Raw genomic sequence first — 126777 nt, forward strand, 5'->3', positions numbered from 1 at the left:
AATGAAGTTGGGGTTGCGTGATCTCCAAACCCTAGAGAGAAATGTGAACCTCAATGTTCCGTGCACTTGAATCATCTAGTAAATCTCCCCACACTGTTTAATAGCAGAGGAGAGGGATCAGCGCCGACTGCCCCTCAATACACAAAAGATAAACATAATAACATGTAAATGTAATTCTATATGGTCTGGAAGTCCTGTTGATACATTCCTGCCCTTTGAACCTCTGGGAGGGTCTGTGTGTTCCTCTCTGCATGTAACGTAGACGCAGGGAGTCAGAAAGCAGGTGCAGTTAGTTAGTGAGTTTAATAACAATGAACATGGAACAATACAAAACAAGAGTTGCGTCTGACATGGAAACAAACAATACTACCTGATGACTGATAACAAAATCATGCTGTATAAAGGGTAGGTAATCAAAGGAGTAATGAAGTCCAGGTATGACTGATAATGAGACACAGGTGTGAGAAATAAAGGTTGCCAGGTATGCGTAAAGATGGGTTGCCAGGACCAAACAGAAGTGAATGTGACAGTGGTGGCAATCCGCCTGCTCTTGGAGTCTCAAATGGGAATCGTTTCATATCTGTGTGCCTGAACCACTCGTCCACCACAGGAGTTTCGGTCTGGCTCGGAGTCCATGGAGCCAGGGCTCACTGATAACCCAGAACACACTGGAATGGAGTCAACCCAGCGGAGGAGTGTTGCAATGAATTCTGGAAATATTCAGCCCAATGAAGGAATTGGGTCCACTCCCCCTGCCGGACCTGGCAGTGGCCCCTCAGGAACCTCCCCAGGTCCTGGTTCATCCTCTTCACCTGCCCATTAGACTGACACAGAACCCAAACCGTCTGTGCGCGTGCGCCATCGTGCATACATATATTTTGTCCCCCCACACCAAACGCGATCACGACACGCAGGTTAAAATATCAAAACAAACTCTGAACCAATTATATTAAATTGGGGACATGTAGAAAAGCATTAAACATTTATGGCAATTTAGCTAGTTAGCTTGCACTTGCTAGCTAATTTGTCCTATTTAGCTAGCTTGCACTTGCTAGCTAATTTGTCCTATTTAGCTAGCTTGCTGTTGCTAGCTAATTTGTCCTATTTAGCTAGCTTGCACTTGCTAGCTAATTTGTCCTATTTAGCTAGCTTGCTGTTGCTAACGAATTGGTTCTAGGATATAAACATTGAGTTGATATTTTACCTGAAAGGCACAAGGTCCTCTACTCCGCCAATTAATCCACACATAAATCGGTCAACCGGTCAGAAGAGGGGAGATCAATGACAAAGTCAATGGACAGATGAGACCAGGGACGCTGAGGCACGGGAAGGGGAAGGCGTTTTACCTGCTGGAGCATTCCAAGGGGGATTTGGATTGGGCACATAAGGAACAGGAGTTGACATAACGAGTGTTGTCCAGCGTCAAGGTAGGCCACCTGGCCACCAATACTTTCCAGAGATGGACTGAATGGTGCGGGGATGTCCAGCGACAACAGCTGTGTGTGCCCTGGTCAATAGTCAATCCATCCCTTATCCCCGTGGGAAAGTACAATTGAAGTCGAAGGTTTAAATACACTTAGGTTGGAGGTTAACAAACTATGTTAACAAACTATAGGGCTACCGACGTTAAGGCTAATCTGAAGATGGTGCTGGCTAAAGCTAAAAATGGCGAGTGTAGAGAGTATAGAGATATTGTTATCCACGTTGGCACCAACGATGTTAGGATGAAACAGTCAGAGATCACCAAGCGCAACATAGCTTCTGCGTGCATATCAGCTAGAAAGATGTGTCGGCATCGAGTAATTGTCTCTGGCCCTCCCAGTTAGGGGAGTGATGAGCTCTACAGCAGAGTCTCACAACTCAATCGCTGGTTGAAAACTGTTTTCTGCCCCTCCCAAAAGATAGAATTTGTAGATAACTGGCCCTCTTTCTGGGACTCGCCCACAAACAGGACCAAGCCTGACCTGCTGAGGAGTGACGGACTCCATCCTAGCTGGAGGGGTGCTCTCATCTTATCTACCAACATAGACAGGGCTCTAACTCCTCTAGCTCCACAATGAAATAGGGTGCAGGCCAGGCAGCAGGCTGTTAGCCAGCCTGCCAGCATAGTGGAGTCTGCCACTAGCACAGTCAGTGTAGTCAGCTCAGCTATCACCATTGAGACAAAACTAAACATGGCGGTGTTCGCCTTAGCAATCTCACTAGGATAAAGACCACCTCCATTCCTGTCATTACTGAAAGAGATCATGATACCTCGCATCTCAAAATAGGGCTACTTAATGTTAGATCCCTTACTTCAAAGGCAATTATAGTCAATGAACTAATCACTGATCATAATCTTGATGTGATTGGCCTGACTGAAACATGGCTTAAGACTGATGAATTTACTGTTTTAAATGAGGCCTCACCTCCTGGCTACACTAATGACCATATCCCCCGTGCATCCCGCAAAGGCGGAGGTGTTGCTAAAAGTTACGATAGCAAATTTCAATTTACAAAAAAAAAATGACGTTTTCGTCTTTTGAGCTTCTAGTCATGAAATCTATGCAGCCGACTCAATCACTTTTTATAGCTACTGTTTACAGGTCTCCTGGGCCATATACAGCGTTTCTCACTGAGTTCCCTGAATTCCTATCGGACCTTGTAGTCATAGCAGATAATATTCCAATCTTTGGTGACTTTAATATTCACATGGAAAAGTCCACAGACCCACTCCAAAAGGCTTTCGGAGCCATCATCGACTCAGTGGGTTTTGTCCAACATGTCTCTGGACCCACTCACTGTCACAGTGCCTTTAAACAGCTTGGAAAATTCCAGACAATTATGTCATGGCTTTAGAAGCTTCTGATAGGCTAATTGACATCGTTTGAGTCAATTGGAGGTGTACCGGTGGATGTATTTCAAGGCCTACCTTCAAACTCAGTGCCTCTTTGCTTGACATCATGGGAAAATCAAAAGAAATCAGCCAATACCTCAGAAAATTGTAGACCTCCACAAGTCTGGTTCATCCTTGGGAGCAATTTCCAAACGCCTGAAGGTACCACATTCATCTGTACAAACAATAGTATGCAAGTAGGAACACCATGGGACCACGCAGCCGTCATACCGCTCAGGAAGGAGACGCGTTCTGACATGTTCTGTCTCTTAGAGATGAACGTACTTTGGTGCGAAAAGTGCAAATCAATCTCAGAACAACAGCAAAGGACTTTCTGAAGTTGCTGGAGGAAACAGGTACAAAAGTATCTATATCCACAGTAAAACGAGTCCAATATCGACATAACCTGAATGGCCGCTCAGTAATGAAGAAGCCACTGCTCCAAAACCGGCATAAAAAAGCCAGACTACGGTTTGCAACTGCACATGGCGACAAAGATCGTACTTTTTGGAGAAATGTCCTCTGGTCTGCTGAAACAAAATTAGAACTGTTTGGCCATAATGACCATGGTTATGTTTGGAGGATAAAGGGGGAGGCTTGCAAGCCGAAGAACACCATCCTAACCGTGAAGAACACCATCCTAACCGAGAAGCACAGGGCTGGCAGCATCATGGGGTGTTTTGCTGCAGGAGGGACTGGTGCACTTCACAAAATAGCTGGCATCATGATGCAAGAAAATTATGTGGATATATTGAAGCAACATCTCAAGACATCAGTCAGGAAGTTAAAGCTTGGTCGCAAATGGATCTTCCAAATGGACAGTGACTCCAAGCCTACTTCCAAAGTTGTGCAAAATGGCTTAAGGACAACAAAGTCAAGGTATTGTAGTGGCCATCACAAAGCCCTGACATCAATCCTATAGAAAAGTTGTGGGCAGAACTGAAAAAACGTGTGCAAGCAAGGAGGCCTACACACCTGACCCAGCTACACCAGCTGTCAGGAAGAATGGGCCAATATTCACCCAAGTTATTGTGGGAAGCTTGTGGAGGGCTACCCGAAATGTTTCACCCAAGTTAAACAATTTAAAGGCAATGCTACCAAATACGAATTGAGTGTATGTAAACTTCTGACCCACTGGGAATGTGATGAAAGAAATAAAAACTGAAATAAATCATTCTCTCTACTATGATTCTGACATTTCAGGTTCTTAAAATAAAATGGTGATCTGACCTAACTGACCTAAGACGTAATTTGTACTCGGATTAAATGTCAGGAATTCTGAAAAACTAATTTAAATGTATTTTGTATATAAACTTCCGACTCAGGAGGACAAGTGATACAGTAGGTGCAGGTTCCCTCTCCCGGGCTTGGCAAATGTCCACATCTAAGTCCCAGAACACGGGGGCTACGACTCGAGAGGGTGGAATTATGGGTGCACTCAAGACAAGAACCTCTCCCGAATCATTAAGACGGGACAGGGCATTGGCTTTGATGTTTTTGAACCTGGGCGATATGTCAGCTTGAAATTAAATCTGGTGAAGAAAAGGGCTCACCTGGCTTGGTGCGGGTTCAGTCACCTCGCTGTCCGTATGTATTCCAGGTTCCGATGGTCAGTGAGGATGAGAAATGGTACTCGGTGCACTCCAACCAAGCCAGTGCCTCCACTCCTCTAATGCCAACTTCTCCGTAAGATGCTCCCGATCGTCAATATCATAGTTCCTAACTGCAGGAGACAGCTTTTTTGAGTTATATGCACATGGATACAATTTCTGTGGATTACCTTTACGTTGGGACAGAACAGTTCTTACACCTACTTCTAATGTGTCCACCTCCACCATGAATGGCAGCATAGGATCTGGATGTGTAAGCAATGGGGCGGAGGTGTAACAACCCTTCAGCAGTTGGAAGGCTTGAGGAGAGAAGTGAGAAGAGAGACGATCGAGCTAAAGTTCTTAATCAATCGGGGGTAGAAGTTGGAAAATGTCAAAAAACATTGTAACCCCATTATAGTGGTTGGGACTGGCCATGACCCGACAACATCAACCTTCATCTCATCCATCATGACTCCTTGCAGGCGACGCTGCTCGCTACCAAGGACTGTGGGAACTCCTTCTCCGTGGCCGATGTTGAGTAAGACATTTAAGCGTGTTAACCCTCGCAAGGCTGCCAGCCCAGACTGCATTCCTAGCTGCACGGACCAGCTGGCTGGAGTGTTTTCGGACATATTCACTTCATGATGTCGACCATTGTTCCTGTAGCCAAAAAAATCAAAGGTAACTGAACTAACTGACCTTCGTAGCACTCACTTCTGTCATCATGAAGTGCTTTGGGAGACTAGTCAAGGAACATATCACCTCTACCTTACCTGACACCCTAGACCCACTTCAATTTGCTTACCGCCCCAAGACGATGCAATAGCCATCGCACTGCACACTTCTCTATCCCATCTGGACAAGAGGAATACCTATGTAAGAATGCTGTTCAGTGACTATAGCTCAGCATTCAACACCATAGCACCCTCAAAGCTCATCATTAAGCTTGGGGCCTTGGGTCTGAACCCCGCCCTGCGCAACTGGGCCCTGGACTTCCTGATGGGCCTCTCCTAGGTGGTGAAGGTAGGAAACAGCACCTCCACTTTGCTGATCCTCAAGTGGAGAAGGTGGAAAGCTTCAAGTTCCTTGGAGTACACATCACAGACAAACTGAAATGGTCCACCCACACAGATAGTGTTGTTATGCAGGTGAGTGAGGACCCAAAAGCGATTTAACAGAAACAGAGTCTTTTAATGTCCAAACAGGGAAAACATAAATCCTCAATCTTTACAGGAGATGTCCAAACAGGGAAAACATAAATCCTCTATCTTTACAGGAGAGTCCCCCTTCTAGTAGTAGAGGAGAATTGCAGGGCTAGCGGCAACAGACTGCAGGTCCCTTCGGGTAGGCGCGGGCGGTAGAGGACAGAGACACCTGCTCACACGCAGCATCTGATGAAGAGGCAGAATACGACAGGACGGAACAAGGGCAAAGCAAACAAGAATCCGACAAGGACAGAAGCAGAAACAGAGAGAGACATAGAGACTTAATCAGAGGGCAAAAGAGGGACAGGTGTGAGAGAGTAAACGAGGTCGTTAGGAGAATGAGGAACAGCTGGGAGCAGGAACGGAACGAGAGAGATAGAGAGAGAGAAAGTAACCTAATACGACCAGCAGGGGGAAACGAAGAGAAGAGAAAGCACAGGGACAAGACATGACAATACATGACAATACATGACAAGTGTAGTGAAGAAGGCGCAAAAGTGCCTATTCAACCTAAGGAGGCTGAAGAAATTCAGCTTGGCACCTAAAATCCTTACAAACTTTTACAGATGCACAACTGAGAGCATCCTGTCGGTCTGTATCACCGCCTTGTACAGCAACTGCACCACCCTCAAATGCAGGGCTCTCCAGAGGGTGGTGCGGTCTTCCCAACACATCACCGGGGGTAAACTGCCCTCTGAGACACCTACAGCACCCAATGTCACAGGAAGCCCAAAAATATCATCAAGGACAACAACCACCCGAGCCACTGCCTGTTCACCCCGCTATCATCCAGAAGTCAAGGTCAGTACAGATACATCAAAGCTGGAACCGAGAGACTGAAAAACAGCTTATATCTCAAGGCCATCAGACTGTTAAATAGCCATCAGTAGAACCTTAGAGGCTGCTGATATATATACATAGACTTGAAATCACTGGCCACTTCTTGGATGCGCAAAACCCCAGCCGTGAGCATCATTCAGTACTACACAAATTGAATTATTTATTTACTAGCTTACTAAATAATAACACAGAATACACATACCCACTTACAAGTCGAGTGCAGGACTGTGGCAGGACTGTCAGTGCTGACTCTCTATTCAGCCGGCAGGATTCTCCTTGCACATATTTACACAAACCGTTTCACATTGTAAACACAAGTAGGGAGAGGTGGCTTCCGTATGATTATCACATCACACTGTGGCAGTAACACAATAGTAGTCCAATGATGCTGCCAGTGAACGTATTTTAGCATAGTCTCACTTTCTTGGGTCATAAAAATCATAAAATCATCCAGCTTTTTCCATTACTAGTCTATAAATAGCACTCTGTTTAAATTCCTATATTCAGACTATTAAAGAAAAGCACTATTACTTTATAGTTTAAGTCTACAGATGACCCCCAAAAAAGGGGCGGCAGCGTAGCCTAGTGGTTAGAGCGTTGGACTAGTAACCGGAAGGTTGTGAGTTCAAACCCCTGAGCTGACAAGGTACAAATCTGTCGTTCTGCCCCTGAACAGGCAGTTAAACCCACTGTTCCCAGGCTGTCATTGAAAATAAGAATCTGTTCTTAACTGACTTGCCTGGTTAAATAAAGGTAAAAAAAAAAATTATGCCTCTGTTTAATTAGCTCCTCGTAATGAAAATACTGCAATGAACAACTTCCATTTTGCCAACAAGAAGGCTAAAGATAAACTTTTGCATTCAATAGAGTGTTTCAGCTCGTCCAAACAATTGTGTTTTCGTAATGCCTGGAATTTTCTAAATCCACCTTTCCATCCTCAAGGAAGCAGAGGTACGTGCTGCCAGGGCTTCATGATGCCACCGTGGATAATCAAAGAGCCAGGGTGGAAATCAATCATCCACTGAGCAAGCTCCAGACATGCCAACATAAAACACCGTGCACTGGAGCACATATTTGCAGATTTGTCCTGCTGGTGGTAACAGGCTGCTACATTCTACATGCCCCCCAGCCCCCCAAATTAGCATGGCACAGATGTGCCATCAGGGTGACAATATCTACAATAGAACGCACACTCAAGTGCTAAAGAAAACATATAAATGAAATAGCTAAATACATTTCACATACTGTAAATCCTGTTGTGTTTCAATCCATGATATTTTCAGGCTTTACTCTGTTTTTCTTCTCTTTGAAAGGTACATTGCACTTTTATTGGTGTAATGTACAAGTAACCAAAATAAAGGAAACATCAACATAAAGTGTTGGTTCCCCTAGAGCCGCCAGAACAGCTTCAGTGTATATGGATTCTACAAGTGTCTGGAACTCTATTGGAGGGATGCAACACCATACTGTATTCTATTGTACTATATCTTAGTCTATGAAATTCCATCGTTTAGTGGGTTATTTTTATGGAAAGCGCTGGCACTGCTCCAGAATCTCCCAGAAGTGTTCAATTGGGTTGAGATCCGGTGACACACACACACAAACACACACACGCGCACGCACGCACGCACGCACGCACGCACGCACACACGCACACACACACACACACACACACACACACACACACACACACACACACACACACACACACACACACACACACACACACACACACACACACACACACACACACACACACACACACACACACATTAACCTGTTTGGGATGGGGAGCAGCATTTTCAGGGGAACCCCTAGTCGTAAGAAGTTAAACCCCCTATCCTCCTTTGAGACCCCTCTATCAAAGTCACTGAGATCTCTTCTAGCCATGGTTGACAAAATAATGGGCAACTGGGCATTTTATACATGAGCCTAAGGATGCTGGGATGTTAATGCTTAATTAACCCAGGAACCACACCTGTGTGGAAACACCTGCTTTCAATATACTTTGTATCCCTCACTTACTCAAGTGTTTCATTTATTTTGGCAGTTAGTTGAATATGTAGTATTTCATTTTAATAAATGAAATAACATTGTGTTGGCATCAAATTACCTGATATAAAATAAAGTCACTGACATAATCTGATTACATAATTGCTATCCACTGAAGGTCCAGCTTACTTACACAGCAAATGATCCAGTGTTAAATCAACACTGCGAGTGTTTAAATGTAACACTGGGCCAGTGTCTATATGGGTCCATGGGTTTAAATTCACATGGCATTTAATTAGTTCCCCCTCCACTGGCTCCCCTCCTCTGGTCCGCCTACCTGCCTCACTCCTAGAGATATATGATTAGTGCAACAAAAAACAACATGTTGGAGAGGAGAGTCCCCACTGTCTTCTATGGTTCTGTATGTACTAGTCTCTATAATGACCGCCACAAAACATAAACACTACCTGTATGCCATCTTTGACGGGCTCAGATGAGTCTATTGGGTGTCTTGGCCTTGAACATTTAATGATATGAATTATTTCTATATTGATGAAGGATTTCTGCTACATTCTAAAGATATAAAATATGAGAGTGAATACATTGATAGAGGAACTAGTTAATGAAACAAATACATGAAACGTGGGAAGAACATGGGAAAAGTCCTGGGAAAATTTCCTATGATGCTGAAAGCTTAATTTAAAAGAAAAAGGTTTGCTGCTACTAGATGTACAGTGCATTCCGAAAGTATTCAGACCCCTTGACTTTTTCCACATTTTGTAACGTTTCAGCCTTATTCTAACATAGATACAAAAATAAAAATAAATATCATTAATCTACACACAATACCCCATAATAAAAAAAGTAACAACAGGTTTATAGAAATGTTTGCAAATTTATTTAAAATAAACAACATAAATACATTATTTACATAAGTATTCAGACGCTTTGCTATGACACACTAAATGGAGCTCAGGTGCATCAAATCAAATTTCAAATCAAATGTATTTATATAGCCCTTCTTACATCAGCTGATATCTCAAAGTGCTGTACAGAAACCCAGCCTAAAACCCCAAACAGCAAGCAATGCAGGTGTAGAAGCACAGTGGCTAGGAAAAACTCCCTAGAAAGGCCAAAACCTAGGAAGAAACCTAGAGAGGAACCGGGCTATGAGGGGTGGCCAGTCCTCTTCTGGATGTGCCGGGTGGAGATTATAACAGAACATGGCCAAGATGTTCAAATGTTGATAAATGACCAGCATGGTCAAATAATAATAATCACAGTAGTTGTCGAGGGTGCAGTAAGTCAGCACCTCAGGAGTAAATGTCAGTTGGCTTTTCAAAGCCGATCATTAAGAGTATCTCTACCGCTCCTGCTGTCTCTAGAGAGTTGAAAACCGCAGGTCTGAGACAGGTAGTACGTCCGGTGAACAGGTCAGGGTTCCATAGCCGCAGGCAGAACAGTTGGAACTGGAGCAGCAGCACGGCCAGGTGGACTGAGGACAGCAAGGAGTCATCGTGCCAGGTAGTCCTGAGGCATGGTCCTAGGGCTCAGGTCCTCCAAGAGAGAAAGAGAGAATTAGAGAGAGCATACTTAAGGACACCGGATAAGACAGGAGAAGTACTCCAGATATAACAGACTGACCCTAGCCCCCCGACACATAAACTACTGCAGCATAATTTTAAAAAATATATATATTTCACCTTTATTTAACCAGGTAGGCTAGTTGAGAACAAGTTCTCATTTGCAACTGTGACCTGGCCAAGATAAAGCATAGCAGTGTGAGCAGACAACACAGAGTTACACATGGAGTAAACAATTAACAAGTCAATAACACAATAGGAAAAAAAAAGTATAAAAAATACTGGAGGCTGAGACAGGAGGGGTCAGGAGACACTGTGGCCCCATCCAATGATACCCCGGACAGGGCCAAACAGGCAGGATATAACCCTAGCCACTTTGACAAAGCACAGCCCCCACACCACTAGAGGGATATCTTCAACCACCAACTTACCATCCTGAGACAAGGCTGAGTATAGGCCACAAAGATCTCCACCATGGCACAACCCAAGGGAGGGGCGCCAACCCAGGCAGGAAGATCACGTCAGTGACTCAACCCATTCAAGTGACGCACCTCATCTAGGGACGGCATGGAAGAGCACCAGTAAGTCAGTGACTGAGCCCCTGTAATAGGGTTAGAGGCAGAGAATCCCAGTGGAGAGAGGGGAACCGGCCGGGCAGGGACAGCAAGGGTGGTTCGTTGCTCCAGAGCCTTTGCATTCACCTTCACACTCCTGGGCCAGACTACACTCAATCATATGATCCACTGAAGAGATACGTCTTCAGTAAAGACTTAAAGGTTGGTTGAGACCGAGTCTGCATCTCTCACATGGGTAGGCAGACCATTCCATAAAAATGGAGCTCTATAGGAGAAAGCCCTGCCTTCAGCTGTTTGCTTAGAAATTCTATGGACAATTAGGAGGCCTGCGTCTTGTGACCATAGCGTACGTGTAGGTATGTACGGCAGGACGAAATCGTAAAGATAGGTAGGAGCAAGCCCATGTAATGCTTTGTAGGTTAGCAGTAAAACCTTGAAATGAGCCCTTGCCTTAACAGGAAGTCAATGTAGGGAGGCTAGCACTGGAGTAATATGATCAAATTGTTTGGTTCTAGTCAGGATTCTAGGAGCCAACAGATAAGATCTAAACCAGGCCAGAACTTGTCCATGTCGACCAATTTGGGTTTCCAATCTCTCCAAAAGAATGTGGTGATCGATGGTATCAAAAGCAGCACTAAGGTCTAGGAGCACGAGGACAGATGCAGAGCCTCGGTCTGACGCCATTCAAAGGTCATTTATCACCTTCACAAGTGCAGTCTATGATGGGGTCTAAAACCAGACTGAAGCATTTCGTATACATTGTTTGTCTTCAGGAAGGCAGTGAGTTGATGCACAATAGCTATTTCTAAAAATTTTGAGAGGAATGGAAGATTCGATATAGGCCGATAGTTTTTTTATATTTTCTGGGTCAAGGTTTGGCTTTTTCAAGAGAGGCTTTATTACTGCCACTTTTAGTGAGTTTGATAGAGAGCCGTTTAGTATGTTCAACATAGGAGGGCCAAGCACAGGAAGCAGCTCTTTCAGTAGTTTAGTTGGAATAGGGTCCAGTATGCAGCTTGAAGGTTTAGAGGCCATGATTATTTTCATCATTGTGTCAAGAAATATAGTACTAAAACACTTGAGTGTCTCTCTTGATCCTAGGTCCTGGCAGAGTTGTGCAGACTCAGGACAACTGAGGTTTGAAGGAATACGCAGATTTAAAGAGGAGTCTGTAATTTGCTTTCTAATGATCAAAATCTTTTCCTCAAAGAAGTTAATGAATTCATCACTGCTGAAGTGAAAGCCATCCTCTCGTGGGGAATGCTGCTTTTTAATTTTGGATTGTTCTTATTTTCCTCAATTTAGTTGAAAAAATAGGATGATCGAGCAGCAGTGAGGGCTCTTCGATACTGCACGGTACTGTCTTTCCAAGCTAGTCGGAAGACTTCCAGTTTGGTGTGGCGCCATTTCCGTTCCAATTTTCTGGAAGCTTGCTTCAGAGCTCGGGTATTTTCTGTATACCAGGGAGCTCGTTTCTTATGACAAATGTTTTTAGTTTTTAGGGGTGCAACTACATCTAGGGTATTGCACAAGGTTAAATTGAGTTCCTCAGCTAGGTGATTTTTGTCCTCTGATGTCCTTGGGTAGGCAGTGGGAGTCTGGAAGGGCATCAAGGAATATTTGGGTTGTCTGAGAATTTATAGCACGACTTTTGATGCTCCTTGGTTGGGGTCTGAGCAGATTATTTGTTGCGATTATACGTAATAAAATGATGGTCCGATAGTCCAGGATTATGAGGAAAAACATTAAGATCCACAACATTTATTCCATGGGACAAAACTAAGTCCAGAGTATGACTGTGACAGTGAGGAGGTCCAGAGACATGTTGGACAAAACCCACTGAGTCGATGATGGCTCTGAAAGCCTTTTGGAGTGGGTCTGTGGACTTTTCCATATGAATATTAAAATCACCAAAAATTAGAATATTATCTGCTATGACTACAAGGTCCAATAGGAATTCAGTGAGTTACGCTGTAAACAGTAGCTATAAAAAGTAATTGAGTAGGCTGCATAGATTCCATGACTAGAAGCTCAAAAAACAAAAACGTCATTATTTATTTTGTAAATTGAAATGAGCTATTGTACATGTTAGCAACACCTCCACCTTTGTGGGATGCACGGGGGATATGGTCACTATTGTAACCAGGAGGTGAGGCCTCATTTAACCCAGTAAATTCATCAGGCTTAAGCAATGTTTCAGTCAGGCCAATCACATCAAGATTATGATCAGTGATTAGTTCATTGACTATAAATGCCTTTGAAGTGAGGGATCTAACATTAAGTTGCCCTATTTTGAGATGTGAGGTATCACAATCTCTTTCAATAATGTCAGGAATGGAGGAGGTCTTTATCCTAGTGAGATTGCTAAGGCGAACACCGCCATGTTTAGTTTTGCCCAACCTAGGTCGAGGCACAGACACGGTGTCAATGGGGATAGCTGAGCTGACTACATCCTCTGTGCTAGTGGCAGACTCCACTAAGCTGGCAGGCTGGCTAACAGCCTGCTCCCTGGCCTGCACCCTATTTCATTGTGGAGCTAGAGGAGTTAGAGCCCTGTCTATGTTGGTAGATAAGATGAGAGCACCCCTCCAGCTAGGATGGAGTCCGTCACTCCTCAGCAGGCCAGGCTTGGTCCTGTTTGTGGGCGAGTCCCAGAAAGAGTGCCAATTATCTACAAATTCTATCTTTTGGGAGGGGCAGAAAACCGTTTTCAACCAGCGATTGAGTTGTGAGACTCTGCTGTAGAGCTCATCACTCCCCCTAACTGGGAGGGGGAAAGAGACAATTACTCGATGCCGACACATCTTTCCAGCTGATTTACACGCTGAAGCTATGTTGCGCTTGGTGACTTCTGACTGTTTCATCTTAACATCGTTGGTGCCGACGTGGATAACAATATCTCTATACTCTTTACACTAGCAAGTTTTAGCTTTAGCCAGCACTTGAGATTAGCCTTAACGTCGGTAGCCCTGCCCTCTGGTAAACAGTGTATGATCGCTGGATGATTCGTTTTAAGTCTAATACTGCGGGTAATGGAGTCGCCAATGACTCGGGTTTTCAATTTGTCAGAGCTAATGGTGGGAAGCTTCGGCGTCTCAGACCCCGTAGAGGAGTAGAGACAAGAGAGGGTTCGGCCTCAGACTCCGACTCAATGCATAATGGGGGAAACCGGTTCAAAGTTTCTGTCGGCTGAATGAGCGACACCGGTTGAGCATTGCTACAGCATTTCCCTCCAGAAGCCATGAGAAAGTTGTCCGGCTGCGGGGACCGTGCGAGCGGATTTATACTAATGTTACTATCTGTACTTACTGGTGGCACAGACACTGTTTCATCCTTTCCTACACTGAAATTACACTTGCCTAACACTATCCTCGCCATATCAGCGATCGTTCTCCTGTATATTATGAGTACAGCGACTGCAATTAGAAGGCATCATGTTAATGTTACTACTTAGCTTCGGCTGTTGAAAGTCCTGAAGAACCATGTCCAGATAAAGCGTCCGGAGTGAATAGGTTGAATGAAAAAAGTGAGGGAAAAACAAAAAATATAAACGGTAATTAAAAAGTAAAAAATGTAAAGTTGTCAGGTAGCAAAGTAAGGTTGGCAACAAAATGCACAGCCACACGTAAATAAGTCTCCAAGAGGTGTCAAAATACCCATAAAACCTAGTGGTCAGACAGGTGAAGCTGGTTGAGAGCATCCTGTTTCCATTGATCATCCTTGAGATGTTTCTTCAACTTGATTGGAGTCCACCAGTGGCAAATTCAATTGATTTGACATGAGTTGGAAAGGCACACACCTATCAATAGAAGTTTCCAAAGTTGACAGTGCATGTCAGCACAAAAACCAAGCCATGAGGTCAAAGGAATTATCTGTAGAGCTCCTTAGACAGGATTGTGTCAAGGCAGAGATCTGGGGAAGGGTACCAAAACATTTTTACAGCATTGAAGGTCGCAAAGAACACAGTGGTCTTCATCATTCTTAAATTGAAGAAGTTTAGAGCTGGCCGTCCAGCCAATCTGAGCAATTGGGGGAGAATGACCTTGGTCAGGGAGGTGACCAAGAGCCCAACAGTCACTCTGACAGAGCTCCAGAGTTCCTCTGTGGAGATGGGAGAACCTTCCAGAAGGACAACCATCTCTGTAGCACTCCACCAATCAGGCCTTCATGGTAGAGTGGCCAGACGGAAGCCACTCCTCTGTAAAAGGCACATGACAGAGTGCTTAGGACCTCAGACTGGGGCGAAGGTTCATCTTCCAACAGGACAACAAACCTAAGCACACAGCCTATACAACGCAGTCCTATCACCCAATCGAACATCGCTGGTTGGACTTGAAGATAGCTGTGCAGCAATGCTCCTCATCCAACCTGACAGAGTGTGAGAGGATCTGAAGAATGGGAGAAAGTCCCCAAATACAGGTGTGCCAAGCTTGTAGTGTCATACCTAAAAAGACTTGAGGCTGTAATTGCTACCAAAGGTGCTTCAACAAAGTACTGAGTAAAGGGTCTAAATACATATGCAAATGTGATATTCTAAAAACCTGTTTTGTTTGGTCATTATGGGGTATTGTGTAGATTGATGAAGGAGAAAAAAATTATTTAATGCATTTTAGAATACAGCTGTAACGTAACAAAATGTGGAAAAAAGTCAAGGGGTCTGAATACTTTCCGAATGCACTGTATGTTCTTGCATTTCTAGGAAAGTAGGCTCAATCAATACCTCTTAAGTGGCCAGTTCTAATGGTTCGTTGAACCTCACAAATGAATGCATTTGAAGAGCAGATCACCCAACCAATTGCATTGAGTCAGCAGGTAGCATGGTCTGAATGTATAGCTAGGCTATATAAGGTGTGCAGTCAATACCTAAAAAGGCCCCCCTCTCCTAATCAAAATGCAGTATAGAAGGTCACAGTTTACTTTTGCTAGGCACAAAGCTTACATTAGATATGATTTACTTAAAACAGCAATGACTGGTGAGTGTCACCCACTTGATAATTTAAATGTCCATTTAAGGTTTTATATTCGTCATCTGGCTTTCTTTGTTGCCATTGTCTAACAAAAACAGAACATTAATTAACTTGAAGTGTGATGATTGCAGGAATAAAAATAGACAGACAGACGGGTCTAGGATTGAAAGGACGGTGGGTGCGCTTCCCTGCTTCCTCCAAATGAAACGATAATTATATACAAAAGGAGGAAAAAGTAGAGTACGTTCAGATGTGTGAGCTAGGGAGAGCAGAGTGGGGAGGCTCAGAATCATCACCCCATGATGGCTGTCTCTGTTTATCAAAACGTTTCTCAGACACTCGCTCTCTCTCCACTTCCTAATTGAATTTCCTCTCCAACTGGAGAAGAAAAGATCAGCTGCACTGTATTTCATTATGCACTTAGGTAATATCTGTATTATCTAAGCAATACACATGCAGAGACCTCACCTGGCGTAACTGGTCCCACCAGAGACGAAACCTCGCTCATCGTCACTCAACATCTAGGTTTACCTCTACTATACTCACATCCAACCATACCCTTGTCTGTACATTATGCCCTGAATCTATTCTACCACACCCTGAAATCTGCTCCTTTAATTCTCTGCTCCCAACGCACTAGACGACCAGTTCTTATAGCCTTTACCTGTACCCTTATCCTACTCATCCTCTGTTCCTCTGGTGATGTAGAGGTTAACCCAGGCCCTATAGACCCCACTACCACTCCTATTCCCCAGGCGCTCTCATTTGTTGACTTCTGTAACTGTAAAAGCTTTGGTTTCATGCATGCTAACATCAGAAGCCTCCTCCCTAAGTGTGTTTAATTCACTGCTTTAGCACACTCCGCCAACCCTGATGTCCTAGCCGTGTCTGAATCCTGGCTTAGCAAGGCCACCAAAAATTCAGACATTTCCATCTACAACATTTTCCGCCAAGATAGAACTGCCAAAGGGGGCTGGGTCGCAACCTAATGCAGAGATAGTCAGCAGAGTTCTGTCATACTATCCAGATCTGTGCCCAAAGAGTTTGAGCTTCTACTTTTAAAAATCCACCTTTCCAGAAATATGTTTTTCACTGTTGCCGCTTGTTATAGACCCCCCTCAAACCCCCAGTTATGCCCTGGACTGCATATGAGAATTGATTGCCCCACATTTATCTTCAGAGTTCATGCTTTTAGGTGACCTAAACTGGGATATGCTTAATTAACACCCCGACCATCCTACAATCTAAGCTAGATGCCCTCAATCACACACAAATGATCAAGGAACCTGCCAGGTACAACCCAAAATCTGTAAACATGGGCATCCTCATAGATATAATCCTGACCAACCTGCCCTCTAAATACACCTCTGCTGTCGTCAATCTGGATCTCAGCCATCCCTGCCTCATTACCAGTTCCGTAATAGGTCCACGGTCAAACGTCCACCCCTCATCACTGTCAAATGCTCCCTAAAACACTTCAGAGAGCAGGCATTTCAAATTGACCTGGCCCAAGTATCCTGGAAGGATATTGACCTCATCCCGTCAGTAGAGGATGCATGGTTATTCTTTTAAAATGATTTCCTCAACATCTTAAATAAGCGCCCCATTCAAAAAATGTAGAACTAAGAACAGATATCGTCCTTGGTTCACTCCAGACTTGACTGCCCTTGACCAGCACAAAAACATCCTGTGGCGTACTGCATTAGCATCGAATAGCCCCCGCAATATGCAACTTTTCAGGGAAGTTAGGAAAGCAAAGGCTAGCCTTTTCAAACAGAAATTTGCATCCTGTAGCACAAATTACAAAAAGTTTGGGACACTGTAAAGTCCATGGAGAACAAGAACACCTCTTCCCAGCCGCCCACTGCACTGAAGCTAGGAAACACTGTCACCACAGGTAAATCCACAATAATCGAGAATTTCAATAAGTATTTTTCTACAGCTGGCCATGCTTTCCACCAGGCTACCCCTACCCCGGCCAGCAGCTCTGCACCACCCACAGTAAATTGCCCAAGCAGAAATTACCCGACACTCCCTCCCCCATTTCTCCTTCACCCAAATCCAGAAAGCTGATGTTCTGAAAGAGCTGCAAAATCTGGACCCCTACAAATCAAATGGGCTAGACAATCTGGACCCTCTCTTTCTAAAATGATCCGCCAAAATTGTTGCAACCCCTATTACCAGCCTGTTCAACCTCTCTTTCGTAATGTCTGAGATCCCTACAGATTGGAAAGCTGCCGAGGTCATCCCCCTCTTCAAAGGGGGAGACACTCTAGACCCAAACGTTTATAGACCTACAGTATATCCATCCTGCCCTGCCTTTCTAAAGTCTTCGAAAGCCAAGTTATCAAACAGATCACAGACCATTTCAAATCCAGCCGTACCTTCTCCGCTATGCAATCTGGTTTCTGAGCTGGTCATGGGGTCCACCACCATGGTCATAAAGAATATCATAACCGCCATCAATAAAAGACAGTACTGTGCAGCCGTCTTCATTGACCTGGCCAAGGCCTTCAATCACCACATTCTTATTGGCAGACTCAACAGCCTTGGTTTCTCAAATGACTGCCTCGCCTGGTTCACCAACTACTTCTCAGATAGAGTTCAGTGTGTCAAATCGGAGGGCCTGTTGTCCGGACCTCTGGCAGTCTGTATGGGTTTGCCACAGGGTTCAATCCTCGGGCCGACTCTTTTCTCTGGATATATATCAATGATGTCGATCTTGCTGCTGGTGATTCTCTGATCCACCTCTACGTAGACGACCAGACGAGCTTCAATGCCATACAACACTCCTTCCATGGCCTCCAACTGCTCTTAAACGCTAGTAAAACTAAATTCATGCTTTTCAACCAATTGCTGCTCGCACCTGCCCGCCTGACGAGCATCACTACTCTAGATGGTTCTGACTTAGAATATGTGGACAACTACAAATACCTAAGTGTCTGGTTAGACTGTAAACTCTCCTTCCAGACTTACATTAAGCATCTCCAATCCAAAATTAAATCTGGAATCGGCTTCCTGTTTCGCAACAAAGCCTCCTTCAATCATGCTGCTAAACATACCCTTGTAAAACTGACTACCCTACCGATCCTTGACTTCGGAGATGTCATTTATCAAAAACCTCCAACACTCTACTCAGCAAATTAGATTTAGTCTATCACAGTGCCATCCGTTTTGTCACCAAAGCCCCATATACTACCCACCACTGCGACCTGTATGCTCTCGTTGGTTGGCCCTCGCTTCATATTCGTCGCCAAACCCACTGGCTCCAGGTCATCAATTCAGCGAGCAGGCCTTTCTAAATCGACCTGGCCCGGGTATCCAGGAAGGATATAGACCTCATCCGTCAGTAGAGGATGCCTGTTTGCTCTTTAAAAGTGCTTTCCTCACCATCTTAAATAAGCATGCCCCATTCAAAAAATGTAGAACTAACAACAGATATTGCCCTTGGTTCACCCCAGAATTGACTGCCCTTGACCAGGTCATCTATACGTCTTTGCTAGGTAAAGCCCCGCCTTATCTCAGCTCACTGGTCACCATAGCAACACCCACCCGTAGCACGCGCTCCAGCAGGTATATTTCACTGGTCATCCCCAAAACCATCTCCTGTTTTGGCGGCCTTTCCTTCCAGTTCTCTGCTGCCAATGATTGGAACAAATTGCAAAAATCACTGAAGCTGGAGACATATCTCCCTCACTAACTTTAAGCATCAGTTGTCAGAGCAGCTTACCGATCACTGCACCTGTACACAGCCCGTCTGTAAATAGCCTATCCAACTACTTCATCCCCATATTGTTATTTATTTTTGCTCTTTTGCATCCCAGTATCTCTATTTGCACATCATCATCTGTACATCTATCACTCCAGTGTTAATACTAAATTGTAATTATTTCACCATTAGGACCTATTCATTGCTTTACCTACCTAATCTTACTACATTTGCAAACACTGTATATAGATTTTTCTATTGTGTTATTGACTGTATATTTGTTTATCCCATGTGTAACTCTGTGTTGTTGTTTTTGTCGCACTGCTTTGCTTTATCTTGGCCAGGTCGCAGTTGTAAATAAGAACTTGTTCCCAACTGTCCTACCTTGTTGAATAAAGTTGAAATAAAAAAATACATATAAAAAATATGATTGCAGTTTTAAAAAATACGGATGAGAATAAGAGATAAAAGGAACAAGTATTTCAAGAGGAGCAGTAACAAAATAACAATATATACAGGGGGGTGCCGGTACAGAGTCAATGTGCAGGGGGCACCAGTTAGTTGAGGTAGTATGTACATGTAGGTAGAGTTAATTAAAGTGACTATGCATAGATGACAACAGAGAGTGGCAGTGGTGTGGAGAGGGGAGCGGGGGCAATGTGAATAGTCTGGGTAGCCATTTGACTAGATGTTCAAGAGTCTTATGGCTTGGAGGTAGAAGCTGTTTAGAAGCCTTTTGGTACTAGACTTGGCACTCCGGGTACCGCTTGCAGTGTGGTAGTAGAGAGAAAAGTCTATGACTAGGGTGGCAGGAGTCTTTGACAATTTTTAGGGCCTTCCTCTAACACCGCCTGGTATAGAGGTACTGGATGGCAGGAAGCTTGGCCCCAGTGATGTACTGGGCCTTTCGCACTACCCTCTGTAGTGCCTTGCAGTCGGAGGCCGAGCAGTTGCCATACCAGGCAGTGATGCAACCAGTCAGGATGCTCTCGATGGTGCAGCTGTAGAACCTTTTGAGGATCCAAGGACCCATTCCAAATCTTTTCAGTCTCCTGAGGGGGATTGGTTTTGTCGTGCCCGCTTCAAGACTGTCATGGTGTGCTTGGACCATGTTAGGTTGTTGGTGATGTGGACACAAAAGAACTTGAAACTCTCAACCTGCTCCACTGCAGCCCCGTCGATGAGAATGGGGGCATTCTCAGTCCATTTTTTCCACAATCATCTCCTTTGTTTTGATCACATTGAGGGAGAGGTTGTTGTCCAGGCACCACACGGCAAGGTCTCTGACCTCCTCCCTATAAGCTGTCTCGTTGTTTTTGGTGTTCAGGCCTACCACTGTTGTGTAATCTGCAAATTAATGATGGTGTTGGAGTCGTGCCTGCCTGTGCAGTCATGAGTGAACAAGGAGTACAGGAGGAGGCTGAGCACGCACCCGTGTGGCCCCTGTGTTGAGGATCAGTGTGGAGGATGTGTTGTTACCTACCCTTACCACCTGGGGGTGGCCCGTCAGGAAGTCCAGGGTCCAGTTACAGAGGGAGGTGTTTATTACCAGGGTCCTTAGCTTATTGATGAGCTTTGAGGGTACTATGGTGTTGAACGCTGAGCTCTAGTCAATGAATAGCATTCTCACATAGGTGTTCTAATTGTCCAGGTGTGAAAGGGCAGTGTGGAGTGCAATAGAGATTGCATCATCTGTGGATCTGTTGGGGTGGTATGCAAATTTGAGTGGGTCTAGGGTTTCTGGGGTGATGGTGTTGATGTGAGCCATCATTGATGCCTTTCAAAGCACTTCACAGCTACAGATGTGAGTGTTACGGGTCGGTAGTCATTTAGGCAGGTTTCCTTAGTGTTCTTGTGCACAGGCACTATGGTGGTCTGCTTAAAACATGTTGGTATTACAGAATCAGACACGGAGAGGTTGAAAATGTCAGTGAAGACACTTGCTAGTTTGTCAGCGCATGCTTGCAGTACACGTCCTGGTAATTCGTCTGTCCCTGCGGCCTTGTGAATATTAACCTGTCTAAATGTCTGACTCACATTGGCTGTGGAGAGTGTAATCACACTGTCTTCCGGTACAGCTGGTGCTCTCATGTATGTTTCAGTGTTAATTTCCTCAAAGCGAGCATAGAAGTAGTTTAGCTCGTCCGGTAAACTCGTGTCACTGGGCAGCTCTCGGCTGTCCTTCCTTTTGTAGTCTGTAATGGTTTGCAGGCCCTGTCACATTTAACGAGCGTCAGAGCTGGTGTAGTACAACTCAATCTTAGTTCTGTATTGACTCTTTGCCTGTTTGATGGTTTGTCGGAGGGCATAGCGGGATTTCTTAGAAGCTTCAAGCTGCTTGAAAGCAGCAGCTCTAGCCTTTCGCTCAATGCGGATGCTGCCTGTAATCCATGGTTTCTGTTTGGTGTATGTACGTTTGGTGTATGGTCACTGTAGGGACGACATCATTGATGCACTTATTGATGAAGTCAATGACAGATGTGGTGCAATCCTCAATGCCATTGGATGAATTACGGAACATATTCCAGTCTGTGCTAGCAAAACAGTCCTGTAGCTTAGCATCTGCTTCATCTGACCACTTTTTTTATTGATATAGTCACTGGTGCCTCCTGCTTTAATTTGAGCTTGTAAGCAGGAATGAAAAGGATATAATTATGGTCATATTTGCCAAATGGAGGGTGAGGGATAGCTTTGTATGCATCTCTGTGTGTGGAGTTGTGGTCCAGAGTTATTTTCCCTCTGGTTGCACATTTAACATGTTGATAGAATTTTGTTTCCCTGCATTAATGTCCCCGGCTACTAGGAGCACCACCTCTGGGTGAGCGTTTTCTTGTTTGCTTATGGCGGATTTCAGCTCATTCGATACTATCTTGGTGCCAGTCTCTGACTGTGGTGGTATGTAAAGAAATCAAATCATATCAAAGTTTATTTGTCACATGCGCTGAATACAACAGGTGCAGTAGACCTTACAGTGAAATGCTTACTTACTGGCTCTAACCAATATTGCAAATAAGGTATTAGGTGAACAATAGGTAAGTAAAGAAATAAAACAACAGTAAAAGACAGGCTATATACAGTAGCGAGGCTATAGAAGTAGCGAGGCTACATACAGACACCGGTTAGTCAGACTGATTGAGGTAGTATGTACATGTAGATATGGTTAAAGTGACTATGCATATATTATGAACATAGAGTAGCAGTAGCGTAAAAGAGGGGTTGGCGGGTGGTGGGTGGGACACAATGCAGATAGCCCGGTTAGCCAATGTGCGGGAGCACTGGTTGGTCGGCCCAATTGAGGTAGTATGTACATGAATGTATAGTTACAGTGACTATGCATATATGATAAATAGAGACTAGCAGCAGCGTAAAAAGAGGGGTTGGGGGAGGCACACATTGCAAATAGTCCGGGTAGCCATTTGATTACCTGTTCAGGAGTCTTATGACTTGGGGGTAAAAACTGTTGAGAAGCCTTTTTGTCCTCGACTTGGCACTCCGGTACCGCTTGCCATGTGGTAGTAGAGAGAACGGTCTATGACTGGGGTGGCTGGAGTCTTTGACAATATTTAGGGCCTTCCACTGACACCGCCTGGTGTAGAGGTCCTGGATGGCAGGCAGCTTAGCCCCAGTGATGTACTACCCTCTGTAGTGCCTTGAGGCCAGAGGCCGAGCAATTGCCGTACCAGGCAGTGATTTTGCAGCTGTAGAACCTTTTGAGAATCTGAGGACCCATGCCAAATCTTTTCAGTCTCCTGAGGGGGAATAGGCTTTGTCGTGACCTCTTCACGACTGTCTTGGTGTGTTTGGACCATTCTAGTTTGTTGTTGATGTGGACACAAAGGAACTTGAAGCTCTCAACCTGCTCCATTACAGCTCCGTTGGGGGTGTGCTCGGTCCTCCAGCTACAAAGAATATAGATGAAAACTTTCTCGGTAGGTAATGCAGCTTATCATGAGAAACTCTACCTCAGGCGAGCAATGGCTCAAGACTTCCTTAGATGTCGTGCACCATCTGTTGTTTATATAAATACATAGACCGCCGCCCCTTGTCTTACCAAACACCACTGTTCTATCCTGTCGGTACATCGTATAACCAGCCAGCTGTATGTTGATATTGTCGTCGTTCAGCCATGACTCCGTGAAGCATAAGATGTTACAGTTTTTGTACATGTGTAAAGTAGAATCCATTGGATTTCATATTTCATATTCAACATGTACTAATGTCACCAGATATAGGGCTCCCCTCAAAATTAAATATGATGAAAGTGGATGAAGTGATGATCGTGTTTGTAAAAGAAGGGTTGAAGAGGCGTTGAAGGATGTTATCTGCCAATTAACCTCCTGTCTATTTCATTAGCAGGTGTCTCGCTTTGGTTCCCCAGACCCCTCCCCCCACCTTAGTTAATAAATGAGGATACTTAGTCAGTTGTACAACTGAATGCATTCAACTGAAATGTTTCTTCCGCATTTAACCCAATCCCTCTGAATTAGAGAGGTGCGGGGGGGCTGCCTTAATTGACATTCACGTCATTGGGAACAGTGGGTTAACTGCCTTGCTCAAGGGCAGAATGACAGATTTTTACCTTGTTGGCTTTGGGATTAGATCCAACATCCTTTCGGTTAATGGCCCAACGCTCCTACCTGCCAGGCTACCTGCTGCCCGCTAACTAGCCATGGGAGGAGAAGGAGGGCTGACAGGGGGGCTGAGTTTAAGTTCTGGAGCAGAGAGGTTCAGTCTTTTTACTGCTCATGTTATCCATCTGAGTTTAGGGACAATGTCTGGCTTCATAATGTCTTCCTGAATCACCTCTCTACCAGCTGTCACATAGCCTTTTATAAAGCTTATGTCAGCAAAGAAAGACTTTGAGGGACCCCTATCTATGGGAATCTGCTTATTAATCTATGTTGATGTGTTATTACGCAGTTGTTGTGCTAACAATAAGATAGATCTGGGATTGAGAATACAGGGGTTAAATATTTAATCACCAACTCTAATCATCAACTAGGCCTACTTTAAAGTTTAATCACCAACTGCAATCATCAACTACTTTAATAATGCAGTTTCTTGCTCCCTCGCTGTGCCAAGAAGCCAAAATGAAGTTTCTCTAATGAGGGGAAAGATGTCTTTCTTCTCTATCATTATCACTTCACCCAGTGAACATGGCAACAGTGGAATCGAGCAGAGCTTTGATCTGCTCAGGGGAAATGAGGGAACACTTCCTGCTTTGTGGCTATTGGGAATCAAAGTCCATTAAAGGCTGTCCAGTGGCTGATTGGAGAGGCACTCCAAACATCCCTGGCACTAGACTGCATTCAAAGGGAACAGAAACCATTCACAATGAAATTAACTTTTTGGATGACATCAATGGTGTATGTGAGTCAATTCTAAAGCATTTCTTCCAGTTACAAAACCCTTTGATGAGCGAGACCACATCCCCACAGCATGATCCTGCCACCACCATGCTTCACCGTAGGGATGGTGCCAGGTTTTCTCCAGACGTGACACTTGGCATTCAGACCAAAGAGATCTTGGTTTCATCAGACCAGAGAATCTTGTTTCTCATGGTATAATAGTCCTTTAGGAGCCTTTTGGCAAACTTCAAGTGGGCTGTCATAGGCCTTTTACTGAGGAGTGCCTCCGTCTGGCCACTCTACTATAAAGGCCTGATTAGTAGAGTGCTGCAGAGACGGTTGTCTTTCTGGAAGGTTTCTTGAAGGTTCTCCCATCTCCACAGAGGAACTCTGTCAGAGTGAACATCGGGTTATTGGTCAACTCCCTGATCAAGTTCCTTCTCCCGTCAATTGCTCAGATTGGCCGGGCGGCTAGCTCTAGGAAGTGTCTTGGTGGTTCCAAACTTCTTCCATTTAAGAATGATGTAGACCGCTGTGTTCGTGGGAACCTTCAATGCTGTGGACATTTTTTGGTACCCTTCCCCAGATCTATGCCTCAACACAATCCTGTCTCTGTGCTCCACAGACAATTCCTTCAACCTCATGGCTTGGTTTTTTCTCTAACAGGCACTGTAAATTGTGGGACCTTATATAGACAGGTGTGTGTGCCTTTCAAAATCATGTCCAATCAATTGAATTTGCCACAGGTGGACTCCAATCAAGTTGTAAAAACATCTCAAGGATGATCAATGGAAACAGGATCCACCGGAGCTCCTGTTTTATTTTATAATAAGGCTGTAACATAACAAAATGTGGAAAAAGTCAATAGGGTCTGAATACTTTCCAAATGCACTGTAGATTAGGAACAGAATAGGCCCCAGCACTGACCCCTGTGGGACACCGCATATGACTTTAGACTCTCCAATTGTGATTTATTGCTTCCTATTGGCGAGGTAGGAGGAGAATCAGTTCAGAGCAGTTCAAGAGACAGCACTGTTCTTTCTGAGACACCCCAGGAGGATGTTGTGGTGTCAAGAGCAGCACTGTGATCTAAGAGGAGGAGGAGGCTAGGGAATCCAGAATCTGCATCCATCAGTGCAAGGGTCAGAAGCCAGACAGGAAAACTTTGTACAGCTGATTGGAAGACACATGGGATTGGAGCTGGTTTGCAACCACGTTCTGCAGCACTTTTGATAGGAAGGGGAGGATAGAGATGGTGTCAAGAGTAGTAGGCTGAGGCCCAGTTCTCTGTGACATTTTATAGACTAATTTGCATACACCGAACACACATTTATGAAAGTTTCACTTTCACACACACGGAGCACAAAGAACAATGAACATTGAGAGAGCATTAACATTGACTAAGGAAAAAAATACAAATAAGTAAAATAAATGAATTGGGACCAGAATTTATTAAAATAATGATTGAAGGTTAAATATGTTAAATGTTCAAGTTTGAAAGCATAGGGACATGTATAAGGGAAGATGTGATTAAAGAGTGATTAGAGTAATATAGTAAAGGGGTAACAATGTGTGATTAAAGTAATTTAGTGAAATAGTTAACAATGTTATAATGTTGTTTACTTTAAGGTATGATTCATATAGACCAGGTATTCCAAACTGGGGTACGCGTAATGCTGTCGAGGGTACGCCCCAAAAAATGTGATTCACATATAAAAAATATATACATGCTTTTTAAAATTCTTCACATCTTCAAACAGTACATTTATATTTTGCAACGGGGCTACACATTTGGGTGAGGTATTTTTCTCGCCTGAGAAGCCTTGTTTCACTGCCAAAAATAAAATGAAACCATCTGTTCAGCGAAATAACAACACAATGTCAAATACAAGTAGCCTAGTCAAATAATTAGCATCCAATCTCATTAACCGTTACTCTCTCGTGGGAATTCCACTAACGTCTAACGGTCCGTATGTAGCCAAACGTAGCTGCTGCTCATGATGGTATCTGTACTGATGGAGCAAAAGTCATGACTGGGAGACAAAGTGGAGTGGTAACGCGCGTGCAAGCAGTTGCTCCCGATGCCACTTGGGTACACTGCAACATCCACTGAGAGGTTCTTGCTGCCAAGGGAATGCCTGACAGCTTGAAAGACGTTCTGGACACCAGTGAAAATTGTCAACTTTATTAAATCAAAGCCCCTGAACTCTTGTGTATTTTCTGCACTATGCAATGATATTGGCAGCGACCATGTAACGCTTTTACAACATATGTGCACGCTGGTTATCTAGGGGCAACGTATTGACACGTTTTTTTTAAAATTGAAAGATGAACTTAATGTTTTCTTTACTGACCATAATTTTCACTTGTCTGACCGCTTGCATGATGACGAGTTTCTCACACGACTGGTGATGTTTTTTCTCACCTGAATGATCTGAATCTAGGCCAGAATTGAGGCTATGATTAAGAAGTTGGAGTTCTTCTCTGTCTGCATTAACAAGGACAAAAGACAGGTCTTTCCATCATTGTATGATTTTTTTGTGTGCAAATGAACTCAAGCTTACGGACAATGTCAAATGTGATATAGCGAAGCACGTGAGTGAGTTGGATGTGTAATTACCTTCCCGAAACAGATGACACAAACAACTGGAATCGTTATCCCTTTCATGCCCTGCCTCCAGTACACTTACTGATATCTGAACAAGAGAAACTCATTGAAATTGCAACCAGCGGTTCTGCGAAAATAGATTTCTGGATTGGGCAGCACTCAGAGTATTCTGCCTTGGCAAATCGCACTGTTTATACACCGTTGCCCTTTGTCCTTTGCAACCACGTAACTATGTGAGAGTGGATTCCCGGCCCTCACTAGCATGAAATCTAAATACAGGTACAGACTGTGTGTGGAAAATGATTTAAGACTGAGACTCTCTCCAATACAACACAACATTGCAGAGTTATGTGCATAATTTCAAGCACACCCTTCTCATTAACCTGCGGTGGGTTATTCACACCCTTCTCATTAACCTGTGGTGAGTTATTCACACCCTTCTCATTAACTTGTGGTGAGTTATTCACACAATTTTCGAAGAACAAATAAGGTTTTATATGTAAGATGGTTAAATAAAAAGCAAAATGATTGATTATTATAATATTGTTATTTGTGCCCTGGTTCTATAAGAGCTTATTGTCACTTCCAACGAGCCAGGTTGTGACAAAAACTCACACTCATTCTTATGTTTAATAAATATATCGTATAGTGTGTGTGTGGCTTACAATGGTGGCAAAAAAACAACATTTGAGAGTGCGTTGACCCTGGTGCTAGAGGGGGTACGCAGCTGGAGGTTTAATGTTTGAAGGGGTATGGGACTATAAAAAGTTTGGGAACCACTGATATAGACTACGCTTGTTAAGCTTAGGGGACCAAGACGTTAGGGTCTGTAGGAGGTTAATAATGGAAGGTGATAATGTTGAAATGTTGTATTGATGAAATGTTTAAGTTAGTGGATGTTTAAGATGTAATGGGAGTGATACATTTGGTTGGAGTAAGATTGTAATTGACTGGAGTAAGGAAGATTCATCTTTAAGAATTAATGTTTAAAAGTTAAGGTTAATAATAAGGCACATTAATAAAGGATGTTAGCTTGATCTGGAAATCCCCAGGTTAGAACGGTTAGGGGTGAAGGATGGACATCCTGCTTAGGTGAGAAAAAGGTGGAGGTTAAGGCAGCTGAAAATGTACCTTTTTGAATGAGGGCTGCATTAGGCATTAACGACTAGATGCATCATTAGGGTAGGCGTTAACCACAATGAGCTAGCAGAAAGGAAAATGGAGGGTATAAAAGGGCTATGATTTTTGGGAGAAAAAAATCTCTCTTTGAGCTTGCTAGAAGAACCTGTCGACTGCTGGAAGAAGATTTATTTCTGTAGAATATACTTTAAGCTAAAAAGGTACTGCAAAAATTGTCTTTGAGCATTATACTTAGATTTAGATTTGTATTATACTAAAGTAAAATTCTTGGGGGAATCCTTAAGGTTACCTCATTGATAGACGTGTGAAGTTGTTAGTTTTAGATGCCATCTGAAAAACTGTTCATCCTGAGGGGGGAGCACACAAAACAGTTTGTAGAGTTGTAGAAGGTAATAAACCGTATTTTTTGTTATTCAATATTGTGCTTCTCATAAAATTGTAACAGACAAAAAACATTTTATTGGCACACTCCAACATGGGTTTAATTAAGGGTGCTGGAATTTGTCTATCAAATAAATGTACTGTCAACTTTTGCTAATCATTGATTTGTGATTGATTGGTTTGGGATTTTTTTATGCCTGTTTCTGGAATTTTGAATAATTGCTTTATTGTTTGGAAACCCTATGTCATCAAACATGTTGTTTTACTCTAGGTTTCTTAAATAGGCTCTCCAGCTAATTTTCTTAGTAATTCATAAAATCGGGAACCCTAGTAGCTGGTGTAAAGGAACCTAATCTAAGACCCAACTATAGTTACTGAGTGCATTGGTATGAGTTGTATGGAGGGGTGTCTTTGGGCTAAAGCCAAACCAGAGGAGCGCGTCCCTCTCATTGGTGTGCCGAGGTTGAAACTCTGGTCCGGACCATCCTGAAAAGGCACTGGGTTTATAAGGTTCAGGGTGAGGGAGCGTAGGCACTTGACTTCTGGGATAGCACACGTTACTGTAAGGCCCTTACTGTTGAGCTTGAGGGACAGTCCATACCTGTAGACTAACTCAGTGGTATATCAAATCAAATCAAATCGTATTGGTCACATACACATGGATAGCAGGTGTTAATGCGAGTGTAGTGAAATGCTTGTGCTTCTAGTTCCGACAGTAATGCAGTAATATCTAACAAGTAATCTAACAATTCCCCAACAGCTACCTAATACACACAAGTCTAAAGGGGTGAATGAGAATATGTACATATACTGTAAGCATATGAATGAGCGATGGCTGAGCGGCATAGGCAAAGTGCAATAGATGGCATAAGATACAGTATATACATGTGCTATGAGTAATGTAAGATATGTAAACATGATTAAAGTGGCATTGTTTAAAGTGACTAGTGATTGATTATTAAAGTGTCCAGTGATTGGGTCTCAATGTAGGCAGCAGCCTCTCTGAGTTAGTTATTGCTGTTTAGGGGTCTGATGGCCTTGAGATAGAAGCTGTTTTTCAGTCTCTTGGTCACAACTTTGATGCACCTGTACTGACCTCACCTTCTGGATGATAGCAGGGTGAACAGGCAGTGGCTCAGGTGGCTGTTGTCCTTGATGATCTTTTTTGCCTTCCTGTGACATCAGGTGCTATAGGTGTCATGGAGGGCAGGTAGTTTGCCCCCGGTGATGCGTTGTGCAGACCACACCACCCTCTGGAAAGTCTTGCGGTTGAGGCTGGTGCAGTTGCAGTACCAGGCTGTGATATAGGATGCTCTCAATTGTGCATCTATAAAAGTTTGTCAGGGTTTTCGGTGAAAAGCCAAATTTCTTCAGCCTCCTGAGGTTGAAGAGGCACTGTTTGCGCCTTCTTCACCACACTATCTGTGTGGGTGGACCATTTCAGATTGTCTGTGATGTGTACGCCCAGGAACTTAAAACTTTCTACCTTCTCCACTGCGGTCCCTTCGATGTGGATAGAGGGGTGATCTCTCTGCTATTTCCTGAAGTCCACGATCAACTTGTTTGTTTTGTTGACGTACAGTGAGAGGTTGTTGTCCTTACACCACACGCCGAGTGCCCTCACCTCCTCCCTGTAGGCTGTCTCGTCGCTGTTGGTGATCAGGCCCACTACTGTTGTGTCTTCTGCAAACTTGATGATTGAGTTGGAGGCGTGCATGGCCACGCAGTCCTGGGTGAACAGGGAGTACAGGAGAGGGCTGAGCACACACCCTTGTGGGGCCCCAGTGTTGAGCGTCAGCGAAGTGGAGATGTTGCTTCCTACCTTCACCACCTGGGAGCAGCCTGTCAGAAAGTCCAGGACCCAGTTGTACAGGGCGGGGTTGAGCCTCCAGCTTGATTATGAGTTTGGAGGGTACTATGGTGTTGAATGTTGAGCTGTAGTCAATGAACAGCATTCTTACTTTGGCATTATTTTTGTCCAGATGGGATAGGACAGAGTGCAGTGTGATGGCAATTGCGTCATCTGTGAACCTGTTGGAGCCGTATGCAAACTGAGGTGGGTCTAGGGTGGCCGGTAAGGTGGCGGTGATATGATCGATGTCTAGCCTCTCAAAGCACTTCTTGATGACAGCCAGCCAGCTGGTCTGCGCATGCTCTGAGGATGCGGCTAGGGATGCCGCCTGGGCCAGCAGCCTTGCGAGGGTTAACACGTTTAAATGTTTTTCTCACATCAACCACAGAGAAGGCGAGGGGGGGGGCTCATTCTTTGTTAGCAAGCCGCGACAGTGGCACTGTATTAACCTCAAAGCGTGCAAAGAAGGTGTTTAGTTTGTCTGGATGCGTGACATCGGTGTCCGTGAGGTGGCTGTTTTTGTTTTTGTTGTCTTCCACGGTTTCCGGTTAGGGTAGGTTTTAATAGTCACAGTGGGTACATCATCTCCAATGCACTTCTTCATAAACACATTCACAGAGTCAGCGTATAGGTCAATGTTGTTTTCTGAGGCTGACCAGAACATATTCTATCAGATCTGTAGGGATTAATGAGGACTGATAACTGACCTGGTATTGGGTAGGAAGGGGTGAGTTTAATTGTTAATCCTGCAGAGGTGGTATTTTAGCTTTGACAATGGGCCTGTAGTTGGATAGGATGTGCTGGTCAAGGTTGGGCTTCTTCAGTAAGGGGGTGACTAAGACCTTGTGAGTAAGACCTTTAAACAGGACAACATTCAAAAGGTCGCAGGACCAGATGTATTACCAGGACGTGCACTGCGAGCATTCGCTGACCAACTGGCATGTATCTTCACTGACATTTTCAACCTCTCACAGTCCGAGTCTGTATTACCAACATATTTTAAGCAGACCACGATAGTGCCTGTGGCCAGGAACACTAAGATAACCTGCCTAAATGACTACCGACCCGTAGCACTCACATCTGTAGCCATGAAGTGCTTTGAAAGGCTGGTCATGGCTCACATCAACATCATTATCCCAGAAACCCTAGACCCACTCCAATTTGCATACTTCCCCAACAGATCCACAGATGATGCAATCTCTATTGCATTCCACACTGCCCTTTCCCATCTGGACAAAAGGAACACCTATGTGAGAATGCTATTCATTGACTAGAGCTCAGCGTTCAATACCATAGTGCCCTCAAAGCTCATCAATAAGCTAAGGACCCTGGGACTAAACACCTCTCTCTGCAACTGGATCCTGGACTTCCTGACGGGCTGCTCAGATGAGGTTGCAGGAAGTCATGAGTTTGTAGGGTTGAGAAGGCGGTTGATAGTTGAGAACAGGGTTCTGGGGTTATCTTTGTGTTGTCAATTATGGTGGAGTAGAAGGCAGATTGTGCTGCTTTTAGGGCAGCAGAGTAGCTTGATTGGTGATCTTTGTACAAGTTACTGGACAGTGAGGCCATCCACCCTCTAACGCCTCTCAAGTTTACAGCCATAAGTCTTCATTCTGCACAGTTCATCAGTAAAAACCAGGGTGAAGAATGTTGGAAAGTGACTTTTCGTGTTTTTTTTCGGGAGCAAGGATGTACAAGCCTGCACTTATACAGATTGACCATGTCATCGAGGGCCAACTCACTGCAGTCAGACTCAAAGGTAGGATGGATGTGTTCCAGAAAGAGGGATGGGTTGAGTTTCCTTAGGTTGCGGAATTGAATGGTCCTCTTTGGGAGTTGGAGAGGTCAAAGACAGTGTCACAGCCTTGTGGACAGAGATGCCTAGCTCGGTGACATCCAAGTCAGAGGGAGGGACAGTGATAATGAGGTCCAATGTGTGTCCACGTTTGTGGATGGGAACATCAGCAGCCATAGAGTACGTGGGCGAGTCAACACGGATGTTAAAGTCTCCCAAAATTACAATGTTGGAGAGGATGGGGCATACAGAGGTTAATAGTGAGTGCTTGTCTAGGGGGGTGGTAAACAAGGTTAACAGTGCGAGGATTTGGTTGTTTACATTTCAAAGCAAGGCACTTACAGTGATTTGTTAAAAAAGTTTGAAATATCCAATAAATGTCGTTCCACTTCATGATTGTGTCCCACTTGTTGTTGATTCTTCACAAAAAAAATACAGTTTTATATCTTTATGTTTGAAGCCTGAAATGTGGCAAAAGGTCGCAAAGTTCAAGGGGGCCGAATACTTTCGCAAGGCACTGTAAAATACAGAAAATCAGCACCAGTCAGTGGGTTTAAAATAAAGCAGTCACTGTATAAAACAGCAAGGCCTCCACCGCGGCTGTGGCTACGTGCCTTGTCAATGTACTTATATCTAGGCGGAGCTGCCTCATTTAGGTGGTAAAAGCCCCCCTCTTTGTGCCATGTTTCAGTAAGGCAGATCATGTCAAAGTCATTGTCCGATTTAAAAAAAGAGGAGATTTGTTTGTTAAGGTTTGAAGATTGTATAGAGCAGAACATGTGTAGGCGTTGGTGGATGTAGTAGTTTCATATTAATAGTCTCATTGCATTTTGGTTGGTCACTGCGCTCTGTACGGACTGTAATGGCTTGGAGTGGGTGACAATTGCCTAAGGGTCAGCCTGCAGAAATGGCCAGTGTCCTTTATCATGTACTCCGCTGGGCATGTTTTGTTTTGCTCTCATTGCGAGTGCACACAATAGACATTAGTTTGTTAATTAGTCGACCACCTCATTGTCTGCATATTTTCCATTTCGGAGGAGTCCTTCTGTGTACTGAATGAAGGTTGCTGCCATTACTGCATCTTTTGGTCCAGCCAATGGTCCTGTAGATGGATATTTTAGCACATATTTAACTTCCTGCTTTGCTCCTATAGGTACAATCGCAATGGCTGCTAATCCACCCATTATGCCATCATTAGGGGCTACTGAGTGGTGCAGCGGTCTAAGGCACTGCATTTCAGTGCTAGAAGCATCACTACAGACACCCTGGTTCGATTCCAGGCTGAATCACAAACAGCCGTGATTGCGAGTCCCATAGGGTGGCGCGCAATTGGCCCAGCATCGTCCGGGTTTGGCCGGTGTAGGCCGTCATTGTAAATAAGAATTTGTTCTTAACTGACTTGTATCGTTAAATAAAGGTTTAATGTAAATGTTTACATTTATTTTACATGAATAAGGATGCCTGTTCTATTAATTCTATTTCTATGGCAGCACATGCAGAGAGGAGAAAATGAGGTAAAAAAACAACGAAACAAAAATAATATTTGCTATTCGAACAATTATTACGGTGACCACTGTCATTTGGCTGGCCAATTACAATCATCCAAAATTCCATGACTGTCGCAACACTAACTAGGAGTGCATCTCTATTGATGCAACACTGACTTGCCACCCATACTGACTCTGACTATTCCTTTGAAATTCCTCAGACTAAACATGACAACCAAACAGCACAACCACACTTATAATTAAAACTAAGTACAGGGACACGCATTGTCCAATTCAACAGCAACAAAACAAATGCACAGAGCCCTAGGCATAGACACTATGACACCAGCTCTGTGCTCCCAACAAATAGTTTACTGCAGGGCTTCATTTGCATATTGCTACAAGCACTATTATGCTGCTGCAGTCATCCACCACTGCATAAATTCACCTGGCCTTCCAATCTTTATTTGGCGATGCACAAGGCTGCAATATTTATATATATTCAAAGGCTCCGTGTTCATGCCTGTATGCACAATGTTAAAGTGGAATCCTGCAGTGTTGATTAACCTTGCATATTTACCCTGTGCCTGATAGATGAATGACCTGGGCTCTGATAGCACATCGCACAGGCTGCTAACATGCTAACATGAATGCTGCATAGCAATGCTGTAGCAATCAAACATGAGAACTTTTCATCACTCTGTAGTCCGTACCACAGCGCACCGCACACATATTCACCAGTCAGGCAGAGTGCTGTCTGAAGTTAAGACAGGCTGTCAAACTTGGCCCCTCAACTCAGAATTAAGTTATTACTGAGTTTCAGTTTGGTATTTCACTGCCTGTTTCATGTGTCACTCTGCTTATTGCAGCATTTGCAATATTCCTTAAAAACAAAAACGCAACTGAAAAAGGAGGAACGTACGCCAAAGCATTCACTGGGTGTTTTGGCAGTTAATACTTTTGCGGCATTGCTTTAGAACAAAGAGGCCGAGGTAATTTGCGTGTTGGTGCTATGTCTTATTGGGAGACACTGAGCAGAGCTGGGCCGAGTTGAACCACATGAACAATACTTTTTCCATCTTCATTTCCCCATAATGGACAGTTTCAGGCTAAGCTGTGGGTGGTGTGCTGTGTGAGAAGAAGAGCAGCCCAGCGCTAAGACAGACTGGGGCACTATGGCAGGGATTCAATATAACCTGTCATACCAATGTTAATATAATGTATATGTTTACAAAGTACTGGTTGTGCACAAAAACTTGCCACTTCTTATTCTGAGAAGTGGAAGCATCTACCTATGTGGGGAGTAGTGCTGTAGACTCTTACTTATAGTTTACATTTATTTTGCTTTCTGCGAATTGGGGAAAATCACACACAAAACATTGGCCATACAGGCACTCATGAATGACTAACCCTTTTCATTAAAACACATCCTTTCTTTCCTCATTCTTTCAGAAAAATTATACATGTTTTTTATGGAGTGGAAAAGTGTCGTCTCAGGGGATCTCTGCTCTGTCTGGCAGCGACAATAACACTCCCGGCTTCACTGCTTCCCAAAACCAGGAGGGGATCAGGAGCCACTCATCTCTGGCCTGTGGTTTCAGGAACAGAAGACATCCCTGCTCTTCTTCCAGCCAGGAATGACTGGCTTTCCAGCGGGGAGGGAAACAGGGAGAAAGTGAAGGATCAGTGTGCAGGGATCAGCACGTCACTTTGGTATTAGGCCAGTGTCTGTGCCACAATGAGGTGGTCCTGCCTAGTCCGTGCTCAGTGTCCAGTCAGTCAGTGGGCCCCTACAGTGACTGGGGCACCACCATCCCAAGGTCCTGCCTGGCTCAAGCTAAGCTCTGTTTTCAATTATGTTCAGGTCTCCAAAGTGCTTCTGCTTACTCATCTCTACACACAACATTGGCCAGCCTCCCCCTTACCGTTCTCTCTCTTTGCTTTTTTTTCTTTCAGACCTTGAATACATATTGAATTAAACTAAATAAATTTGAGAGCTGTTCACGCTGCTCGTTCCACGGGTAAGCGAATGCTCCTATCATTGTCTCACCCAAGCATCTTTGACCTGTGTTTTGGCTTACTGCCCACATACCTCCTGTATCCACAGCACTAACTTGCTAGTTGGTAATATCCCGCTCGTTTAGTAAAGTGCAGCCAGGATCCATACAGAGCGCAAGTTCTCCGCTTTCTCTCTGTTTATCATACAGGTGCATGTGTGATCAAGTGTGTGTTGCTTGTGTGTTTGCCATTTCACTGGCGGAGCTTGTTTTCGGGGGAGGTTGTGTTAGCGAACTCATTTTAGCTCACATCAAGCTCGTAGCATGGCTAATACTATACAGAAAAACGCTGCAAAGCTCAATGCAGAAGATGATTACGTATCAAGCACTACACTCCATAAACCACTATAAACTACTAAATAAATAAAATAAAAAGTTACTTATCTGTCTTCTCTCGATCATGAATTTTCCATTGTTGCCCTTTCAGAAACATGGTTGACTGAAGAGACAACCATGCTTCATGACATGTCTCCTTATAATGCTGTTTACCACTGTAGAACATCAAGAGTGGGAGGAGAGTGTCCATTCATGTTTATAAACATCCAATATTTACAGCTCCAATATTTATTATAACAAAAGGGGTAGGCAAAAGGCAGGTCAGAGTTCAAACAGTACCAGGCAATAGGCAGGCTCGAGGTCAGTGGCAGGCAGAGTGGCCAGGCAGGCAGGCTCAGAGTCAGGACAGGCAGGGGTTCAGTAACCAGGTCAGAGTCCAAACGGTACCAGACGATAAGCAGGTTCGAGGTCAGGGGCAGACAGAGTGGTCAGGCAGGCGGGCTCAGAGTCGGGACAGGCAAGGGTCAAAACCAGGAGGGCGAGAAAAGAGAGACTGGGAAAAGCAGGAGCTGAGACACAAAAATGCTGGTTGACTTGACAAACAAGACAAACTGGCACAGAGAGACAGGAAACACAGATATATGGCATCCTACCTGGGCGCATACCTGGTTGACCGGGGTGTCGGCGATGGAAGTCGGCGATGAGGGCTGGATCCAGGATGTCTCTAGCGAGAACCCAGCACCTCTCCTCCAGGTCGTAACCCTCCCAGTCAACCAGGTACTGGAAACCCCTGCCCCGTGGTCAAACACCCAGGAGGCCTTTTACCGGCTGGCCATCGATGACATGGGGAGGAGGGGTAGACCTGGAGACGGTGTTGCCATCAGAAGGAAAGAGCCCAGTAACAAAGTCCAGAGAGATATGGGACCAGGGATGATGAGGGACAGTTAGTGGCAGGAGGCCAGAAGGAGCTTTCTGTGGATTCTTGTTTTGAGCACACACAGTGCACGCGGCGACGAAGGCGGAGACGTCATGAACCATTGTGGGCTACCAGAAACGTTGTCAGAGAAAGGCAAGGTTTCCACGGGAACCTGGATTACAGGTCAGCCTGGAGGAATGAGCCCATTCCAGGACCCGGGACCGGACTGAGTTTGGGACAATTAACCGGTTAACCAGGCCCCCTTCAGGTTCCTGCTGGGAACGTTGTGCCTTGCAAACCAAGGTTTCAATACCCCAACCCACTGAAGCCGCAAAGCAGGAGGTAGGGAGAATGGTTTTGGAGACCGAGGGTGTGGCAGAGGAACTGTATAGGCAGGAAAGAGCATCAGGCTTCACTTCCTTTCTGCCGGATTGAGCCGATGGGACAGGAAGGAACAGGGATTGAGCCGATGGGACAGGAAAGAACAGGGATTGAGCCGATGGGACAGGAAAGAACAGGGATTGAGCCGATGGGACAGGAAGGCACACGGATGGAGCTTTTGGTCCTGGGCAGATTGCAGGAACTGGATGGCCTCCACTACAACATCAGAAGCATCAACCTCCAGCACAAATTGACGGGACGGATCTGGATGGACGAGGATGGGTGCTGTGGTGAACCAATGCTTCAGGTCTACAAAGGTCAACAGCTGGATGTACCCTGGACGCCCAACAGCTGGACTGCACCCTGGACGAGGTTGAAGCCAATCTAACACTGCTTTCACATTTTCAGGATCTATTTGGACATTTCCGTCTGCGATGAAATATTCCAGAATAGAGATTGTAGGGTGGTGGAACACACACTTCTCAGCTTTCACAAACAACTAGTTCTCTAGGAGGTGTTGAAGGACTTGTATGACATGGAGAACGTGTTCTTGGGCAGACTGGGAAAAAAACAGGAGGTAGCCGAACACAAACCGATTTAGCATGTCCCGCACATTGTTTACCAGGGCCTGGAAGACAGCGGGGGCATTGGTGAGTCCAAACGGCATGACCTCTTACTCATAATGTCCCCTGGCTGTGTTAAATGCTGTCTTCCACTCATCTACTTCACATATAAAAAATGTTGGCCTCCTGGAGAGGTTTGAAAGCAGAGGAGAGTGGTAGGGGGTAACAATTCTATAATGTTATATCATTAAGACCCTGGTAGTCAATGTACGGACGCAGGGTCTTAGAAAAACACAGCGCAGGCAGGAGATGCAGACAGACGGATGCCTCCAGTAACCAGAGAATCCTCAATGTACTCCTCCATGGCCTTGGTCTCCGGGCTGGATAGAGAATATAGCCAACCACGAGGTGATGTGGTGCCGGGGAGGAGATCAATGGCACAATCATAAGGACGGTGCGGGAGAAGAGAAGTAGCACGTACCGTACTGAATACCTCCAGGAGGTCATGGTACTCAGTGGGAATGGCAGACATCTGAGGCTTTGCTTACGCCCTGAGGAGGACGTCTCGGGGACGGCTGTGCCGCTTTAAGGCAATGGGAATGACAAAACGGGCTCCAACCCAGGATGGAGCTCGTGGTCCAGTCAATAACAGGGTTGTGTTTTTGGAGCCAAGAACATTCCAGAGAAACAGGAACATGGGGTGAATCGATGAGGAGGAACCGTATGGTCTCACTGTGGTTTCCTGAAACCGTATCTGAACGGGCACTGTGCTATGGGTGACTCTTCCAATTGAGCGGCTGTCCAGTGCATCCATGGGGACAGAGAGAGGTTGAGTGGGAATACCTCATTCAGAAACCATGGTAGCATCCAGAAAACTTTCATCAGGCCCAGAGTCAATGAGCCCAGATAGATTAGACTGGTCTCCCCACAGCAGAATCACAAAAACAGGTGTACGGGTGATGGGAATTAGGGGACTCCCAGTCTAGCTCACCAGAGTACTTGTACCCACCAGAGAAGGTTTTCTTAACAGGGCCGGTGGCAATATAATGTTCCATACCTCCACAGTACAGATATCAGTTATAACTCAGCCTATGTGAGCGTTCCCCAACTGATAATCTAGCTCTTCCCAGTTGCATGGGCTCTGGAGTATCCAACCCATCCGTCACCGATGATTCTCGAGAAACCTTGGGTGTTTTCGGCTCTCCTCCGAAATAAACACTTTGGGATTTCCGGATTCCTTAGGGCATGCGCCAGCATCAACAGATGATTGACTGTTCCCGAGGCCCAAACTCCTTTCACACTGGCGTTACCTCCAATCGCAATCGAAAGGGCAATAAGGGAATCGAGGTCTAGTGGTATTTCCTGAGCTGCGAGCTCATCCTTTATCTCCTCGACAGTCCATGGAGGAAGGTGTCAAACAGAGCCTCCGGTTCCAGGAACTCTCGGTGGCCAATCTACCACGTAGTCTGCCACACTAGGGAAGTTCTGACGTACCTGCAGTAGTTTTCGAGCCGGGCACTGGAGAATCAAAAACATTCCTCACCTCTACCATAAATTCCTCCAGGCTATGGCACACAGCGAATTGCTGCTCCCACACAGACGTCGCCCAGGACAACGCCCTTCCGGACGTTAGCGTGATTAAATACGCTATCTTCGATTGGCCCGATGGGAATGAAGAGGGCTGGAGTTCGAAAATTAGGGAGCACTTGGAAAGGAATGCCCGGCAGGTACCTGGATCACCTGCCTAACGCTCCGGAGGAGGTCAGTGAGTTCTCGGGGAGCCGGGGTAGGTTGAACCAACCCACCACTAGTATATAGGTTAGTGGGTGGCTGGGAGGTCTCAGATGTGGCGTGCTGCCTATGATCTACTTCATGGATTTTCTCCATTATCGCCTTAAACCCTTGCTCGTGGCATTCCATCAGGGAACGAAGCCCTTCCAAAAGGTCCTGAAATAGCTCCACATGCCTCCCAATGGTGGCTCCCTGCAGGGAGACAATGTTATGGAGCTGGTCCAAGTCTGTTGGGTCTGTCATGGCCAGTTCGTACTACAAGGGCACAAGGCGAGACCCAAATGTAGACATATGAGGTAGATGGTTGAGCTCCAATATTTATTATAACAAAAGGGTAGGGTAGGCAAAAGGCATGTCAGGGACAGGCGAGAGTTCATAAACCAGGTCAGAGTCCAAACAGTACCATGTGATAGGCTGGAGCTGAGAGGAGCTGAGACACAAAAATGCTGGTTGACTTGACAAACAAGAGGAACTGGCACAGAGAGACAGGAAACACAGGGATAAATACACTGGGGGTAATAAGCGACACCTGGAGGGGGCGGAGACAAGCACAAGGACAGGTAAACAGATCAGTGTGTGACAAAGAGAGGACCTCACACTTACATATGATAACATTGATGTTTAATCTCTTTTCATAGAAATTCCCTCCTGTAAATGTTTTGGTGGTAAAAAAGTGATAATTGGATGCATCTACAGTATCTGCCATCCAAATCTGTCATTGGTAGTTTCATTGATATCCTTGCATCAACCTTGGATTTGATTAATAATGAAAATGTAAAGAATATATTGAGTTATTACAACATAAACTGATTTAAAAGTGAGAACCACTCTATGACATCTGACTTTTTGAATATTTTATACTCCAGATATCTGTATCCCTTCATCTATAAGCCCACAAGATTGATCAGTTCATCTGCCACCCTTATTGATAATATTTCATACTCCATCTGTATCCCTTCATCTATAAGCCCACAAGACTGATCAGTTAATCTGCCACCCTTATTGATAATATTTTATACTCGATCTGTATCCCTTCATCTATAAGCCCACAAGACTGATCAGTTCATCTGCCACCCTTATTGATAATATTTCATACTCCATCTGTATCCCTTCATCTATAAGCCCACAAGACTGATCAGTTCATCTGCCACCCTTATTGATAATATTTTATACTCCATCTGTATCCCTTCATCTATAAGCCCACAAGACTGATCAGTTCATCTGCCACCCTTATTGATAATATTTCATACTCCATCTGTATCCCTTCATCTATAAGCCCACAAGACTGATCAGTTCATCTGCCACCCTTATTGATAATATTTTATACTCCATCTGTATCCCTTCATCTATAAGCCCACAAGACTGATCAGTTCATCTGCTACCCTTATTGATAATATTTTATACTCCATCTGTATCCCTTCATCTATAAGCCCACAAGACTGATCAGTTCATCTGCCACCCTTATTGATAATATTTCATACTCCATCTGTATCCCTTCATCTATAAGCCCACAAGACTGATCAGTTCATCTGCCACCCTTATTGATAATATTTTAACACATCTTTTGAATATTGTGGCTAATACAGGTATACTTTATACTGACATTTCTGACCACTTTCCAAAATTCCACTTCCCTTTGGCAGCTGGAAATGAACAGATGGGAATGATTAGTAGCATTAAATGTAGAATATTTAACACAAGTAATTGTGAGCGCTTTTAAGATGTTGATTGATGATATTTAATTAGAATCAAGCCATTGTGGAGCCTGCTTACCAGACTTTTCTCACATCTTTCAATTCTGTATTTCACCACTGCTTTCCCTTAGTAAACCACATAAGACAGGAGCAGAAGGTTATGTAAACCTTGGTTTACAACCGGTCTCATAAACGCCTCAGTTTAAAAATAAAGTTGTATAAAAATGTCTCACAAATCCCTCTCCATTGAATTCTGCAAATTACAAAAAGTATAAGAACAAATTTACTCACCTGCTTCAGATATCCCCAAAAATATATTTCACTAACAAAATCTAAGAATCCTTAAATAATATAAAGTAATCTTGGAAAATCATCAATCAACTGTTGCATAAGAAAAGGGCATCTACAACTATCCCATCTCAATGTATTGTTAGAAATAAGACCTATAGTGATTCTGATGTTATTTAATGTGAATTTAAAACTTTTTTTTGTGAATGTGTCAAAGAAAATAGAGAAAGGGAAATCCCTTGGATTTACATTAAGGGACATTTCCCTTCTCTGCTTCAGTTTGATCTTCCTGATGTAATGGAGGTGATGGAGGTAATTGGTAACTTAAAGATATCAGCAGAAGGTCATGATGAGATTGGTGCCTCTTTGGTGAAATCGGTGTCTTCCTCGATTACTGAGCCTCTAATTGCCAATATTATCCCGCTCTATAAATCTGGGGATCCAATATATTTCACAAATTATCGCCCAACATCTTTCCTACCATGTTTTTCAAAAATCCTAGAAGAATTGGTGCAATGTTGCAACATTTAAATTCTCTGTATTCTATGTGAGCACCAAAATGGTTTTCGTAAAACTACTCCACAGATATGGCTCTTTTACAACTTGCGGATAAAATCTTTACAGCCCTGAACAACAATGAATACGCTCTTGGCATGTTTTTAGATTTAACCAAAGCGTTTGACACGGTTGATCTTGAAATATTTCTTTCTAAATTGCATTATTACAGTTTTCATGATTATACATATAATTGGCTTTATAGTTCTGTTTATGATAGAGAACTATAGCTTAATTTACCAATATCTCATTTACTGTAATATTGTCTGGGCCAGTACCTCCTACCACCTCCTGGCTTCATCTGCACCTTTGTTTAAGAAACTCAATATCTTGCCTATTTACGACATTAATGTGCCAATTATGTGCCAATTATGCACTTTCATCTACAAATACTCATAGCTACCTGACAGTTTACCTAAAACCTTCAATGGATTCTTCCAGGTAAATACTGAAATCCATCTATATAAAACAAGATACTGCGATAACCTTCACCCTTCCCACTGCCGCACCTCACATAGAGAATTTACTATCAGAAACAGAGGTACCATACTCTAGACTTTTTATCTTCACATTGCCAAAATATCATCATCCCTCAATAACTTCAAGCGAAGACTGGGGGTCAGCCTGATGAACCAAACTACTAGTAATCTTCTCCATATAGCCTAACTCTCACAAACTCACGTTTAAATATGTATTTTTCATGATTACTGATCAATTCATTTATACATTTATAATTAGTAGGTTTTGTTATCTGATTTTACAAACCTATCATAATTTACATAATGTTGTGCAAATTCTTACACAGGGACACTCATAGTCAATCTTAAATGAATCATTGTTTATTGTCACTGTGCTGGAGATTTTCAACAAACTTAATGCACCATAGTGAAAGTCTGTCAGAAGCTCTAACGGGGCAGTCCCGTTAGTTTCCTTATATACTGACAAGTTATATTTGTATTTAGCTTATTCATCATTTACAATTAATGTTTGCTCCATTCATGTGACGACCAATACTGGGTCATGCATGTGACAGACCAATACCTCAAGAGGCTTCTTCTCTCTAAGCTGAGACCTTGAAACTGAGATATCCCTTTCTCTAAACAAGGTTCTGGGTGTAATGCCAAATTGCAGTTACTGATAGTGAGGATTTGTTCAATCAGTCACTTGCATGAACATAGAAATTGGTAAATAGAAAAGCACCAACATTAAATGTTCCATCACAGTAAGAATTCACATGCCTGAGTCAATACAGATTAGAATCACCTTTAGCAGCGATTACAGCTGTAAGTCTTCTGGGTAACTCTCTAAGAGCTTTTCACACCTGGATTGTACAATGTTTGCCCATTATTCTTTTCAAAATTCTTCAAGCATTGTCAAGTATGATGTTGATCATTGCTAGACAAACATTTTCAAGTCCTGCCATAGATTTTCAAGCATATTTAAGTCAAAACTGTAACTCGGCCACTCAGGAATATTCACTGTCTTTGTGGTAAGGAACTCCAGTGTAGGTTTGGCCTTGGGTTTTCTTTACTCCTGAACTGATTTGGGCTTGCCGTAACAAAGGGGTTGAATACTATTTGACACATTTTTTATTAATTTGGAAAATGTTTCCACTTTGACATTATGGGGTATTGTGTGTAGATCAGTGACACAAAACCAACATTTCATCAATTTTAAATTCAGGCTGTAACACAACAACATTTGGAAAAAGTCAAGGAGTGTGAATACTTTCTGAAGGCACTGTATATTCTTATGGGAGCCAAATTGTTACTGTGATCATCAGAGGGGAAAAGAAAGCACATCCATGCTCCAGTCTCAGCTTTCATGAATGGGTTCATAATAGCTTACAGCCAAAGCGGTTCAAACACTAGAGCCAAATTCATAGGAAGAAAATACATTCAACATTGGCCTCAGAAACCACCAGAAACTAACCGCCAGAAGCTTCCGTTTTACCACAGAGAGCGTTAGCTTCAATCTGTTCACCTCTACCTTTCCTGGCTGGCAAAGTACCAGGATGTTGTCTCTGGTTTTTAATCTGAATTTAGAGAATTGAAAACGGAATCTGAATGCATCTGAGAAGTTCAATATATTAAACTTTGATTAACTTGAAATTATGGTTTGTAAATTTGATACACAGACAATATAATCCAATATCTACCCTATTGAAATGTAATATATAAATATAGGATTTGAATATTCAATTCAGTTTTTAAATAACATTTAAATTTAACACAATATTCATTCAATTTCAAATCATGAAATTCAAGTTGTGCATTAGACGTTCAAAAATATTATATTATAATCCTAATATAATATCCTAATACAAATTCAAAATTATACAATTAAAATACAATCGGTTGGCAATGAAATCACTCCATATAGAACTTCTAAGCACCTTAACCCAAAGACTTAGCACTGAGTGCATGTATAGTAGTCTCTCATGACAGACTTAATATTAGCTGGCCTGTGCGCACACAAGATTTGTTTCTAGGTGCCAAGATCATATGTACTGTATAGAGACCGCGGAAGAGGCGACGTGAGAGGGTTTACGCCAATGAAAATATGTCCACGATAAGCAGACCGCCTGCCATCCCGCTCAGCCTATGGCCTTATAACGAAGCACACAATGAGAGCACAGCATCTCTCACAGGGTCTTAGCATGCAAAGCCTCCTCTATTTGGTTTTTACTATATGTGAATTTTTCTGCATTCGGTGAATCTGTTTCAGCTACAGATGCCATTATCTACTTAATTCTAAAGCGGTGACTGCTAAGTGAGGGGAGAACTATGGGATGATTGGCAGGTTGGTATTGGATTGTGGAATAATCGACCTGTTGAATCATAAGGAATCAAAGAGATCCAATTATATAATTTCCATGTGTTTAATATGCTAAACTGACATATGGGAATTAAAAAATTGTCAAGAATTTGATGAGCAGTTGGTCAATATACACGTGACACAAAAACTAAAAAGTATTGTAAAATGTGAAATATTTATTACAAAGTTAATATGTACACTTGACAGTACATGTAAAGAACAATTAGCGACTAGTCCATGAAAAAATGTAATTTCCTATAAAGATATCAATACTTACAAAATGACACATATGTATAAAATATATTGCATAACTTGGCATATCCTGAAAATGTGCTTAAAGAAAAGTAAAACAGTTTAACAGAGTTCAGCTCAGATCTTTCCTGTCCTCTTCCCAGCATTCCTCCTCAGGTTTTCCGTGCTCGTTTTCCCACGACAAAGGGCAGAGCAGAGTCTTCCTCCCTGGAGCAGAAAGCCCGCTTCCCACTCGAGGCGTTCTCTGAAACTCTGGAGAGAGAAATTCTCATAAGTGAGTCTGGGGCTTTTGGTCATGTATCAAGCCCCAGATTAATGGAGCAGAAAGACCAAATCACATTATTAGAAAAAATGACAATTCATGACTTCTATGGAACAATTCTCTCACAGACAAATGGGCGCTGATGAGTCCTGTTCCCTATACAGCCCTGACCAAATCACACCCAGGGCTGCTCTACCACAGATAGTTACAGCATAGCCATCTCTGCATGCATGGGGGGGGGGGGGAAATAGTAGAATGTTTAGGTTATGTATCCCATCCCTAAAAGGTATCCCCACTAATGATATAGCTAGAATAAAACACTCCTTGACAACAGTGTGTTTCCAGGGCATTGGTACAGATATGTTGAAGTGTGAGGCATGGTGGTCTGGATGCAGTACAGGTCCTAATCTACTGTCCACTGTTACAGCATAAGGCTTATAACATTAAGGATTTCTCCCTGCTCTGTTCTCCGCTCACATTCCTCTGTGGCCACATGCCCACTAACACAGACAGAAGGTCAACATGTGGAGGTCAGGTTTCTGCAGGGGGCAGCAGGTCACCGACCGCTCTGCACTGTGGGGTACATGTAAGATATCACAACATGTAGAGCATTGGCCTGGCAGGGTGCTGCAGGTCAAAGGGCATAGTCTCAAGAAGAGCTATGGTGGCCCTTCAGGTTGTTCTCCTAGTATCTAGGCAGTGATCCCCAATGGGGTGACTGAAGTGTTATTTTGGAAATGTTGACCCAAGGAATTGACTTAATCCATGACATCAAAGGAAATAGTAGTCTAAAACAAAAGGCTTTTATGGAAAGGGGGATACCTAGTCAGTTGTACAACTGAATGCCTTCAACTGAAATCTGTCTTCCACATTTACACCCAACCCCTCTGAATCAGAGGTGCAGAGGGCTGCCTTAATTGTCATTTTGAAAGACTTATCTGTGCTCTAGCTCTGAATGAAATGCCCCACCTGACCTTCCACGGTCTGCTGATTTCTTCTCTGAAAGATACAATCCCAGAGAATGCTTTCTCCTGAACTTTCCAACCTTTCTCCCTCTCTGTTCCCTCTGCTGCTTATCGCCAGTGCGACGCACAGAATCCTGAGAAGTAGTCATATGTTCTCCTCCCTGATTTATTTTCTCCCCACAATTAATTAACACCAAGAGGTAAACATGTTTTCGGGTTGTTAACCTTTTTGGGATAGGGTCCAGCATTTTCACTTTTGGAGGAATAGCGTGCCCAGAGAGAACTGCCTCCTACTCTGTCCCAGATGCTAACATATGCTTATTATTATTAGTATTGGATAGAAAACACTCAGAAGTTTCTAAAACTGTTTGAATGATGTCTGTGAGTATAACAGAACTCATATGGCAGGCGAAAACCTGAGAAAAATCCAACCAGGAAGTGGGAAATCTGAGGTTTGTAGTTTTTCAAAGCTTGGCCTACCAAATACACAGTGTCTATGGTGTCAAGTTGCACTTCCTAAGGCTTCCACTAAATGTCAACCATCTTTAGAAACTTGAATGAAGATTCTACTATAAAGGAGGGGCTCATGAGACCTGTTTGAGTCAGTGGTCTGGCAGAGTGTCTCAGGCTCGTGACGCGCGCTCCCAGCAGAGTTAGCTCTTGTTCCAGTGCTTTTCTTCAGACATAGGAATTCTCCGGTTGGAACATTATTGATGTTTTATGTTAACAACATCCTAACAATTGATTCCATACATCGTTTGACTTGTTTCTACGATAAGCAGCCAACAAGTGCTAAGCATATGTGGGAACTCCTTCAAGACTGTTGGAAAGGCATTCCAGATGAAGCTGGTTGACAGCAAAGCTGTCATCAAGGCAAAGGGTGGATATTTAAAGAATCTGAAATAAAAAATATTTGGATTTGTTTACACTTTTTTGGTTCGTGCATATGTGTTATTTCATAGTTTATCTCTTCACTATTATTCCACAATGTAGAAAATAGTAAAAATAAAAAAAATCCCTTGAATGAGTATGTGTTCTAAAACTTTTGACCGTTTGTGTAAATTGTTGCATTCTTGAGTTTTATTGACAAATGTCAAGAAAAAAAGGTCAGTCAATGGAAAAACCTGATCAAAATGAATTTATATGACTGGCTTAAGTAAATACATTGTTTGCTCACTGGGAAATGAATATCCAGTGACAACTGCGTGGAGTTTGTGACAGCAACTACGTTACCTATTAGAGTGTATCACTAGCCACTTTAAACTATGCCACATTGTTTACATACTCTACATTACTCATCTCATATGTATATACTGTACTCGATACCATCTACTGCATCTTGCCTATGCCGTTCTGTACCATCACTCATTCATATATATTTATGTACATATTCTTTATCCCTTTACACTTGTGTGTATAAGGTAGTAGTTTTGGAATTGTTAGGTTAGATTACTCGTTGGTTATTACTGCATTGTCGGAACTAGAAGCACAAGCATTTCGCTACACTCGCATTAACATCTGCTGACCATGTGTATGTGACAAATACATTTGATTTGATTTATTACAGTCCTATAGACATTGTCCTGGGATTTCCTATGATTTTCTATGTAGATGAACCCATTACATTCTAACAACTTGTGTAACTTATGAGCGTCATAGAGCAAAATCAGTTGCAACCAAATTCTGATATTTTTTCCACTATTTGGTCTTTTGAACAATCACACCAGTTACTTTCACATTGGCTCTATTTCCAATTAGTTAAACAAATGTCACAATTTGGCTGCCTGTAAATGCAGCCAGAGTGGCTCAGATAAATATAAAGGGGTGGCATAGCTCTACATGTGTTCAGAGTTGGATGCAGCACCGTGGGTACCCTCGTATACCACATAGACATTTTAGTTGACGTCTGCCAATGATACTTAACTCACAATCCATAAAAAAAGCCCTGCTGAAATTGAATCCGCTATGCCATTTAGGTCACAGCAACCGCACACTTTTGTTTGGTGGAAAAACTGTCTAGACAGATGCACACACTCAAAACGACAGTGCATTCGGAAAGTATTTAGACCCCTTCCCTTTTTCCACATTTTGTTATTCTGAAATGTATTAAATACACATTTTTCCTCATCAATCTACACACAATAACCCATAATGACAAAGTGAAAACAGGTTTCTAGAAATGTTTCAAAAAATCTGAAATACCTTATTTACAGAAGTATTCGTACCCTTTGTTATTAGAATCAAAATTGAGCTCAGGTGCATCCATTTTCCACTGATCATCCCTGAGACTTTTCTACAACTTGATCGGAGTCCACCTGTGGTAAATTCAATTGATTGAACATGATTTGGAAAGGCACACACCTGTCTATATAAGGTCCCACAGTTGACAGTGAAGGGTACCAAAAAATATCTGCAGCATTGAAGGACGCCAAGAACACAGTAGCCTCCATCATTATTTTTATTACCCTGGACCAGATGGTAATAAAAGTGTGGAAAAGTGTGTGTGTGGGTGAAAACAAATAAAATATTAACAAAAAAGGTTTGCTGTGTGCCTTCACTCCCCCCTGGGCCTACTATTTCAACATAGCGCCAATAACCTGTCTGTCTGTCTCCCTGCCTGTCTCCCGCTTTTCTGGCACTCTGTACCCTTTGTAGTGTGTGAAACTAAACAATGTTTTGCGGGAACCTGCACAATGTTATTACAATACATTATTTTGATACATTGTAAAAATAAAAATTAAGTATTTTCCCACACTGTACCCCAGCCAGGTACAAATTGGGGGAGGGACACAACAAATAAATTGTTTTGCATGTGTGGCTCCTTACCACAATCGATCAGTATGGCAAAACAGAGAGAAGCTAGTGTGGAAGGAGTCTCTTCCACTTTAGAAGATGAAGAATTTTCTGTGTTATGAGGATCATGTCTCTATCAATTCGGAGTCTGACAGTGACTTGGAAGAAGAGGATGAGATTGAGCCTCAGCCAGCCCCAGGACCAGCCCATCAGCAACCAGCTCATCAGCAGCCTGCAGCCTGCAGGAGGAGAAATATGCATGTCAAAAAATTGTGAAATTGAATGGTCTTCTTGACGAAGGAATGAGCCACCCTGCATGGCCGCCAATGTGATAAGGATGAAACCAGAGAAAAACACGAATGGCGGTTAGTCATGGGCAGGACATAAAGTATTCTTTTTAACTGTTCATCCCAGACACCATCCAGTAAATTATTCTGGACTGCACTAATTTGGAGGGAAGCCATGCTTTTTTTTGTTGCAAACTTTGGGTTTTTACCCTTGCTGGTGTTTTCAGATCCAAATAGGGAATCCACAGAACCCCTGTGGGATGCAGATACTGGCAGATAACTTTTCCGTGCACAATGTCTCTGGAAACCTTCCACATTATTTCCAGGATTATCTGCTTCGATAACCGAGACACCAGACCAGCTCGGCGGCAGAGAGACAAGCTAGCTGCAATCAGTGTGGGACAAGTGGGTGGAGCGCCTTCCCCTGTTTTACAACCCTGGGCCCAATGTTACTGTTGATGAGCATCTTAGGGTCCACTGCCCCTTCATGCAGTACATACCGCAAAATATGGAATCAAGATCTGGGCTGCCTGTGATGCTGCTTAATCATAATCATATGTGTGGAACAGGCAAGTGTTTACAGGGAAGCCAGAAGGAGGAGTCCCTGAGAAGAACCAAGGGATGAGGTTTGCCTGAATGTGACACAGGGACCCAAGTGCCCACAACATCACATGCGATAACTTTTTAACTTTGCACAAGCTGGGACAGGAGCTCCTCAAGAGGAAGCTGACGATGGTAGGAACAGTACAAAAAAACAAGCCAGAGCTCCTACCTCAGCTGTTGAATACACGTAACTGGCCTATCAATTCCTCTAGGTTTGTGTTCATGGCCGACACGTCCCTAGTGTCCTACGTGCCAAAGAAAGGCAAAAATGTGGTACTTATGAGTACGCTGCATAGGGATGGGTTAATCTGTGTCCAGGAACATCAAAAAACAGTAATCCATTATGATTTCAATGCCACAAAAGCAGTGGTGGACAATTTAGACAAGATGGTGGCAAAAGAAGAAACCTACGCTGGCCACTTGTGATATTCTTCGACATCTCATTTGTCATCTGGATGGCATTGAACCCATGTTGGAACAGAGAGAAGCTCCAGACCTCAAATCCAGGGGAGGCAACATATCCCAAGGACCTCAGCTTCTGCAGTCATCGTGAGGATGATTCAAGAGGAGGATGCTGGTGCCCCATTCACTCAACCCACAGAACCAACAACTCCAATACCGGAAGTAAGTGTGAGTGATGTTGTTGCATGTGTGTGTCTTGAGTCTCCTACCTTGGCCTGCTGTAACTATATATGTGAGTGAGATGTTAGTAAAATTCCAGAACTAAATGTTTTCATCATTCTAGATTACAGCCAGTAGAAACAAGAAGCGATGTGATGCAAGAATTCTAGCTTAATGCTTAGCGCATAGAATTAAAAAGGTTTTGTCAGATATTATTCATCCTCATCAGACAGGTTTTATACATGGACGATACATTGGAGATAATATAAGACAAATACTGGAAACAATAGAACACTATGAAATATCTGGGAAACCAGGCCTTTTTTTCATAGCGGACTTTGAGAAGGCTTTTGATAAAGTATGACTGGGGTTTATATATAAATGCCTGGAATATTTCAATTTTAGAGAATCTCTTATAAAATGGGTTAAAGTTATGTATAGTAACCCTAGGTGTAAAATAGTAAATAATGGCTACATTTCAGAAAGTTTTAAACTGTCAAGAGGAGTAAAACAAGGTGGTCCACTATAGGCACTATAACAATTTATTATTGGCATTGACATGTTAGCTGTTACAATTAGATCCAACAATAATATTAAAGGATTAGAAATCCATGCCTTAAAAACAAAAGGTGTCATTGTAAGCGGATGATTCATGTTTTCTTTTAAATCCACAAGTAGAATCCCTCCACAGCCTCAGAGGATCTAGAAACTTTTTCAAACCTCTCTGGCTTAAAACCAAATTATGATAAACACCAGTCTCGACATCAACAGTGAAGAGGCGACACTGGGATGCTGGCCTTCTAGGCAGAGTTCCTCTGTCCAGTGTCTGTGTTCTTTTGCCCATCTTAATCTTCTCTTTTTATTGGCCAGTCTGAGATCTGTCTTTTTCTTTGCAACTCTGCCTAGAAGTCCAGCATCCAAGTGTCGCCTCTTCACCATTGATGTTGAGACTGGTGTTTTGCGGGTACTATTTGATGAAGCCGACAGTTGAGGACTTGTGAGGCATCTGTTTCTCAAACTAGACACTCTAATGTACTTGTCCTTTTGCTCAGTTGTGCAACAGGGCCTCCCACTCCTCTTTCTATTCTGGTTAGGGCCAGTTTGCACTGTTCTGTGAAGGGAGTAGTACACAGCGTTGTACGAGATTTTTAGTTTCTTGGCTATTTCTCGCATGGAATAGCCTTAATTTCTCAGAACAAGAATAGACTGATGAGTTTCAGAAGAAAGGTCTTTGTTTCTGGACATTTTAAGCCTGTACTCGAACCCACAAATGCTGATGCTCCAGATACTCAAGTAGTCTAAAGAAGGCCAGTTATATTGCTTTTTTAATCAGGACAACAGTTTTCAGCTGTGCTAACATAATTGCAAAAGGGTTTTCTAATGATCAATTAGCCCTTTAAAATTATAAACTTGGATTAGCTAACACAGGAGTGATGGTTGCTGATAATGGGCCTCTGTACGCCTATATAGATATTCCATTAAATATCAGCCATTTCCAGATACAATAGTCAGTTACCACATTAACAATATCTACACTGTATTTCTGATCAATTTGATGTTATTTTAATGGACAAAAATGTGCTTTTTTTTCAAAAACAAGGACATTTCTAAGTGACCCCAAACTTTTGAATGTTAATGTATATTTACCCCCCAAATATATGGGGGATTGGAAATGATGCAGACAATTACGTTGATGCAATATTAAAGATGATCCCTAAGAGAGAGAGATAAAAAAGAATCGCTGTGATGTGTGTGGACCCAAGAAGGACAGGAAGACACAGAACACATTCATCAAGTGCAAGAAATACATTTGGAACACACACAGTAAAACTCTGTCCCTCATGTGGGGTGTAGACCTGCCTTAATTTGTGTTCAATGGGGCTAATTTATAATTTCCATCAAATTCTGTATGTAAAATTTGTCCTTCCAATTTGTTCAGTTCAAAGCAATAAACATCTTTAGTGATGAAAACCTTGTTTCTTTTATATTTGTTCAAGATAAACATGATTTATTCCATCCATCTCTAGATTATAAAATATTTCTGTTCACCCCCAAAAAATGAGCTTTTATTGATAAATGTGATCTAGCAGAGGTAAATGGCAACTATTAACCACACGTATGCTGTCTATATTGCTTGTAATTAATATAGGTCAACATCTAAGAATTAAGTATTTTTACGTAAGTTGTTATGGCTGTATTGTTTTAAAAACCCAATAATGCTGTTGATCCATCAGACCCGTGAACATTGGATGAATAACAAAAACATAAACACCACACAAGGGTTAAAGCCTCAAAGGATAAGATGATCCAACTTTCAAAACAAGTCCTTTTTGGCTAGCCACAGTAGTCAACTAGCTAGCTAGGTAGCCGTTTAGCTTTCTAGCACATTCCCAAAAGTGGTTTGAAATGTAGCTTGAAACCACCGATTCCATGTGCTTTTTGGCTGTTTATATTGCAGGAAAAAGAACTGATTAGAGTGGATTTGAGTCGCATTATACTTCAAATGTGAACAATACTTTAGAGCGCATTTGTTTTTTCCTCCCCAAGTAATTTTACAAATTTGTTGTTTAACTTATTTTCACTGCACTTTGAAATGTTGGTGGGAGCTCATTAGCATATTTGGGGGCATGGTCTAATATACGTTGTATTTGTGCCAACTGTTAGTGGAAGTGTTGTACCAGTTTAAGTGGTTTTATCGCTATGTTGATTATTAAGGTTGAGCACCCAGTTCTACAATATTTGTAATAGCGTGTGACAATCAAGAGTTACACTTCAAAAAGAGGTTACTGTGCATTTTCCAGTAAGTTAATGGCAGTTGGTCACTGGGAAGTTTGCTGCAAGTAGTTATTGTAAAATTCACAGTAACTTACTGTGGCTCATCTCTGTCACGCTCACTGACCTGATGGTGTGTCAGGAAGGTCAGTTTGATGCCAACCAAGAGGTTGAGGCACGGTAAAGCCCAAGTGTGCTCACCACAAAGGATTGTTAGGAGTTGTCAACTAATGTTATAAGCTTTCTTGTAATTAGAAAACCTTCTGGCAGCTAGTTGCAAGTAAGTTACTGTGCATTTTACAACAGCTTACTGACATCTGGTTGACAATAAGTTACCATGCATTTTACAATAGCTTAACTCGCACAGATGTTAGTAAGTTGCCAGTAAGTTAATGGCAGTTAGTTGTCAGTTACTGGCTATTAAGTTACTGTGAATTTTACAATAACTTAGTGACAGCTGGTTGCCAATTAGGTAACCCAAAATTCACAGTAACTTCTAGATAACTAACTTCCATGAAGTTCCTGTGAAATGCACAGTGACTTTTTAAGTGAATCTGTGAGGGTATTTTTCACCAGGTGTCAGAAAAACCTTTCAGTAAGTCGTGTTGTTTGGGTAAAGATTTCATTAAGACCTATTTGACAGACTCGGCTATTTCCATCTCTATCTGGATGTTCAGCAGTGAACACATTTACCTTCGGTACATACTGTAGGTATCTAATCAAGACCAGGTCTAGGCCTGCCTAACTTATGCCAGACAGAGGAGAAGAAAGGAAGGCTGCTGTCTGTCTGGAAGCCCCTCTGGAACCATTACTTTGGCCACCAACCAAACTTGTTCTTGGAATTCCTTAGGACACACCGGGGGCCTATTCTAGGGCTTGTCCATGTACATAAATCAGATCTTTCAGGAACGTAATCAGTGGACATGGAAAAGTAAATAAATAAAGGACAGGTTCACAATATTATAGTCCACAACAGTGCCCAATGGGCGGTGGGGGGTGAATACTAACCTGGGCGTGAGGTGGGGGTGGAGGGATATAAACCTGGGTGCAAGGTGGGGGTGGTAGGATAAGACTACTGGATGGACAGAGAAGAGAGGGAAAACAACATTTGGTTCATGGATCAGCATTTGTGGGGGTAGAGAGGGATGAGGGATGGGTATAGGGAGGTACCTTAGAGCAGTATACTATTGGTTTGTTAAGAGCCATCCCCCACACATATACAGTACTTCTCAAAATGCCTTGACTTACTGTATAACCGATACCATCTGGGCCAGACATTTCTGACAAAACCAAAGGTTACAGATAAGACTTTTACATGCTTTCAGAGGGAAACTCTCCCTGTCTTGCAATCATTACTTAACAATTAATAACTAAATCATGGCTTCCTGCTCATGAGTTCACCAGTCGTTCCCAGCTCCAGCTCTCAGGGGGAGTTGTGAATGGCTGTATATAGAGCAGAGATGTGAGGCTGTGTATTCAACCCAGCAGAGGAGGAATGACATCAGGAGCGTATGGTGGCAGCCATAGACATCACTGAAAGGTCATCGAGACAGAGATGAAGAGTGTGACCTTGATTATCCCCAAACACAATGACAGAGACACAACAAGAGAGGAGTCCAATTTATTGCCCTACCATGTTTGATATTCCAGTTGGCTCCCATCAAGATGACTGAATGCGAACGACCCTTTGTTCTCCTACATTAGAGGCAAGGGGAAGCACACAAACAGAAAAGCTTCAAATGATGACATCCTAACTAGCTTGCACAATGCACACACCAAGTAAGGCACAGGCTTTACATGCCAGCAGCATACCACCCTGCATCCCACTGCTGGCTTGCCTCTGAAGCTAAGCAGGTTTGGTCCTGGTCAGTCCCTGGATGGGAGACCAGATGCTTCTGGAAGTGTTGTTGGGAGGCCAGTAGAGGGCACTCGTCACTCTGGTCTAAGGCGATCCGCGGGCAGTGAAGGGGATATTGCCCTGTATAGGGTGCCATCTTTCGGATGGGTGCTAGATGGGTGTCCTGACTCTCTGTGGTCATTAAAAAACGCTTGGCACTTATCATAAGATTATTAACCCTGGTGTAATGGCTAAATGGCTACGCAATAGGCATATACAGTGCCTTGCGAAAGTATTCGGCCCCCTTGAACTTTGCGACCTTTTGCCACATTTCAGGATTCAAACATAAAGATATAAAATGGTATATTTTTGTGAAGAATCAACAACAAGTGGGACACAATCATGAAGTGGAACGACATTTATTGGATATTTCAAACTTTTTTAACAAATCAAAAACTGAAAAATTGGGCGTGCAAAATTATTCAGCCCCTTTTCTTTCAGTGCAGCAAACTCTCTCCAGAAGTTCAGTGAGGATCTCTGAATGATCCAATGTTGACCTAAATGACTAATGATGATAAATACAATCCACCTGTGTGTAATCAAGTCTCCGTATAAATGCACCTGCACTGTGATCGTCTCAGAGGTCTGTTAAAAGCGCAGAGAGCATCATGAAGAACAAGGAACACACCAGGCAGGTCCGAGATACTGTTGTGAAGAAGTTTAAAGCCGGATTTGGATACAAAAATATTTCCCAAGCTTTAAACATCCCAAGGAGCACTGTGCAAGCGATAATATTGAAATGGAAGGAGTATCAGACCACTGCAAATCTACCAAGACCTGGCCGTCCCTCTAAACTTTCAGCTCATACAAGGAGAAGACTGATCAGAGATGCAGCCAAGAGGCCCATGATCACTCTGGATGAACTGGAGAGATCTACAGCTGAGGTGGGAGACTCTGTCCATAGGACAACAATCAGTCGTATATCGCACAAATCTGGCCTTTATGGAAGAGTGGCAAGAAGAAAGCCATTTCTTAAAGATATCCATAAAAAGTGTTGTTTAAAGTTTGCCACAAGCCACCTGGGAGACACACCAAACATGTGGAAGAAGGTGCTCTGGTCAGATGAAACCAAAATTGAACTTTTTGGCAACAATGCAAAACGTTATGTTTGGCGTAAAAGCAACACAGGTCATCACCCTGAACACCATCCCCACTGTCAAACATGGTGGTGGCAGCATCATGGTTTGGGTCTGCTTTTCTTCAGCAGGGACAGGGAAGATGGTTAAAATTGATGGGAAGATGGATGGAGCCAAATACAGGACCATTCTGGAAGAAAACCTGATGGAGTCTGCAAAAGACCTGAGACTGGGACTTAGATTTGTCTTCCAACAAGACAATGATCCAAAACATAAAGCAAAATCTACAATGGAATGGTTCAAAAATAAACATATCCAGGTGTTAGAATGGCCAAGTCAAAGTCCAGACCTGAATCCAATCGATAATCTCTGGAAAGACCTGAAAACTGCTGTTCACAAATGCTCTCCATCCAACCTCACTGAGCTCGAGCTGTTTTGCAAGGAGGAATGGGAAAAAAATTCAGTCTCTCGATGTGCAAAACTGATAGAGACATTTTACATTTACATTACATTTAAGTCATTTAGCAGACGCTCTTATCCAGAGCGACTTACAAATTGGTGCATTCACCTTATGACATCCAGTGGAACAGCCACTTTACAATAGTGCATCTAAATCTTTAGGGGGGGTGAGAAGGATTACTTATCCTATCCTAGGTATTCCTTAAAGCGACTTACAGCTGTAATCGCAGCAAAAGGTGGCGCTACAAAGTATTAACTTAAGGGGGCTGAATAATTTTGCACGCCCAATTTTTCAGTTTTTGATTTGTTAAAAAAGTTTGAAATATCCAATAAATGTCATTCCACTTCATGATTGTGTCCCACTTGTTGTTGATTCTTCACAAAAAAATATAGTTTTATATCTTTATGTTTGAAGCCTGAAATGTGGCAAAAGGTCGCAAAGTTCAAGGGGGCCGAATACTTTCGCAAGGCACTGTATCACTTATCAAGCTGATCTATGGTTAGAATTCTGCCACGAAAATAGTTGCTGTGCATCACCCAGGTGGGTGCTACACATTGGATGAGGTAAGTTTCCCAAGGGGTGCATGTTTTGGTTTTTGACCTAACACTACACAGCTGATTCAGCTGGGGACAAGGACAGAGTTTAGAAAACCCTGCCCTTCTATGTAAAGCGCTTTAAGTACCTCAGCTAGCAGAAAAGTGCTATGTAAATGCAATCAATTATTAACATGCTATAATTGGTTCTCCATATGAGAGTTGTTCCCTTCAGAGTCAACTCTCAGACTTGTACTTGCCATCCTCGAGCGTTGACAAACAGCAGCACCATGAACACCTGGCAATGAGAGGGCTGTCCAAAAATGACTAGAGCGCTTCTGCACACTGATTGTACAACAAGCATTCACGTGACATGGACCAGGTTCCATAGCTGTGTTGAGGACAAGGGAATGCCCAGCGCTATGTATCTGGGACTCAACGTAAATGTCTAATTTTCCCAAGTCCATTCATGGGAAATCATTACATTAGCACAGGCAGCAACTGGAAAAAGTCATTCAATAGACGCTCCATTGTCAGTTAGGTGCCGTTTTCTTAAATAACTTTCCTCCCACTCTTGAGGGTATTCATTTAAAAGTAGTGTCACATTTAGGAGACAAGCAGGTCTGTGCAGAAAGTAAAATGTCAGGAAGACACACTTCAGTACTCCTGATGGTGGAAAGAATGGGCATCATGAGGTTTAAAGGGAGATGTGACCGCAGCTCATGGAAACTCCACTATGTAACGTCTGCAAAATAAATAGCCAATTGGTTTTGTGGCAACAAACGTGCATTATGAATGGGAGGATCCTTGGCAGGCATCGTCACGGCAGAGCTCCTGTCAAATCTCATGTGATGTGACAAAGTGTCAGGATTTCCGTTATGAAAACATGGCGGCGGACATCTGACCAGCAGCACTTAAATTTATCGGATCCAAATATATTGGGTGAGTAACCTGATTAGGTCATCCACACACGGTGCTCAGAATGACAAAAATCCCATTTAGATTATGGTCATTCATTTTAAGAGAACATCAATGTTAGAATAACTGTCCACATTTACTTTCCCTCAGCCAACAAGATGATTAAGGAACAACATAATCACTAGCCTATACATGCTGCGTGACTTTCACTTTACAGTATATGACTGGAGACAGCAGAATCGATTTGAAAACGAAAAATGACAGGGTAGCCTACTCTGCTGACAAACAAATCAATAAAAAAACGTCATTGTCCATACACACTGTAATTGGCCTACGAGAAGGGGAGACAAATAGAATATGACGTCCATTTCAACTGGAGGTGGCAATGACCAAACAATAATAAAGAGTGAATATGCAGTGCACACTGATGCTCTCGGTTGGTGCCAATAAGATAGGCTATAGGACTACTGTTGTTCGCTCAATTAAGTTGAACATTTTTTAAATGTATTTCTGCATAGACAGGAGTAGGCTAATTAGGCTATATAATTTTGCCAATTGAATTAAATCTACTATCCACCATAATAGAAAAGTTGGTCAGTTTGTTGAGAAAGAAATAGCCCAAACAGACTCTGGGACAGTGTGGGGAGATATATCCCAAATTCATACAACCAGTAGGCCTACATAAACCATTTTTTAAAGCAATGAATTTGATGCAACAGATTAGAAAGTTTAGCTTAAAATGTTGAGAAGATACTATTTATCAACGTTATTATCGCTGCAATGTGCACAAGGCAGTAGGCTACATGCCAATGTACATTTGGCCAACAGACAACGAAAGGAAGCTGAAAACCAACAGAACATGAGAAAAATAGGGTACTGGTTTCAATGGCATTTGGACGTCTTTGTAAAAACAATTGCCTCCACAGATATGGTCCAATTTTGCTTAGGCTACTTTGAAGCAAGGAAAACATGCCTCAGTAAAATGTTCAATTAAGTAGTTAAATGCATACTGCCTCCAACTCGTTGCAAAGTGGTGAAGCCTGCCTTCCGATGCATTTTAATGGGGAATGGGAAGCACGCCTCAATTACCAGTTGAGAAATAAAGATAATTTTTAAAATCGTGGCCCAAAATGATTTCTAATAAACTAATTAGCATTTAGAATTGTATGCAATGATTGGGTTTATTAAAGCGCTGTCTGACAGATGTTCTGCTCAAAGGCTCTGTATCTGTACGATGTGCGAATGTGATAAATAAGATACATAACGAATATAAACACCAGCCATGACATGGGAACCAGCTGTGCAACAGGACTGATCATTACTCTGAGGTGGAGGGTGAGCCGGAGCTGCACCTTGCTTGACTACACTTCAAACAATCATAGGCTGTAGGGGGCCTCACGACTTGAGACTGGAGCGACCAAAACCTTGGAAGTAGGTTTATGATACAGCGCTGTGAGAAAGTATTTGCTCCTTTTTGCATATTTTTGAAACTGAATGTTATCAGATCTTCAACCAAAACCCATTATTACATAAGGAATCGGAGTTTACAAATAACAATTCTTTTTGAAAAAGCAATTGCCCCATTACACTCAATAACTGGTTGTGCCATCTTTAGCTGCAATGACTGCAACCAAATGCTTCCTGTAGTTATTGATCAGTCTCTCACATCGCCGTGGAGAACCTTTGGCCCACTCTTGCATGAGGAACTTCTTTAACTAAGAAATATTTGTGGGTTTTCAAGCATGAACTATGCGTTTCAAGTCCTGCCACAACATCTCAATTGGGATTAGGTCTTGACTTTGACTAGGCAATTCCAAAACTTCTAATTAGTTGCTTTCTAATCATTTTCATGTAGACACACGCAAACATTGTGTGTTTTGGATCAATGTCTTGCTGCATGACCCAGCTGTGCTTCAGTTTCAGCTCACAGACAGATATCCTGACATTCTCCTGTAGAATTATCTGATACAGAGCATAAGGCATGTCGTCCAGGTCCGGAGGCAGCAAAGCACCCCCAAACCATCACACTACCACCACCATGCTTGACCCTTGGTATAAGGTTCTTACTGTGGAATGCATTGTTTGGTGTTCTCCAGGCATATTGGAACCCATGTTGTCCAAAAAGTTGACTCAAGTTCGCCAAAAAGCACCTGGATGATCATCAAGACTCTTGTAATCATGTTCTATGGACAGATGAGTCAAAATAATAACTTTTTGGACGATATGGGTCCCATTATGCCTTGTGAAAACCAAACCTGACATTAGCAGATTGTTAGTTGAAAAAGCATTAATCCGTGTCAAGTCAAGCAAGGCAGCTGTCCTAGCAGTTGCATCAGCTATTTCAGATCCAATCTGCCCATCAGTGAGGCCTACAATTACCCGCTATTGGCAATTTCCTCGCATCAGCTAACTCCAAATGACAAAAACCCAGCGAGCAGAATTGAGCTGAAGACTGCCCGTCTCCAACAGATGTCCTGATGTGGCAACATGGCAGGAGCTGACATGATGAGGCCGCATGTTTCCAAACATCAGTGTTGTGTGTGAAGGTTTTGTTATTAAATTTGCCTGAAGAGCAGAATAACTTACTCATAGCATCTGTCAGCGAAGACGTCGGAGATGGAACTGAGAAAACAGAGAGGAGAAACTTGCTATTAATAGTGTTCAGAGCGTCAACCAGTCATCACAACAGAGCAGCACTTAAGTGGAACAGAGAAGAAAGAGATAGAGAGTTAAGCCTGGCTGCAGAATTGGCACCAGTCATTGAAACCAACACCATCAGGCTAAAAATAGGGCCATAACACATATCTCATCAGCAGCCCTCCCTCGCCTCATAACTTATGTTGACAGAGCATATCTCTCACATCCAACTCTCCTACTTTGAAAGCACATTTGTATGCTGCTGCCACCCAGCTAAATGGTGGGAAGAACATGTGCAACAAACAGGATGCAGGTTTCTGACAGATTATATATAGTAATGCAATACATCACACTGAGAGAAGAGTTTTCGAAAATCAACACCTGAAATAACTTATTTGGACTGAGACTTTTTTGTTTCACCTTTATTTAACCAGGTAGGCTAGTTGAGAACGAGTTGTCATTTACAACTGCGACCTGGCCATGATAAAGCAAAGCAGTGCGTCACAAACAACAACACAGTCACACATGGAATAAACAAACATACAGTCAATAACACAATAGAAAAGTATATATACAGTGTGTGCAAATGAGGTAAGATAAGGGAGGTAAGGCAATAAATAGGCCATAGTGGCAAAATAATTACAATTTAGCAATTAAACACTGGTGTGATAGATGTGCAGAAGATGAATGTGCAAGTAGAGATAATGGGGTGCAAAGGATATATATATATTTTTAAACAGTATGGGGATGAGGTAGTTGGGTGGGCTGATTTACAGATGGGCTATGTACAGACGCAGTGATCTGTGAGCTGTTCTGACAGCTGGTGCTTAAAGTTAAAGAGGGAGATATGAGTCGCCAGCTTCAGTGATTTTTGCAATTCGTTCCAGTCATTGGCAGCAGAGAACTGGAAGGAAATGTGGCCAAAAGGAGGAATTGGCTTTGGGGGTGACCAGTGAAATATACTTATCGATACATACAGATATCCATGTCGATATCAATGTGTATATGCCTGAATTGAAATCAATTCATATACTGTAGGTTCAGCCAAAAGAGGGCCCCGGACAGCACGTTCCTGTTCCTGGTCTGCGGGGTCCGAGAGTATGAGGACGAACCAGCATTCAGCACTGGGTCTGCAGTTCCCTATTGCAGCCGGCTGGTCTGTGCGATAAGGACTTAGGACTGGATTGGGCTGAAGAGGTGCTGGGGCAGAGGCTGAGCTCTGTGACTCAGTGGGCAGGGCTGGGGGATCAAGGCTTGAGGTTGGGTCAGCCTGTAAGATGATTGCTGAAATTTGTCTCTCTAATGAAAAGCCTACGGGAGCAATGAGCAGCAGCTCTGTGGTGGAAATTCGCACGCTGGAGGCTGCATCCTAACGAGGCACAGCCAGCGACTCAGGAGTCCTGCCACAGGGAAGACCTCTGTAACAAGTCGCAAAATCAGTTGTGCTTCTGAAGGCCTTGGTGACTTTGGGGGATGATATGGGATTCAGAAAAAAAGCATGGGGCACACAACACACAAACAAAAGAAAAGGTCAACCCAAAAAAATGCATTTCAGGAGAGTTAGCACTTTGTAGTCTTTCTAAGAACCACTCTCGACTCTGCTTATGAGCGTTGGGGGGGTCAATGACAAAAACAACACAATTGTGATTGTCAAAGTGGTATCAAAGATCAGGAAAAGGAAAGCACTTCACAGAGTAATTTTCTTCCTGGGTGGTTTCTTTGCCTTTTGGACAGAGGGGAAGCAAGAGAAAGAGGGGAGACAGACACAGAGATAAAGACAGAGAGAGCGAGAGAGAGAATGCTGTCCCCCTGTGATACTATCCAGCGGAGTCGTTTGGACTATGGCCTAGCCCAAGGACAGAAAACACTAAACATTTGACAAAAATGAATCTATAGAAATAAACTCAGCAAAAAAAGAAACGTTCTCTCACTGTCAACTGAGTTTATTTTCAGCAAACTTAACAAGTGTAAATATTTGTATGAACATAACAAGATTCAACAACTGAGACATAAACGGAACAAATTCCACAGACATGTGACTAACAGATGGAATGATGTAATAATGGAATAATGTATGTGGGCCACACGACACACAAACAAATTAAAAGGTCAACCCAAGAAATGCACATTTCAGGAGAGTTAGCACCTTGCAGTCTTTGTAAGACCCACTCTCGGCTCTGCTTATGAGCGTTGGGGGGGTCAATGACAAAAAAACACAATTGTGGTTGTCAAAGTGGTATCAAAGACTAGGAAAAGGAAAGCACTTCACTGAATCATTTTCTCCCTGGGTGGTTTCTCTGCCTTTTGGACAGAGAGGAAGAGAGAGAAAGGGAGGAGACAGACATAGAGAAAGAGAGAGAACACTGTCCAGGTGATACTAACCAGCTGAGTCGTTTGGACTATGGCCCAGCCCAGGGATAGAAAACACTAATACGGGACCAATATGACAAAAATGAATCTATATAAAAATAGATATACAGTACCAGTCCAAATTTTGGACACACCTACTCAATCAAGGGCTTTTCTTTATTTAACAGTTGCTGCATTGTAGAATAATAGTAAAGACATCAACACTATGAAACCACACATATAGAATCATGTAGTAACCAAAAAAGTGTTAAACAAATACAAATATATTTTAGGTTCTTCAAAGTAGCCACCCTTTGCCTTGATGACAGCTTTGCACACTCTTGGCATTCTCTCATTCTCGCAACCAGATTCATCTGGAATGCTATTCCAACAGTCTTGAATAAGTTCCCACATCTGCTGAACACTTGCTGGATGCTATTCCATCACCCTGCAGTCCAACTCATTCCAAACCACCTCAATTGGGTTGAAGTCGTGATTGTGGAGGCCAGGTCACCTGATGCAGCACCCTATCACTCTCCTTCTTGGTCAAATAGCCCTTACACAGCCTGGAGGTGTGCTATCCATTGTCCTGTTGGAAAACAAATGATAGTTCCACTAAGCACAAACCAGATGGGATGGTGTATCGCTGCAGAATGCTGTTGTAGCCATACTGCTGCCTTGAATTCTAAATACATAACAGACGGTGTCACCAGCGAAGCACCCCCACACCATCATACCTCCTCCTCCATGCTTCATGGTGGGAACCACACATGCAGAGATCATCCGCTCACCTACTCTGCGTCTCACAAGGACACAGCGGTTGGAACCAAAAATCGCAAATTTGGAATCATCAGACCAATGTAGAGATTTCCAATGGTCTCATTTCCATTGCTTGTGTTTCTTGGACCAAGCTAGTCTCTTCTTATTATTGGTATCCTTTAGATGTGTTTTTTTTCTCTTCAGCAATTCGACCATGAAGGCCTCATTCACGCAGTCTCCTCTGAACGGTTGATGTTTAGATGTGTCTGTTACTCTGTGAAGCATTTATTTGGGCTGCAATGTGAGGTGCAGTTAATTGCTGATTTCTGAGGCTGGTTACTCTAATGAACTGATCCTCTGCAGCAGATGTAACTACGGGTCCTGCTTTCCTTCGGCGGTCCTCATGGGAGCCAGTTTCATCATAGCGCTTGATGGTTTTTGCGACTGCACTTCAAGAAACATTCAACATACACACACACAAACACAAACACAGCGGGTACAAGGGGGTACATACAGTGAGGGAAAATTTTCCCTCATTAAAATGCAAATCAATTGATAACATTTTTGACATGCGTTTTTCTGGATTTTTGTTGTTGTTATTCTGTCTCTCACTGTTCAAATAAATCTACCATTAAAATTATAGATGGATCATTTCTTTGTCAGTGGGCAAACGTACAAAATTAGCAGGGGATCAAATACTTTTTCCCCCTCACTGTACATACATACAGTCGTTGCCAAAAGTTTTGAGAATGACACAAATATTAATTTTTACAAATTCTGCTGCCTCAGTTTGTATGATGGCAATATACATATACTCCAGAATGTTATGAAGAGTGATCAGAAGAATTGCAAAGTCGCTCTTTGCCATGCAAATGAACTGAATCACCCAAAAACATTTCCACTGCATTTCAGCCCTGCCACAAAAGGACCAGCTGACATCATGTCAGTGATTCTCTCATTAACACAGGTGTGAGTGTTGACGAGGACAAGGCTGGAGATCACTATGTCATGCTGATTGAGTTTGAATAACAGACTGGAAGTTTCAAAAGGAGGGTGATGCTTGGAATCATTGTTCTTCCTCTGTCAATCATGGCTACCTGCAAGGAAACACATGCCGTCATCATTGCTTTCCACAAAAAGGGCTTCACAGGCAAGGATATTGCTGCCAGAAAGATTGCACCTGAAATTTGTTGGATCATCAAGAACTTCAAGGAGAGCGGTTCAATTGTTGTGAAGAAGGATTCAGGGCACCCAAGAAAGTCCAGCAAGCACCAGGACAGTCTCCTGAAGTTGATTCAGCTGCAGAATCATGGCACCACCAGTACAGAGCTTGCTCAGGAATGGCAGCAGGCAGGTGTGAGTGCATCTGCACGTGGCGAAGACTTTTGGAGGATGGCCTGGAATCAAAAAGGGCAGCAAAGAAGCCAATTCTCTCCAGGAAAAACATCAGGGACAGACTGAAATTCAGCAAAAGGTACAGGGATTGGACTGCTGAGGACTGGGGTAAAGTCATTTTCTAGGATGAATCCCCTTTCCGATTGTTTGGGGAATCCGGAAAAAAGCTTGTCCGGAGAAGACAAGTTGAGCGCTACCATCAGTCCTGTGTCATGCCAATAGTAAAGCATCCTGAGACCATTCATGTGTGGGGTTGCCTCTCAGCCAAGGGAGTGGGCTCACTCACAATTCGGCCTAAGAACACAGCCATGAATAAAGAATGGTACCAACATATCCTCCCTCCGAGAGCAACTTCTCCCAACCATCCAGGAACAGTTTGGTGACGAACAATGCCTTTTCCAGCATGATGGAGCACCTTGCCATAAGGCAAAAAGTGATAACTAAGTGGCTCGGGGAAGAAAACATTGATATTTTGGGTCCATGGCCAGGAAACTCCCCAGACCTTAATCCCATTGAGAACTTGTAGTCAATTCTCAAGGTGGACAAACAAATACCCAGAAATTCTGACAAATTCCAAGAATTGATTATGCAAGAATGGGCTGCCATCAGTCAGGATGTGGCCCAGAAGTTAATTGTCAGCATGCCAGGGCAGATTGCAGAGGTCTTGAAAAAGAAAGGTCAACACTGCAAATATTGACTCTTTGCATCAACTTCATGTAATTGTCAATAAAAGCCTTTGACACATGAAATGCTTGTAATTATACCTCAGTATTCCATAGTAACATCTGACTAAAATATCTAGACACTGAAGCATCACACTTTGTAGAAATTCATATTTGTGTAATTCTCAAAACTTTTAGCCACGACTATACTGCATACATGACACACACACACACACGCACACACACACAGTCGGAAGTTTACATACTTAGGTTGGAGTCATTAAAACTCATTTTTCAACCACTCCACAAATATCTTGTTAACAAACTATAGTTTTGGCAAGTCAGTTAGGACATCTACTTTGTGCATGATACAAGCAATTTTTCCAACAATTGTTTACAGACAGATTATTTCACTTATAACTCACTGTACCACAATTCCAGTGGGTCAGAGGTTTACATACACTAAATTGACTGTGCATTTAAACAGCTTCTGATAGGCTAATTGACATAATTTAAGTGAATTGGAGGTGTACCTGTGGATGTATTTCAAGGCCTACCTTCAAAATCAGTGCCTTTTTGCTTGACATCATGGGAAAATCAAAAGAAATCAGCCAAGACCTCAGAAAGACAAATGTAGACCTCCACAAGTCTGGTTCATCCTTGGGAGAGATTTCTAAACACCTGAAGGTACCACGTTCATCTGTACAAACAATAGTACACCAGTATAAACACCATTGGACCACACAGCGTCATATTGCTCAGGAAGGAGACGCGTTCTGTCTCCTAGAGATGAACGCACGTTGGTGTGAAAAGTGCAAATTCATCCCAGAACAACAGCAAAGGACCTTGTGAAGAAGCTGGAGGAAACAGGTACAAAAGTATCTATATCCACAGTAAAACGAGTCCTGTATCGACATAACCTGAAAGGCCACTCAGCAAGAAGAAGCCACTGCTCTTCTAAATTATGTGGATATATTGAAGAAACATCTCAAGACATCAGTCAGGAAGTTAAAGCTTGGTCGCAAATGGGTCTTCCAAATGGAAAATGACCCCAAGCATACTTTCAATGTTGTGGCAAAATGGCTTCAAAGTTAAGATATTGGAGTGGCCATCACAAAGCCCTGATATCAATCCTATAGAAAAGTTGTCGGCAGAACTGAAAAAGCATGTGCGAGCAAGGAGGCTTACAAACCTGACTCAGTTACACCAGCTCTGTCAGGGGGGATGGGCCAAAACTCACCCAACGTATTGTGGGAAGCTTGTGGAAGGCTACCTGAAAATTTTGACCCAAGTTAAACCATTTAAAGGCAATGCTACCAAATACTAATTGAGTGTATGTAAACATCTGACCCACTGGGAATGTGAGGAAAGAAATAAAACCTGAAATAAATCACTCTACTATTATTCTGACATTTCACGTTCTTAAAATAAAGTGGTGATCCCAACTGACCTAAGACAGGGTATTTTATTATGATTAAATGTCAGGAATTGTGAAAAACTGAGTTTAAATGTATTTGGCTAAGGTGTATGTAAACTTCCAACTTCAACTGTATATACACCTATTTTTTTTATTTTTTATGTGGGGGCTTTATTTAACTAGCCAAGTCGGTTAAGGACATATTCTTATTTTCAATGACGGCCTAGGAACAGTGGGTTAACTGTTCGATCCTGCGGTTACTAGTTCAATGCTTTAGCCACTAGGCTACCTGCCACCCCACCTGTTCTGAAAGGCCCCAGAGTCTGCAACACCTCAAAGCAAGGGGCACCACCAAGCAAGCGGCACCATGAAGACCAAAGAGCTCTTAAAACAGGTCAGGGTCAAAGTTTTGGAGAAGTACAGATCAGGGTTGGGTTATGAAAAAATATCCAAAACATCCCACGGAGCACCATTAAATCCATTATTAAAAAATGGAAAGAATATGGCACCACAACAAACCTGCTTAGAGAGGGCCACCCACCAAAACTCACGGACCAGGCAAGGAGGGCATTAATCAGAGAGGCAACAAAGAGACCAAAGATAACCCTGAAGGAGCTGCAAAGCTCCACAGCGGAGATTGGAATATCTGTCCATTGTACCACTTTAAGCCGTACACTCCACGGAGCTGGGCTTTACAGAAGAGTGGGCAGAAAAAAGCCATTGCTTAAAGAAAAGAAAAAAGAAAACATGTTTGGTGTTTGCCAAAAGGCATGTGGGAGACTCCCCAAACATATGGAAGAAGGTAGCCTGGTCAGATGAGACAAACATTTTGTTTTTTGGCCATCAAGGAAAAATCTATGCCTGGTGCAAACCCAATACTTCACATCACCCCGAAAACACCATCCCCAAAGTGACACATGGTGGTGGCAGCATCATGCTGTGGGAATGTTTATCATTGGCAGGGACTGGGAAACTGGTCAGAATTGAAGGAATGCTGGGTGCGCTAAATACAAGGAAATTCTTGAGGGAGACTTGTATCAGTTTTCCACAGATTTGAGACTGGGACAGAGGTTTACCTTCCAGCGGGACAATGACACTAAGCATACTGCTAAAGCAACACTCGAGTGGTTTAAGGGGAAACATTTAAATGTCTTGGAATGGCCTAGTCAAAGCCCAGACCTCAATCCAATTGAGAATCTGTTGTATGATTTAAAGATTGCTGTACACCAGCGAAACACATCCAACTTGAAGGAGCTAGAGCAGTTTTGCCTTGAAGAATGGGCAAAAATCCCAGTGGTTATATGTGCCAAGCTTACAGAGACATACCCCAAGAGACTTGCAGCTGTAATTGCTGCAAAAGGTGGCTCTACAAAGTATGGACTTTGGGGGGGGGGGGTGAGTAGTTACGCTCAAATTCAGCAATATTTTGCATCTTCAAAGTGGTAGGCATGTTGTGTAAATCAAATGATACAACCCCCCCCCCCCCAAAAAAAATCAATTTTAATTCCAGGTTGTAAGGCAACAAAGTAGGAAAAATGCCAAGGGCGAGCCACTATATTTATCTGACTATTCACAACAATTGTATTATTGTGTGCACGTAACCATACTCGTTGATCTACAAACCAAAATTTGGAGTAAACTCCCTCCCGCTTAGCCTCTTTCGCTCTGCTGGTGACAAATTGCCAGAAGCATTGCAGGAAGTAAATGCAGGAAGTGTAACCCATTAATGGAAATTATTGCATCACAATACCAGGCAGCCATTGCAATTGTTTTTATGAGGGTTATTTTATTTTCATGACGGTCTTCATTCATAACGGTTGGTTACAAGGTTATACAGTAATTGTGCCAGCCCTAACTGTGCCATCGCATTGCATGTTTAAAAAAAAAAAAATCCCTTACTTGGCATATCACATGGTCATCATATCAAGTAGCTAATTTTGGCCTGGATGAAATACAATAGCCGGGATGATGTGAGGTTTCCTGAGTTCTTTATCCAAAAATAGTACCTGAAAGGGTGGGTTAAACTTGGCTGTAAAACAGAGGAATGGTAAGTGTGTGTGGTGCCAGGCATAATCAAATATGACCCGATTTGGCTTGAATCCCCTGAGATCAGTGTCTTGGGGCCACAGAGGGCCTGGGAGGCAGGTAAGGACAACCCAGGACAAGGAGCCCATCTAAATGGATTAAACTAGGCCTCTTTGAAGCTGGTTCTTTTCATTGGAAGGCTATTAATATTAATAATGAAAAGCCCAGCGTGAATACTTCCTGGCCAGGGGAAAATGAACAAAAAATGATAACCTAACAGAGAGGAACCTCTAGCGAACTTCTGACTGCTAATAAAACACTTTATCAGGGGATTAACCCTTGCTTTGTAAAAACGACACAGCCCCTCTGAGTCCATTAAATTAATGAGTCGATATACTTGGAAAGACGACTAGCTAATTTGACGTTGCTTAACTTTTACTCACTTGTTCAGTTGAATCTTTATACTGAAGAGAAATTGATCAGAAAAGTAAATCCTTGTCATACATTGTGTTGCCCATGCTGCACTCCATGGCTTAATCTACAGTGCTTCAGTTGTTACGTTACAGCCTTATTCTAAAATAGATTATTTTATCCATCTACACACAATACCCCATAATGACAGAGCAAAATAAGGTTTTTCGAAATGTTAGCAAATGTATTAAACAGGGGGAAAAAACGTATTTACTAGTACTTTGTAGAACTTTGTCTAAGCTTAAGATGGCTATTTAAGTGAAAATGAATTCAGCCCTAAGTCGGCCTTTTTGAAAGTGAAGTTTGTAAGTTCTTCATGTAGCCTTATCAATATACAAATATAATGTATGTAGCCTACTCACTATTTCAGTGTTATTTTTGCAACATTTTCCTTTATATTAGTCTCTTCTCTTGAAAGTAAATCAATACATGTCAGGGGAGGGGAACTTAAAAATAAAATCAATAAAGCAAGTGGAGGCTGAATAAACTGCCATAGTGTGCAGAAGGAATGAGATTCACCAGAAATAACAACCAGAGAACCAGAAAAAAGCAAACACATTGGATCAATCTATCCTGAACACCTGCATCGAGCAGCCCTGATTTATCCCATAATGAGCAGAATACTGCAAGTAATGTTTCTCTCCTAAACATTCAATCAAAACCAAACAAGGACCTGCTTATAGTATGTACCATCCATACGGCTGGCCTTTCACTTATGTAAGATTAGAAGACAGCATTAAATGTTCTCTTCAGAGATGCTCTAAATACCCAACACCTGTGGAGAGTGCAGCAAAACTTCTCGGGATTCTTCAACACCCCTCTATGCAAGTTGAATTCATTAAAGAGCTTTTCATCACTTTGCCTGGACAAAGATCATGTTTTATTACTGTGTGTGGAATAAAAAAATACTTTTGTGAAGAGCTCTTCTCCCAAAGATGGTCTTTGAGGGCTGTATAGTCCCTTGGAAGTTCTCGACTGTGGAACAGGGAGCAAACAGAATAGCCTAATTATTACACCATTGGGTAAAAAAGCTGATGCATTTTTGTGTTATCGCCTAACAGTAACATGACAGCCTACCACATAAAGAGGGCTCTAATAGGCGCTGACAGGTGAGTAAATACAGACAGAAGAGATGGCACAAGCTTGGAGGCCTCATCTCCCTCTGCTCAGTCTGGGGTTCACACTCACACAGGATCACAATGTGACCTCCGGAAGCAGGAGCGAAAAACGGTAGCATTACAATCATATGAATGGAAACAGGAATACATTTGAAACAGATGGTGAGAAGATTTCTATTTGATGACCAAAAGATGAATGTGCTCAAGCAGGTGTGAAGATTATTCAGTAATGGCTGACTCTCACCTGAAAGACCATGTAAACCCTGGATGGGATGGATAAAGGATGAGAAGGATATATGCAATCGATTTTTAGCGAGCCTTTTCTGAAAGAAGAAGCCAATATTTGTTCATATCTCCCCGGAAGTCCTAATAAAACACTTTTACAAGACATTTACATGCCTTAATGCGGACAAACAGAGAGTAAATTGCCTCTGGAAGGTGAGAGCACTCCTCTTGGTGCCCCTCCAGGGGAAGACTAATGAAATGTCTATCTGCATAAAGAGTTAGGTAGGTAGGTGGGCCGTAGCAACTGGTGGGGCTAATGCCTGTCTGTTAGCTATTAGAGCAGGTTGCTGGAGCATGGAGCAGCTCTCCGTCTGACTGACTAACTAGCTCATTACTGGGGGGAGTGGGAGAGAGATCTGACCAAGTGCTGCTCTGACGATAGCGCCGGCTAAGAGGCAATTTAAGTAGTGTGGTTCAGAGCATTGTCAGGTGTCCGAGTCCCCAGCTGGAAGCCGAGCCAGGCAGGCAGGCGGTGGCTTTATCAGAGGCAGGTGATGTGCACACACACAGGGTTATAATTAATTATCACACCTGCCAGATTTCACACAGACACACTTCCAGCTCCATACAGGCAGAATGTGGGGCGACAGAAAAGCATATTTGCGTGAAGCTCTAGGGCCTCATATGAATAGGAGCAGGTCAATGGAACATCAGCCTCTGCCAAAAAAACTTGCTGTATAGAGCTCTAAATTGTGGTGGGAGTCTGGACATCTCATAGTGCTTATTTGATAAGGCCCTCTGGCACACAGCATACACAGGTCTGACACTCTGAACAAGGGAGCACACTATTAATTACATTCTGTAGCTGATGGCTCTACGAATCTGCATCCTTTGGGGTCCAGGTCGATATTCCAGACAAAAGCAGCACGTGTTCTAATAACAGCTGCCTGGCTCACGACCAGCTTCCTTGAAAAAATATATTTTCAAAACAATAATGTATATTGTTCCAATACTGTATATCAGCATATTTAATATATCAATCTCTGTAAAAATAGAAATCTACTATAGTTTTTTTTTTTCTTTGATCAGTTGGTAACTTGTCCCAACCCTATTTTGATAAGAGCTTGGTACTGTTAGGTATCTGTGACTGATTTAAAGTGTTATGTTCAACACGTAACTTTAGTCTTCAACTAGCCAACCTTGCGGTGTCTTTCTAAAGAAAAGGCAATTTAAACTATTCTGGGCTGAAGTGCAGGCAGGCTGTGGGGGTATGAATGCTGATAGAACTCTTTCCAGAGGCCCGCAACGAGCTGTGTGAGTCAGAACCAACTCAATACTCCCGCTGAGAGTCCGACTTTAGTTTCACACAGAGTTCCTCAGTAATACCACACACACACACACACACACACACACACACACACACACACACACACACACACACACACACACACACACACACACACACACACACACACACACACACACACACACACACACACACACACACACACACACACACACACTCCTGTTTTGAGAGCTGTGAAGCATTGAATCCCCGGGAAGACAAGTCAAATGTCTGCTTGTTGAGGAGTGGAGAATCAGCTATTCAGCTGGCTTGGGGTGAAGTTCCCCCAAGGTACAGATCTCGAATCAGATCAAGAATACCCTTCCCCTTCCCCAGCCCTAACCTTAACCATTCACCCTGATCAATTCTGCCGTCTCCTGGGCTCGCTCACCTGCTGATGGACACGTCACTGAGACAGCTGGGTGACCTGGAAATGACCTCTACAACAGAAGGCTGCTGCTCCTCAGAGGGCTCCTCCACTGGTGATGTCATCAATATGCAGAAGGCCTCTGAGTCACTGGGACTGGGATCCCTCTGTTCCTGTTCTGCTGCTTTATCTACAGAAAGGAATGGAAAAGAACATGGACAATACTAATGATCATGTCATAAAAGACTGGTAGAAAATCAATCATTGGTGAAAATGAGCTGTCAAGAATCTATGTTGGGAAACTGTCCTTGACAACCATGTCTTTTAATCTGGATCTGTCCTGTTTTAACGTTGTACACATGATGTGTGAGCAGGCTGCATGATAGATGCTAAAGTCATCCATGTCAATTTCTATCTTATATTATAGATATTTCCCCAATGTAATGTTCAAAATGCCTTTAACCACAAACAAACCACTGTGTCTTCTAGGCGGTGGGCAAAATATATGACCAGCAGTTAATGGTATTATATGCATTATAAATATGATTACCTCTGCACATACTGACGTTTCGTTCTGTGACGGGGGAATTCCATGTAAAGCAATGAAACGCTTGATTTGTCGACAGTTAAAACGCCATGTGTGTTTTTTTCTATTCAAGATTAAAGTAAACAGAATGCTAGGTACTAACAGCCAATACAGCACGGGCTGGAAGCTATAGCAAGCCTCGATTGGTCAATTGCCCTGCAATATCCCCAATAATTAGCATACTGTTAAGCTTCCCCAACTTAATGTTCACTCACTGATCACCGAGCTCCTCTTGCTTCACCTCACTTTGATACTAGATCTTTCCTTTTATCGAAAATGAATAGTCTCCGTCATTTTGTTGGCAGCCATTTCTTTCAGTGGACTACAAGTGTGACCTTTTTTCAAGACATTCAACACACTGAATCCCAAAAGAGCTTGTGGGTGTGTTGCATGTCAGCCAAAAAATATTTTTAAAAAAATATATATATATATACATAATAACTTATGCGACAAGTTATGGCAGTATGCTTCCACGTTTTATGCAATACTGTATTATATATTATAATATTGGCTGACGTGCGAAAGACGAACCACACATTCAGAGGTAATAGTGTGTGTATCGACTTACAAAATGAATTGTACTCTGGGGCTGTAATTTATTCCCTGCACTACATCAGACAGCATGGGTATGGTGGTGTGCATGTTAACAAGCATCTTTAAAAGGGGTATGACTAAAGACATCAGCATGCTTCAGTTCGGCTGGGCCTAGCCGAACTCAGCAAGCCGAACGAGTGTACTCGTATACTCCCTTAAGAGCTTCGCTTGAAAAAATATTTTAAAAACGGCAATAGTAGTACTGTTTGCCCTTTTTGAGAAGGCGTAACAACTATACACTTTTTCACAAAATAGTCTGAATTAATTCCGTGGGGCGACACACAATTGGCCTATCGTCTGGGTTAGGGAGGGTTTGGCTGGTAGGGAAATCCTTGTCTCATCGCACACCAGCGACTTCCGTGGCGGGCCGGGCGCAGTGCGCGCTTACCAGGGTTGCCGGGTGCACGGTGTTTCCTCCGACACATTGGTGCGGCTGGCTTCCGGGTTGGATGGCGCTGTGTTAAGAAGCAGTGCGGCTTGTTTGGGTTGTGTATCGGAGGACGCATGACTTTCAACCTTCGTCTCTCCCGAGCCCGTACGGGAGAAGTAGCGATGAGACAAGATAGTAGCTACTAAACAATTGGATACCACGAAATTGGGGAGAAAAAGGGGTAAAAGAAAATAAAGAAAATAATAAATATTGACTTTCTTGAAAAAGAGATCTTAGTTGCGCAATATTACAAGATGTTTGGTGGACTATTTTTCAATAAAATGAGTCCTACTGTTGACCAATCACCAACGAAAAAAAGACTTCGGCTCCGAAGCTTCCGTCCAGCAAAAAAAGTTGTGCGCAAGAACAGCTGAAAAAAAAACCTCACTGAAGCCCAAAACGAACAAAAACGCCATAAAATATCTTCATAATATATGCACGAACACTATAGAGTTCATGCATCTAACTTTTGGCTGGGAAGCATGCGGACACCTTAATGCCCACATTGAAACAACACTATAACAGAACACGTATCAGAGACAATATGAGAGGGTTCAAATAAGCTGTCTCCACATTTATTTATTTCACCAGGTAGGCCAGTTGAGAACAAGTTCTCATTTACAACTGCGACCTGGCCAAGATAAAGCAAAGCAGTTCGACAAAAACAACAGCACAGAGTTACACATGGGATAAACAAATGTACAGTCAATAACACAATAGAAAAATCTATATACAGTGTGTGCAAATGTAGTAAGATTAGGGAGGTAAGGCAATAAATAGAGAGTGGCGAAATAATTTCAATTTAGCATTAAAACTGGAATGATAGATGAAGATGATGAGAAAGTAGGGATACTGGGGTGCAAAAGAGCAAAAATAAATAACAATATAGGGATGAGGTAGTTGGGTGGGCTATTTACAGATGGGCTGTGTACATGTGCAGTGATCGGTAAGCTGCTCTGACAGCTGATGCTTAAAGTTAGTGAGGGAGATATGTCTCCAGCTTCAGGGATTTTTGCAATTCGTTCCAGTCATTGGCAGCAGAGAAATGGAATGAAAGGCGGCCAAAGAGGTGTTGGCTTTGGGGATGGCCAGTGAAATATACCTGCTAGAACGCGTGCTAAGGGTGGGTGTTGCTATGGTGACCAGTGAGCTGAGATATAAGGCGGGGCTTTACTTAGCAAAAACTTATAGATGACCTGGAGACAGTGGGTTTGGCAACGAATATGAAGCGAGGGCCAGCCAACGAGAGCAAATATGTCGCAATGGTGGGTAGTATATGTGGCTTTGGTGAAAAAACGAATGGCACTGTGATAGCAAATTGGATGTCGTCTGAGTAGAGTGTTGGAGGCTATTTTGAAAATGACATCGCTGAAGTCAAGGATCAGTAGGATAGTCAGTTTTACAAGGGTATGTTTAGTAGCATGAGTGATGGAGGCTTTGTTGCGCAATAGGAACACAGATTCTAGATTTAATTTTGGATTGGAGATGCTTAATGTGAGTCTGGAAGGAGAATTTACAGTCTAGCCAGACACCTAGGTATTTGTAGGGCGGGTGCGGGCAGCGATCGGTTGAAGAGCATGCATTCAGTTTTACTAGCATTTAAGAGTAGCTGGAGGCCATGGAAGTAGTGTTGTATGGCATTGAAGCTCGTTGGGAGGTTTGTTAACACAGTGTCCAAAGAAGGGCCAGAAGTATACAGAATGGTGTCGTCTGCGTAGAGGTGGATCAAAGAATCACCAGCAGCAAGAGCGACATCATTGATATATACAGTGAAAAGAATCAGCCCAGGAATTGAACCCTGTGGCACCCCATAGAGACTGCCAGAAGTCCGGACAACAGGCCCTCCGATTTGACACACTGAACTCTATCAGAGAAGTAGTTGGTGAACCAGGCGAGGCAGTCATTTGAGAAACCAAGGCTATTGAGTCTGCCGATAAGAATGTGGTGATTGACAGAGTCGAAAGCTTTGGCCAGGTCGAAGAAGACGGCTGCACAGTACTGTCTTTTATCAATGGCAGTTATGATATAGTTTAAGACCTTGAGCGTGCCTGAGGTGTACCCATGACCAGCTCGGAAACCAGACTGCGGAGAAGGTACAGTGGGATTTGAAATGGTCAGTGATCTGTTTGTTAACTTGGCTTTGAAGAATTTAGAAAAGGCAGGGCAGGATAGATATGGGTCTGTAACAGTTTGTGTCTAGTGTCTCCCCCTTTGAAGAGGGGGATGACCGCGGCAGCTTTCCAATCTTTAGGAATCTCAGACAAAACAAAAAAGCGTTTGAATAGGCTAGTAATAGGGGTTGCAACAATTGCAGCGGATAATTTTAGAAAGAGATGGTCCAGATTGTCTAGTCCAGTTGATTTGTAGGGGTCCAGATTTTGCAGCTCTTTCAGAACATCAACTATCTGGATTTGGGTGAAGGAGAAGCGGGGGGGCTAGGGCAAGTTGCTTCGGGGGATACAGAGCTATTGGCTGGGGTAGGGGTAGCCAGGTGGAAAGCATGGAGACGTAGAAAATGCTTATTGAAATTCTAAATTTCTGTAGATTATCGGTGGTGACAGTGTTTCCTAGCCTCAGTGTAGTGTACAGCTGGGAGGAGGTGTTCTTATTCTCCATGGACTTTACAGTGTCCCAAAACTTTTTGAGATTTGTGCTACAGGATGCAAATTTCTGTTTGATTGTGAATATTGGTTCCTAACTTCCCTGAAAAGTTGCATATCGCGGGGGCTATTCGATGTTAATGCAGTACGCCACAGGATGTTTTTGTGCTGGTCAAGGGTAGTCAAGTCTGGAGTGAATCAAAGACTATATCTGTTCTTAGTTCTACATTTTTTGAATGGGGCGCTTATTAAAGATGGAGAGAAAAGCACTTTTAAAGAGCAACCAAGCATCCTCTACTGAAGGGAAGAGGTCAATATCCTTCCAGGATACCCGGGCCAGGTCGATTAGAAAGGCCTGCTCGCTGAAGTGTTTTAGGGAGCGTTTGACAGTGATGAGGGGTGGTCGTTTGACCATGGACCCATTACGGATGCAGACAATGAGGCAGTGATCGCTGAGATCCTGGTTGTAGACAGCAAAGGTGTATTTAGAGGGCTAGTTGGTCAGGTTGATATCTATGAGGGTGCCCGTGGTTACAGATTTAGAGTTGTACCTGGTAGGTTCCTTGATAATTTGTGTGAGATTGAGGTCATCTAGTTTAGATTGTAGCATATCCCAGTTTAGGTCACCAAACAGTAGGAACTCAGAAGACAAATGGGGAGCAATCAATTCACATATGGTGTCCAGGGCACAGCTGGGGGCTGAGGGGGGTCTATAACAAGTGGCAACAGTGAAAAACGTATTTCTGGAAAGGTGGATTTTTACAAGTATAAGCTCGAACTGTTTGGGCACAGACCTGGATAGTATGACAGCCTGCAGAGTTCTATCTCTGCAGTAGATTGCAACTCCACCCCCTTTTGCAGTTCTATCTTGGCAGAAAATGTTGTAGTTGGGGATGGAAATTTCAGAATTTTTTGTGGCCTTCCTAAGCCAGGATTCAGACACGCCTAGGACATTAGGGTTGGCGGATTGTGCTGAAGCAGTGAATAAAACAAACTTAGGGAGGAGGCTTCTGATGTTATCATGCATGGAACCAAGGCTTTTACGGTTACACAAGTCAACAAATGAGAGCACCTGGGGAATAGGTGTGGTACTGGGGGCTACAGGGCATGGGTTAACCTCTACATCACCAGAGGAACAGAGGAGGAGTTGGATAATGGTAGGGCTAAAGGCTATAAGAACTGGTCGTCTAGTGCGCTGGGAACAGAGAATAAAAGGAGCAGATTTCTGGACGTGGTAGAATAGAGTCAGGGCATAATGTACAGACGAGGGTATGGTAGGGTGTGTGTACAGTGGAGGTAAGCCTCGGCATTGAGTGACGATGAGAGAGATTGCATCTCTGGGGGCACCAGTTAACCCAGGTGAGATCTCCGCATTTGTGGAGGGTGGGATAAAAGAGCTACCTAAGGCATGTTGAGCGGGACTGGGAGCTCTACAATGAAATAAAACAAAAAGTACTAACCGAGATAGCAGTTGACAAGGCATATTGACATTAGAGAGAGGCATAAAGCAATCACGGGTGTTGATCGGGAGAGCTAAGACAGCAATGAATAAATGGCGATGAATGGGCAGAGAGGGTCAGTTAGGTACGTACAGGAACTGAGTTCGAGGCTGGGGCCGACAGACAAACAAAAAGAGGTACCGAGTTTGTGAATAGTCCAGCAGGCATCAGCTGTGTAGCCGAGTGATCATATTTGTCCAATGAGCAGCAATAGGTGAGTCAGGGAGCCGTTCGGTAGTCGCTACTACACTAGGCGAGTGGGCGACAACGGCGTTCAGAAAGCTAGCGGGCCTGGGTTAGCGGATGGGTCTTTGGCGTCATCGCAATGGAAACGCCTGTTGAAACCACATTGGACGATTACGTCGGCAGACCAGTCGTGAGTGATCGTCAGGGCTCTGTGTTAACAATAAAGGGTCCAGGCCAATTGGCAAAAGAGGTATTGTAGCGAAATAAGTTAACTGGTATATGGGCCTAGCTCAAGGCTAGCCCAAGGTTAACTGGTGCTTGCTTCAGGACAGAGGCGTTAGCCAACAGTAGCAAAGTAGCAATTGCAGCTAGCTAGCTGGGATGATCCGAGGTAATGGTCCAGAGCTTGCGGCAGGAATCCGGTGATGTGGTAGAGAGAAGCAGTCCGATATGCTCTGGGTTGATATTGTGCTGTGCAGACTGGCAGGTATTGTCCGAGCTAAAGCTGGCTGGTGTCCTAGCTAAAGGTGAAGACCGCTAACCGTGGCTAACAAAGACTGATAGCTAGTAGCTAGTTAGCTGGCTAGCTCCTGATGGAGGTTCCAGTTATAAGGAATAAAAATAGCAGATCTGTACCACATTGGGTGAGGCGGGTCGCAGGAAAGTATATTTAGTTTGTAGATAGAAACTGAGATTAAAGTATATATGGGAGAAAAAAATGACTTTTTATACGGGATAAGACAAAGACAAACACACGTCCAACTGCTACACCATCTTGGAAATTCACATAAGATGCAAAGGATTAAAAAAACATTTTGGGGAGAAAACAGCCTTGTGGCCATGCTGCTGGGTGTATAGCTGAAACCTGGCCCTGATCAACCGTGACCACCTGAAGAGAAGCCATCACAGGTCTGGGGCTGAGTGACGATGTGAAGGTTGTGATAGCAAATCCCCCGGAACAGGAATACAGAGAGGGCTCTTCATATAGAAACCGTCCCTGCGTCTCTCTCCTTTTGTAAATTGCTTATGGACTATGAGCTCTGCTGGGGAGGCTGGGGGCTGTAAGATATTCCGTGGCGACGGTGCTAACCCTTGTTTAATCCGCTCAACATGTTAATGAGGGTTACGGTGGTACCTGCAGAGCTGGAGCCCGCTCTCCGGTCCTCCTCTACTCCCTCATCCCTCACTTTCTGTTTCATCTCCCTCTTCTTGGTCTTTTCCAGGCGACCCCGGACCTGGGCGATAAGGCGGGAGAAATCACTGTTATGCTGCCTCCCTGTAATACAGATGAGGAGAGGTCAGAAGCCAGGTTAGGCATGCAGAGATCAGACATACACATACACAGTAACACACGTAAGCAGACAGATCCTGTTTCTGAATGCTGCATAGAGGGAGAACTGCAGTTTGATTCCCTTTTATACAAAAACCCACATTCAAACACCGAGAAACAAGCGTGGTTTAAGACCCAGATACATTAAGGCACCGATCATACAAACTCCCCCCTGCTTATTATATCATAACTAGAGGCACGCGCTCTGGAAGATAACCAATGTTAATGTAAGGTCTGGTGTGTTAGAATACAGGACCCCTCTCTGAGTACATTGTTGAGAACAGCTGTATATTCAGTTTCAGTGATGGTAAAGGACAGTGTGTCATGGGAGGTTTGTGAGGATGTTTTTGTTTTAAATAGCAGAAGAAAAAAGACAAGGGTTTTACTAATATGATAGACAGACGAGGGTGAGCTCCATAAAAAGGCCTCTCGGAGAGCTTATCAGCCTACACAGAAACAGTTAAATGATAAGAGATCAAATTAAACCGCAAGTTTCTGCTGGAAAAACAAACTCATTAAAACATGAGCTAAACCACAAATGAAAACCAATACGATTAAGGCAGACAAAGCTATTGGATCAAGTAAGCAGAAGGCATTCAAGTTGAGTGCAAAAACAGACGGGTTCAATTCAGCCAACAAAAAAAAATATGAAAAATTACAATAATAGAACTGAGCACAAACTCCAGAGAATGTAAAACAAATAGTATGAAATCACAATTTCAGGGCTTTTATTGCAAAACAATGGATCTGAGAGAAACAAAAAGCACATGCTATCCTAAAAATATTTATACTCAGACCTTATACCTGGTTACAGATTTGACGGAAAAGATGTTTCATTCTAGGATTGGGTGATATGGCCAAAATATAATTTTATTTGTTTTTTTGGCAGTATGTTTTGTTTCTGAATAATAAAAGTTCTAAATATGCTTTATGAGTAGTTCATGACCCTAAGGTGGCAACACAAGTACGTGATTTCAATGGGGCGTTCTCCATTCTGATTGTTTATACTGTTCAATCCAACATCAAACGAAAATAGCTAGCTAGCTAACATATTCATGTTTCGCCTATCCCAGTGTTGCCTATTTAGCGACTTTGTTACGCATTTCTCCGAGTTTTTAGGCGCCTCCAGCTCCTTTTATTGGGGAGTTTAGCCACAGAGTTTCTATGGTTTTGATAACATTGATCAACGTTTACCACTCAATTCTAGCGATTAGCATTAGACAAACTAGCAAATAAAATAAAATGTTATTTGTCACATGCGCCGAATACAACAACCTTACAGTGAAATGCTTACTTGCAGGCCCTTAACCAACAATACAGTTAAGAAAAATAAGTGTAAAGTGAAAAATAGATAACTAAAAATGTTTCAGAAAAAGTAACAAATAATTCAACAGCATGAGTAAAATAACATTAGCAAGGCTATATACAGGGGGTACCGGTACAGAGTCAATGTGCAGGGTCACCGGTTAGTCGAGGTAATTGAGGTAATATGTACATGTAGGTAGAGTTAAAGTGACTATGCATAGATAATAAACAGAAAGTAGCAGCAGCATAAAGAGGGGGGAGGGGCAATGCAAATAGTCTGGGTAGCCCTTTGACTAGCTGTTCAGGAGTCTTATGGCTTGGGGGTAGAAGCTTTTAAGAAGCCTTTTGGACCTAAGACAGTAGTTTGCAGACAGTAAGATACACAAACTAATAATGTATTTATAGAACGCTTGTAGAAAGCAGCATCGCTGTCACCAACGTCTTTCTGCATCTATCTGCCCATGCAGACCAGACAGCAGAGTGAACTGCAACTGGTTGAGCAACTGGTTTTTCCTTGAGTGACAGGGGTCAGAGTATGGTGTGGGAAGTGGCATGCAGCTGGAGTTGCGCATCACATTCAACAAACCAAACATTGAAATACCATTATAGAAGGTAAAGTAAAAACCCAAACCGGTCTGTGCGTCAAATACTGGTACATTGTAAAATAAGGTACTGTACAGCCCTATTTTATTATTGTGCAAATTAAACTCCTCATATCATGTGTCCTGTCAATACAACTTAGGCCCAAAGTAGTCCAGATTAAACACAGAACACACGCACCCGGGCCAGAATTCAATTACAACCGCCTGTAAGTAAGTGATTTCATTATGAGATTCCTTTCCTCTGACATGCCCGTTATAGCCGTGTAATTCAGGACATTGTGTTCTCTCAGCCTGAGCACAACTAACATCCACTCACCTCTGATGATCTGACTATGTGACTACAGCAGATCATCTGGATAGATCCTCTGGAATCTGCTCAGAAAAATCTCATTCTGATCACTATCATAACTTGTACAGAAAACCAGTATATACAATCAAATAAATCCCTAAGACCAGACCAGAAATTAGTTCTCATTCTCCCATCAAAGGACATAGTAGATACTGTAAATCCTCATTTTTTGAAAGCACTGGATCCTGGCTGCAGCCGCTTAGGCTACCCTTGTGGCACCTAACATTCCAGCAGGTCAAATTTTTACAGTAAATTGAGTTGAGGTGTGTGTGTTTGTGGGGATGCTGGTGCTCTACAGCTGCATGGTCCTACTGCATGGTCCGCATTAGCCCTCCATTTCATGCCACCTTTCCCCGAACCCCAACTCAGCAGTACTGTTCTGTTTGCACATGTACTATAAAGTAAAACCAAGGTGCCAGATTCACCATCTTGAGATATTCAGCTGCAGAACACCGATACATTTCACCGGTTTGCTTGCTTATCCGCAGACTTCACAAAGCAAGAACAAAAAACGGCTATCATTGCGTTTTGGATTCCGAGGCATAAATATTTCAAACAAAAGACGTATTTGGTTTTTTTTAAACTCAGATTAGGCCTAGAAGACCAGTGACTGAATCAGACTTTGTGACTTGGCTTTGACAGGTTTCCACCTTGAAGAGTCTCGAGTGCGTACACTAAATGAACAAACATGTTATTGGACATGTTCTGATGACATTGAATATTTGAATATTTTGGGAGGAATAAAAATAGAACTTCCGTGAACTACACCATTCAGTTAGAGCAGTATTCAGAGAGCCAAGGTGAATGCTCACAATCCATGGGTTGATTACTCACCACATGGCTCATTTACATGTTATTACAAGACCCTGCTCATGGCTATTTGTTGAGTTTGATATAACGACAAGCTATTTAACGTTCATTCTGCATATTACATGAAGCAAATTATAGTTTAATTTAATTAATTTCCACCACTTGTTTGTTTCGTAGACAGGGGTGTTCTACGTAAATGAATGCTAATTCGTACAATGCCCGCTACCAAAGTATTGTAGCTAAAGAAATCAGTTTCATATGTAGCCCCAGAGCGACAAACCACTTTCTTGGCTGTAGTTTGAGTCTGAGCTGTAATGAAGAAAGAACAGTTGCATGGAGAAATATAGATCATTATCAAACCAGTAATTTACATCTAAATGAGCTCAAGACCTGGTATCTGTTCCAAATATTATCTGTGTGACATCCTGTCAGCAATTCTTCAAGACCCATACTGCTGCCTTGCATGTTCCAGTAACTGACTTAAAGCGGAGGACATCTTCCTCAGTAGCACAAGGATTGTCTCCAGGAAATGCCATGTTTGATGTGACTCCAATCATGGGGTCACCTCCTTATAGGTAAACCGTCCGTCAACCACACAACGACAGCTCTATGGGCAACTTGCGCAAATGTCACCACTGATAAAATGTCACAACGACCTGCCTCCAAACATGGGTTCAGCTGCACAAAGAGAAAGAGAGAAAAAGGGAGCAGAAGAAGAAAGAAGAGAACATCATCATGACCTTTATCTGGCCTTATTGTCTCAGGCTTTGATCCAGCTCAGGAGAGCAGCTTTCATGGACAACATCAAACAGATGTCTTTAAATGGTGAAACTTCCAAAATACTACTTGATGGCGGGAGGGCAACTAGTCTTTAAGAGAAAATAAAAATAATGGGTGCACAGCAAAACTGTGGATTCATGGAGGCATACGAGAGGGCTATATGTTACTTGATGGCAATAAGACAGAAATAAATTGGGGTTTAATCAGTTTGAGGTGAAATTGCAGCTTCTGGAAATCAGAATGACAGAAAGACAAGATGGTTGCCAGAGTTGACAGAGAAAGGCTGTTTTTTTCTAATACCTTATTAAACATTTTGGTCTCTAAACGAAAACGTTCTAGCAACAGTTCAATAAAAGATGGAACATGCTAGTAGATACCATCTGGCTTTTTGCAGTTTTTTTTAGCGCTCCCTTGTGTACTAAGCCGGTAATACTGTAAATCCTGGGATGAGAGAAGAACGGTATGACGATATGAAAACCTCTATTAGTTGCTGCATTCAAAGTCAGCCAATAGATGGCACCATATCACACCAGGGCTATAAGAACTGAACCGATGCACATGGGGCCATGAAATTTGGTATGTGAAACTTATGTACATGTCCTTAGAAGCTGTGTGAATATCATCACTGCAACCTTTAGATGGCTGCACCAGACCAGTTGGTTGCACTATAAATGTCATTAGCATCAGTGGCACCATAAGATACTAGAGCAATAACTATTGATCAAGTGGACTGTGTCTCCTGCAAATTAATATTAGATTTAAATTATGCAGATGAATGTGAAATATTGTGAAAATAACACTGAACATATTTCAAATATCTTAGAGATACTTTGGGATTTTGGCAATGATTTTTCTACTTCCTACTTTATCTCCTTCCCCAGAGTCAGATGAATGTCTCTGTGTCCAGAATTAAGGAAATTAGAGGTGCTTTCGCGAGCCAATGCTAACTAGCGTTGGCACAAGGATTTATAGTATTACCGGCTTAGTACACAAGGGAGCATCAAAAACCCCTGCAAAAAGCCCAGTATTAGCATTCTGGTAATAGATGCCCAACATTAGCATAAGTAATACATTTTTTAAATTTCTTTATTTAACTAGGCGAGTGAGTGTGAACAAATTCTTATTTTACAATGACAGCCTACCCTGGCCAAACCCTGGACAACACTGAGCCAATTGTGCACTGCCCTATGGGACTCCCGATCACGGCCAGTTGTGATACAGCCCAGGATCGAACCAGGGTCTGTAGTGATGCCACTAGCACTGAGATGCAATGCCTTAGAACACCGCACCACTCAGGAGCACCTCAAAGTAATAGCGAATTTTCACGGAGGTTGCTAGATAAATTTGCTAACGAATGCAAATTCTTTTTTTTTTTTTTTTGCAAAGACAGGCATTCCATCTCAAAGTCATACATATATAGGAAGGAGCTACCGAATGTCATTTTTGGTGAGTTAGGACATTTACAAGTGAAAATTAATGAGATATCTTGCAAATGAACAGTACTGGCACTGGAGCAGAGTGTGTACACACTGTGTCTGTGTGGAATCTGGAGTCGCCAGGGCAACGGGCCTGCTTGCTCTGCTTGTAGTAGATGGGGGAGGAGATGGCAGCTGTACAGATAACTCATCCAAAGGGCATTGACTTCTCAAACATGGCAGAAAGCCAACACAATATGATTCCGTTGCCTCATTAATTCAGCTACTTACTGAGCTAAATAACTAGCAAGTTTAACTTAGGGGTCTCGTTAACGCAGAATTCGCATAAGAAATATACATTTAAAATAATGTGACAGGTGAAATGAAGAACGCAATCTGCTTTATCTTCTAACATTTTATACAAGTTGACTGCAGGTATTTATTTAAGAGGCTACAAATATTGAAATGAATAGAAAAATTTAAAAGAAAAAGTTTAAACGGTATTGATGGTATTGACAAACCATACCGTGGCTATTTCCAAATACCGGGTATACGGTACAATGCACTCGGAAAGTATTCAGACCGCTTGAATTTATCAAAAGAAAATTGCATTACAGCTTTTTTGCATTCAATCTATACACAAAACCCCATAATGACAAAGCAAAAACATATTTTACACATATTTATTACAAATTAAAAAATGAAATTATTCCTTACATAAGTATTCAGACCCTTTACTCAGTACTTTGTTGAAGCACCTTTGGCAGCGATTACAGCCTCAAGTCTTTTTGGGTATAATGCTATAAGCTTGGCACATCTGTAATTGGGGAGTTTCTCCCATTATTCTCTGCAGATCTTCTCCAGCTCTGTCAGGCTGGATGGGGAGCGTCGCTGAACAGCTATTTTCAAGTCTCTTCAGAGAGGTTTGATCGGATTTAAGTCCAGGCTCTGGCTGGGCCACTCAAAGACATTTAGAGACTTCTCCCGAAGCCACTCCAGCGTGGTCTTGGCTGTGTACTTAGGGTCGTTGTCCTGTTGTTAGGTGAACCTCCCCCCCTGTCTGAGGCCCTGAGAGCTCTGGAGTTTAAAAGAAATCAAGGATCTCTCTGTACTTTGCTCCGTTCATCTTTACCTCGATCCTGACTAGTCTCCCAGTCCCTGCCGCTGAAAAATATCCCCACAGCATGATGCTGCCACCACCATGCTTCAACGTAGGGATGGTAATAGGTTTCCTCCAGACATGACGTGAGGTGCCATTAATACAGGTAACGAGTGGAGGACAGAGGAGCCTCTTAAAGAAGAAGTTACAGGTCTGTGAGAGCCAGAAATCTTGCTTGTTTGTAGGTGACCAAATACTTATTTTCCAAAATCCTACAATGTGATTTTCTGGATTTTTTTTGGTCTGTCATAGTTGAAGTGTGCCTATGATGAAAATTACAGGCCTCTCTCATATTTTTTAAGTAGGAGAACTTGCACAATTGGTAGCTGACTAAATACTTTTTTGCCCCACTGTACATCTACCTCCAACACTCCAGTATCCCTGCACACTGTAAATATAGTATTGGAACTGATTATTGATTTATGCATTGTTGGGTTTTGAGTTTTCAAGAAAGACATTTCACAGACATGAGCTGATTGAGGACTACAGGAAATGGAGGACAGAGCACAGCCCCATTCATATTGATGAGACTGTAGTGGAGTGGGTCGAGAGCTTCAAGTTCTTCGGTGTCCACTTCACTAAGGATCTATCATGGTCCACACACACCAACATAGTCATGAAGAGGGCACGACAATGGCTCTTCCCCCTAGGGGGGCTGAAACAGTTCTACAGTTTCACCATTGAGAGTATCTTGACTGGCTGCAACACTGCTTGGTATGGCAACTGCTTGACCTACGACCGCAAGGCACTAGAGGGTGGTGCGTATTGCCCAGTACATCACTGGGGTCGAGTTCCCTGCCATCCAGGACCTCTATACCAGGCGGTGTCAGAGCAAGGCCCTAAAAATTGCCAAATACTCCAGCCACCCAATTCATAGACTGTTCTCTGCTACCGCATGGTAAGCGGTACCGATGCACCAAGTCTGGAACCAACAGGACCCTGAACAGTCTCTACCCCAAGCCATAAGACTGCTAAATAGTTATTTAAATAGTTAACCAAATAGCTACTCGGACTATCTGCATTGACACTTTTTGCACTAACTTTTATTACTGTTTTATTACTGTATTGCTGCTACTGTTTATTATCTGTCCATTTATTCCTAGTTATATGTACATATCTACCTCAATTACTTCTTACCCCTGGGACATTGCTATATACACGGTGTACCGAGTCAAAGTTATCGTTGTGTATTTATTATAGTGTGTTTTACTTTTCTATTTTCTTTCTCTCTGCATTATTGGAAAGAGCCAACAAGTAAGCATTTCACTGTTAGTCTACACCGGTTGTTTACAACGCATGTGACAAATACAATTTTATTTAGCTTTGATTGCCTCAGTACAAATAAGTGGCTTATTATGAATCTCAGATGTTTGATGAATGAGAAACACATGCAGAGGAAAATAGTGTATGAGGTACATATGGTGGTATACACTGTATAGTGTATATGTTAAGCAGTGTGGAGCCACAATCATTTCAGTGTGCCCCTGGGAAGGCCCCGGGCTGACAGATTACTACCATAACCTGCCAAGGGCACAGGAGCAAGCTGCAGCTTACTTTTGAGGGGAAATAATAACACTGGTCTCCATTGACAGAGATCTGTTTGGTTTGGCATTGTTCGATGGTCCAGCTATTCAATAATACAACAGTAACACACTGAGGGTGGAAGGTACATCCATTAAGAATGGCAATCTTTCTCACGTTTGGAAGCGATAGCCGAGACTGCTTCAACCTACTGCATGTGGCCAGCACTCTGTGTTCCTGTGTATGCGTGTGTCTATATCTGTCTGTCTGTCTACTGTGTGTTAGTGTTGCACGGTATACCGGTACCAAGGTAATATCACGGTACTAAAACGTCATGATACCAACATTTTAGAATACCGTAGTACCGTTTAATATGATACTACCAAATATATTTTAGCTCAACTAAAGTAAAGATCCCGCTGATTCCGCTTATAAAATGTTAATACAGTTTTGTATATAAAATTCTGTTGAATATTTTTAAGCAAACTAGTCTCTGGTAAGTGTCGCTCCAATAATGTCCACTTCACTTTTATGTGCACATACGCCTCCCTTTCCAGCCATAACGCACCTGCTTCTCTCCATCTGCTCTTCCTGCACATCTATTCCTAAATCAGTTTAAAAAAATAAAATTGGTCCGTGACAGCACACGGGGATGTATTCCCTGATGGAGCAGCATGCAGAGCTGATATAACAAAGAGCACAGGCCAGTCGGAGTAGGCTTTGCAAGTTCGCTGACAGGGAGGACAAATAGAGTACCACTGCGCAACAGGTATGCTTGCAGCTTCACAGCAAAGTCTCTAGCTCAAACAGTAAAACAAAATATGACCCATATTACTGGAACTACATTTTTTTGTGCGCATTTTATACAATTTCACAAACCATGTCACGGGCCATTTTAAATAAATTATGGGTCACTCGGTATTGGTTTGATAAACAACATTGTTCTGTCATGTTACCTAGCTAATAACCTGCTAACTTGACAGTAGTTCTGGGCAAATGTGATTGGCACAAGAAGAAAGGAAATGTGTCTGCTTCACTACTCATAACATGGGCTTCAAAAGGTACTGTAGGAATCATATAGGCTGAATGGATGCCTAAACTATATCAAAAATCTCTCTTTCTGGTGCTCCTTAAATTCTGTTTGGTGCCTAACGTTTTTAAAGTTGGGAGCAGCGTGTGTATGCGTTTGTGGGAGAAAGAATGGTGTGTGTGTTTATGAGAGAGGGAGACAGATTGCGTGAGGGAGGGACAGTCTGTGTGGCTCTGTTTACTGAAGAGTAAAGGTTTCATGCAGTGTTTTTCCCTTCCTGTCACAATGACATTCAGATCGTTATGAATATACAGTGCATTCGGAAAGTATTCAGACCCGTTTTTTGTGTTACATTTTGTTGTGTTACAGCCTAATTCTAAAATGGATTAAATTGTTTTTTCCCCCTCAATCTACACACAATACCCCACAATGACAAAGCAAAGTATTCAGACCCTTTACTCAGTACTTTGTTGAAGCACATTTGGCAGCGATTACAGCCTCGAGTCTTCTTGGGTATGACGCCACAAGCTTGACACACTTGTATTTGGGGAGTTTACCCCATTCTTCTCTCAAGCGCTGTCAGGTTGGATGAGGAGCATCACTGCACAGCTATTTTCAGGTCTCTCCAGAGAGTTTTGATCGGGTTTAAGTCTGGGCTCTGGCTGGGACACTCAAAGACATTCCGAGACTTGTCCCGAAGTCACTCCTGCGTTGTCTTGGCTGGGTGCTTAGGGTCGTCGTCCTGTTGGAAGGTGAAACTTCGCCCCAGTCTGAAGCAGATTTTCATCAATCTCTCTGTACTTTGCTCCGTTCATCTTTCCATTGATCCTGACTAGTCTCCCAGTCCCTGCAGCTGAAAAATATACACACATCATGATACTGCCACCACCATGCTTCACCGTAGGGATGGTGCCAGGTTTCCTTCAGACATGACGCTTAGTATTCAGGCCAAAGAGTTCAATCTTGGTTTCATCAGACCAGAGAATATTGTTGTTTTCTCGTGGTCTGAGTACTTTAGGTGCAAACACCAAGAGGGCTGCCATGTGTCTTTTACTGAGAAGTGGCTTCCGTCTGGCCACTCTACCACACAGGCATGATTGGTGGAGTGCTGCAGAGATGGTTGTCCGTCTGGAAGGTTCTCCCATCTCCACAGACGAACTCTGGAGCTCTGTCAGAGTGACCATTGGGTTCTTGGTCACCTCCCTGACCAAGGCCCTTCTCCCTCCATTGCTCAGTTCGGTCAGGCTGCCAGCTCTAGGAAGAGTCTTGCTGGTTCCAAACTTCTTCCATTTAAGAATGATGGAGGCCACTGTGTTCTTGGGGACCTCCAATGCTGAGTACATTTTTGGTACTCTTCCCCAGATCTGTGCCTCGACACAATCCTGGCTCGGTGCTCTACGGACAATTCCTTCAACCTCATGGCTTGGTTTTTGCTTTGACATGCACTGTCAACTGTGGGACCTTATATAGACAGTTGTGTGCCTTTCCAAATCATGTCCAACCAATTGAATTTACCACATGTGGACTCCACAATCAAGTTGTTGAAACATCTCAAGGTGTTGTATTGAGTAGAAAATATTTTGTGTAGCACAAACATTAAGAAAACGGTAACAAGAGTCAGGGGACGGGGCGAACAGGACTCTAGGACACTAAATGTTTTCCCTGTGGTATCGCGATACTACTTGCGTGGGCCGACCCTGGCCTGACGGATCAGTTATCACAGCACACCAGCTATTTATAGAACCCCCCTCTGTGAGGTGCCATTAATATTTCAATATCCCTCTTTCTCAAAGTTAGCTCCACCAAGCTATTTCTAGTTCCTCCCACCTTTCATCCTCCTCTTGCTATCACAGCACTTTAACTAACAAACTCCCTCTCTCCCTCTGTCCGGTAATGCAAACACAATCTGGCTCAGTTTCCTCCTGCTGGGTAAAGTCTATTACTTTTCAGAGTTATTCCCTAAAGAGACACTGAAACACCCCAGCAAACCTAAACGTTTCCCTCCTCTTCATGTCTGCTGCAGTGACAGTCCCTGATGTTTAATCACATCTCCAGCACATCTCCACTCCCTCAGGTGCACTTTCAAACAGCCCTCTCAGATATACAGTAACACAGCTATCAGGGGAGCGTATGGTCTTCCTGGCGATTCTCTCCGCCGGAGTTGGTCCTTAGCCATACGAGGGCCTCCCCACATAATGAAGCAAGATCAATGATGCAGACCTGTTGCACTCCCACTATTTTGATCCAATCTGGGAATGTGAGAGCCACTCCTCTTCTCTTGGGTTGTGGCCTGATTCACTTCACAGCTCTCAGCTTTTTCTGCTAAACTGCAACAAGGACTAAAGTGAGTGCACCACTGGTGGAATGGACTGCAATGACTAAGCACTCTGAACTATAAACGCACACTGCAGTGTTTCAGAATCGAAGACTTTGCACCAGTGCAAATGCAAACACAAGAGTGAGAATACACTCAGAGCCCAGTGATGCTGCTAAACTAAACTATTTCCATGCCAATCCCTCACCAGGAGTAATCATTCAGATTCACTGAGGAACAAAACAGGGATCCACTGTCAACTGAGTCAATATCACACACATCCATTTTTAGACAATAATACACAACACAGTGCTGAAGTCAATAGAGAAAAGGCTTTCAGAAAACAATTCTGAACTCCCACTGACAACAGATCAATGGTGGAAGTGCACCACAGAGATGACTTACTGTAAGTTGAATGCATCTCGTCGATCTTTCCCACACTTTGATTCTTTGAGAAGTCCATGACCTGCAACACAGTTGGACAAACAAAACAACATGTACTGTAGAGTGATCATTTGCGTTTCAAGAACACACTAGACAAGGTTATTTGCAAGGGACAAGGCCTTTTATTGAACATTATGTCATGTTGGGAACAACAAAAAGTATCCGGGGGTCCTGTGGCACAAGTCAGAGATGCTGTGATCAGGTATTGGTACGTACACGTTTGGTTTTCCCCTGAAGTTGGTTCCTGGCCTTCTCGTTGGCCTCCACTTCATTGGCAATGTCTTTGGCTGTTGACAGAGAATGAAGAGAGACCTTTATGACCCTCCGGATCACAAGCATGGCTTGTTATGTGAACGGTTGTTTTCAACACATTAAGGTCTCTGCCCCTGAGGCCACTGCTGAGGAATTGAAGCACACCCAGAGAAACAAAACAAACAACAGGAAACGATCAAGTGGTTCAAACTTTTGTTTGTGATTTTCACAGACACACATGAAGAAAGAAGTAGGCATTGATCATGTATCAAGGTCACTTACTGACAGTCTAATAGCATGTACAAGTAATATACACCCTAAAGATATCACAGAAGCATGACAAATGCCAAGGCAAGAAAAGAATACTCGCTAGAGTAGAAATGGTTTAAGTGTTGGTAACAGTAGATTCTCAAATCATGTGCTAGGCTCAGAACAGGCCTTGGTGTTTGAATGAAACACTACTTCTCAACAGAGATGGGGTGTGTTCTAGGGAAGGGCATGGTTATAATATTCTTGAATTATTTCTAAATGAAATTCAAATATCCATGTGACATTGTTACATACAAGGATATATATACCATGACATGTCACATTCATAAATGAATAAAACCAAATGAATGTATTTCTTCATGACGTGCAACAATCACAGATGTCTATGTTTTACAAGTTGATATCACAGTAGAGTGCAATAGAGTTCAGTACAGTAGATTACAGTTCAGCACAGTAGAGTACTGAACTGTACCCCCCCCCCTGGGGTGCATGTTTTGGTTTTTGTCCTAGTCCAGAACAGACTATGAGAGGCGCACAGTACTGCATAGAGCCATGACCACATGGAACTCTATCCCACATAAAGTAACTCATGCCAGCAGTAAAATTAGATTATTTTTTTTTTAAACTGATAAAAATACACCTTACGGAACAGTGGGGAGTGTGAAGCAACACAAACATAGACACATGCATACAAACGATAACATATGCAATATACACACATGGATTTTGTGTTATAGATAAGTGGTAGTAGAGTAGAGGCCTGAGGGCACACACTTAATATGTTGAGCAATCTGTTATGAATGTATTGTAATGTTTTTAATATGTATAACTGCCACCATTTTGCTGGACCCCAGGAAGAGTAGATGCTGCCTTGGCAGAAGCTAATGGGGATCCATAATAAATACAAATACTACACAGCTGATTCAAATAAAAAAACTCATCATCAAGCTTGGATTATTTTAATCAGCTGTGTAGTGCTACGGCAAAAACCAAAACGTGCAGCCAGGGGGGTCCCAGGACCGAGAACAGTACTGACCTAAACTCTACTCTACTTTTCTTTACTGTACTGTAGTGCTATACGGTATTGTATTGTACTGTAATGTACAGTACATTAAAGAAAAGTAGAGTATAGATTCATATTTTGCCGAAATCTAACAAATTTCAACATAGGGAATAATTCCCGGGAAATACCTCAAAAATCTGAAGTGCCCATTTAAAACCAAGATATGGTCACTGTGCCAGGGTTCTCCCAAAATAAGACTGTCACAATTTTTCTTCTTAATTTAACTAGGCAAGTCAGTTAAGAACAAATTCTTCTTATTAATGACTGTCTTGTTCAGGGGCAGAGCAACAGATTTTTACCTTGTCAGCTCGGGGATTCGATCTTGCAACCTTTCGGTTACTAGTCCAACGCTCTAACCACTAGGCTACACCACCATGTAAAGATTTCACAGCAAGTGAAACTGATGTTAAGTAATGATAGAGTAACTTCGATCGCCAATGACTTATGAATTGCGAAACAGGTCGTTAATACATTGTGAGAGTTATCCTCAATTAATTCAGTGCATTTCAGCGGTAGGCATAGGCTCTCTCGAAAGAGCCCGCGTTCAGGACACACAGACGACACTCTCAGTAAGCTATAGCATTGTCAATTGATACAAACTTTGTAAAGGCAGTCAAACAAAAGTCAAATTACCAAAGTAGTAAGTTTGCTAGATAACCTCCAACTAATGACAGAATATCTCCTATTTATCAAAATCGAGTTGATAATTATACAGATAGCAGATCAGCTCATGAATAAGGGTCAGATGAAAAGAGGAAATGTTTTAAATATGAATGTATCTTAACGGAGACCAACTCTGTAAAAAAAATTACCATAGTGCCAGACGGCAGGGAGAGGTGAAGGAAGTGGTGATTGAAGGAAGATACCAGGCAGCCCACTGGCTCCACCCCTGAGCCTTATATGGACTTCCTGCCCCCAACGAGGCGAGCCTATGGGTCATTAAGCCAGGGAGTACTTGGGGATAAAAGAGGAAGCGGCCTGCACAAAGGGGCAGAGAACGGAGAGGGAAGCATGTGTTGAAGAGCGTGAGGAGAGAAATATTTGTCTGATTACCCCCACTGTGCACCGAACCGGTTTGGCTGAGGACCTGCGTTTTAGGATTACCCCTGGAGAACGGAACAGACAACGAGACCAGATTGTGGACTGTGAAATGGTGAATTCCCCACTTTTCTCAAGTGTGCAAAACTCCCGAATAAACTTCCAATTTGCATGCTAGTTGTGCTCCTTGTGCATGTTTGGTTATTGAACTTGGTGACGTGGAAACCCCACACCCTTGAACCTGCTACAATATCTACTCTCATACCATTTATTGATCACATATTCTCTACAGAAGCTCTCATAAGGGCAGCAATACGAGACACGAGTCAGGATTGGGACGGTAAGACAATAGCCTAGGCTATAAATAAAGCTATATAAAGGCTACTACGAGTGACACAGTGGTCTAAGAAACTGCATCGCAGTGCTAGCTGTACCACTAGAGAACCTGGTTCGACTCCAGGCTCTGTCACAGCCGGCCGCGACCGGGAAACCCATGGGGCAGCACACAATTGGCCCAGCGTCATCCAGGTTAGGGGAGAGTTTGGAAGGCTGTGATATTCATGACTCATCGCACTCTAGCGACTCCTGTGTCTGGCCGGGCACAGTGCACCCTGACACAGTCGCCAATGTACAGTGTTTCCTCCGACACATTGGTGCGGCTGGCTTCTGGGTTAAGCGGGCATTGTGTCAAGAAGCAGTGCGGCTCGGCTCGGTTGTGTTTCAGAGTACCCACGGCTCTCAACCTTCGCCTCTCCCGAGGCTGTACAGGAGTAGCAGCCATGGGACAAGACTAACTACCAATTGGAAACGACGATTGAGATTCAGTAAAAAAATTTTACAGTGATTGATTATCTGAAAAGTCACAGGCTTTTGGTCGGGAGAAGGACAGGCTACATAATGTGAGTTAAGCGCAAGCAGACTTGTATAACATGCTAGCAAAATCAATCACTGTAATCAGCTAATTTAAAAAAAAATAATAATAATAAAAAAAATATTTAAAAAATTACCTTTATTTAACCAGGCAAGTCAGTTAAGAACATATTCTTATTTTCAATGACGGCCTGGGAACAGTGGGTTAATTAACTGCCTGTTCAGGGGCAGAACGACAGATTTGTACCTTGTCAGCTCGGGGGTTTCAACTTGCAACCTTCCGGTTACTAGTCCAACGCTCTAACCACTAGGCTACGCTGCCGCCTAATATATGAGCAAACTAGAATAAAAATCAATAGCACTGACCTCAACTTAGCTAACAATTACCAAGCCTAATTGTTACCACATATCCAAACAGAGATTCAGTGAAAACAAAAATGTTACTTTTCTAGACGATTCCCCTACCTACTCATCTTGCTGTTCCAGTCAAAACGGTGCTGAAATGATCATCTAGGTAAGCACACACAACTATTGCTTTAAATTAGCATAACAGTTGGATATAACTTTGGGAGACTCAGTATAAGCAAGAATTTGATACATGCCTTAAAATGCATTGCATTGTTTAAATATTTTCATAATTCAGTTGATCATTACTGAAGTGAGTTGTCTAGGCCCAATGACTGTTTCCTTGTCTCCTCACTCCGCTTCCGCCCACCTCCGCCGCATCGTTCTCAACACCAGTTTCAATCAATATAGCACACTGTTTTCTAGAAATCTAGCTTTTTTTCAGGTTCGGCTCATTTAATTTCTGTGATGTCAAACCAGGCATGGGCTCGGGCTTCAGCTCACCGGAATTGGGTCCGACCGGGATCACATTTCCAGTTCTGATGAGAACTCTAAACTGCATTTGGGTTTTGTGTGCAGTCCGGCAGTATCAATTATGTGCTTTGAATTTATACCGACTTTGTGTGACGTAAATACACTAGGCTAAAGATTTCCATGTGACAATCTGTTTGAATAATGTGATGTTTAATTTTTTCCAATCAGCTGCTGTGCTTGTGTATTTGTATCTGACCAATTCTAGTTGGTCAGAAGTTTACATACACTAAGTTGACTGTGCCTTTAAACAGCTTGGAAAATTCCAGAAATGTATGTCATGGCTTTAGAAGCTTCTGATAGGCTAATTGACATAATTTGAGTCAATTGGAGGTGTACCTGTGGATGTATTTCAAGGCCGACCTTCAAACTCAGTGCCTCTTTGCTTGACATCATGGGAAAATCTAAAACAAATCAGCCAAATACCTCAGAAAAAAATTGTAGACCTCCACAAGTCTGGTTCATCCTTGGGAGCAATTTCCAAACGCCTGAAGGTAACACGTTCATCTGTACAAACAATAGTATGCAAGTATAAACACCATGGGACCACACAGCTGTCATACCACTCAGGAAGGAGACGCATTCTGTCTCCTAGAGATAAATGTACTTTTGTACTTTTGTTGCGAAAAGTGAAAATCAATCGCAGAACAGCAGCAAAGGACCTTGTGAAGATGCTGGAGGAAACAGGTACAAACTTATCTATATCCACAATAAAACGAGTCCTATATTGAAAGGTCGCTCATCAAGGAATTAAAAAAAAAAAATGTATTTCACCTTTACTTAACCAGGTAGGCTAGTTGAGAACAAGTTCTCATTTGCAACTGCGACCTGGCCAAGATAAAGCATAGCAGTGTGAACAGACAACAGAGTTACACATGGAGTAAACAATTAACAAGTTAATAACACAGTAGAAAAAAGGGGAGTCTATATACAATGTGTGCAAAAGGCATGAGGAGGTAGGCGAATAATTACAATATTGCAGATTAACACTGGAGGGATAAATGATCAGATGATCATGTACAGGTAGGGATATTGGTGTGCAAAAGAGCAGAAAAGTAAATAAATAAAAACTGTGGGGATGAGGTAGGTGAAAATGGGTGGGCTATTTACCAATAGATTATGTACAGCTGTAGCGATCGGTTAGCTGATGTTTGAAGTTGGTGAGGGAGATAAAAGTCTCCAACTTCAGCGATTTTTGCAATTCGTTCCAGTCACAGGCAGCAGAGTACTGGAACGAAAGGCGGCCGAATGAGGTGTTGGCTTTAGGGATGATCAGTGAGATACACCTGCTGGAGCGCGTGCTACGGATGGGTGTAGCCATCGTGACCAGTGAACTGAGATAAGGCGGAGCTTTACCTAGCATGGACTTGTAGATGACCTGGAGCCAGTGGGTCTGGCGACGAATATGTAGCGAGGGCCAGCCGACTAGAGCATACAAGTCGCAGTGGTGGGTAGTATAAGGTGCTTTAGTGACAAAACGGAAGGCACTGTGATAAACTGCATCCAGTTTGCTGAGTAGAGTGTTGGAAGCGATTTTGTAGATGACATCGCCGAAGTCGAGGATCGGTAGGATAGTCAGTTTTACTAGGGAAGCTTGGCAGCGTGACTGAAGGAGGCTTTGTTGCGGAATAGAAAGCCGACTCTTGATTTGATTTTCGATTGGAGATGTTTGATATGGGTCTGGAAGGAGAGTTTGCAGTCTAGCCAGACACCTAGGTACCTATAGGTGTCTACATATTCAAGGTCGGAACCATCCAGTGTGGTGATGCTAGTCGGGCATGCGGGTGCAGGCAGCGATCGGTTGAAAAGCATGCATTTGGTTTTACTCGCGTTTAAGAGCAGTTGGAGGCCACGGAAGGAGTGTTGTATGGCATTGAAGCTCGTTTGGAGGTTAGATAGCACAGTGTCCAATGACGGGCCGAAAGTATATAGAATGGTGTCGTCTGCGTACAGGTGGATCAGGGAATCGCCCGCAGCAAGACCAACATCATTGATATATACAGAGAAAAGAGTCGGCCCGAGAATTGAACCCTGTGGCACCCCCAGAGACTGCCAGAGGACCGGGCATGCCCTCATTTGACACACTGAACTCTGTCTGCAAAGTAATTGGTGAACCAGGCAAGGCTCATCCGAAAAACCCGAGGCTACTGAGTCTGCCGATAAGAATCTGGTGATTGACAGAGTCGAAAGCCTTGGCAAGGTCGATGAAGACGGCTGCACAGTACTGTCTTTTATCGATGGCGGTTATGATGTCGTTTAGTACCTTGAGTGTGGCTGAGGTGAACCCGTGACCGGCTCGGAAACCAGATTGCATAGCGGAGAAGGTACGGTGGGATTCGAGATGGTCAGTGACCTGTTTGTTGACTTGGCTTTCGAAGACCTTAGATAGGCAGGGCAGAATGGATATAGGTCTGTAACAGTTTGGGTCCAGGGTGTCTCCCCCTTTGAAGAGGGGGATGACTGCAGCAGCTTTCGAATCCCTGGGGATCTCAGACGATATGAGAGAGAGGTTAAACAGGCTGGTAATAGGGGTTGCGACAATGGCGGCGGATAGTTTCAGAATTAGAGGGTCCAGATTGTCAAGCCCAGCTGATTTATACGGGTCCAGGTTTTGCAGCTCTTTCAGAACATCTGTTATCTGGATTTGGGTAAAGGAGAACCTGGAGAGGCTTGGGCGAGGAGCTGAGGGGGGCCGGAGCTGTTGGCCGAGGTAGGAGTAGCCAGGCGGATGGCATGGCCAGCCGTTGAGAAATGCTTGTTGAAGTTTTTGATAATCATGGATTTGTCGGTGGTGACCGTGTTCCCTAGCCTCAGTGCAGTGGGCAGCTGGGAGGAGGTGCTCTTGTTCTCCATGGACTTCACAGTGTCCCAGAACTTTTTGGAGTTGGAGCTACAGGATGCAAACTTCTGCCTGAAGAAGCGGGCCTTAGCTTTCCTGACTGACTGCGTGTATTGGTTCCTGACTTCCCTGAACAGTTGCATATCGCGGGGACTGTTCGATGCTATTGCAGTCCGCCACAGGATGTTTTTGTGCTGGTCGAGGGCAGTCAGGTCTGGAGTGAACCAAGGGCTGTATCTGTTCTTAGTTCTGCATTTTTTGAACGGAGCATGCTTATCTAAAATGGTGAGGAAGTTACGTTTAAAGAATGACCAGGCATCCTCAATTGACGGGATGAGGTCAATGTCCTTCCAGGATACCCGGGCCAGGTCGATTAGAAAGGCCTGCTCACAGAAGTGTTTTAGGGAGCGTTTGACAGTGATGAGGGGTGGTCGTTTGACTGCGGCACCGTAGCGGATACAGGCAATGAGGCAGTGGTCGCTGAGATCCTGGTTGAAGACAGCGGAGGTGTATTTGGAGGGCCAGTTGGTCAGGATGACGTCTATGAGGAGGACTCCCGCAGAGAGTTAGGGTTGTACCTGGTGGGTTCCTTGAATTTGAGAGTGGTCGCTGAGATCCTGGTTGAGGACAGCGGATACGGCGGAGGTAAGCCCAGGCACTGGGTGATGATGAGAGAGGTTTTATCTCTGGACATGCTGGTTGTAATGGGTGAGGTCACCGCATATGTGGGAGGTGGGACAAAGGAGGTATCAGGGGTATGAGGAGTGGGACTAGGGGCTCCATTGTGAACTAAAACAATGATAACTAACCTGAGCAACAGTATACAAGGCATATTGACATTTGAGAGAGACATACAGCGAGGCATACAGTAATCACAGGTGTTGAATTGGGAAAGCTAGCTAAAACAGTGGGTGAGACAACAGCTCATCAGCTAGCATAACAACAGCAGGTAAAATGGCATTGACATTAAAAAGTGACTCGAGTTCAATTTATTAAAGTGGCCAACGACTTCAAGTCTGTGTATATATGCAGCAGCCTCTCTGCGCTAGTGATGGCTATTTAACAGTCTGATGGTCTTGAGATTAAAAAACAGCTTCGGTCTCTTGTTCCCAGCTTTGATGCACCTGTACTGACCTCGCCTTCTGGTTGATAGCGGGGTGAACAGGCAGTGGCTCGGGTGATTGTTGTTCTTGATGATCTTTTTGGCCTTCCTGTGACATAGGGTGCTGTAGGAGTCCTGGAGGGCAGGTAGTTTGCCCCCGGGTGATGCGTTGTGCAGACTGCATCACCCTGTGGAGAGTCCTGCGGTTGCGGTGCGTTGCAGTTGCCGTACCAGGCGGTGATACAGCGCGACAGGATGCTCTCAGATGTGCATCCGTAAATGTTTGTGAGGGTTTTAGGTGACAAGCCAACTTTCTTCAGCCTCCTGAGGTTGAAGAGGCATTGCTGCGCCTTCTTCACCGCACTGTCTGTGTGGGTGGACCATTTCAGTTTGTCAGTAACGTGGAGGCCGAGGAACTTAAAACTTTCCACCTTCTCCACTGCTGTCCCGTCGATGTGGATAGGGGGGTGCTCCCTCTGCTGTTTCCTGAAGTCCACGATCATCTCCTTTGTTTTGTTGACGTTAGTACAGTAGGCTTGGGCGGTATCCAGATTGTCATACTGTTCATGTACCGTACAGGGATTTTTGGTAATACTGGCACTGAACACATTCAAACCCCCCTTAGCCTCTATAATCCGAAGTAAATCCGAAGTACATGTAAAATCCTTTGGAGAATGCTAATGAGTGCATTGCGAACATTTTATACGGTCTCTGACCTAAACTATTTGCAGGACATACATCCCAGCTCATAAAGTTTTACAAGTATCAACAACAACAAAAAACACAGAGTTTGCTGCACGCACAAAACAAGCATTAGACAACATGCTCCAGGAGGGGACCTCTGGTGTTAGGCTACCAAGCGAAGCTTGATTTTGGAAGAAGCTACCCACTTAGCTAACTAGCTACTAAATTAACAAACCAAATGCACAACTGCAGAGCATTTAGCACATTTTAGACAGTTAACGTAATAGTTATAAGATATCTAGCTGGCAAACATTTAGTTGTGAATTCCATACTTCAACTAGCACGCTCCCGTAGCACATGCTGCACAACAGTGAGTGACTCACAAGGCTCTGGTCTCTCGTCATTGTGTGCTTGTTAACAAACACCACGTGACTCGGAAATACCGGTAAGCTTCATCATGAAAAATTACGTCGTAAACTCCTAACGTATTGCACAAGTTGACTGCAGGTATTTTCTTAAAATGTTGCTACAAATATATTTATTTATTTAAAAATGTCAAATAAATAGTTTTAAATAGTATTGACGGTATTGATTAATCATCCCGTGGCTATTTCCAAATACCCTGTAAACGGTATACCGCCCAAGCCTACAGTACAGTAGAGCACACTAGACTAGAGTACAATATAATTAACTATACTGAACTCTACCGTATCGCACTGTAGGGATGGGCATTTGAAATTATTTCACTATTCGAATAAGATCATGATTTCCAGATATACATACACGTATTTACATATACAGTGCCTTCGGAAAGTAGTTAGACCCCTTGACGTGGTGGCAGTATCCTGCCGTGGGGATGTTTTTCAGTGGTAGGGACTGGGAGACTAGTCAGGATTGAGGGAAAGATGAACGGAGCAAAGTACAGAGAGATCCTTGATGAAAACCTGCTCCAAAGTGCTCAGGACCTCCGACTGAGGCGAAAGTTCGCCTTCCATCAGGACAACAACCCTAAGCACACAGCCAGGACAACGCAGGAGTGGCTTCGGGACAAGTCTCTGAATGTTCTTGAGTGACCCAGCAAGAGCCCGGACTTGAACCTGATCAAACATCTCTGGAGAGACCTGAAAGTAGCTGTGCAGCAATGCTTCCCATCTAACCTGACAGAGCTTGAGAGAATCTGCAGAGAAGAATTGGACAAACTCCCCAAACACAGGTATGCTAAGCTTGTAGCGTCATAACCAAGAAGATATGAGGCTGTAATCGCTGCCAAAAGATGCTTCAACAAAGTACTGAGTAAAGGGTCTGAATAATTCCTTTAAAATTATTTTTAATACATTTGCAAAAATTGCCATAAACGTATTATTTCTATGTCATTATGGGGTATTGTGTGTAGATTGATGAGGGGGAAAACAATTGAACCAATTTTAGAATAAGGCTGTAGCGTAACAAAATGTGGAAAAAGTCAAGGGGTCTGAAAACTTTCCGAATGCACTGCATGTATTTAGATTTTGTGTAGGCCAGTCTCAAACTTGTATCTTCTCTTTGTGACAGATGGGGTTTAAACAGCTTCCAATTCATTTGCCTGTATTTATTTATCTGAATGTATTTTTCAAATCAAAATCATTCATGATTTATATAGCACATTTCAGACATGAATGCAACGCAATCTGTTTCACAGGGAAAAAACAAATATTTACTACAAACATAAGAGGATAAAAAACACAAGACTAAAAAGGCAACCTAAGGAAAATAAAAGACGAAAAGGCGTGTTGTAAAACCTCTTTAAATATGTCCAGTTTCGACCCCCCCCTTAGGTTTTCTGGCAGGCTATTCCAGAGGCTGGGGGCATAGTAAGTAAAGGCTACCTCTCCATGCCTCTTGGTCCTAGGCTTTGGGATAGTTAAAAAGGCCAGTGCCAGAGTATGTGAGGGACCTATTGGGTACATAACTCAAAAGCATGTCTGATTTGTATTGGGGTGCACAATTGTGGATTGATTTAAAAACCAATAGAACAATCTTAAAATGTATTCTAAAACTCACTGGCACCCAGTGCAGAGACTTTTAAAATATGGTGTAATGTGTGCTCTCTGTCTGGTCATGGTAAGTTCCTGTGCTGCAGTATTGTGAATGTTTTGCAGTTGACCAATGGCTTTCTTGGGTAGGCCAGACAGGAGAGCATTACAGTAGTCAAGCCTGCTTTTAATAAAAGCAGAATGTCTCTGTATCAACCTGAGATGGAAACGTCCGCACACTTATTTATTTAAAATGCATTAGGGTTAATATTATTGCTTGGATAACCTTATCTACTATTATGTATTGATTTATTTTCCTTCTTTATGCGGTGCTCACTGCACAGAAAGCCTAAATAATTTTCACTGAATCATCACTGTGTATCTTTGTAATGTGTCAATTACTCCCGTACGGGATGGGTTGTCAACTGGCGATTTGACACAAAAAAAACATGTAATTAATTCAGTCAGTCTAAGGCTCTATGATTTTTTTTTTAAACCGTCAAACAAAAGCTGTTGTGTATTTTTTTTGTAATGGATGTCAATCATGAATCAACAATGGCCAGAAAAGTCTGAAGCTTTCTAGCAGTTATACAATGATGGCTTTGAATGATGGAAAGTCAATTTATGGTGGCCAGAAAACTGCTCTGGCATTTACTGTCAGAATTTTACCCTCATCCATGGTTGACTCCCTGCCATCTTCATTATTCGACCACAGTGAAAATGGCACTCTCACCTGATTTCGGTTCCAGGGCGTCACACTGGGCATTGTAGAAGTGTACAAAGTCCTGGTGCCTCCTGACCAGCTGATCTTTGTTACCCTGGACAGAGAGGTGGCACTCCTTCAGCCTCCTCTTCAGCTCCTGCATGGACAGCAGTGTGTACACCAGCTTCCCCATCGGCCTCCTCTTAGCACCTAGGGAGCTGTGGAACATGAAGCCATAAGGAAAATCAGTTTATAACCGACTATAACATGGTCATTAGATATTAAGCCTACACAGTTACGAGCTCTGTAGTGAGACAGATATTCAGTGGTACTATTATTCCATGATGAACTACAGTGTGACGTGTTGTTGCAGCTCTCAGACCTCTGGCTTGCCCAATAAGAGTCCATCATAGGGAGGGCACCACAGAGGAAGACAACATGAATGTTATAGTTAACCTAAGGCCTGATATACAGGGAGGGAGGGGGGCTCTGTTAAAAAAATATATATTAGAAGCCGGAAGTCACTCAGCTACCACTTGTCAGATCAGATGCATATAATTAGAGCCAGGCAACTTGACAGCGGTGTACAGTATAAAGCTCTTTCCTATCGTTGACCTCCCTGTAAGGCCAATAAATCAATTGGGATTTTAGCTGGGCTTTCCAAGTAATTGTTTTTCAGTTCACTCAGTTCGGTCCTCTCTCCTACCACAAAAGCATAATGTAGACTAGACTTTCAAATAAGCTGCTTTTCAGATAGAAAGTCCATGACTAATTCAGGGTAAGGTTCTGCCCACATGGCATCTTTTCATCACCAAGCTGCATTGAAAACTCTCCAGCTCCTATGCAGAGCTGTGTGGCAGGTCAAATGTGTTGAAGAGTATAGGAAATTCTGTAATCCATCACTCTGACATCAAGGTCCGCCACACATCAAGGGTTCCATGCTGTCACGCACACTTGCCTGCTTCTGACGGAGCCTCAGATATCACAAGCCAACATTAATCATAACGTGGAACCATGCATTAGATTTAAGCAGAAAGGAATATTTCCAGGTTGTAGACATCAATTTCCTTAGAGGAATGAATATTGTCTCCCCAAACATAAATCTAAACATGATATACAACACAGACAGAGAGCTAGCTAGCTAGAGCTAGCTTTACATCAGGGTTAATCTTGAGTGGCACAGCGGTCTAAGGCACTGCATCACAGTGCTAGAGGCATCACTACACACCCGGATTCGATCCCGGGCTGTATCACAACCGGCTGTGATCGAAAGTCCCATTAGGTGGCGCACAATTGGCCCAGCGCAGTCCGGGTTAGGGGAGAGTTTGGCCGGAGTAGGCCGTCATTGTAAATAAGAATTTGTTCTTAACTGACTTGCCTAGTTAAATAAAGGTAAAATCAAATAAATAAATAATACAAAATGTTATGAGAATTATTTTAAAGGGATAGTTCACTTTTTTGACTTCATTAGTGTTGTTGTTTCAGGGAGGTCAAAAATAAGTTGAAACTTCCAAAAAGTTATCCACCTCTTGAACCCCTGTGAGATGTGTGTCCACTAGTACCTCCTAAGGCTCTCCTTCTTCTCCCCTCGGGTCAGACAGGTGTCCAGGTGCTTGTTGATGAGCTGTTCAGAGATGCCCACAGAACACGCAGGACACTCCACTGCAAAACACACACAGAAATAGGATTTAGAGACAAATACACACATAGAAAAGAAGAGACATTGACCATGTTTACATGCACTACAAAATATCCCGTTATTACTTGGGATGCTCAAGTATTCTATTTTTAAGTTGACGCATATAAACATCATATTCCGTTTACAATAACCCAAATAAGCTTGATTCCCTGTTTTGAGAAACCTGAATAAGACGCCTGGGATATGCTAATCTTAGACGGGGACACTGTGGCAAGTAAACATCTCATCCAGTTTACTGTTTGCTTTTCTCGTTCTGCGTAGGCTCAGTTTCACATAGTATCACCTTTGAAGTTCAGATGGGAACATTAATAATTAGAATAGTATCTGAAGTCTGGACACTGACTGTGGGCCACCTATGTAACCTTATCATATTAACTCCTGCAGAATGAAATGTTCCTTGCAGTAAAATGACAGACCAAATGTTTGTCTCGGGAACAGGAATGGAAAAATATGATTTCATTTTTTGAGAAAATGTGAATGCAGTGATATAAAAGCTGACAGTATTTCAATTTCAACCCTATGAAATAAGAATCCAAGACGAACTGAAATACAGTCAGAAACATGTTGGATCGTTTCACAGCTTTCATTTGCTTGAAACCGGTCAACAAAGTGATGTCATTTGAAAATGTTGCACCGAAATTGAAAAACGTCTTCACTCCACGAATGAAGGAGAAACAAAAGAGATTATTTTATCAATGTCTAGACTGTTGATTCATTCATTCTATCAATCTATAACTTTCAGGTAAGCAAGTCATGTATCTATACTGACCAAAAATATCAACGCAACATGCAACAATTTCAAAGATTTTACTGAGTTACAGTTCTTATAAAGAAATCTGGCAATTTATATAGATTCAATAGGCCCTAATCTATGGACTTCACATGAATGGGAATACAGATACGCATCGGTTGGTTACAAATACCTTTAAAAAAAAAGGTAGGGGCGTGGATCAGAAAAACAGTCCATGTCTGGTGTGAACACCATTTACGTCATGCAGCACAACATCTTCTTCGCATAGAGTTGATCAGGCTGTTGATTGTGGAAGATTGTCCCACTCTTCTTCAATGGCTGTGCAAAGTCCCTGGATATTGGCAGGAACTGGAACATGCTGTCGTACACGTCAATCCAGAGCATCCTAAACATGCTCATTTCTGGTGAGTATGCAGGCCATGGAAGAACTGGGAATGTTTAGCTTCCAAGAATGGTTTACAGATCCTTGCGACATGGGGCCGTGAATTATCATGCTGAAACATGAGGTGATGGCGGCAAATGAATGGCACGACAATGGGCCCCAAGATCTTGTCAAATTTCCATCGATAAAATGCAATTGTGTTTGTCGTCCATAGATTATGCCTGCCCATACCATAACTCCACCACCACTGGGTGCCTGCCCATACCATAACTCCACCACCACGGAGCACTCTGTTCACAATGTTGACATCAGAAAACCGCTCGCCCACACGTCTGCCATCTGCCGGGTACAGTTGAAACCGGGATTAATCCGTGAAGACCACACTTAAACCAGCATGCCAGTGGCCATCGAAGGTGAACATTTGCCCACAATGCCAAACTACAGTCATGTCAAGACCCTGGTGAGGACAACAAGCACGCAGATGAGCTTCCCTGAGACAGTTTCTGACAGCTTGTGCAAAACTTATTTGGTTGTGCAAACCCACAGTTTCATCAGCCTTCTGGATGGCTGGTCTCAGACAATCCCACAGGTGAAGAAGCCGGATGTGGATGTCCTGGGCTGGCATGGTTACACGGGATCTGCGGTTGTGAGGCCGGTTGGACGTACTGCCAAATTCTCTAAAACAACGTTGGAGGTGGCTTATGGTAGAGAAATTAACATTAAATTATCTGGCAACAGCTCTAGTGGACATTCCTGAGGTCAGCATACCAATTGCACTCTCCTTCAAAGCTTGAGACCTCTGTGGCATTGTGTTGTGTGACAAAACTGCACATTTTAGAGTGGCCTTTTATTGTCCCCAGCACAAGGTGTACCTGTGTAGTGATCATGCTATTTAATTGGTTTCTTGATATCCCACACCTGTCAGGTAGACAGATTATCTTGGCAAAGGAGAATTGCTCACTAACAAGGATGTTAACACATTTTCACACAACATTTTAGAGAAACAAGCTTTTTGTGCATATGGAAAAATGTTAGGGATCTTTCATTTTAGCTCAGGAAACATGGGATCAACACTTTACATGTTGCGTTTATATTTTTGTTCAGTATAGTTATAGACAAATTGATTAACAAATAGCCTACCTAATATCGGAAACGATATGGAGAAAAATAAGAATATTCTGTTTTTTCATGGTTCAGCAGTGGCGGTTGGTGCCGTTTAAGGCATTTTTAAGGCATTTTTTTATTGTTTTTAAGAGCATGGCCTATTACAGCATATTGGATGACTGTCATTCACATTCCATTTACCCGGCTTAATGTAACATCGATAGGTTTAGGCTACTAGATGATAGTCTACTTTCCCCTATACCCATCATGAGGTTGCTACAACCTAGCCTATGAATGAATGTTTACAACGTAGATCAAGAGAAATTTGAGTAATCAAGGTGGCAGACATTCAATATCGCTTTGCACACTTTCCTGCATCTAGCTGATCTAGGGTGTAGTCATTAGTCCAACAGTTGCAAACAAGAATTTATAATGAACAAATGCAGGTATGTTTATCTCCGTTCCGTTGCATAATTCCTTCTCGCAGCTACTCGATCTCCTACTCTCACCTCTTCCATTCGCTTGTGGGCTTCAGTGCACAACAAATACATCAGCTATCTGTGACCAGGTGAAAAAACCTTTCCAAGCCAAACCTTCACATCATAACCGCTACACACAGAGCCTACATTGTTGTCACCATATTAGCAGACGTCATACCCAACATAGCTACTAGAACTAAATAATTATTAAACCCGCTACAATCATGCAGTACAGTGTACAGTCAGCAAGCAGATTAGCAGTTACACCGGCAGGCCCCGGTGGCAATACATTATTAAAACCAAAAGCTACCAGAGTTGTATTTTTTCCACTTTCACTTAGCCAGCGAGCTAACATAGCATCCCTCTCGGATTGAGCCAGGTGTTTGAGCAAGCTAAACTAGCTAGCTGTATTTGCAAACTAAGTGAAGCTCTCTCTCGCTTCTTCAATCTAGCTTTCCACTGTGTACTGTTGAGGCTACTGTTTCAATTATTTGGTGAAGTGAATATATTTAGCATAGTTTTATCTAAAAGGGATAAGTTGAATGTTTTATTATTAGACATTTTATGAAATTCACTGAAAAGGATGGTCCTCCCCTTCGTCCTCTGAGGAGCTTCCCCTGAGATACAGGGGAAACTCAGGAGTGGGATATCAAAGGTGCATGTAAGGGCCCTATAAAATATGTTGTTTCCTTTTTTAAATGTTTTCTCTGTTTAGTTTTCCAGGTATCTGTTTTCCTGTTTTTCCCTCTCAAAAATCACACATTTTTTAAATAGAAAAACCACTAAATTGTATGTTCCAAGTCCATAACAATGGTTAAACTGGAGACCACTTGAGGTCTGGTAAAAAAATATATACAGTGGGGCAAAAAAGTATTTAGTCAGCCACCAATTGTGCAAGTTCTCCCACTTAAAAAGATGAAACCTGTAATTTTCATCAAAGGTACACTTCAACTATGACAGACAAAATGAGGGAAAAAAATCCTGAAAATCACATTGTAGGATTTTTTATGAATTTATTTGCAAATTATGGTGGAAAGTAAGTATTTGGTCACCTACAAACAAGCAAGATTTCTGGCTCTCACAGACCTGTAACTTTTTCTTTAAGAGGTCCTCTGTCCTCCACTCGTTACCTGTATTAATGGCACCTGTTTGAACTTGTTATCAGTATAAAAGACACCTGTCCACGACCTCAAACAGTCACACTCCAAACTCCACTATGACCAAAGAGCGGTCAAAGGACACCAGAAACAAAATTGTAGACCTGCACCAGGCTGGGAAGACTGAATCTGCAATAGGTAAGAAGCTAGGTTTGAAGAAATCAACTGTGGGAGCAATTATTAGGAAATGGAAGACATACAAGACCACTGATAATCTCCCTCGATCTGGGGCTCCACGCAAGATCTCACCCCGTGGGGTCAAAATGATCACAAGCAAAAATCCCAGAACCACACGGGGGGACCTAGTGAATGACCTGCAGAGAGCTGGGACCAAAGTAACAAAGCCTACCATCAGTAACACACTACGCCGCCAGGGACTCAAATCCTGCAGTGCCAGACGTGTCCCCCTGCTTAAGCCAGTACATGTCCAGGACCGTCTGAAGTTTGCTAGAGAGCATTTGGATGACCCAGACGAAGATTGGGAGAATGTCATATGGTCAGATGAAACCAAAATATAAGTTTTTGGTAAAAACTCAACTCGTCGTGTTTGGAGGACAAAGAATGCTGAGTTGCATCCAAAGAACACCATACCTACTGTGAAGCATGGGGGTGGAAACATCATGCTTTGGAGTTGTTTTTCTGCAAAGGGACCCGGACGACTGATCCGTCCGTATAAAGGAAAGAATGGGGCCATGTATCGTGAGATTTTGAGTGAAAACCTCCTTCAATCAGCAAGGGCAAAGGAGTGGCTTCGTAAGAAGCATTTCACGGTCCTGGAGTGGCCTAGCCAGTCTCCAGATCTCAACCCCATAGAAAATCTTTGGAGGGAGTTGAAAGTCTGTGTTTCCCAGCAAAAGCCCCAAAACATCACTGCTCTAGAGGAGATCTGCATGGAGGAATGGGCCAAAATACCAGCAACAGTGTGTGAAAACCTTGTGAAGATTTACAGAAAATGTTTGACCTCTGTCATTGCCAACAAAGGGTATATAACAAAGTATTGAGAAAAAGTTTATTTTCCACCATAATTTGTAAATAAATTCATTAAAAATCCTACAATGTGATTTTCAGGATTTTTTTTTCTTATTTTGTCTATCATAGTTGAAGTGTACCTATGATGAAAATTACAAATTAAAATAATATTTTTAAGTGAGAGAACTTGCACAATTGGTGGCTGACCAAATACTTTTTTGCCCCACTGTATATATTTATATTTTGGGTGAAGTTACCCTTTAATTCCAGTGCTTACCTAGCAAGAGGCTATTGTTTAACCGTGTTTTTGTAGCGCACATGTGATGGTAGAGTTAAATACCCACTGGTTTGATGCAAATAATCATGATATCATTCTGCCAGGTAAGCATAGGCTACTTTGTACAGTAGTTAACATTTACGTCAAGAAGGTTTTTGGGAATAACTTTCCATCTACCAGAAGACTTTTCATTTGCATCATCCCTAACGGCTACACAAAGTGTATGCGCACCGCACATACAGATGGGGATTTCTCATTGCCTCTTCAGAAAGATGCAGGAAATACAAATCACTGATGAATTCTGTTCAGGTCTCACGATAAACTTGGACAAATTAATAAATGTTCAATACTTTTTATTTGATTCCCTACTAAATTCAATACATTTTTAAATATTGTTGAATTCCTTTTCATGTCTGGATTCCTTGATTCTGTCAGTGTTCTCCGTATCGCATATTTTATAGGGCCCTAATGCATGTAAACAGTTTATCCTGAATAAGACCTTAACCGGGATATGAGCTATTATTCAGAATACTGTGTGCATGTAAACGTGGTCATTGTGAAATGGCCACCGTTCCATGTAGCATTGAAATCATCCATCATTTTAAATTGACATGAATATTCTATGCAGCTAGTACAATGAAAAAAAGTACAACTAACATTGCTTTCCCATTTTAAGCATAGGCCCATATGCATTAGAAATACTGTGTTTTGGCAGCCAAGTCTTCCTCAAATTCTAAATGTTCTAGTGGAAAATATCATTAGTGTCTCCACACCACACACACAAGACTTCCTGGAGACTCCTTCCTGGAGACAGGCCTTACCTTTAACTACAGGCTTCATGTCCTGTGATGTGGACGGCGAGTCAGCCAGAGACGCCAGCCCTGTCATGGAGATGTCCATCTTCTCAATCTTCACAGACACCAGCACCTGGGTCGTTATCTCCTCCTCCATGGGCTCCTCATTCACAGAGACCTGATGACCAGGGTCTACTTTCACAGTTTGTGTATGAAGTGCTGGCGGGGCCTCTGTAGTGAGAGATGATGTGGAAGTGATTGGCCCCTTCTGGAAAAAGTGACTGAGGATGGAGCCATTCTTCTTGGGGCCCCTGGTCTGTCTGTGTGTTTTACACTTGACCGTAGAGGCTGGGGTCGTCGGGGATAATGGAGGCGAGTCGAAATTAGCTTTTGACAACTTCTGCCTGGGATAAGCAGGCGGGAGAAAAGAACATTAGAACTTTAGTGTGAGACTGAAGAAATACAATTAGTTGGTCACAACAGAGGAACAAGAGGACAGAGCTGACAAATCCTCCAGGTCTAAGTAGTCTGATAAAATGCATTGACTATTCCACACAGATATGCACACCAACCAAAAATGACACACACAGTGAAACAAACGCTCACTAAATTACTCAACAAAAATAATATATTATAAAAAAACAGGCGCATGCAGACTCTCTAGAGAAGGAAAGGTTTGGGGCCCACTGGAAATAGGAGAGGGTTATCTGCCAATAAATGCTGCTGACAGTAATGTGAGCCCCTTGACGTAAACTGCACATGTCCAATTATCTCGCACTTTCTTGCGGAGCGAGAACGAGTCGGCCAGTTGGCCACAATCTTGGAAATGTGGAAAGCAAACAAATAGAGCTGGTAGCTGCAGAGCCATTACTGGGCCATAAAGTGGAATCAATGAGGTGTGCAATGCTCTGCTTTCCATATTGAAACCCTTTTATTTGTCTTCGCTCTGAGCATTAGAGCAGGTTACAGCACACGCAAGGCAGCCAGCACCTTCACAGCACACACCATGCGGTGTAGGAAAGGCCATAAAACTCCCACTCGGACAGGTGCTCAGCTGCTCCCAGTACCTTACCGCCTGCCTCTATTAGTAAATATAAAGCCACAGGTAATATTATGCACATCCAGTCTAAATGAAATGCACTTAATGAAGAGGTGGCGGTCTGGTGGGTAGTAATATTTGACATGTATATACAGTATACTGTATATGCTCACTCCTTCAAATGCTCTCATGTCATCTGAAAAACACATCTAATGGCAGTAACACTATCACGTAAAGCAGCCAGGTTATCAGGAGGGCATCTTGTGCTTTGAGGAGCCGAAGGCTCCACTCTCAGTGTTTACCCTCTATTATATTCTAATGAATAAAAACATTTTAAGCTAATTTCCTGCAATTCTACACATTCTGCAATGACTTATGCCATGTTAATAATGATACCGGAGTGAGAGTGACTAACAAAATCAATGGAGGCTCCGTGAAGATCAGTATTCAGCTATGATTACTACAAGTTTAGATAACTGGCTAGACTACCTTCGCAATCTAACAAGTATTAGTTGACATGGCCAAGTAAGGGAATGGCAATGACTGACATAACAAGAGAAAAACTGCTGATGCACAACCAAATTTCGAAATTGCACTTTGTGTATACTACTATTCGAACAGTAAATTAAGAGCCCGACTGGACATGTCACGCGATCCACCAATAACACTGACGTTTCTTTGGTTTCATGGAAAAATTCCAACATTTAGCCTAGGCTCATTTTTAAAATTTAACCAGGTAGGCAAGTTGAGAACAAGTTCTCATTTACAATTGCGACCTGGCCAAGAAAAAGAAAAGCAGTTCGACACATACAACAACATAGAGTTCCACCTGGAGTAAAACAAATATACAGTCAATAATACAGTAGAAAAATAAGTCTACATACAATGTGAGCAAATGAGGTGAGATAAGGGAAGTAAAGGCAAAAAAAGGCCATGGTGGCAAAGTAAATACAATATAGCAAGTTAAACACTGGAATGGTAGATTTGCAGTGGAAGAATGTGCAAAGTAGAGATAGAAATAATGGAATGCAAAGGAGCAAAATAAATAAATAAATACAGTAGGGGGAGAGTTGTTAGTTGTTTGGGCTAAATTTTAGATGGGCTATGTACAGGTGCAGTAATCTGTGAGCTGCTCTGACAGATGGGGCTTAAAGCGAGTGAGAGAGATAAGTGCTTCCAGTTTCAGAGATTTTTGTAGTTCGTTCCAGTCATTGGCAGCAGAGAACTGGAAGGAGAGGCGGCCAAAAGAAGAATTGGTTTTGGGGGTGACCAGAGATATACTTGCTGGAGCGCGTGCTACAGGTGGGTGCTGCTATGGTGACCAGCGAGCTGAGATAAGGGGGGAACGTTACCTAGCAGGGTCTTGTAGATTACCTGGAGCCAGTGGGTTTGGCCACGAGTATGAAGCGAGGGCCAGCCAACGAGAGCGTACAGGTCGCAGTGGTGGGTAGTATTTGGGGCATTGGTGACAAAACGGATGGCATTGTGATAGACTGCATTCAATTTATTGAGTAGGATATTGGAGGCTATTATAAGGCTAAGTATAAATACACACACGCAAACATTGTTTTTTCTAATGATATTAGATTGTTCATTTACCCCTTTAAACAAAAGCGGTAGTGTTTATGTTTAAAAAGTATTGATTACCATGTCAGTTTCACTAATACTAAGCCCACCATGACTTGGTAGGTAGCAGATCAAAGTCAGAATTAAAATAAGTCCCACCCTTATTCAATTAGTAGAAATGCCTCTGTAGAAATGCCTCTACACAAACAGACTCCACACACTGCATGCACACACTGCATGCTCCACCTAACCTCATTGCAAGCTATCTTTATGGAGATCATCAAAATGCCAATACTTGGGTTATGGGAGTCGATACAACAGCAAGCCACAAAACAAATAATAAGCATAGACTAAATGGGTGCCTTTGTCATTCTTGTATGGCTTCTCTCATTCCAGCATTGGTACGGAGTCAGGAGTCAAACTTTGTAAATACTGCATACGACCAACCTGAATCTCCCCTGGGTTGCCCCACTCAGATCCACTTAGTTACACCCATCCTGCATCTGCTGGACAAAACCCTGGAAGAGTCTGGGCTTTGTCATAATAAACAGCGCACCTCAAGAGGGACATTGACTGACTGCCTATTGCCTTCTAATCGGAGTTACATCATAGACCTTTCCTCCACTATTCCATACATCACCCAGTAGGAACATCATTAGCCACAATTGTCAGAGGTTGAAAGATGCTGAGGTTAATCTGCCAATGTAGAGAATAGTGTAGTTAATAAAACATTAAATAATCTATTCTCTTTGTGCTTGATGACTATTCATAGATTCTAAATTAAAACAGGAAATGGAATAGATTGGAGTTAACTATATCTGTAATTAGATGAGAGAACCAATGAGCTATCTGTGTTATTGGCACAGTGGGCAGCAGTGATGCGCACCACAAGCACACACACATCTATGTACCTCCATGGCCTTTAGGGAAGAGTGTCGATGTACTGCTTCCCCTACACGAGGTGTGATTTGGTATGTGTTGAGCCCAGGTCACGGATGAATGGATGACTTGGAGATAATCTAAGCCTACATGACAGTTTGAACTGATTGCCTGCCTGATTTACTATTCAGAGGCACAGAGTGCAGTTCCATTGTGAATAACAACGAAGAGAGGAGAGACCCATGGTTTGAGGCAGGAATAACCAGTTTCCCAGAGGAAAGGGCATCCTGATAGTTACTAAGAATCCAGGAGATCTGCTCCCTAAACAGGCTGTCACCAGCCACACACAGCGACCATTTACACTAAAAACAACATCCATATAGGGAGGGAAATACATTACTCTAAAGGCCAAAGGAAAGTATTCGATGCTGCTTGGTTTCTTGTCATTTTGTTGACACAACGCTATGCAACTGTCCAAACACAAAGTGGTAGAGAAATGGTCATAACAGCGGGCGTTAGAAAAAAGAGCTGATAATAAATAGCATGCCAGAAGCCCCCCAAAGGTGAGTGGGGGTCAGCGGCAGGCCGGGGAGAGAGGCCAGGATTTTGGGAGCTCATTGATCATGGATGAGCAGACCTGAAGTCACCAGAGGACCGGATAAAGTCAATACAGCCTCCTTAAAGCCGAGAGTCTAATTGCATTTCAACTGTCCCAGGATATTGATTCTAAAGTTGCCAGGCAGCTTCCTGCACACAGAGGAGAAAATGTTACCTACGACAAATAGCATCTCAAGCCCAAAGTATCAAAATAGCTCATAGTTTGCTTTTAGGGTCAGATACTTATGGCCTGCTATCAAGTATCTAGCCTAATAACAACTTATTAAATAACTACATGATCAGTTAGGTAGGCTACTCAGCAAAATGAACACATTTCAGAAAGGACAAAAAGTAGATGAGTCAAGACATACAGTACAAAGCAAGGACTATGCTATTTGATTGCATCTCAGACAGCAGGGAAATGAACAAATGGGTACTCTGTAAACATCCTGCTTTCTGAGGGTCCAGTCCCCCGTGGTGGTGTACCTCTCTTTCACATGCTCCCTGCTAGACAAACAGGAAATTAAAGGACAGAGGAGAGGGCAGCCACATAAGCCACTCTCTCCAAACCCCGATGGCCATCTGAAATTCCTCGGTTGTAAATTAGAGCTTTCTGAGGGATGACGCCATTCAGATGATTGACGTGAGTGAGCAGCATGGTTTAAACATTGATAACAGCAGCACCGTGAGATCAAGTCTGCTGCCTGCAGCCTCAAATCCTGCCTGGGCAAAAATATAATGTTTTATGCTCACTCCTAAAATACTCATAAAACAGTGGACTTATTTACTGGAAACATCCCATGTGTGGAATTACTACAGAAGTGCAAATATATTTTATGTGATTGACTCAATATCATGCCATGGACATAGTCTTGTTGACAACAGCATTGCATTGTAGTAAATAGGAAATAATGCAATGCAAAAAAGAATATCGCTCAGGTACATTAAATAGAAATCCCCATTTGATTATAAAGGGAAATCCACAATTTAGAGGTGTATTAGTAGCAGGTAAGTAGTAAGATGTTAGATAAAAATGGTTTAAATGTTGTTCACCAGAGGGCAAATTAAAATCTAGTCAATAACAGTGGCATCCCCTGACATGCATTCCTAATTTTTAACATTCATTTTTGTTTCCTGGTATTTTTATGATGTAAGCTCCAAACAACCTTGGCTTTTTTATGCTTACATCCTCTCCTGTGTTTGTGTTTGAGGGTGTTTTTGGTGTACTGTAGTAAATATCCCTTCTGTCGTTTTCATTACTCCATTACTGCCATTCCCAAGGCCAAAGTATGCACAACATTGAATTGACTTGCTCTAACAGTGTTTCCTGCTACTATGGAGGGAAAAGGACATTGTTATCATTCCTTCCATTTTATCCTCAGGATTATCATTCTGAAATGACAACATTTAAAATGGCATCCCCAAACATCGGCACAAAAAGTGTCCTGGGGCCCCCCTGGGTGCACTTTTTGGTTTAAGCCCTAGTACTACCTAGCTGAATAAAATAACAAACTCATCATTAAGCTTTATTTGAATCAGCTGTGTAGTGCTAGGGCAAAAAACCAAAACGTGCACCCACGGGGGCACCAGTACCGAGTTTGGGAAACCCTGCTCAAAACAGCACTTTTGAATGGTTTTGTATATTGACTGTATAAATCATTAGGAACAACTTCTTAAATTTTGAGTTGCGCCCCCTTTTGCCCTCAGAACAGCCTCAATTTGTCAGGGAATGGACTCTACAAGGTGTCGAAAGCATTCCACAGGGATGCTGGCCCATGTTGTCTCCAATGCTTCCCATAGTTGTATCAAGTTGGCTGGATGTCCTTTGGTTGGTGGAACATCGCTGACACACACGGGAAACTGTTGAGCGCAATAAAACCAGCAGCGTTGCAGTTCTTGACAGACAAACCGAGGCACCTGGCACCTCCTACCATACCTCCTCTTCAAAGGCACTTAAATCTTTTGTCTTGCCCATTCACCCTCTGAATGGCACACATAAACAATCCATGTCTCAATTATCTCAAAGCTTAAAAATCCTTTACCAAGTCTCCTCCCCTTCATCTACATTGATTAAGTGGATTTAACAGGTAACATCAATAAGGATCATAGCTTCCATCTGGAATCACCAGGTATGTTTGTCATGGAAAGTTCCTAATGTTTTGTGCACTCAGTCTATATAAGTAATACACATGTATTTGCAAAAAATATGCACTTTCAATACTTTGATTAACATTTGTCTACAGAGAAAGGAACCTGCCAGCTGGGCTTATGGTATCAGGCATACCCTCAGCCTTCAAACACTGAGCTTGGTGGCTTTTTCAAAATATACATTTTTGTGGTTTCTCTATAATGAATTGGCATTTCATCTGTCATATAGGTAGGCACAGATGTGCTGTAGGGTGTCTAGTTGCCTGAGGAGATGCCTCTATGTAATATAAGAACGAGAAATAGGCTAGATACAGTATGTTTACATTTTTCTACCGAAATATCATGTAATTATTTCATACAATACAGGTACCTTGCAGTTTGAAAGTTTGTGACCAGGTCATCCAGTATCCGGTTGTTTCTTAGGTCCTGTTCTGTTGTAGGCTAAAATAGAGAAAAATACATGCCTGCCCGATTTTGACATATGGAAAGCTTAAACAGATTCAATTAAAAAGACAGCTTAATTGTCACAACGATGCAATGCATTCAGTACCATCAGGGATCATACTTACTGAATTGCACACTGGACATTGCAACTTGTAGGACATACATTTTCTTATGCACAAAGAGCAGACTGTAAATAGAAATGTACATAATCAGGTGTGATTATACTGTATTGTTAAGAGACAAGTGGTGCCATCTACACACCAGGCTATAGCTATAACATGGTCTTGAAAACTATCGCTGGATAGTTTGTCTGGGGACTATATCCGGTTAACTTACAGTTGTGAGAGCATTTTGTCATCACTGCGATACTCAGGAAATCAAAGCAAATGGGACATCGAAGAAGGTTATCAACATTCTGCATACAGAAAGAATAGTGTCAGTTTGTTGTTCACACTACTGGGTTAGCTAGCTGGCTATTATGCATCATGTTTTAAAAGGCAAAACAATAAAAGCAAGTTAGTTAGCTAACTTGCTGTCTGACAAATATTCTGTACTAACTAACGTTCGCTTGCTATCATGGAGTGTGGGCTATTTTGCGAAAATAGTCATTGTAAGAAGTAGCTAGACTGTAGCTCGATGACGTCGCCGTTAGCTTGTCAATGAGGGAGTTTTGAACTAGCACTTACTTTGAGGCAAGTCAGATTTGGTGGTAAATCCGCTTCATTAAAATTGGCCATGGTGATAGTTCTCTATAAACAGTGGTTAGAAGAACTCATTTAGAAAAAAAACTGGGGCTACTAGCTATGTTTCATTGTATAATACCGCGCAGATTTATGTTCATACCAAATGCACCCTTCCGGGAGGATCGTGTCAATTCCTGTCTCGGTTTGCTCTTCGTGACCAATGGGCACACATAAATGTACCGGTTGGGCGGAGTAGCTCGCAAACGTTTGGCCCGTTATTTTATTCCACTGTCATTAGACAGAGAAAAGTTGCTATTGGTTTGACCACTGCTCCTGCCTGTACTTGTCTTGACTTCATGCATGGTTACTTATCTGTAAAGTGCTTGTCATCCAAATACTTGATATACAGAAGGTTTATGTTCCTATGGGTTGCTTCAGAAATTCCACATGACTAGAATGGAAGATAAGCCTCCTCTGTCCCATAGAGATCCTATTAAATTACTAACGGGGCTAATTCATACATGCCTTAAAAGTTTCAGAATAGTAATATCAGCCATATTGGTTTGCCAAGAGGCACATAAAGGACTCTCAGACCATGAGAAACAAGATTATCTGGTCTGATGAAACCAAGATTGAACTCTTTGGCCTGAATGCCAAGCGGAGGAAACCTGGCACCATCCCTACGGAGAAGCCTGGTGGTGGCAGCAACATTCTGTGGGGATATTTTTCAGCAGCGGGGACTGGGAGACTAGTCAGGATCGAGGGAAAGATGAACAGAGCAAAGTACAGAGAGATCCTTGATGTAAACCTGCTCCAGAGTGCTCAGGACCTCAGACTGGGGTGAAGGTCCACCTTCCAACAGGACAATGACCCTAAGTATACAGCCAAGACAACGCAGGAGTGGCTTTGAGACAGGTCTCTGAATGTCCTTGAGTGGCCCAGATAGAGCCCGGACTTGAATCCGATCAAACATCTCTGGAGAGACCTGAAAATAACAGTGCAGCGACACTCCCCATCCAACCTGACAGAGCTTGAGGGGATTTGCAGAGAAGAATGGGAGAAACTCCCCAAATACATGTGTGACAAGCTTGTAGCGTCATACCCAAGAAGACTCAAGGCTGTAATCGCTGCCAAGGGAGCTTCAACAAAGTACTGAGTAAAGGGTCTTTATGCTTATGTGTGGTATTTAAGTTTTTTTATTTTTTATTATACATTTGCAAAAATTTCTTAACCTGTTTTTGCTTTGTTTTTATTGGGTATTGTGTGTAGATTGATGAGGGAAATTGAAAACTATGTAATACATTTTAGAATTAGGCTGTAGCGTAACAAAATGTGCTAAAAGTCAAGAGGTCCAAATACCTTTAGAATGCACTGTATTTAATCTGTTACATGTGTCAAGTCTTGAAATCAGAGATAAACAAATGCACATGGCATAATACAGTGGCAAGAACAAGTATGTGACACCCTTGAAATTATCTGGATTTCTACATGAATTGGTCAAAAAAATGTGATCTGATCTTCCTCTAAGTCACAACAATAGACAAACTCAGTCTACATGAACCTTTCTTGTCTATATTGAATACTTCATTTAAACATTCACAGTGTAGGTTGGGAAAAGTATGTGAACCCCTAGGCTAATTACTAATTGTTGACTTGCATAAAGCTGGAAAGGGTTACTGTCACGACTTCCGCCGAAGTCGGTCCCTCTCCTTGTTCGGGCGGCGTTTGGCGGTCGACGTCACCGGCGTTCTAGCCATCGCCAATCCACCTTTCATTTTTCCATTTGTCTTGTCTTGTTTTCCTACACACCTGGTTTCAATTCCCTCAGTAGTTAGAATTGTATACAACCCTCTGTTCCCCCCCCCATGTCTGTGTGTGGAATTGTTTTGTGTATGTGCACCCTAGACTGGTTTGCGCTGGGTTATGTCAACCCATATTGTGTTTAGTGTTCTTAGTGCCGTGTGTTTTGTTCGCCGAAATAAAAGGCTCCTTTGGCTACCCAACTTCTGCTCTCCTGCACCTGACTCCCTTACAGCCAGTTACGCATACCTAACAGTTACAAAAGTATCTCGAAAAGCCTTGACGTCCATCAGTCCACGGTAAGACAAATTGTCTATAAATGGAGAAGGTTTCAGCACTGTTGCTACTCTCCCTAGGTGTGGCTATCCTGCAAAGATGACTGCAAGAGCACAGTGCAGAATGCTCAATGAGGTTAAGAAGAATCCTAGAGTGTCAGCTAAAGACTTACAGAAATCTCTGGTACATACTAACATCTCTGTTGGCGAGTCTACGATACGTAAAACACAAAACGAGAATGGTGTTCATGGGAGGACACCACGGAAGAAGCTACTGCTGTCCAAAAAAAGCATTGCTGCAAAATATTCTTTGGACAGATGAAACTAAAATTGAGTTGTTTGGAAGGAACACACAACACTATGTGTGGAGGGAAAAAAGGCACAGCACGCCAACATCAAAATCTCATCCCAACTGTAAAATATGGTGGAGGTAGCATCATGGTTTGGGTCTGCTTTGCTGCCTCGGGGCCTGGACAGCTTGCTATCATCGACGGGAAAATAAATTCCCAAGTTTATCAGGATATTTTGCAGGAGAATGTTTGGCTATCTGTCCGCAAATTGAAGCTCAACAGAAGTTGGGTGATGCAGCAGGACAATGACCCAAAACACAGAAGTAAATCAACAACAAAATGGCTTCAACAGAAGAAAATACACCTTCTGGAGTGGCCCAGTCAGAGTCCTGACCTCAACCCGATTGAGATGCTGTGGCATGACCTCGAGAGCAGTTCACACCAGACATCCCGAGCGTATTGCTGAACTGGAACAGTTTTGTATAGAGGAATGGTACAAAATTCCTCCTGACCGTTGTGCAGGTCTGATATGCAACTACAGAAAACATTTGGTTGAGGTTATTGCAGTCAAAGGAGGGTCAACCAGTAATTAAATCCAAGGGTTCACATACTTTTCCCACCCTGCACTGTGAATGTTTACATGGTGTGTTCAATAAAGACATGGAAACATATATAATTGTTTGTGTGTTATTAGTTTTAGCAGACTGTGTTTGTCTATTGTTGTGACTTAGATGAAGATCAGATTACATTTTATGACCAATTTATGCAGAACTCCAGGTAATTCCTAAGGGTTCACATATTTTTTGTTGACGCTGTAATTACTCACGTCTCTGAAATTGCACAAACTCATATTGCAGTGCATGTCTGGATATCACTTCGCTCTGAAGCCTGCAGCCTTGCTGGCTCGGTCGAAGTGGCTGTCTGAAGGTCTAATTAGCCCCTACACCCTCAATCATTTTCACTCCCACAGCTTGCGAGGGGAAGAAAAAGTGGGTGATTTGGGATTCAGACCCTGATTTTACTTATGCAGGAAAATAAAAGTAAAGCGATATATCAGAAATTGTGTAATATAATTATTGTGAGCCTAAAATATTGTCATTTTAAATACAATTTATAGAGGTTTTATACACATGTTCTGTATAAATAGCCTCTAAAATATGCTATTATGTTATACAATATCAGTACTTGTTGCATTTACAACTTGTCCCATACCCGGGCGCGAACCAGGGACCCTCTGCACACATCAACAACAGTCACCCACGAAGCATCGTTACCCATCGCTCCACAAAAGCCGCGGCCCTTGCAGAGCAAGGGGAACTACTACTTCAAGGTCTCAGAGCAAGTGACACCGATTGAAACGCTATTTAGCGCGCACCACCGCTAACTAAACTAGCTGTTTCACATCCGTTACAAATGGAATGTTGGCATATTGGCAGTTATACAATGGGTGGGTCTAATCCTGAATGCTGATTGGTTAAAACCACATTCCAGCCAGTGTATATTCCACAAATGACCACCGGCAAAATCTATGATGTTAAAATGCCTATTTACTCTGTTCCATTTGACTGCATAATCCACTGTCTCATTAGCCCAGCCAGTCACTTTGTAAATTTGATCTCCACTATAAAAAGCATCTAGACATTATCTCACATTTCTTTTAGACTCATTTGAATATTGAAACAGCTGTGATTTGTATAAACCTGGCATTTTTTCAATATTCAAATTCGATCTCTAGATGTCCCATAGTAATGATCGTGTCGGGATGAGACAGACAGGCAGGCAGCTTTTCTCAAACAGTCGAAATAATGCATTTTTATGGATATATACGAAGAACTATCAATAGAAAACAGGTCAAGTGAAACGAAATGCAACTCGTTTGCTGTCTTTCCACCTTCAGTTTGAATGGAAGTGGCCGTGTTGTTGGCCTGACCAAGTGTCCTGACGAGAGAGCACATTTTCTACGCCAGGCGAAATAGCGCATCATTAAGCAAACAGCTTAAACAAATGCAGCTACTTTGCTGTGATTTTGGATGCATTGTTTGATGTGACTGTAAATTAGCCGTAGTTGTCTAGCTAGCAAGCAAGGGATAAGAACGTTGCCAGAATGTATGGCAATGGAACATATAGAAGGAACAACTGGGTCGCGTCCGTAGATGCAGAACAAAAGACTGAATGACTGGGTCAACCAAACCAGTAGAACGATTGACCAGCCAGCCTGGGTAGGAACCTTAGATATGTGTTGGGACTATATCTTGTGGAAGGATGAAATAGTATGAGTAAATTCCTCAAAATGATTTTTTAAATGAAAATATGTCAATCATTATTTGAAGATGTTGGTTACCCGTTGTATAAAAGTGATAATGCTCTCTAAGCCATGATTTGAAGGATATATTGCCACTGTAACAACATGCATGCCAATATATCCTCCAAACACTGTCTTCTCGGGCATTATCACTAAATTAATACATTTCTTTATAGGAATCATTCCTCTAAAACTGTCTGGCTAGCAAGCTAACAAACATACAGCGCAGATCAATTCTTCAAATTCATTGATTTACACAATATCTTATCACAGCACTTTCAAACCCTGGTTGACCAACTCCATGACCTAAATGGTTTACCTTTATCCCATCATAAGAAGGTTCATGTCCATTCTAGTATTCTAATTCCTAATTCTATTCTCTGTCCTGACATGTAGCCTCCCCATGGTTTATTGTGTGTTAGTCTACTAGCTTTAATTTTTGGCACATGAATAACTTTGTGCTGGAGAGAATGGTCTGATTATTAGGAGCTAGCATGTGGCAAGATCCCATTTGTAATTACAGGGCCAATTACAGGCCATGGTATGATGATAATATCACATTTGCATGTATGGTCTTCAGACACCAGATGTGTGTTCACCCAGAACAAACACAAGCGAGAGCCAATGTCATTCCTACTCAATCCAAAAACTCTGTGCGCAATTAGAGTTGAATACAGTTTAATACACTTAAATAGAATAGTGGAGTAGATAACCTGTCTCAGTCCTAGTTCGCCATTAATACATTCAGTCATTCATCAGCACGTCATCCATTCATTCTTTAGATTCCAAAGCAGCTGCACTAGAATAATAACTGGCAATGGCTTTGGATTCATTTTGGGTGACCGTGTGCATTGTACGGCAGGGTATATCCCTGGGATTTTTGTTGTTGTTGACTGTTTGCTGGTAAGAAGCGTAACATTTAGGTAACTGTTCATCTTTGGGAAGGGCGGTACCTCCATGCTCTCTCTACATGTGATTGCCAGTTTATTGAGTTCAATCCATTTCTTATGCCCAAAGCATAATTGCATTAATTCTGTAAGGTCCCTCACAGTATCTCCACTATACAGCATGTGGAAGCTGCCAAAGCATTTAAGAATGCCCATAAACCACGATGAAGTTCACAATTCAAATCAAATGTTATTTGTCACATGTACCTTACAGTGAAATGCTTACTTACAAGCCCTTCACCAACAATGCAGTTTTAAGAAAATACAAAACAAATGCAAATAGTCTCGGGAGCCATTTGATTAGATGTTCAGGAGTCGTATGGCTTGGGGGTAGGAGCCTCTTGGACCTAGACTTGGCACTCCGGTACCGCTTGCCGTGCAGTAGCAGAGGGAACAGTCTATGACTAGGGTGGCTGGAGTCTTTGGCAATTTTTTAGGGCCTTATTCTGACACCACCTGGTATAGAGATCCTGGATGGCAGGAAGCTTGGTCCTGGTGATGTACTGAGCCGTACACACTACCCTCTGTAGTGCCTTGCGGTCAGAGGCCGAGCAGATGGCCAAACCAGGCAGTGTTGCAACCTGTCACAATGCTCTCGATGGTGCAGCTGTAAAACCTTTTGAGGATCTGAGGACCAATGCCAAATATTTTCAGTCTCCTGAGGGGGAATAGGTTTTGTCGTGCCCTCTTCATGACTGTCTTTGTGTGCTTGGACCATGTTAGTTTGTTTGTGGTGTGGACGCCAAGGAACTTGAAGCTCTCAACCTGCTCCACTACAGCCCCGTCGATGAGAATGGGGGCGTGCTCGGTCCTCCTTTTACTGTAATCCATAAACATCTCCTTTGTCTTGATCACGTTGAGAGAGAGGTTGTTGTCCTTGCACCACATGGTCAGGTCTCTGACCTCCTCTCTATGGGCTGTCTTGTCGTTGTCGGTGATCAAGCCTAGTTTGTGTCATCCGAAAACTTAATGATGGAGTTGGAGTCGTGCCTGGCCATGCAGTCATGAGTTAACAGGGAGTACAGGAGGGGGCTGAGCACCCACCCTGAGGGGCCCCCGTGTTGAGGATCAGCGTGGGCGGCCCGTCAGGAATTCCAGGATCCATTTGCAGAGGGAGGTGTTTAGTCCCAGGCTCCTTAGCTTAGTGATGAGCTTTGAGGGCACTGTGGTATTGAACGCTGAGCTGTAGTCAATGAATAGCATTTTCACATAGGTGTTCCTTTTGTCCAGGTGTGAGAGGGCAGTGTGGAGTGCAATAGAGATTGCATCATCTGTGAATCTGTTGGTGCGGTATGAAAATTAGAGTGGGTCTAGGGTTTCTGGTATAAGGCTGTTGATGTGAGCCATGACCTGCCTTTCAAAGCATTTCATGGCTATAGATGTGAGTGCTAGAAGTCGGTAGTCATTTAGGCAGGTTACCTTAATGTTCTTGGGTACAGGGACTATGGTGGTCTGCTTGAAACATGTTGATATTACATACTCAGACAGGGAGAGGTTGAACATTCTTGTGAATGTTGACCTGTTTGAAAGTCTTACTCACATCGGCTGTGGAGAGTGTGATCACACAGTCATCTGTAACAGCTGGTGCTCTCATGCATGTTTCAGTGTTACTTGCCTCGAAGCGAGCATAGAAGTAATTTAGCTCATCTGGTAGACTCGTGTCACTGGGCAGCTCTCGGCTGTGCTTCCCTTTGTAGTCTGTAATATTTTGCAAGCCCTGCCACATCCGATCTTAGTCTTGTATTGATTCTTTCCTGTTTGATGGTTTGTCGGGTGGCATAGTGGGATTTCTTATAAGCTCCCGGGTTAGTGTCCCACTCCTTGAAAGCAGCAGCTCTATCCTTTAGCTCAGTGCGGATGTTGCCTGTAATCCATGGCTTCTGGTTGGGGTATGTTCGTACAGCCACTGTGGGGACGACGTCCTCGATGCACTTATTGATAAAGCCAGTGACTGATGTGGTGTACTCCTCAATGCATTCGGGAAGAATCTCTGAACATATTCCAGTCTGTGCTAGCAAAGGAGTCCTGTAGTTTAG

The 126777-nt window shown here is 42.8% G+C and overlaps 1 protein-coding gene across 13 annotated transcripts; it reads right to left on the bottom strand.

Annotated features, from left to right (window-relative positions):
- Positions 1 to 45443: 45443 nt before the first annotated feature.
- On the bottom strand, positions 45444 to 119370 carry LOC118388618 (E3 ubiquitin-protein ligase RAD18). Of its 13 annotated transcripts, none has more exons than XM_035777849.2 (15): positions 119131 to 119330; positions 118781 to 118859; positions 118570 to 118631; positions 118371 to 118441; positions 111799 to 112175; positions 105722 to 105821; positions 104190 to 104377; positions 92667 to 92737; positions 92412 to 92472; positions 80527 to 80667; positions 73521 to 73686; positions 61313 to 61348; positions 55476 to 55537; positions 49593 to 49798; positions 45656 to 45791 (listed from the first exon to the last, which is right to left on the bottom strand). In XM_035777849.2, exons 1-14 carry the CDS (start codon positions 119179 to 119181, stop codon positions 49626 to 49628), a joined length of 1638 nt encoding a protein of 545 aa, XP_035633742.1. In that variant the 5' UTR covers positions 119182 to 119330; the 3' UTR covers positions 45656 to 45791; positions 49593 to 49625. The 13 variants fall into 13 exon arrangements, 12 of the variants coding, with proteins under 12 accessions (XP_035633745.1, XP_035633750.1, XP_035633753.1 ...); XM_035777850.1 differs by lacking the exon at positions 45656 to 45791 and having other exon boundaries at positions 49207 to 49798; positions 119131 to 119193; positions 119288 to 119370; XM_035777852.2 differs by lacking the exon at positions 49593 to 49798 and having other exon boundaries at positions 45444 to 45791.
- Positions 119371 to 126777: the final 7407 nt, after the last annotated feature.

Source organism: Oncorhynchus keta, chromosome 10, assembly GCF_023373465.1.
Source record: "Oncorhynchus keta strain PuntledgeMale-10-30-2019 chromosome 10, Oket_V2, whole genome shotgun sequence".
Lineage (NCBI taxonomy): Eukaryota > Metazoa > Chordata > Actinopteri > Salmoniformes > Salmonidae > Oncorhynchus > Oncorhynchus keta.

Bases quoted from the DNA above. Each gene is read 5' to 3' on its own strand.
- LOC118388618 (XM_035777849.2), bottom strand. From the start codon at position 119,181: ATGGCCAATTTTAATGAAGCGGATTTACCACCAAATCTGACTTGCCTC. The intron at 118,442-118,569 runs GTAAGTATGATC...TCTCTATTTTAG, and splicing joins AATGTCCAGTGTGCAATTCA to CCTACAACAGAACAGGACCT. The intron at 92,738-104,189 runs GTGAGAGTGCCA...CTCTGTCAACAG, and splicing joins CGCCCTGGAACCGAAATCAG to CCAAAGACATTGCCAATGAA.